This window comes from Bidens hawaiensis, unplaced genomic scaffold, assembly GCF_021521415.1.
Source record: "Bidens hawaiensis isolate Kalapana, Puna unplaced genomic scaffold, B.hawaiensis_p1.1 tig00000783_1, whole genome shotgun sequence".
In the NCBI taxonomy this organism is placed as follows: domain Eukaryota; kingdom Viridiplantae; phylum Streptophyta; class Magnoliopsida; order Asterales; family Asteraceae; genus Bidens; species Bidens hawaiensis.
Genome location: NW_027491046.1, coordinates 26,181 through 170,359, shown reverse-complemented (window position 1 = coordinate 170,359; position 144,179 = coordinate 26,181). Strand labels below are relative to the sequence as shown.

Genomic DNA, 144,179 nt, shown 5'->3' with positions numbered 1-144,179 from the left:
ACGTGTAATTGCGAAATAATTATCATTATTATTTTATCTAATACACACATTTTTATTTCTTTTCTTCATTACATTAACTTATTGTTGTTTTCTTGAATTGTCATAATCAGGCCGAGTTTGAGCTTTCTCAAGGTTCTACCAGAAACAGATTGAGCGTGGAGGATGAGTATGCTTTCACTTTACTCTATAAATATCATACATTAATTTATACTTACCTATGTCTAAAAAACATGATATTATACGCTAATGTATGCTTATCTATTCCTAAAAAACATGATTCTGTTGATTTGTGTAGTATTTTTGAAACTATATTGCATCATTACACATTTATACTTATGGTCTTATTTAACAATTTAAAAAGGATTGATCTTGAAGGACGCCGGCCTAGGGTAAGGCGATACGCACATGATCTAAAGAAGTTAATAAGAATAGGACATGGTAAGATCAGTTTGGTAATTATACTAATTCCAGTTTTCTTTATACATCATCTTTTACTACAAAAGCTTTGACCTCTTAGGATATTGACCACTCAACTTTGACTCTATTGTAGGTCCCGAGACACTTGTCAGAAGATCATCAAACTTAGGTAAACATCAAAGACCAAATGACTTCGAAGGTGATGCTGCGGATGTAGTTGAAGCACATGAGTGGCGATGTGTCCGCACAGTCAATGGTATTAACTTATATTCTCTCGTTTATTGTTTACATATTTTTAGTGCAAATTGTAATAATATAATTGATTTTAGGTGTCAGAATCTTTGAGGATGTGTCTGACCACAAGGTACTTGTATTACACATACATATTTGTGTTTATATAACAAAATTTGATATAAACTAATAATTTTATGTATTTTGTAAAATCTTAGCCGGTCAGCAAAACCGTACTTGTGAAGGCGGTCGGTGTTGTTGATGCAAGTCCTGATACAGTTTTTGAGGTTGTTTTGAACCTTGATCGGCTTCGGAGATACGAGTATGATGATGTTGAATTTATTTTCATATTATTGTTTAGTGTTTAAATTATATTATTTTGTGTTGACTAACATGCAAATTTTCAGGTGGGATTCGTTAACCGGTGATTTAGAAATTGTAGATTCTTTAAGTGGCCACTCGGATGTTGTGTATGGATCTTATGATCCCCGATCCTTAAGTAGGTGTGTCACTTCTTCAGTTAGACACATTTGATGACACTTTTATTGTTTTTGTAATAACTAGATTGCACATTTTATCCTTGATGTTATTTTAATACTTTAACTTGTTTCCTTTTTCATATGTCATCAGTCAAAAACTGATGTGCTGTTGTTATAGGTGGCAGTCTAAGCGCGATTTCATATTTTCTAGGCAATGGTTTCGTGGACAAGATGGGACATACAGTAAGTGAATATAGGCTTGTAAACGAACTAAACATATAGTCAACCATTCAGTAGAATTGATAAACGGACAAACATGAAAATATGTCTTTTAATTTATTTAAGTTCGTTAACGATCATTCATTTAAATTTGTTTACATGCGTTTATGTTTGTCAGTTTAAGTCTGTTTGTTTATGCTTGTTAATATATTCATTTAATTATTTAGGTCCCTTACAATTTAGTCTAGTTTTAATAACTTTTTACAACGTCCAACACGTTTTAGTTCACAATTACTTTGAATTGGTTTTAGCTCAATTATGCTCAGTCATCTATGTACACATTCGTGAACTATTCGTTCATACTGTTAACAGACGAACATACGTTCTTGTTTGTTTAACTGTTCATGCTCAATTGTATGCTCTGTTAAAGTTAAATGAATACGAACATGATCTGTTCGTGTTTGTTTGGTTCATTTACATGCCTAAGTGAATAAACATATTTAGTTATTTATGTGTTATATATGCAAGTTAAACTTACACGATCTGAACGTATGATGCAGCCATCTTGCAGTTTCCTGCAATACACAACAAACGGCCTACAAAGTCGGGATATCGGCGGATAAAAATTAACCGTAACATCTTTTATTTTTTTGCTTTTTTATTTTATTTTTTGTTTAAATACTTTTTTTTATATATTATGTTGATTCTCATATTTTTGAATTACAGCATCTTCTTGGGAGATTAGGAGTCTAAGAGGTGTCTCGGGATTAAATGGTGATAGATGTCTTGTTACACATATGTTAGAGATAGAATCGAGAGGTTATTTTAAATGGAAGCTTTATCAATGCTCAAAGTTTGAAAAGTCAATTCCTTTTGCCTTGTTGAATCAAGTGTCGGGTTAGTGAATACTAAAGTCTTTGTTTTCATGCCAATAGACTGAAATAATAATGATAATAAAATGTTCAATTGTGTTAGGTTTAAAGGCGTACATATCAGCAAACCCTGCACTTACATGTGAATCATCAACGACACTTGTGGATACAAAAGCATCTGATGTTTCTGGATCGATTAGTGAGTTTGAGTATGCGGAAGTTGCAGATGAGTTTTATGATGCAATTGCTGCTGACACGTCTTCATCTTCAGATGATGATAGTGATGCTAAAGCTGACAACTCGGTTTGCTTTCTTTCTTTCACTTTTATCAATTTAATGGAAATAATATGTATTGTAACTGTAATTTTTTAACTTTATAGAGCCAGAGAGTGAAATTGAAGAACGTTTCATGGGCTATTGCCAGCCTGGCTTTAAAGGCAAAGAAAGGTAGTCCGCCTTAAAGATATTTTTTTTTGTTACATTTTATAATTATTAATATTTTTTTTGTATAATCAGCTATGGATGCTAACAATGAGTTAGATACAAATGTGGATCCTGTTAATCTTGATTTGAGTGAGTTTAGTGGTTCGTTGCAAAAAGGGAAGAGTGAGAGTGATTCAAATTGTTGGACATCTCCAAGCGGGTCCGGGTTTAAGATTCGTGGAAAGACGTACTTGAAAGACAGTGCTAAGGTGACTTTTTTGGTTTTTTTAAGGATGAAATGTTTTTTCAGTTATAAATTTCTTTTGATTACTTTCAGGTAGCCGGAGGGGATCCGCTTCTAAAGCTTATAGCAGTTGACTGGTTTAAGCTAGAAACTTCTAGAAGTAAAGTGGCTTTGCATCCCAAATCCATTGTTCAGGTACTTTATTCATCATTTTTAGTTTTTATAAATATTAAACAGCAAAAGTTTATGCTTTTATTGTTTTTGTTACAGTCGGAAGCTGGGAAAAAACTTCCATTCGTCCTTGTTGTGAATCTTCAGGTATGCATATTGACCTCCTTAACCCTAACCCATTTGATGCTTCTTGAGGTCATTGTAATTTTACTCTATTACCCTTTTTCTAGGTTCCGGCTAAACCAAACTACAGCCTAGTCCTATACTATGCTGCGGACAGGCCTGTAAATAAAAACTCATTGCTGGGCAAGTTTATTGATGGGAATGATGCGTTTCGTGATGCAAGGTTTAAACTGATTCCGAGCATTGTACAGGTATGTTTATTTCCCAATATCTTGATGTGTTTTTTTTCATAGTGTAAATTACACTTTTGTTCTTTGGTTTATATACCAATTGTTAGAAATTGTTCTTAAACTAAGGAAATAACACAATCATCCTTTATGTTTTAAAAAGTTTGCACATTTTGTTCTTTCCACCAGTGGACGTTAGTTCTTTTAGTAAAATGTGCCTTGCACATGAGGGGCAATTTGGTCATTTAACTTTTTTGCTTCATTTTTTGTTTAATTTATGTTGGACTCTCAATGTATAGTATATATATCACTTCTTTCTTAGATTTCTAAAATTGGACACTGAAAGACCAAACTATCCTCATGTGCAAGGCACATGAGTGATTCTGACGCCTGTTAGTGAAAAGGACGAAACATGCAAAAGTTTTAAAACATAAAGGATGTTTCTTGTATTTTCTTTAGTTTAGGGACAATATATCTGGAAATGGTTTAAACTTAAAGGACGGAGATTAGTATAATTTACTCATTTTTATAAAGAAAATTTGGATTCATGTTATTATGACATTGGGTAACAAAATGGCAAACAGGGGTATTGGATGGTGAAACGTGCGGTCGGTACAAAAGCATGCTTGTTGGGGAAAGCTGTAACTTGCCACTATTTAAGACAAGATAACTTTTTGGAGGTATATTATATACTAATCTAATTTTATAACTCTATTATTAAATTGAATATTTTCTACATTTTGAAAGCTATTTATTTTGCAGATTGATGTTGATATCGGGTCTTCATCTGTTGCAAGGAGTATTATTGGTCTGGTTCTTGGATATGTAACAAGCCTTGTAGTTGATCTTGCCATCTTAATCGAGGTATTTTTTTTATTATGTTTTTTTTTTGTAAAAATTATAAATTGATTTTGGTTTATTTCATTTTATAATGTTATTAATTTATGAATTGTAGGGAAAGGAAGAAAAGGAACTGCCTGAGTACATTCTTGGAACCGTTAGGTTAAACAGAGTGAGGCTTGATACTGCGGTTGCTCTTGAAAATTAGTGGTAAAAATATGGTAGTTATGACCAGACTCTCGATGTATATGATGATTTTATCGGCTACGTTGAGCTCCCAGTATGCAGGATAATACCTTGAACCGACATGAACCGCCAGTATCGGTCATATTCTGTGTAATTGTGTGCATATGTTTTGAAATCCTGAGAAACAATGGCCATTTGCATGCTGTTATTGGGCCTTACAACTGTGATAATTTGAGACTTAGTGAGTTGCATTGATAAAGAACCAGAATTTAAAATCATTTGGTTTTGTTTTTTGTATCCTGTGCCTATTCTAGTTTGTTACAACGTCCAAAACGCATAAAATGATTTATACTAAACTTTTATAAGCAAGTTTCTTTAGACACGGTAACTACCACTTGTATAATGTAGTCATAAGCGAAATGATTGATGCAAGGCACTAAGTGATTAATTTAGTGATTTGTGCTATTTGGTTATTGGTACTTATGATTAGTGCATATTTGCATTTTTCAAAAGCCAGAACCTTTAGCCAGTGTATAAGGGTGGAATGCTAGTCACTCTTACCAAATTACACGAACGATTCATAAAGCATTGTGCAAGTTTCAACTTTGGTTTAACAATCTTTGAGTTTAATGCTAGAGATGTTTATGGTCCGCTTCACTTCAAAAACATCATATTTCCCTTAACCTTTTCAATTTGGTGGTTTTTTTTTTAACATTTGATTGAACAGTTTGATTCAATCGCCTACTTAAGAGATGTAAAGTTTTAGTTTTCTACTTACATGCAGTGTTAAAAATTTGTTAGGCACTAGTCGAGCGATGGCGTAGGGACTAGCAATTAATCATTGGAATTTATATGTAATTTTTCAAATTTACATATATATATATATATATATACCAATTTTTTATATATAAAATTTTCAATGTTCACTGATTTTGATCAAATAACGATTAATCGGTGGCATCTAGTCGGGATATTTACAACCATGCTTACATGTATAAAGTAATTTATCCTATATTATAATATCACAAAGTGTTAAAATGGTTTTGGTCAACTAGGTCATGGAGTTGGTGGTCATTGGTAGAGACAAAATCTCTCAAACTAGTGTTTGAGTTGTAGGAAGTAAAAAAGAAAATTTCCTTATAAAAAACTGGGTGTCATGTCAATGATTACATATGTGGGCGTATTTTCTTTGTGTTTTGATTCAAATCAACAATTGTTTATGTATAGTGTTAAGTTAAAACCATAAAACCAAACCGTTGGCATAAACTCATTATGTGATTAATTAATTTGGAAATTTCAATGGTTTAATTTTGATTTAACTGAAAAACAAACAATATAACAAGGAAGGCTATACAATTTGGTTTGATCTAACTATAAAACATAGAAGCCCAGCCCAACAAGTAAAGTCCAGAGAGTTACAGTTTACACTACATGATACACCCATATCTCCTCTCTCTTCTTCCCGCCAAAAAGCAGCAGATAAAGAAATAGAAATAGGGCGGGAGGATAGATAGAGATAGCAAAGGCAACAACCACACTCCATTCCTACAGATTGAAAGAAAGAAGAGCAATGTCTGGTTGGGATGAAGGCGCCGTACACTACAGCGACCAAGCACAGTTCCCTCCACGTGGCGGCGCCGACCAGGAGCAGGCGGCCACGCGCCACACCGTCCTCCGCAAGTTGAAGGAGTTCATCCGAAACTTCGGCCGCCCCAGCGAGCCCAACGTCTTCCCCTACAGAGAGAGCCTCATTCAAAACCCTAAGTTCCTCCAGGTCAATCTCACAGATCTACTCACCTATGACAACCATCAGGATCTCAGAGATCTGCTTCGCAAAAACCCATCAGATTACCTGCCTCTGGTACCTATTATTATTATTATTATTTGTTTAGGTTTTTTATTGCTTTCCACTAATATTTTGTTTATTGTTAGTTTGAAACTGCTGCAGCAGAGGTTAATGCTAATTTGAAGTCTAGAGTCACCGGTGAAATGGAAGAACCACAAACAGGGGAGGTTCAGATTTTGCTCAAATCAGAGGAGGATCCTGTATCAATGAGATCCCTTGGGGTCAGCAACCTGCTCTTTTTTATTCAACTTTGTTTTTGTATTTTGGTTCTGATTATTATAAATGGTCAAATAATAGGCTCAGTATATATCCAAGCTGGTTAAGATTTCTGGAATTACAATTGCTGCATCTAGAACAAAGGCTAAAGCAACTTATGTGCACTTGGTGTGCAAGAACTGTAAGAACATGAAGGTGGTACCCTGTCGCCCCGGGTTAGGTGGAGCCATTCTTCCAAGGTCATGTGACCATGTAGCACAGGTGATTGCCACCTTCACCACCTCATTCTTATTTGAATCTGTTTCCATATTAAATGCAATTCCTTGTAATTTCACAGATGGGTGAAACACCATGCCCCATCGATCCATGGATTGTGGTTCCAGATAGAAGCAAGTATGTTGATCAGCAGACACTGAAGCTTCAAGAGAACCCTGAGGTAACAATATCGAATATCATTCATTCATTGGTAAATTCAACATTTTGGTTTATTTGTGTTTTCTAAATGAAGGATGTCCCAACTGGTGAGCTACCAAGAAACATGCTTCTATCTGTAGACCGACATCTTGTGCAAACAATTGTACCTGGCACAAGGTTAACTGTAATGGGAATTTACAGTATTTTCCAAGCGGCTAAATCGTCTACCAAGTAATACTCTTTATGCCATTATTCAACACTAACATGTAACTTGTTATGTTATAAAACTTAACAATTGGGCATTTTTCTAGTCACAAAGGAGCAGTTGCAGTTCGACAACCATATATTAGAGTCGTAGGAATCGAGGAAACGAATGAAACGACTCGTGGTGGCCCTGCTTGTTTTACTGTGGAAGAGGTAATTAATATATATTATAACAAAATGTTAACACCACACATGTAAGTATGTAACCTTTTGTTATCTATTTTGTTTTCAGATTGAAGAATTTAAAAAGTTTGCATCAGAAGGTAATGTTTATGAAAACATATGCTCCAAGATTGCACCATCTATATTTGGCCATGATAATGTGAAAAAAGCGGTTGCTTGTCTTTTATTTGGAGGATCAAGGAAGGTACATGGCCAACCAGTCAACTTTATTCTTAAATTTTGCTGTTTATATATTCAGCTATTTGTTGCTCACTTCCTATTTTTATGCAGACTTTGCCTGATGGTGTGAAACTAAGGGGTGATATTAATGTTTTGCTTCTGGGTGACCCATCTACTGCAAAATCACAGGTCAGTTAAACCTATTATTTGTTTTTTAATTGTTTTTAACTAAGGGGGTGTTTGGGATTCCTTATTTTACCTCCTTATAACTTTTGATTAAGTTAATAAGTTACAAAAGTGTAACTTATGGAACTTTTCCTCTCACAATATAAGCAATCCCAAACACCTTATTACTTTTCAAAAAGTTTATAAGTTATAAGTTGGTAAAAATAAGCAATCCCAAACACCCCCTAAAAGTCTAAAGCACTAAATTTAGTTTATGTTTTGTGTATAGTTTCTTAAATTTGTTGAGAAGACGGCTCCTGTAGCTGTATATACTTCTGGAAAAGGTTCATCTGCTGCTGGGCTTACTGCTTCTGTCATTCGTGATAATAGCACTGTAAGTATTTGTTATTACTTTTATAGTATTATTAATTATTCATTTAATATGAAATTGTGTATGATGATTCAGCGTGAGTTTTATCTGGAAGGAGGAGCTATGGTGTTGGCGGATGGTGGTGTTGTTTGCATAGACGAGTTTGACAAAATGAGGCCCGAGGACAGGTTTGGTTAAACACATAAGATACCATATTGTTGTCTTTGTTATTTTTATTAAAGTTTTAACAATTTCAAAAAAAATGTGTAATTAGGGTTGCTATACATGAAGCAATGGAACAACAAACAATATCAATTGCTAAAGCAGGAATAACAACCGTTCTTAATTCTAGAACCTCTGTGCTTGCAGCTGCAAATCCTCCATCAGGGCGTTATGATGATCTCAAGGTACATAAAAAGAACCACAAATAACATATTACTTTCATTTAAACCATTTTACAACCAATTGACAGCATCCATATATTGCAGACTGCACAGGATAACATAGATTTACAGACTACAATTCTTTCAAGGTTTGACTTAATCTTCATTGTGAAAGATGTTAGGATGTTCAGTCAAGACAAGGTTGGTTATTCAATTTCTTGAAATTCAAATTTGGATCATAAATTTATAACCTGAAATAATTTATATTTGTTATGCAGATTATTGCTAGTCATATCATTAAAGTTCATTCATCTGCTAATGCAAACAATGATCTTAAAGATCCCAAAGAAGATAACTGGCTTAAGAAGTATGTACTTTGAAGTTAGATTGTTCTATGCATAAAGGGTAAAGTCGTAATTTGACTAATCTATTTGTTGCAGGTATATTCAGTATTGTCGGGACACAATTAAGCCGCGGTTATCAGATTCGGCAGCCATGTCGTTGCAGGATAGTTATGTTAAAATTAGACAGGTATGTGTCATGATGAATATCATTTGTTTAATTAATGTTCAATAGATTTAATAAAATTTTGTTTAATACTATTTGCTAAATATGTAGGATATGAGGCGTCAGGCAAATGAGACTGGGGAATCAACTGCTGTACCAATAACCGTAAGACAGTTGGAAGCTATAGTAAGGTTGAGTGAGTCACTTGCAAAGATGAGACTGTAAGTTGCTAAAAATGCATATTTGATTCATCATAAACTTTTAAACTAGTAATTTAATTTATTAACTTAAAAAAAAATCTTTGCATAATTCAGGTCAAATGTTGCAAATAATCATGATGTTGACGAGGCTATTAGGCTTTTCAACAATTCAACAATGGATGCTGCAAAATCTGGATTGAACCAACATATCAATCTTACTCCTGAAATGGCAAATGAAATAAAGGTAGGTTCTCTGCTACGTTTATTTTTCTTTAAAATGTTGGTCTTTTTGTAAATATTAATGGGTGTGCAGCAAGCGGAAAGTCAAATAAAGAGAAGGATGGGAATAGGAAGCCATTTATCAGAGAGAAGACTGATTGATGATCTCACGAGAATGGGTCTTAATGAATCAATTGTGAGATTCTAATCTTAAATGACATGGCATCTTTATGTTTTATGTTTTGTTGTTTTATAAATAATAGGTTATGACGATTGATGTTTTGTTTGTTTGTTTTAACAGGTTAGGAGAGCATTGATAATAATGCATCAGAGGGATGAAGTTGAGTACAAGAGAGAAAGACGTGTCATTGTTAGGAAAGCTTAAGAATTGTTATTGTTATAATTAACTTGGCTGTAAAACTTGGAAATTGGGTGATTAAGCTACAACATGAAATGATAATAGCCAAGGATGTGTAATGCCATTTGTTGAATCTTGACAGTAACTTTTATTTGTCCTGAATTTATCCAAATTAAAGCTTGGGTGGTTTGATGGTTCCAAATTTGTTTATTGCTTTTTGTTGATTGTTAAGCTTGAATATTGTATGATATAGAGATACAAATGATTACTTAACATGTTTATATATTTAGTGCCACCAAAATAATAGTGTATTTTATATTGTTCAAACATGACTTGACTGTTTACCTTTAGAGTAGCAAAGAATAGATCTAAATTCTAATTATATCTATGGCACTTATTTGTTTTTCAGGATTGCCAGAAGCTTTTATCAATTTGATGCATGTTAACGAACTTGTGACTTGTTTTGTATATACAAGATAAATATCTGCTTTTAAAAGCAGCATTGTTAGGATATCCTGTTCTTGCCCCTGAATTCGTTATTTTGGGTGGTTAATATATGACTGTTTTGACTTTTGACTTAGGAACACTAATGGTGTGTTCCTAAGTTTTTTTGGAAGGAAAGAAACATTATTTTGTGTTCCCAGGATTCATTAATGGAATCTCTTCTTTCCAAAATGGAAAGAATCAAAAGGAAAGAGGGAAAGGAGCTAAAATGGAAAAGAATAGAAAGGAATGAAAAACTTTCCTTTCCTTTCTCTTGTTTAATAAACTCGGGAACACTAATCGCACATCAACATTGGTATATGATGATTTGTTTTAAGTTGGCCAATGTTTGGGATTTGTTTTAAGATAGCACACCAACTTGTTCAACTTCAATGATGTTTTGAGTATATGATACTTGCATATAAGATGTCAAAATCTCAAGAAGAAAAACAAGCCACACATAGGAAAAGCAGAATCTTTTTTAAGAAAAAAAGAAGCAAGAGCACGACTCAAGTATTTGATAAAAACAATTGGTAAATGGCAGTGGTGGAAGCAAAGAAGGCGGCCTTTAAACGGCAGTGGCGGAAGCAAAGAAGGCGGCCTTTAAACGGATGTATGAAAGTCTAGAAACAAAAGAGGGGGAACATGCTATGTTTAAGATTGCCAAAGCCAGGGAGCGTAGAAGGCAAGATCAAGGACCGGTGAAGTTCATAAAGGATACAGATGGGCATGTACTGGTCAAGGAGCAGGACATCAAGCTAAGATGGCAAACCTACTTCCACAATCTTTTTAACAATGGGACAGCTTTCCAAGAAGAACATGACAACACAAACTTTCAACAACAACAATCGAATAACTGTAACACCCCGCAACCGCAGCGGAAACGTAAACGGGGTGCGACAGACTCGTCTGATATCAACCACATTGTTTATAAAGAAAACTGAATGCATTAATATACTTCAAAATTACATTATCTCGTATTTCATTACCGTCTAGGTGATACACACATCATACCATACGATACATAATTCTATTTATTATAATGTATCATAACATCCCGCACGCAAATCTTACACACATCAAGCACTTAACACGTAAGCAATCACTTCATCTTAGTTGTACCTGAAAAGCATGTGAAAAAACGGGTCAACTACGAATAGTTGGTAAGTTTCACAATTTGAGTAAACCTTGATAAATCAATATCATAATATAATATTATCTGGGGACACTGTTAACCCAGTACTGTATCCTTTCCGGGGGCAATGTTAACCCAGAAACTCCTCTTTGTACATCTGGGGACACTGTTAACCCAGTACTGTACCCATTCCGGGGGCAATGTTAACCCAGAAACACTTCTAGAAACATCTGGGGCCACTGTTAACCCAGTACTGTACCCATTCCATACGATTCCCGTACAACCAAATATTTATAATTACACGCAAGTCCATGCGTTCTGTATGTACTAAACATTTCAATAGTAACATGCTTCCGCCCCAGGAAAATATTTGAAAACAATTCAGAAAAAGGGGCTCGTGAAACTCACCTTAGCACATGCAAGCAGGTAACAACAATCATTATCAGTTAACACGTCCAATCTGTAATATGATCCCTACGATCGTTATTATACAATTATTGTTTATATAATCCGTAACCGTATCAACCGGTACATCTGGGGACACTGTTAACCCAGTACTGTACCCGTTCCGGGGGCAATGTTAACCCAGAACACTTCTCCGGACTCAGATTGTGATTTTGTTTAGAGTTCAATGGTCAAAATTATTATTAGTCGTTTTTCCCGTTTTGCGTGCCTAGCACGGTTATCCGTTTTTACGTCCCAAAAATGAGTTTGGTCACACACGACCCGAAAATAGTTGTTGACTGATAATTTAGTTAAAGTTGTGAAATTAGAGCTCGGTTTAGACGCCCCGATTGGCCGCGGGACCCGTTTCCGTCTTTGGCGTACCGGAAACTGTTAAATCTGTTAAAAATACTCAAATCATCCGAATTATTTTCGGATGATTCATTTTTACTTGTTTAACTCTATTATATGAAAATAGTTCATTTTTAGGGTTTTTATACACCAGTCAGTTCGTTTAGACGAACTTTACCGGTTCACGCGTTTTAGACTTTAAGAGTTTGTTTTTATCTTCATTTTAGCACAAATAATTATCCGTTTAATCTCGGATCTTGAAATTTTGTACAAATCACTTTTTGACAGTGGGGAATTTTATAAAAATATTTCCAGAATTAATTTTTATATTTAAAATTTATTTATCTATTTTTAAACACCATTTAAACACTAAATATGTCGTAAATACCAAACGATCTTAGAAAAATCCCAAATTTTTCCTGGATGTCCCCTGCCATCCACATAGTCCCCTGTGATTTTTCCAGAACCAAAATCTTCTTTTACATGCCATTTTCACTAAAACCGAGCTAGAAAACCCTAGAACTCGTTTAACCAAAAATCCTACTTAGACTTCTCCAACTGACCTCAAATTTTGTGTGTGACTTATACATGATATAAAAAGCTTATCAGAAATTTTCCAGAATTTTTCATGATATTTAACTATTTTTCACCATTTTTAGCCAAAACCGAGCATTAAATTCACCAAATATTAATCCTTTGTCCAAATATTACCGAAAATTCACAGAACTCTTATTTTCTTGTGTAGAACATCCCTGTAAAATTTCATGACCCAACTCTAAACCTACCACAATCTGTCCAAAAACTCCAAAACCGAACATAACCGAATATACCTTTCGTTTTCCGCCACTACAAGCTACAAACTCGTCTTTCCGTCTTATCTACCACTAAACACAGAACCTACAACCAACATACCACAATACCAAGCAAGTTACACTCACGATCAAGCCTCTTACACTATAGTTTCGGTTATGATTCAAAAACAAAGATTTAAACCGTAAAAATTCGTTTTTGGTTCGTTTAACTCCTTTCTTGGACCAAGATCCCTTGTATAACCCGTATACATCACTTGATCATGCAAGAATCGGTTTTCATCTTTGAAACCTCATTTTCTTGCAAACAAACTCAAGAAACGAAGATGAACACGTGAATAACTCGATCATTACCTTGTTTTTCTTGCTAGAACTCTCGGTTTTTAGGTCTTGGTGTGGAGAGAAAAGAGGATTGTTGAATGTTTGTTGTAAAAAAAAGAAATGGGATGGGGTATAACCCCCTTGTATTCCGATCGGTTTAGATGAGGGGTGGGGTGGGACCCACTTCTTCATTCTTAGCCACAAGTTTGGATTTCGGAAATCCGGATAATGTTTTGGATAATCTGGTTCAGTTCGTTTTTCGGTTAAATGTTTAATTCGGCTTAAAACGAGGCTAAAACGGTCGTTTTTCGGCTTAAAAATGAAATTTATATAAAACCGATTTGAAAACTTTAAAAACTTAAACCATGACATTTATTAACTTAAAACATCATATCATTAATTATCGCGCATCTTTTTCGGCTTGATCGATCATCTCTTGCTCGGTTTGGTATTGAAGGTTTCGTTTAATGTACCGACGTACCATTAAATCGAAATTCTTTTTCTGTGCCGTACTTTACTTATCCCGAAGCATTAATGCTTCGTAACATCACTAAATATCATAGATATCGTCTATAATTGAACCCTCGATTCGTTCGGGTTTCAATAACTATCGATCGATTAATCGCATAATCAATACGATGAATTATATATTCACGTACAATCAATACAGTGAACCATGTATTCTCGTATAATTACTATAGTAATTCATGTACCCGACATTAGGTATGACGTAACTATTGTCTACCGGTTAGGGTATACCGGGTTTCGTCGGAATCGTTACATTCTCCCCCCGTTAAGAAATTTCGTCCTCGAAATTTTACACGCCCACTATCCCCTTCCGAGAGAAGGGTGGGGGGTTTTTCCTTCAGAATTCACTCTCGCGTTACCAGGTATAATCTGGTCCTCGCTGTGAATTCCACTTAATCTTAATCAATAAAGCTTGGTATGTCCAAACTGTTTAGTTTTCCTGTCTACTACCTCTACGGAATTATTTATGATATCAAGTATGACTTCTATGAGTACCTCCGTTACTGGTACTTTCGTTGCCTCGTCGCTTAGGTACTTTTCAATCCGTATACATGGCAAAACATCATGTATAGTACTTAGTCCCTGGAGTACTTTAATCGATAAACTAAATGACCAATCATGGAGATAGTCTCATGAGGTCCAATATATTAAGGAGCTATTTTCGATTTTGCCAAGCCTTATATCACCTCTCTAAGGTGATGCCTTAAAAATGCCTTGTCACCTCCCTCCAGTGACAATGGTTTCCTTTGAATGTTGGCATAAATCCTTTGCCAATCTCGCGCGGCTTTCAACTTATCTTAAATATTATAAATCCGATTGGTTGATTCTCGAATCAATTCAAATATTACGGCTCGATTGACGCCCATTTTCAATTTAACAAATTGGTGATAATTACTTCACCCATAGAAAGCTTCAAGCTCTCGATGCCTCCTTCCCCGCCTTCCAATAATGGAAGTAGGATGACTATTTCTATCTGAGATAATTGAAAATGGTACTCCACGACGAGATACCATTTCACCATCATGAATTTGAGCGAGAATTCATTGTGGTAATCGTCATGGATTGGGATGAAATGCGAGGATTGGTTAATCGATCCGCGATTACCCAATTTACCTCATGCCTTTGATATATAATGGGAATTTGCGTCCCGAAATCCATTGTAATTTATTCCCACTATCATTGGCGAATTTTCTGTCGTTGTGGCGTTCCCTAGGGTTTCGGTGTGCAGCCTTATCTCTTGCATAACTCAAATATTCACCAACATACGTAACCATATCTTTCTCCACACTCGGCCATTAATAAATTCCTTTCAGATATTCGTATCATCAATAGTCTAATCCGATCCCGGATGTATGGAATATTTCAATCTATGCGCTTCGTCCATGATTAATTCACGAAGGTCATGGAGGGTCGGGATCCAAACCCGATTTTTGAAGTAGAGAATTTCGTCCACGCGCTGTTCGACATTCTTCTCATTGCCGTAAAGTCCCTCCTTTTCCAATTGTTCCTCTTTTAACACCTCACTTTGAGCGACTCGAATCAGGTCCGAAAGGTTCGACTGGACTATCATCCCCAGCGCTCGCACTCGCAATGGCTTAATCCGATCTTTCCTACTCAAGGCATCGGCTACGACGTTAGCCTTGCCGGGGTGATAACGGATGTCACAGTCATAATCGCTTAACAACTCGACCCATCTTCGTTGCCTCATATTCAGTTCTTTCTGATCGAATATGTGATGCAAACTTTTATGATCGGTGAAGATGGTGCACTTCGTACCGTAGAGATAAAGTCTCCAGATTTTAAGTGCGAAGATAACCGCTCCCAGTTCTAAGTCGTGAGTAGTGTAATTTTTCTCGTGTACTTTTAACTGTCGGGAAGCATAGGCTATAACCTATTATTCTGCATCAACACGCATCCTAACCCGCTTCGCGATGCGTCACAATACGCGACAAAACCATCGTCTCCATCGGGGAGACTTAAAATCGGCGATTGGCACAATTTTAATGGTTTCTATCTGATTTGGATCTATGTGAAATCCTTGTTGCTTTACAACATGACCAAGGGATTATGCTTTCTGTATTCAAAGTCACATTTCGAAAACTTCGCGTATAACTCCTCTTGCTTTAACACTTCCACCATTTTCCTTAACCGTCGGTCGTGCTCTTCTTTACGTTGCGAACATATCAAAATATCATCAATGAATGCCATGACACATTTGTCAAAATAAAGTTTACAGACTCGGTTCATGAGGTCCATGAATACTGCCGGCGCATTTGTTAGCCCGGAAGGCATAACTAAGAATTTATAATGGCCGTAACGAGTCCGAAACGCTGTTGTTGCAACGTCCTCCTCATGGATTTTTCATTTGGTGATAACTATTTCTAAGATCAATTTTTCTAAAATAAATCGCCCCTTGCAGTTGGTTAAACAGATCATTCACTTCGAAGAAGTGAATACCTATTCTTGATCGTCACTTTATGCAATTCTCTCTAACCAATACATATCCTAACACTTCAGTCCTTCATTTCCCAAATAACACTGGTGCACCCCATGGTGACTAACTAGGTCGTATAAAACCTTATCCAATAATTCTTGTAACTGATTGGATAATTCTTGCATCTCGGACGGTGCAAGTCGGTAGGGTGCCTTAGCAACAGGGCCAGCTTGAGGTATTAAATCGATTCTAAATTCGACCTGTCGGGTTGGCGGTAATCCAGGAAGTTCTTCTGGGAAAACTTGTGGAAATTCGCGTACCATCGGGATATCTTCTATATGTTTTCTTTTTAAATACTTTGGCAATCGCGTTTGTTAAATACACCACGTCTTCTTGTCGTAAATATTATAACATCTCAAGATGAGATTAGAGTGGTAACATAATACCGTACACTTTTCTTTGTATCTAATCGCTTCATCGTCCGAAGGAGAGCTTCTAATCATCTTCTTTTCATATTTGATTTCAGCTTCATGTCGAGTTAGCCAATCCATGTTAACGATTACGTCAAAACTTCTTAACTTTACTGGTCGTAGGTCAATAAGGAAAGGTTAATCGTTCAGAATAATAGGACAATTCCGAAAAATTTAGTTAACCATTAGGGGTTTACCGTTAGCGATTCTACAGTATAGGGTTCTATAGTTTCACTAATCGGTATCTTTCCAAATGATAGGAGGTTAACAGGAACTAACTTCTATCGACGACCGTAAAAATATCGCTGAAGTCTATTGATTTAAAACTACAACGTACTTAATACCACTTTTGGATCATGACGTGCTTTATTTGAACTACTCACAAAAGCACGGCTCCTTGCTTGATCAGAGGTTGATGCTTGTCATGAGGTTCATCTTCCAACGACACCGTGGTTCAACTTTGGGCAATTTCTCTTGAAACGTTCTGTACTGCCACATTCATAGCAAGTACAACTGCTTGGCATAATTTGATTTCTTTGGATGGATTGTTATTGATGTTGTTGGGTTCGGAGTGGTTGTACACGAATGGGTTGGGGTTGTTGGTTCACCTGGCTTCAATTGGTTCTACAATTAGGGCATTACGTCCATCTTTACCACACCTGTGGCCTACTATCACTCGACATTCTTCTTCCTGCCGATAACCATATATTCCACATTTAGGGAAGGACCCTTCATGCGGTTCATGTTTTCACACCAGAACTAGTCTTAGTATAATTCTGGGTTGTAGGACATACCTACTTATTCACAAGTCTATCTTGCACTATACCTTTATCATTTCTCTTCTTTAACACTCGACGTCTCACCTAACGTCCTTCCATTCCGCTTCCCATAGAGTCAAATATATCAATGTTGGCTTGTGACACAATCCTTCCAAAGGTTGTATATTTTACATGATTGACTATACTCCTTATCGATGGAGTTAGTCCCCTATATAGCGCTCACTTCGCTTAGTTTCAGAAGTAATTAGCCATGTTACCAGACATGACAATTCCTTCAAACTATTAGCGTGTTCTCAGTGATCAGCACATAACATTTCTATCTTCCATAGCTCAGTTTCCAATCTCTGAACTTAATTACTCGAATAAAAGTGCTCTAGCACAAGAATTTTAAATTCCGACCATGTCCTCTGAGTAATAATTTTCTAACTATAATTTTGTACCATCGTGTTCCATCACGATACAACATAATCTACCAACATATCTGTAGCATATTTCACTACACAATGTTCTAGACTCTTACCAATATCCTTAACCATTTCGATCTTTTCTATCCACTTGCTAATTTATTCCTCCCTTCACCATCAGTAAACGATTAATAATTTCCTTAACACAACCAACAAACATATCCTTCATACCGGATCTAATTCATTACGACTACTATTCATGTTTAGTTTATAATTAATACTTGTAGTCATAATAGCATTCGGTGGGACATTATCACTCTTAGTAATACCACTAAGAATTGAAATATTCATATTCATGTGATTGCTCGATCTATAATTCTGCGATCACATTTGCATCAACACTAGCAGTGATCTGTGATACGACATTTGGTTTCATCATCTGCTATCTTTGAGCAATCAACTGAATTATATCAATCTCCATCATTGGAGCTACTCTTTTTATGTCATTCTGCCGTACTCATCCCGTACGCAGTAATCAATACTAATCTCACCGTATAACTCGTTACCAGCTCAATCATAACGACAGGTACACATACACACCAAATATTATCATATATATTACACATACCAGCATCTAGTATATATGTCCCACAAATATAATAACATATGGACTTAACCTGACGTCGGTTAACGTTTAAATATGTTTCATAATCCTCGTCACCAACTGACATATAGATCTTTCTCAACAAAGATTAATGTTTAATATTCATGATTTCAATATCCTTCTGCAAGTCAGCATAACCGATACATGCTCACCCTGAGCACCAAACGATTACGTACCATGGAGTTATAATATCCGTGTCTATTTGTATATCCGGCATACACGGTATACCACCTACGAACGAACAACCAACTAGGCTATAATGATTCCAACACCTCTTTGTGTATGGGTAATCATTCTATTCGAGTATACATGGGTATGAGCATCTAACGGATGTAAGGATAGCATTGGGAATTGCAAGGTTCAAGGTAATCGCGCAACATGGGTTGCCTTCAAATATTATCAATTACTATTATGGGGAACTCTATCACTTGCTCAGTCAATGTCCTCAGGCGTTCTAGGTTTGTTAAAATCAGTAATTCTCGATCTGGAGGTGGTATGACTCATATGTTTGAGAGTGAGAAATACATATATATATTTCTTTATATTACTTTTATCTGCTCATTTATTATTAAATTTATTAATATATATATATATATATATATTTATATATATATATTTATTTTTTTTTTACCTTAATGGAATAAGAATAGGTTCAGGTACAGGTCCATCCGTACGTGAGGGTCGGCTGTTCGGGTGAACATAGGGGGTTATTAGGATATACGGTACCGGTGTTGGTAGGGTAAGGGATTTAATAATTTCGGTTGGGAGTGACGGTTACTAGATATTTCTGGTTAATGTCAAACGGAAGATCTAACTTGGTAATATCGTAACTATGGCCCGATAAGTCAGGCTTATCATCAACCGATGCTCTAGAAATTTCAGCATCCTTGGTACTTTTATTATTTCATCCCCCGGTTCCTTATCCGGGTCCTATTTCCCAATACACGTACCCGCAAGATATGTACATATATATATACACACATTAGCACACATAAATAATATTATATACTTTACACATATGTTGCCAATTTTACCTATTAATGTTCCCCGTGACTTCCCCTGAGTTCCCTCGTGCGGACAAGTTTGTTATTATGTTCCGGACCATAATAACTCACTTGTCCATCCAAGTTCACCCAGATCTCGTCACTATAAATTATTAGTTGATATTCAGATCCTATAATACTTGAGCTACTGGTTATATTTTAGGTATCTTTTAAAGACAACCTAATTCCTTATAACCAATGGCTCTGATACCAACTTCTATAACACCCCGCAACCGCAGCGGAAACGTAAACGGGGTGCGACAGACTCGTTTGATATCAACCACATTGTTTATAAAGAAAACTGAATGCATTAATATACTTCAAAATTACATTATCTCGTATTTCATTACCGTCTAGGTGATACACACATCATACCATACGATACATAATTCTATTTATTATAATGTATCCTAACATCCCGCACGCAAATCTTACACACATCAAGCACTTAACACGTAAGCAATCACTTCATCTTAGTTGTACCTGAAAAGCATGTGAGAAAACGGGCCAACTACGAATAGTTGGTGAGTTTCACAATTTGAGTAAACCTTGATAAATCAATATCATAATATAATATTATCTGGGGACACTGTTAACCCAGTACTGTATCCTTTCCGGGGGCAATGTTAACCCAGAAACTCCTCTTTGTACATCTGGGGACACTGTTAACCCAGTACTGTACCCATTCCGGGGGCAATGTTAACCCAGAAACACTTCTAGAAACATCTGGGGCCACTGTTAACCCAGTACTGTACCCATTCCATACGATTCCCGTACAACCAAATATTTATAATTACACGCAAGTCCATGCGTTCTGTATGTACTTAAACATTTCAATAGTAACATGCTTCCGCCCCGGGAAAATATTTGAAAACAATTCAGAAAAAGGGGCTCGTGAAACTCACCTTAGCACATGCAAGCAGGTAACAACAATCATTATCAGTTAACACGTCCAATCTGTAATATGATCCCTACGATCGTTATTATACAATTATTGTTTATATAATCCTTAACCGTATCAACCGGTACATCTGGGGACACTGTTAACCCAGTACTGTACCCGTTCCGGGGGCAATGTTAACCCAGAACACTTCTCCGGACTCAGATTGTGATTTCGTTTAGAGTTCAATGGTCAAAATTATTATTAGTCGTTTTTCCCGTTTTGCGTGCCTAGCACGGTTATCCGTTTTTTCGTCCCAAAAATGAGTTTGGTCACACACGACCCGAAAATAGTTGTTGACTGATAATTTAGTCAAAGTTGTGAAATTAGAGCTCGGTTTAGACGCCCCGATTGGCCGCGGGACCTGTTTCCGTCTTTGGCGTACCGGAAATTGTTAAATCTGTTAAAAGTACTCAAATCATCCGAATTATTTTCGGATGATTCATTTTTACTTGTTTAACTCTATTATATGAAAATAGTTCATTTTTAGGGTTTTTATACACCAGTCAGTTCGTTTAGACGAACTTTACCGGTTCACGCGTTTTAGACTTTAAGATTTTGTTTTTATCTTCATTTTAGCACAAATAATTATCCGTTTAGTCTCGGATCTTGAAATTTTGCACAAATCACTTTTTGACAGTGGGGAATTTTATAAAAATATTTCCAGAATTAATTTTTATATTTAAAATTTATTTATCTATTTTTAAACACCATTTAAACACTAAATATGTCGTAAATACCAAACGATCTTAGAAAAATCCCAAATTTTTCCTGGATGTCCCCTGCCATCCACATAGTCCCCTGTGATTTTTCCAGAACCAAAATCTTCTATTACATGCCATTTTCACTAAAACCGAGCTAGAAAACCCTAGAACTCGTTTAACCAAAAATCCTACTTAGACTTCTCCAACTGACCTCAAATTTTGTGTGTGACTTATACATGATATAAAAAGCTTATCAGCAATTTTCCAGAATTTTTCATGATATTTAACTATTTTTCACCATTTTTAGCCAAAACCGAGCATTAAATTCACCAAATATTCATCCTTTGTCCAAATATTACCAAAAATTCACAGAACTCTTATTTTCTTGTGTAGAACATCCCTGTAAACTTTCATGATCCAACTCTAAACCTACCACAATCTGTCCAAAAACTCCAAAACCGAACATAACTGAACATACCTGTCGTTTTCCGCCACTACAAGCTACAAACTCATCTTTCCGTCTTATCTACCACTAAACACAGAACCTACAACCAACATACCACAATACCAAGCAAGTTACACTCACGATCAAGCCTCTTACACTATAGTTTCGGTTATGGTTCAAAAACAAAGATTTAAACCGTAAAAATTCGTTTTTGGTTCGTTTAACTCCTTTCTTGGACCAAGATCCCTTGTATAACCCGTATACATCACTTTATCATGCAAGAATCGGTTTTCATCTTTGAAACCTCATTTTCTTGCAAACAAACTCAAGAAACGAAGATGAACACGTGAATAACTCGATCATTACCTTGTTTTTCTTGCTAGAACTCTCGGTTTTTAGGTCTTGGTGTGGAGAGAAAAGAGGATTGTTGAATGTTTGTTGTAAAAAAAAGAAATGGGATGGGGTATAACCCCCTTGTATTCCGATCGGTTTAGATGAGGGGTGGGGTGGGACTCACTTCTTCATTCTTAGCCACAAGTTTGGATTTCGGAAATCCGGATAATGTTTTGGATAATCTGGTTCAGTTCGTTTTTCGGTTAAATGTTTAATTCGGCTTAAAACGAGGCTAAAACGGTCGTTTTTCGGCTTAAAAATGAAATTTATATAAAACCGATTTGAAAACTTTAAAAACTTAAACCATGACATTTATTAACTTAAAACATCATATCATTAATTATCGCGCATCTTTTTCGGCTTGATCGATCATCTCTTGCTCGGTTTGGTATTGAAGGTTTCGTTTAATGTACCGACGTACCATTAAATCGAAATTCTTTTTCTGTGCCGTACTTTACTTATCCCGAAGCATTAATGCTTCGTAACATCACTAAATATCATAGATATCGTCTATAATTGAACCCTCGATTCGTTCGGGTTTCAATAACTATCGATCGATTAATCGCATAATCAATACGATGAATTATATATTCACGTACAATCAATACAGTGAACCATGTATTCTCGTATAATTACTATAGTAATTCATGTACCCGACATTAGGTATGATGTAACTATTGTCTACCGGTTAGGGTATACCGGGTTTCGTCGGAATCGTTACAATCACTGCTACTGCCGTCGGATCACACGAGAAGAGGTGAAGGATGCACTTAGGAGGATGGGAAGGTCTAAGGCGGTTGGCCCAGACAACATACCCATCGAGGTGTGGAAGTGTCTGGGGGAGGAAGGAGTCATGTGGTTAACTACTCTGTTCAATAGTATTCTCAAATCAGGTAAGATGCCAGACCAGTGGAGGAGCAGCGTTGTAGTTCCTATCTATAAGAACAAAGGAGACGCCCAATGTTGTGGTAACTACCGAGGAATCAAACTACTAAGTCATACTATGAAGCTATGGGAAAGAGTGATTGAGGGTAGACTTAGACGAGAAACTCAGGTTACGGTCAACCAATTTGGCTTCATGCCGGGGCGTTCCACCACAGAAGCAATACACCTTATAAGAAGATTAATGGAAAAGTATAGGGAGAAGAAGCGTGATCTACATATGGTGTTTATTGACCTAGAAAAGGCCTACGACAGTGTGCCACGACAGGTGCTCTGGGAGTGCTTGGAGGGTAGAAGAGTGCCCAGGAAATACATAGAGATAATTATGGATATGTATACCAGGAGTGAAACAAGGGTCCGTGCGCCAGTGGGGGATACTGATTTCTTTCCTGTAGAGGTAGGTCTTCACCAGGGGTCAGCGTTGAGCCCGTTTCTTTTTGCAGTAGTCTTGGATGAGTTGTCAAAGTCGATTCAGGGGACTCTCCCGTGGTGCATGATGTTCGCAGACGATATTGTGTTACTTGCTGAGAAAAAACAAGATCTAAACATGAGGCTTGAGGAGTGGCGAACAACCTTAGAGACAAAAGGTTTAAAGATTAGCCGATCTAAGACGGAGTACCTCCACTGTGATTTCGGTGGGATAAACGACAATGAAGACACACATATCACAATTGAAGGGCAGGTGGTCCCGCAGGTAACGAAGTTCAAGTATTTAGGATCTTTTGTACAGAGCGATGGGGAATTAGACAGTGATGTGACCCACCGAGTTCAGGTAGGATGGTGTAGATGGAAAGCAGCCACAGGTATATTGTGCGACAAGAGTTTCCCGACTAAACTAAAGGGAAAATTCTATAGGGTGGCAGTTAGACCTGCAATGCTATATGGAACAGATTGTTGGGCCATCAAGAAGGCACAAGTGCGGAAGATGGAGGTAGCAGAAATGAGAATGCTACGTTGGATGTGTGGGCACACAAGGATAGACCGAATAAGAAACGTTGTGTTTCGCGAGAGATTAGGGGTGGCGAACATAGCAGACAAGATAAGAGAGTGGAGATTGAGATGGTTTGGACATGTAAAGAGAAGACAGACGACGAATCCTGTTAGATCCGTAGAAAACATTACTATAGAGGGGAGGAGGGGTAGAGGACGACCGAAATTGACTTGGGATGAGAGGATTAGGCATGATTTGATAGACCTAAACCTCTCCGAGGACATGGTTGAGGATAGAAATTCGTGGAGAAGTAGAATTAAAGTTAAGGATTTTTAGAGAGAATTGAATACCTTAGGGCTTAGACTTAACTTATTTAGGCCACATACCATAATGATATTTCCCTTACATATATTATTATTATTATTATAATTATTATTAGCTTTTATATAGCTGTTAAACTGTGATCTTATTATTAATATTAAGATAATTAGTAGTAGTTTTTATATAACTGTTAAACTTTGATTTCCTTTATTTTGCTTTATTTTCCTTTATTTTGCTTCATACACATGTACTTAGAGCCGAGGGTCTCTCTGGAAGCCACCTCTTTATTCCTTTGGATAGAGGTACGGTGTGCCTACATCCCATCCTCCCCAGACCCTACTTATAGCTTTGCTGTCGGTGGGATTTTACTGGACATGATTGATTGATTGAATTGGTAAATGGCATCAACTGTGATCTTCACCAACCTTTTTAGCCAAGGTCCTCAACCAGGATCCACTTATCATGGGCATAGTGGAACCTCTCCTGTGAACCTTGATGACTTGTCCCTGTCTGGCTAAACTATAGCCTTGACACTACTCGTAGAACAGATTGGGGACAGGTCTTTTGAGTACTTTTAACTACAACCGAGCAGACAATAAATACAGGAGCAAATTACCAAAATAGCCCATTTGATGAGAGAAAAGGCAAAATAGCACGTGAGATTTCAATTTCACAAAATAGCCCACCAAATCCAACGTCCTCGTGAGTTTTTGAGATTCCCCGTGAGTTTTCGTGGACCAATCAAGATCTGCCATGTGTTATCCATTCCCACCTACCACGCAAGTTTCATCTCAAATCTGTCTGAAATTTACGAAATTCATTTGAAATTCATTTGAAATTCATCTTTGGAGATGAATTTAAAAAAAAAACACAAAAACCGTTTTATTTGAAAACTCACGTTGCCGACGAAAACAGCTTGAAACATCACGTTAAAGTTGGTTTTCGTCAGGATTGATTTGATTTTAAAAGTAACGTTTCAGACAGATTTGAGATGAAAACTTACGTGGTAGGTGGAAATGGATAACACATGGCAGATCTTGATTGGTCCACGAAAACTCACGGGGAATCTCAAAAACTCACGAGGACGTTGGATTTGATGGGCTATTTTGGGAAATTGAAATCTCACGTGCTATTTTGCCTTTTCTCTCTCATCAAATGGGCTATTTTGGTAATTTGCTCTAAGTACAGCGATAGGCATTTATTCAAAAGCCACATTAATTTTGTTTGAAATGAGCTCAAGTTGAATGGTTAAATCAAAGTGACATGACTAGGTATAAGTTTCACACTCTGGTTTTGACTTGAGAGTACAAAAATTATTCGAAACTAACAAGTATTTTATTTGTTTAAATGTAAGTTTAAGAAGACACATTGTGTATCAAATATAAATCACTAACAAAATGCAACTTCCAGTTCAAGCATTGTTGGAGCCCGATAAAGGACCAACATTAAGTAGATCATCATCCTCATTCTACATGATCGTCTAACTATATAAGCAGGGGTGGATCTAAAACAATGAAGTCAATTTTATTCCAGTGATGCCAATCCTAACAAATTGCAGTCCTACATATAATCTGGTTCTTCAGAGCTTCATAAGGCAATTATCACATGAGTTGAGAATGTGAGAAAAACAAAAACTGAAGAAAAGATTTTTTTTAAATTTTAGAACGGTTAAACATACGCCCACTAATCCTTACTATTCCTAAAATTTCAAAGTCATTCACTGAAAGTTAAAAGCATTGAACAAAAACATCCACTGAAATTTGATACAATCTCAGAACCAACCATCTTAACAGCCAATGAAGAGATCAACACCAATACATAACATGTCACAAAGAAGAAAAATAACCAAATGGTTAACGATTAAAGAAAATTACATGTCACCAGCCATTAATTATAAGGTCCAGATATAGACCTGGCCGCCACTCGTGGCCCCCGCAAGCATCCCAGGATTGTACGGATGAGCATCAAAACGACACGGGATTGCAGTCATGTGAGGGCTCTCAAGGGTAGTCACAATTCGCTTCTCCTCTGTGGATATTACATCAACTCCTCTCTTCATGTTTCCCACAAAGAGATATGAATCATCCCACCCCCATACACCTCTGCTTTCCAAATAACAAACAACTTACTATCAACCCAACTATAAAGCAAACTCAAATATATGTTATAAAACCAACTTACTTGAATGAAGAAAGCCATCTCCCTGTCTGATTATTATGATTTATCATAAATTCATCCTCATAATTCGGCCCACTTAACACTCCAATCTTATCATCAAGACTAGATAAAAACATAACAACATATAAGCATCATAACTATAAAATAAAAATATTATGCAACATAAATATACCTTGTTGTAGCAAGACGGTCTCCTGAAGGTGAAAAATAAGCAGAATGTACAGCGCGTTCACGAGTAATCTCTTTAAGAGATTTTGGCTTACTCTTACCAACTTTTCTCAAATCCCAAATGCAAGCTGTTCCACCTGAAGAACTTGTCGCCATCATATTTGTATTTTCTGGATTAAAATCTATGGTGTTGATCCTAGAATCATGTAAATCCCATGAAAATGACGACATGGCAGACCTCTGATCCCAAATACTAACCACCCCATGACCCTCACCTAAATATAAATTGTTCACATCATCATGTTTTTGAGACATTGAAAAGATTGCATCTTCACTGGAATATACTAAATCAAATGTCTGTTTTTCGACATCTAGTGATCTTACTAGACCTCCATAACAGCTTGTAATTATCTGCACCAAATCAAGATCATATATATATAATTAAAACATTTAAGAATTATAAAAGTTCAAGATAAAAGCTTGTACCTTGTTTAAAGAAAAGGGTTGGATCAAAATGGCGGAAACAGGTGACGGATGAGGATGATACATATAAATCCCATGTTCATTTTCCGAATCAACATTCCAAAACCCTCCCTAGATTCCCAAACTTATTTCCCACAACCACCATCCTCAAATCCGCCGACGGAACGCTCAATATCCTATTCGGCACAACCCGCGCAACATTTTCATTTACCAACTCCATCGAATCCAAATCAATGGAGCCCCTAACCCTAACTTTCCTATGACCATCACCGGACTCTTTACAAACACTCAAAATCTTACTCATCCGGACTAACTTTGTAAGACTTAGTTTGTGATCTGCTCACAAAATAACATTGGGTACATTAATTGACCAAATACATAACCGGAATTTGTGGAATACACAATATACATGGGTATAAATAAATTAACATTATAATATAATACCTGTGGCGTTTGGCAGAGGAGGATAGATCTGCAAGCTTTGATTTGATTTTGAGTGACGCGAGCAGTTCATCGTTGCGTTTGATGTTTTCGAGCCGTTTACGCTCGTACTCAGTCGCCATTTCTAGAGAGAGAAAACGTTGGGAAGGGGAAAGTGGCGGGAAAAGTAATAGACACGGGTGAAGGTGTGGCTTTTTTATTGGCGGCAGATTTCGTCTTCGGTCCTTGTGTTTTCTTCTACTTTGCATAAAAGTACGGTCAAATATATTGTGTCGAACAGGTAGGTTATTGACTTCGCTTGTATAAAATATGTTTACATTATCAGATTTAGGATCAAATACAATACAAAATCTTGTTAACATGAGTAGCCTAAGAACCAATAGAATTGCTTACTTTCAAATTTGGGTTAGGGGCATTATCATACATTTCCCACGAAATATTCCACACGATTTTGTATAACCAATTAGCAGTTAATTAAAGAATTAGATATGCAAATTTATCATTCCCCGCGATCATATCCAATTAACAGTTAATTTAGGAATTGCAAAAAAAAAAAAAAAAATTACACACATTTCAGATTTGTTAATTGTTCATGTGGTATTCCAAAAAAATAAAATAAAGATATATATATATATATATATATATATATATATATATATATATTTGTTGTTATGATGCTTGCTGTTATATATTTGTTATGATAATGTTGTTATATTTTTGTTGGCAACACAAAGTTGGTATGCTGTTTGCATTATACTAATGTTGGCATGATTTTGTTGTTATAAATTATGAGTAGATAGAAGTAGCGAAAAAGGGGGGCCGATCAGTTTTGGAGAAAATATGCGCGTTTTAATGTTGGAAATCCCAATTTTACCCTTTAATGTCTAAAAATAAGGAAGTTATTTACATTAATGTCATCCCTTCCGTCATAACTGTAGATCATCACTAATTAATGGACTAGACAATTTCCTTCCTACTCACGTTAACCAAATTTTGCACAGACCGTCCCCACCAATTTATTTTTATCTGAAGACTCATGATCATACAAATTCTATTGGTTGTAAGTTGGTTTATAGGATTAAAGGGCACTCTACTATATAAATTAAATTCTGGCTAATCACTATTAGGTTGGTCTTTTAGGTTGTTGTTTCTCCAGCTTGGGGTATTCGGCAAGTTGACGTTCACAGCGTGTTTTTTTAATGGTGATTTATTTGCAAAACCTTGACTTTGTTGGCTCAACTTGCCCACATTAATGTATGCTTGCTGTGAAGGCCTTTAGGCAGCGTTTGGTATACATGAATGATAGGAGGAATGAAATGATTTATCACATGAAAATGAAAAAAAGTGGTATTTGATTGCTTAATGGAATGAAATCATCCATTACACATGGAAAATCCCATTTCATCAAAATCATTCATTCTCACCCCCTTCTTTTTTTCATTCCATCCATCCCTCACTTTACATTCTCAACACCACCACCACCACCTGACAACAACCACCACTACCATCGCCGCCACCACCACCTTACCATCAGTGCTACCACCGCCACTGCTGCCGCCTGACCATAACCGCCACCACCACTATTGTTTCCTGACCACAACCACCGTCGTCGCTACCCTACCATCGCCATCACTACCAATGCTACCACCATCACAACCACTTCCTGACCTCCATCACCACTGTGACACCCGGCTAAATATTAGCCTAAACCGAGACTAATATAATCTCGATTAGCGATAAAATTTCATCGTTATGAGAAAAATCTTCTTTATTAGTGATCTAGACGTTTCAAAGTCAACAAAAAGTGTAAAAATCGCCACTTAACGAGCCTGACGTGGAATAACCTCGGGTAACGAGTCAAAAAGTAAATAAATTCTTAAAGGGGCTAAATGATCTCGAAAAATTAAAATACATATTAAAGTAGTCGAGACAATGTATAAAATTAATATTAGAAAGCCTGAATCGCAAAAATTGCAAAATAAGTAACTGAGTGTCGGTGGACGACCCGGTAAGGACCCAACGTCAACAATTTCCAAAAATTAGTTTCTTAGGCTTGTATTAGCAAGATCCAATTTCGTTTAAAGTCTGACCAAAATTATTAGAAACGGGATTCGTTTGATTAGCTAAAGTTCGTAAGACGTTAAAACGGAAACTTAAAATTATTGTTTAAATACCCATTAACCAACCCAACCCAACCCAACCCAACCCAACCCAAAACCATCCCACCCATTGTTTTCTCAAAACCAATGGCCAACCCACCACACATGTCACATGTAATGATTGCCATAATCATTACCATAACACTTGGAAGACTTCATTTGTTGACAACACACCCAACCAATCATTACATGCTCTAGAAACATGGTGTGTTGTAACATTCTCATCCATACACCTTTCACCCCAATGATTACTCCTAATCATGATGTTGATATGTTGGCTTAATCTCCATCACCCACTTGTCCACACTATCCTTTTCTTTGTCTTCATAAAACCCATGACTCACACACACTTTTTACACACAAAAATTCAAATCCACTAAATTATAAACACACACTCTCATCTTATCTTTAGATCTTCAAGAACACAAGTAAGTTTTGTTTATGAGTTGATTTCTTGGGTTAACTATGTTAAATTAGGTGTTCTTGAGTTAAGGTTGAGCTTGAAAGTTTGATATTATGGATGTGGTATGTGTGTATGTATGAACCGTAGGTATGTATGTATGTGTTAGTGGAAGGATTAAACCCACTTACACATGCATACATTCATCTTAAAGATCATACATTGATTGCTAAGTTTGATTAAAAGTATTGTTGGATCTCTTGATTGTTTGCTATAAACTTGAATAAACTTGATATTAGGATTTGATATTAGAATAGATTTTGGATGGATTGTTGAATCAAAAAGTGATATTGGATAACCTAATTGAAAGTAAGATATGTTGTATGTTAGAATTAATAGTTGGAACTTGAAGATTAACAAAGATTGTTAAAGTTACTAAATAAAGAAACTTTAATTTAAAAAAAGTTGAATCTTTGATTTTGATGTGGATACTTGTGATGAATATAATCAATATGTGATTAATAACAACTTTGAACTAAGACATGGTGCATGATTAGAAGCATGGATTAGTTAACATCTTGGTTAAAATGGACAACAACTTACTAAAAATAGAAACTTTGTTGCTTAACTAATTGAAAGATCAAAACTTGAATAGAGCATTAGGGTGCATGAAACTATATCAAACAAGTTGGATGATATAAACTTAGATCCATACTTAATCAAATTTTAATGATTGAATTAGATAGAATTATCAAAAAAAAAAGTTATTATAATAGGAAACGTTGTTAGTTAAACACTTAGGAAATTCATAATTTGATTGGTTAATGAACTACTTAAACTTATAAGTAAATGAAATGATGATTTGAACCTGGACATTTAGGTATTAATATGATATTTGTTCATATAAAAATAACAAAACTTGATTAGTAACATTATTAATAAACTTAGAATATGAACTAAAAACTTGAAAATTGGGTTAAACGTGTCTTGCGAAATGATTTGATCAAAACTGAAATTTATGGTGAATTATGTGTCCTTATATGTGTGATTAGTCCATTAGATGATTAGTATAGACTTGTTCAATTTAATTGACTTGTCGGTAACGTTAATGATCGAAAAATCGGCTTTTTGAAAGAAACCGACACGACTATTAGGGACTTTTTAGAACACCCCCTAAAGTGGTAAAATACTCATGTATAACATAAGTTAACACATGAGAAAATTACAAGATAATAAAACTTAGTCCTAAACGGTTCGTGTCGCGAAAACCGACACGAAAACGTTAAAAAGTTGTTATTGTAAGAAAATATTAACAAAAATGAAAATAATAAATTTTCACAAGTTAACTTATAAAACTTGATCAATATACATGAAAAAATTAACTCATATGTATTATAAGTTACATTTTAAGCTAAAAACCTAAACGATTCATTTTAAGCATAAAACCGACAAAACCGACGAAACCGACAAGAATTGTGAAAAATAAAAGATTAATATTTTCTTAAAACTTTCCAGCAACTAAAACTTAAAATATTATTATATATTTTAAGCGTTTATTTATTTGACATAGTTATTTAAATAATAGCTAACGGAAAGCCGAACTATGTGTACTCGCTTATTTGCTTATGTGAACACTAAGCTAGGATTAATAAACTAAAAAGGGCTTTATATAAAAACTAAAACCAAGTTTTTATTAACAAAACGTGTACTAATATAGGATACGCAAATTTTGGAACGAAAGCTACAAGCCGCGAGTTTCTCTATCGAACCCCCTCGATTTTTAACTGGAAATGTTTTCAAAACGATATTTAATTTGTGTTTTGGGGAAAAACATATTCTTTATTACATATTGTTTTCGTTGTTGTTTTATAAAGGCATTTTATTTTACAAATTGGTGTATAATGCGGGATGAGTCTAGTTGGCTAAATAACAGTTAACCCTAGAAAGAGGCACAAAAATATTAGTAGATCTATTGGGGTGACGCTCCCCACTTCCAATCGCGTTGGGTTAAAAGTGAGAATATTTTGAGTATTGTATGTATCGGGTTATCAACTATGATAGTCATACGTAATGTTGTATTCTTAGCTAGTTTACAACAGCTCAATTTGTTTAAGAAATGAAATGCCTATTGTTTTGTGATGTAATGACGTAGATCATTACACACGGATTTGTGATGTAATGGCGATAGACCATTATACACGGAATATTTTGGATATAATTCGGGGTGTAGTGACGATTACACACGAATTGATATCAGATTTGATTATTATATGGATTATGTTTTCAATTCGTATATATAAATGGACTATTTTGGTATAAAGGGAAACTCATCAACACATCGCGTTGACTGTTATTTTAATATGCTTTTCAGGTAATTAAGTGAAGTATGGAAGCTTCTCGAAAAGAGCTCGGAGAAAATAGTGGCGTGTGTTTGAATGAAAAATGTTGGCTTTATGTTGAACTTGTAATTTGAATAACAATCGTGTAATATGACACATGTAATAACTCTGATGATTAAATAAAGTTCAACCTTCGTTTGAAATGTATACCTAAATGTGATTGGCTGAAACGGAGCCTGTCACTACCCGAAAGACTTGGTCAAAGTCTTCCACTGTTTAAATTAAGATTTTCGTGGTGTGACAACCACCACCATTTTTATCGCTAGAGCTACCACCACCACAGTCGCCATTTCAGTTTTTTTTTATGAAAAAAATATATTTTGAGATAGGAATGTTTTTATTATTTCTATTTCATTCCTACAATTTTTTTGGATACCAAACAACATAAAGTAATTATTCATTTCATTCAAATATGTTAATCGAACAAGACAAATAAATAATGGTCCATTTCATTCCCTTTTTCATTTCATTCCTTCTTCCATTTCATTCGCCCTTCATTCCAGTACTTCCAACCAAACGTACCCTTATGGTCTTAAACTTCGAAAGTTTGGCTTTCTAAGTTATCTACCATTCTCATTGTGCTTGCATACTTTCAGTGGCGGATGCATAGCATAACTAGGGGTAGCGAGCCTTGCTATCCCGCAACTTTTCGTTAATAGTGTAAAATTTTCGTTACTCCCTGAAAAAAAATATTACGTTACCCCTATTTGTTTAAAGCCCAACCAATTTAAAAGTTCAAATCAAATAAAGCCCAAGCAAAATTGATAGCTCAAAACAAATAAAAACCATTAACTTTTTTTCTTCTTTTATTTGAACGAGAGACATTAATCGGAAACATGCTCATACAGAAATATGCTCAACATAATCATTATTATTTAAATGTTTAAATCAAATAAAGGCTAAACGAAGTTTAAAGCCCAAAACAAAAAAAATACCATTAACCATTTTTTCTTTTGTTTGAGCGAGAAACATCAAACGCAAACACGCTTAAAAAATTATCATTTTGAGGTTGAAGATTTTAATACGATTTTGGATATGCAAATTCAAGAACTTGGAAATAGATTCACTAAGATCTCAACTGGTTTGTTAGAAAATATGTCCGGTTTAATTTATGAGATTCGTTTTCCAAGTTTGATATATATAAGATAGTGGTCTTTTCGGAGATGTATCCGAATGATTTTAGTAATGAGAAGAGGGTGTATTTTAGGTGATCTGGGTGATCTGTGACACCCTCAAATTTCGACTAACGAAGTCTAACCACGAGGCGTGTGACATATCAGGATCTAGCTCATTTGTTATACCAAACATCCCATTCAAATATTTAAAACATTATTTAAGTCTCATTCAAACATGAGAAAAACCAAACCAAACCAAAGAGTTTAAAGTTTTGCGGAAGCGTAAAGTAAATGCTTTAAAATAATAAACAATGTGCTCAAACATGCGCAACCCATCAAATGAATACAACGTGAAATTAAAGTTCATGCGACAACTGTGACTCCTAACATATGCAATGCAACCCGCTCCTTAGCACATCTAGCAACCTGGGCAAGTATAAATACTCAAGAGTCAACACGAGGTTGGTGAGTTCAAAAGTTGTAGTAAAAAGTAGTATAAATAGTATATGTAGTATACGTAGCATAAGTAGGATATGTGTAAGTAGATTTAGTATCTTTCAAATATACCAGGGTAGCTAACCCATTTACAAGCTACTAGACGTTTGAACCGAAGCTGACTGTATGTATGCCTTCTTACCAGGTCTATCACCAACACTGGCGTATAAAAGTTAGGTAAATATAACACCCGTTTTACGACATCACAGCCGTGCTAGCGCGACTAGCCCGGGTGGGGTTTGTCAAACCCAGTAGTACTACTCCATATAACCCCGCGATCCCATCCTATCGGTTCAAGGTAACGTAAGGACTTTAAGTGATATTAGGGCATTTAATATAAACTTGTGATATATAAGAAATTACATAAATCCAAAATAGGTTGTTGAGTTTTCCTCCAGAAAACTAGTATGTAAGTGCGTCCGTGTTTTCAATCCAGAAAACATGTATAGGCAAATGTTTTGTGTTTTCAATCCAGAAAACAAGTATACGAAAAAGTTTGGTGTTTTCAATCCAGAAAACAAGTAAGGATAATGTTTGGTGTTTTCTTTTTAGAAAACAAGTATACGAAAATAGTTTTGTGTTTTCTCTCCAGAAAACAAATAGGAAAAAAAACATGAATTCACCTGGCGTCGCGTGTAATATACTTTTCTCAAAACCAAAAGGATGCACTTGACTCGCTAACCGTTACCTAGTACAAGTGTTTAAGTTATGAGAACGTGTTCAACAACACATGACTCTTAAACCCAAGTATGGGCTCACACACAAACACAAACTTGACACGATGACTCTTTGGTGATAATAAGTAATGTCAACTGTAGCAAAAAGTCTTAACATGTATTCACACATCATATCATGGCAAAATAAGCCAAATATTCATCATACAACTCAACTTATGATCATTTAGTTCACGAGACAGATTATGGCATGTACAAACAGATTTTATTCAATAAGTAAAACTTAAGGATAAATTGTACAAAATTTACCACAGTAGCATATAAGAAGTAGGTTTCTCAAGCAATTTTTAGTATATTTTCTCATGCATAGAAAACTCACAATAATTCAATCATTGCAGATAGGTACAAACAGTTCAGCAGATTGCGCAACAAAAAGTTGTTTCATGGTTCTCTCAACTCATTTATCCAAATTGTGCAAGGCCAATTGGGTTGTCTTTTAGAATCATAATTCTAAGTTCCAGAAGTGGAACCAACTCATTTGGCTTTGTTAATCTCAAGTAATGATGTCGGGAATACAGACCAGAATTTGAATCCCCGCATCAGCTTTGACACATGTTTTTGTAAAATCATAAAAACTATTCAAACCTTGTCCAAATATTACAAAATTTACCTTTCTGGAAACTAGACTCAGAATACTATATCCTAGAATCAATAATCGATCAAGAATCATCGTTTAACATCAAGTTACAAACCAAACAATAAACAAGAACGAATCTGCCAGCTAACTGTTGTCATCAAAACTCAAACCCTAACATGTTTATGTCATCTCTAGGGTTCTAATTCATCAATTAACATCATAATCATCGATATTACAGAGATTTAACATCTAGGGTTTCACAATAACTTATTAAAAACATAAAACTAAACGAAATTTAAAGATCAATCTTACTGTTATGCATGTAGAATTGATGGATGATCAAGAAACACCGTCAATTGCATTTAGTTGGCTTGATTAAAGATGATGAAGGTTGGGTTGGGGTTTCACGATCGTAATCAGCTGGTTAGGAGGAATTAGGGTTTAGGTTATTTTATTTAATATAAATATAATCTAAATTACAAGAATGGTCCTTGTTGAATCAAGTTTTGACTTAAACGAACTTTTTAACAACGAACCGGGTTATAACGAAACGTTATGACTAAAACGTTAGTCCAAGTTTATAAAAGTTAACTCTCGTTGTTATGTTGTAAATAATACTTCATAAAAACTTAAAACGTAGAAGTTACGCGTCATTGATCGAAATTTCACACAACAAGCTACGAACTAAGCACATAATCATTTAACGTGTAATTTCATATAGATAATATTATAAACACATACTTGATATATTACTTTTACATGACAACTGAAAGCAGGTTAAGCGAGCATAATATACTAAATCATGTAACACAAAAACTCATCTTGCACATAATAATTATATCCGAGTTATTTAAACATATCTGATTTAACATTAATCACCAACGCATACCGACAGACTCATGTGGATGAATCGGGTAAATGTTATGCATGACGTGTAAGATAACGAAGCTTGGGTTAACGGTGTTGACGTAAAAGTGCGGAGTGTCACATGATCGTACGATCTTTTATCACATTTTAAAGGAAGATGATAAATTTGCAAGATTGAATGGAATGTGTGACCGTGTTCATGTAATGGTGAAAACCGGAAAGCACACAACTTTCCTTTGGTTTATCGAATATTGAATCTAGTGTTGGTTTTACCGATTGCAACCACAACTGTTGAAATATGTTTTTCTAAAATTAAGCTTATCAATGCGGGTTTGTACAAATGAATGATGGGATTTGAACAATGCTTTAATTTGTGCAGTCAAAATAAAAACGCTTGATAAAATAAAATAAAAAGAGGGTGTAATGGCTAAATTTCAAGCTTTTAAAAACCGAAGAGGAGAAATTTACACCAATGTGTTTAATTATATTTATTATCGTGTTTTTACTTTTGTTTCATTTACATTTTATGAGTCACGGTAAAAAAAAATTGAACGTTATCCTTGAAATTTATGTCTAGATCTGCCATTGCATACTATGACAATATTCTTATTACTGCGAGCTCTTCTACTTTATCTGTGAGGTTATTTGACAGTGACATTCTAGAAACCCATTTAAGCATGGTTGTTTGTTGGATCTTCTACAGAGCTGGCTATGGCTTATCTTAGTGTAAACCTCTATCTACTCAAGCTTCACTGGAGTAACAACTTTCTATGTACTCAGGGGTTCACAAATGGATGACCTTTTGCTTTATCGAAGAACAGTTGGAGCATTACAATATTTGGTTTGACCAGCCTTGAGATTGCTTATGACGCTACAAATAAAAAGCCATTTAGTGACACACAAAAGTCTCAAAAGTAACCGAATAAGTATCACTAAAGAACCTTGTTGGAATGAGTGGCACACACAAAAAGTGTCACTAGAAGCGCTACCACTAAAGCCTTTTAGTGACACTTTTTTGGTTTGCCACTACAAACTTTTGGTCTTTTAGTGACACTTTTTTTCTGTATGCCATTAAAAAAATGGTCATTTAGTGGCACTTTTTTGTCCGCCCTTTAGTGGCACTTTTCCCATATGCCACTAAATAGATATGGTCATTTAGTGGCACTCTTTTTTATCCGCCACTACAAACCCTTTGACTTTTAGTGTCACTTTTTTCATCTACCACTAAAAACTTTTGATTTTTGTGAAACTTTTTTGTGCTGCCACTACAAACTTTTAGACTTTTAGTGGCACTTTTTTGTCTACCACTACAAACTTTTGGGCTAGCAACACTATTTTTGGACTATCACTAATTTTTTTTTTTAATATAGATATCATACTATTACCACAATTAAAAGTTTGATCACATTCCAAACACATACCAAATATCTAAACTCTCAAATCAAGACAAAAAATCAAACATATAAAAAGGAAAGTAGCAAGTATTTGAATAAAAACTAAAAACCTCACCATGATCGTTAACCTTTTTCACCATCATCAATCTTCATGCGAGTTGCCTAACAAGAAGAATAAAAATTTTCAATTTGTATACAAACGGACACTAACCAATAATAACATATTGAAATCAATCATATCAACACTAGCCTTGTTTAGATATGCAAACTAGTTGAGCCGCTTGTGAGCTACTCGAGATTGGCTCTTGAAAATGCCCGATTGAGCCGTGCCTAATTTAGCTTAAGCTTCACTTGTAGAGCTCGAGTCGGCTCGTGATCCAAATGAACTTAGCATTTTTATTATTTATATTATATATATATATATATAATATCATCAATAAATAATATTTTGATAACAAACACACCTCATTTATACACTTGCAAGTTACTTCCACCAACTCATCTCCTGTGAAAAGCACAAAATAGAGTAGGATATACCTGCATGATTTCACTAGCAATTAAAAAACATCATTGCATATAGAGTAGTAAACAATCGGCACAAATAAAAAAGTTCAAATGTTTAAGAACTAATAATACCTTCACTGTTAAAACTCCAACTGTTGCAAGTAGCCCAATTTCTACAGCACCAAGTAGTTCTTCGGCTTTCAGAACCACATCATCTTTGCTTATGTCGCATCCCTGTCAAACTTTGTTTCAATGACCAAATTTATACACATTGGCATACTGCAAAGCTATTTAAGATATTCTTGGAAAGAAACAAACTTATTACCACATGACATATATCAACTCCATTGTTAGTTTTAACCAAAACACGTACTCGTTTTGGTTCACTTTCTATCAGTTCAGTATCCTCCACTTGCACAACTGCATCAGCTCCATCAGGTATAGGCCACGAAAGAGCACAAGAACACATTATATAACAACACGTGGTAACATACAAAAGACAATTATCTATTATTTTAGACAAAATATCAAACATATACAAAGACTAGTAACACATATTTGACTAAAAACTGAAAACTTCACCATGCTCAATAATTTCTTCACCGTCTTCAAGCTTCATGCGAGGTAAAAATAAATACTTTTCAATATGGACACTAACTTGTGTAGCCGACTTAACTATTAACCTAAAACCAATAATAACCTATTGAATCAACCATATCAACACTAGCCTTGTTTAGGGATGCAAACGAGCTAAGCCACTTGCCAGCTACTCTGATCGGCTTGTGAAAAAGCTCGATCTAGCCGAGCGTAAACGAGCCTGAGCCAAAAAGTAAGCTTGTCTTATAAACGAGCCCGAGCCTGAGTTTTGCTTGTTGAGCGTAAGCCCGCTCACGAGCATAGCACAGAACTTGATTAACTAATCTCACATTAAATATAAAGTAACCTTAACTTAATTAACTAATCTCGATAAATAGCAACCAGGAATCAGTTAATAGGTTTAATTAAACAAATCTAATACTTCCGAACTAAAATCGAAAAATAACAGACCGAGAAAGCTTACTCGAATATAAAGAAAAGAGACGTGTTATTTCATTGGTAGAAATTCTTAAACTCAAATTAGGTCATAATATCACTTAATTGACAATTTCTATCCACCAATTAAACTTGATTTAAGTGAACTTACAGCTAAGAATAACAAATATCACTAACATCAGGTTGAAGATTTGTAAATCAAAAGTCGATTTCAGTTAACAATAAAAAATCATTGCATCAGGTGAATAATTCTTAAATTCACTAATTCAATTATAAAAAAACAATAACTAAACACAACTTAATTATCTAATGTCGATACACAACAATCAGAAATTAGTTAATTAGGTAATATTAAACAACTCCTATACTTACGAACTGAAATCAAACAAAATCACAGATAACAAAACTGAACTTAATTAACTAATCTCAATACATAGCAATCAAATATCAGTTTATTAGGTTAATTAAACAAATCCTACACTTTGGAACTGAAATCAAACACAAAATATATCAAAAACGATAAGTAAAGTGAACTTAATAAAGTAATCTCAACATATAACAAGCATGTATCAGTTAATTAGGTCAAATTAAACAAATCAAAAACTTACTCGAATTGAAGGAAACGAGACGAGCTGTAGAGGTCCGACGACGAGAACGAACATCAAAGTACCACTTGAATTTTGAAGTTATCATTGAGCGAAAGCCTAACCTTCGGTTGAATTTTGTTGTAGCAGTGGAGGAGGTAATCAAACTTGGTGGCGGTGTAATTGAACCATAGGGTTTTCGTGGTGGTTGATGGCGGTTTCAGCTTTTGGTACATTTGTGTGGATCGGTGGCTGAGATGATGTGCGTGAGTGGAAGTTGTTAGTTTGTTTGGTTAAAATATTAAAATATTGGGGAGAGAGTGACTTATATGGCGACTCGCCGAGGAATAGTTATGAATAAAAAGATAATTAGATGGTTTAACCGAAACGGAATCGCAACCCGACCCGAGTCTACTCAATCTGATTTCGAACCGACCAAATCACTAGTTTGTATACCCGAACATAACATATTCAAATTGATTTATACTGAGTTTGAATATTTTCCACCAAAACCGGTTTATGACCCGAACTAGTTTCTCCTCAAACCGATTTTGACCAAAGTTAATCGAACCGATTCGGTTTGCAACCCGAACCGGTTCGAACACATGACCCGATTTCCACCTCTATTATGTACCATTAAATTTATTTTTTATAATATGTTGTACTTAGTTGGGTTTTAAACCAAGCTAAACCTTAGATGAACATATTTAGAGGGTAAATAGCGAGGTACACAAAGTACCATTAAAAACCTAAATTGGTGGCACAAAACCTAAATATTATTAAAAAGGTGTGACACTAGATTTTTAGTGGCATACACAAAGTTACATTAAAAACCTAAACCTTAATTGGTGGTACAAAACCTAAATGCAATTAAAAAGGCGTGACACTAGATTTTTAGTGGCATACACAAAGTGACATTAAAAATAAATTAGTGACACAAAAACTAAATGTCATTAAAAAGGTGTGACACTAGATTTTTAGTGACATACACGAAGTTTGACTAACATCATAAATTAGTGCCACTAAAACTAAGTGACACAAAAAATGTGTGCTAAGTAAATATGATATACACGAAGTGCCATTGAAAACCTAAATTAGTGGCATAAAAACTAAGGGCCATTAAAAACGTGTGACAATATTTTATTAGTGGCATACACAAAGTGCTACTAAAATCATAAATTAGTGCCACTGAAACTTAGTGCCACAAGAAATGTGTGCTAAGCAATATGGAATACACAAAGTGTCATTAAAAAACTAAATTAGTGGCATAAAAATTAGATTCTATTAAAAACGTGTGACACTAGGTTTTTAGTGGCATACACAAAGTGCCACTAAAATCATATATTAGTGCCACTGAAACTAAGTGCCGCTAAAGTATGTGTTAAGCAAATGTGGCATACATAAAGTGTCATTAAAAACCTAAATTAGTGGCATAAAAGCTAAATGACATTACAAATGTGTGCCGCTAAATGGATTTTTTTTTATAGTGTGATGTCAACAAATTTCGTTATAAACCCACTGATCAACACATGTTAGAAGTCAAGGGGATTTTGGAGGTATCTTTAGGGAACTTTTATTCATGGATTCACTGTCTCTTGTTCCTCTACAACCATCCATGCATATGCTGAGGTTGTTTGGGCCGGTTTCCCTGATGATTGTCGTTCGATTATCGGTAGTTGTGTCGTCCTTAGTTCCAACCTTATGAGTTAGAGTTTCAAAATGTACCACATTATTGCCCACTCTAGTACTGAGGCTGAGGCTGTATATCATGCTCTTCTCATGTTGCTGAGATCAGATGGATTATATGCCATTGTCTCATTGATGCATGAGCTACAAATATCTTTCGAGTTGACTTGCTCTATGGTGTGACAACATTTGTCCTATGTATTTGATGGCTAATCTCATCTTTCATCAGCGCACCAAATAATCTACATTTGATTTGAAATATGATTTTGGCTTGGTCTCTTAGGGTAAGCGTAGTGGGCGACGGATTGGGGCGACAACACCGCCCCCGTGGGCGATTTGGGCGGTGGCGAGAACTTTTTATCACCTGTGATGTATGTGTGTTGTGTGTGTATTGTATGTATGTATATATATTTATATTATTATATATGTTTGTGTGTGGTATATATATATTAGCCTACAACACCATTACACCCCAAAAACAAATTCCTACCCTTTGCTGACTGGGCGCCACGTGTCGCAATTCGCCTAATTTGTAACCCCTCCACTACACATAGCCTTATGGTTCGGCTATGCGTAGTGGAGGGGCTACAAATGAGGGCGAATTGCGAAACGTGGCGCCAAGTCAGCAAAGAGTGAGAATTTATTTTTAGGGTGTAATGGTGTAGGGGCTCCAAGTTGGGCCCACAATATCTTTTTTTTATTATTTTTTATAATTAAACTAAACAATTAAAACTTATTTTATTTAAATAATTAAATAAAAATGCATTAAAATTAAAAAGAAATACAAAAAAAACATAACTAAAAAAAATACATAAATAAAAATATAAAAAAACATAACTAAAGTAAAAAAAACATAACTAAAAAACATACTAATATCCGTAATATTCGCGCATTTTTTCACGTCGTCGTTGAAACAATAATGCGGCTTCCTCGTAAAACCCATCCTGTAACATTCGTCATTTTCGGTTCTTTTTGTATTTGTATCAAAACCCGACCCGATTTGTAAACCGAATATTTCGATAATATAAAATAATGGGTTTTTATGTTTCATAATCATCTCACACTTTTCGGATTTCGAAAACACCTTTTAATGGTCTTTAAAACACTTTAAAACGCCTAAAACGACTCGAAAACGACCCGAAACGATTCGCGAACCAAACTGGACCAGCCCCCCCAGAAGGCGCCGTGCGGACCAAGGGGAGAAGCCGGTCGCGCGTGGCCTAGTCCCACCAGCTCACTTATTTTCGGAATTTGGTTGTTTGTTTGTATTGTTTGATTTGTTCAACCCTTTTAAACACATGAAACTCTTGATATAAAACAAGGAAAACAAATTTGACTACTACCCTATATATACAAGCTTATCCTCTTCATTTCTCTTTGCTCGTTTCATCTTCTTTCTCTTTCAAACTAAGAACACCATTCTCAAACCTTCAAGGTTCATAATAATCAAGCAACAACCTTATTTAATTTTTGTTTTGTTACTTACTAATTCATATCTTGTGGTACAACATATATATAATATGCACCTCTTGTTTCCTTCAGCTTTTATCTTTTCCGGTCATGGTCGGTTGAGGTGATATGCTATAAGGCAAGGCTTCATGGAGGACTCATTGTAGTTCTTGATTATACAATTTTCCTTTAATGCTTTACTAGTCTTGTTTATATTGTAAGTAGTTTAGTTTCTAATTCATATTTAAAGAGTTTCATGGTATTGGGTATGAAGTCACTCGCCTCGGTTTTATCCCGAGTTGAGACCCGAATCAAGATCGAACTCTTTTTTACTAGTTTTGTTTTAAATAGTTTTGTTTACTAGTTTTTGTTTAAAATAGTTAAATAAACATGTTTATGTAAGATTTGAATATTATAACTTCTAAAAATCATTTTTATAGTTCTATGGTATTTGGGTATGTGGCAATCATCCTTGGTATCATTCCGAGTCAAGGACCGAACCAAAACCGAACTAAACCGAGTTCACTTGCTTAAGACACACAAGTGTGTTTTTGGCCACCAAAACTCATCTTTTCTTTAAGAATGTATTTTAAACTAATTTTAAGTTATTTTATTAACATACTTGGTGTGTCGGAATCCAACTTGATCTTATAACAAGTTTGGACCGGTGAAACCAAATACTCGCTTAACGGACGTTAAGGTTCTTCACAATAAAACTATATACTTGGTTAAGTCTTTTTGATTTTATTGAGTTATCTCAAAACATTTTGGAAAGTTGACTTTGAGTTTAGTTAATTATCTAGACCCAAATTGACAAATCCGAACACTCGATTATAACCTTGCTTTGGTATTTTTATAACCAAGGGTCTTGCAATAGTGCATTATAACCCACATAAGTTACTTAACATAGGTTAAGTAATATTTATGAATGAAATACCAAGACCCGATTTCGAGTAAACTTACTTTTTAGAACATGTCTTTAATTTCCCAAATATTTACAATTTTAAACCATAAACTTCATTTATTTACTTTACTTGTCATATTTTACTTTAAACTCTTCCAAGACTACCTACTAACTTAAGACCCGTTTAATCTAGGTCTTGATCGTTAACCCGATCTCCGATTATTCACGAATCAATCTTTCAAGTTACTTAGTTAACGTGAGTACATTTCATCCCCCGTTTTCACTTTTATATTTTGGGGGTAACATGCATACTTATTCAAAACAAGAATGATTTATTATACACATTTCTCAAACCACAAACATTAGGGTGTATGATACTTAGAATACTTGCTCTTTTGTGTGTTATATGTCTCATATGCTTTACGTGCATGAGTGTTTATTTTTAAGTTGTTGTTGGGCCTCATTAAGTATGATCATACGCTCCCCTAACTACTTAGCCTTGTGCTAGTGAATAGGGCCTCATTATCCAAGTATGTCAGTTGTTACCGATTAGAAATGATCCTCATTTACATATGTTTTATATACCACGATTGATGCTTTTATTTATAGTCTCATATACGTTTGTGGATTTCGCTCATATTATATATACTCAAACTATGAAATTGCTCACCAACATACGTGCTGACAAATATTATTTTATGCATTGTTACAGGTTTAATTATTACTTGAGTTGGAGTTCGAAGACGTCATTCTATTTTGATACGGCTAGGTTATTTGAAGAATGAACAATATCTATTTATTATATTTTGGTGTTTATTTGTATGAACAATGTGTGTTACTTTGATGATTGAATGAAATTAATGAGTTGATTAAATATTGTTACTTTAATAGTGTCATGTGTTCTTGGGCAATCCGTTGTACCCCGGCATGTTCTGCCGCCTTTGGTCGGGGTGTGACACCTCCGCTCTGAGGGATTCGTAGTCTTCTTTCTTTTGACGTAATTCCAACGTCTGGTTAAGCTTTTCTTGTTGTTTGTTGGATGCTCGAAGGTCCTTTCCTATTTCCGTGGCATTTTTTTCCAAACGACCGACCAACTCGTTTATTTCATTGGGCGCCGTATTGAATCGTGTTGACGACGAGCCTTCCCCCTTATTTTTTCTCGATCTCCCGCGTGATCGAGGCAATTCCTCTACTTCTTCGTCGTCGGCTATATTAACATCGTCGGCTAAATAAATCGTGTCGTCCAGGAAGAAGCTACGAGCATCGGAGGGTGTACTTGGTGTGCTCGGATTTGTCGAAGACGATGTCTTCGACTTTTTTGAAAGCCGAGATGAACCGGCTCGTCGGGCGACGGGAACGGTTTGTGCCCCGCTCCATTTCGCGCAATCGCGTAGTTTTTTTCCAACAATTCAAATACTTGAACGGTTTCCCGGGCAGCTCAAAAGTTTGGCCTTGAGCTCGAAAGTCGCTCAAGGCTTGAGCTATAATGTCACTGTCGTTATGCCCGTTACGCCAGCCGGCCCCTTGCAACCGGTTAATTATCCCGGCAAATTTTTGACAATCGGCGTTAAGCCCCTTCCAGTGGGCTTGAACCGCTTCTCTTCCCCAGTAGTCTTCGGGTTTATCGGTTATCGCGAGCCAAGCTTCAAATACTTTCTTCCAATATCCCGGTGGCTTGAAAGTTAGCTACAAATTAAAATTATTTGTCACAATTATATACATTTTAATAAACACTAAATACATTTTTAATAAATACTTAATATTAAAAAACTTACCGACGTTGGGATCCTCTGAAATGACGATCCAAGCCCTTGCGAGGGCCACCTCCTCCTCGCTCCAATGCTTGTATGAATCACGTTGCGCCATCGGCTCCCCCGGTTGTTTCTTTTTGTGTTTACGGGTCGACTTTTTGCTTGAACCGGAAGCCCGTGTCGTTTGCGTCTTCGGCACCATCACCGGCTCCGACTCCGGTGGTGTAGACCCGAACGCCGACATTGAGTTTTGGGGGCTGAGATAGTTGGCGTACATGTTTAGGTTTGGGTCGAAAAATTGAAACGGATAGCTCGGTTGGTTCAACGGGTTCCATTGTAAGTTCGGATGGTTCGGTTGTGAACCATACGTTTGACCGAAAGTAGAGAATTGGTAGTTCGGTTGGTTCGGGTTGTTTCTAGGATTCATTTTGCTAATTTTTTGTAAGAATTTGGGTATGAATTGTGTATAAAATGGAGAAGAAGGGTGTATGTTTATATATATATATATATTGTTTTAATTAATTGATTTTTTTATATATTTGACTGTTGCAACGGTCATATTAATATAATAATATTATTTTCTTCACATCTCGGCGAAATTAACACCCTGCCCCCGCCCCTTTTCGCCCACTTATCGCGCGGGTGGGGGTGGGGGGTGTTCGCGCCCAAAATTCGTCCAAATCGGCGCCCACTACACATGGCCTTAGCTTGTGGACATTCTCACCAAATGATTGTCATCCACACAACCTGCCAGTCTTTGATCCAAGTTGCATAATCTACAGCTTGGAAGATGGGGGGGGTTGGGGGGGGGGGGGGGGAGGGTTAAAGATAATTTTAGACTATACTCTTTAGTCCATTGCCTCATGATCTCCTCCAAAATGTCCTTTAAGATCAACAATACCTCCTTTATCATACCGACATATTAACGCGTATCGGTAATTTCACAAGTAGCTAGTAAGGTGTTCTTAAATCAACTGAGCTCAAGTAGACGGTTATTCACTTTTTTTTAAAACGTTTTCGATTCACGGTTGAGGTCATGAGTCATGACTAACCTCATTTAGTACATAATGTTAGTAGTTAAAATAATATCCAAATAGATTTTGATGCGTGTATTTGAAAAACATTGGTGTTGATTTGGCTATACACTTGTCCGATTCATTATATGCTTGCTTGTTCAAATTGGGTTGAGTTGTGAATTGACATAAAAAAAGAGATGAGAGAGAAAGGGGGGGGGGGGGGGGGTTGGTTAATTTGTAAACACATAATTGTAATAAAACAAATGAAGTTGGCCGTGTATATTTCAATTAAATATTCTTCAAACGACAACCAAACTTTACAAGAAATATTTAGAATCATCAAGAGTCAAGACACACATACAGTTTAGGGTTTTGTAAACACATAATCTACAATCACTCAAACATACAAACAAACAAACAAACAAGCAGGCAGGCAAAGAAATTAATAAGATGAAGCAGATTTCATTCCACTCCTCCGGTCCCGTAGCACTCGGGTTTTCAATTAATTCCATGTCTCCGAAGCTGCATGCATAGATACCAAAAAAGACCATTGTACGTGGTTAAGATTTCATCTTTCGATGGATTAATATTAAGGAAGATCGAATGATTAACATCATATATATTTGAATATTATATATACTAGTGGAAGAAAATGATAAAACTGAATGTGTACCTAGTCGGGAGATTCTCCAATCTTGATCACCGTTAACCGCCCAAAAGAAATATCCTCCTATATCAAGCGCATCTGCATACTGTATTTTTCTTTCTATTGATTTAACATCATCGTAACTAATCCAAGAGGTTCCCGCAACAGAATAGTAAGATACGGTCGGCTCGTCAAACACCACCATCGCATTCTTTTGGGCATTCAACTCTTGCACTTCCGAGTAAGCCATCGCTCCCTCATCCCCCGGTCCCAAGCCTACAGCCGGGGCTCCAATACCATATACCGCTGGATCCTGTAATTCCCACGTTCGACCATATAATGGCAACCCCATCACCAGCTTTTCCTGTTGTAACCCAGCGTCCATCCATGATTGTAGCCCGTCCCTTGTGCTAATATCGCCATTTGGATCATATAACGCGGCTAGGGTCCCCGTTGGCGTCACATCCCAGGATCCGTGATAATCATAACACATTGCATTTATCCAATCCAAGTTCCTATTTATGGATTCCACCGGATACGAATGAACAACGTCATAAGGAATCACCTGCTTATAATATGTGGCGGCTGAAAGAAGAAGCCGTGGCTTACAAGTCAACTCGGCTTCTTCGTTGACCGCCGCACGCCACTCATCAAGCAAGAGGCCAAAGTTTTCCATGTCCGGTTGCGTTTGGGGAAGTTCCCAATCAAAGTCAAGGCCGTCAAAGTTGAACTCCCGCGCCACTTGTATGGTGGAACGAATGAAACGGTCCCTTGAGTCTTGGGCCGAGGCCATGCGGGGAAAGATGGCTGATGCATCCTGTGAGGCACCTCCAATGGAAAGCAACGTCTTGACAGGTGGATTCTTTCGGTGAAGGGCGGTGGTGAAGTCTGTGAGCAACGCTGGGTTGTCGACTGTTAACTCGAATGCGGCTTCATTTGGTGACAGAAAAGCATAGTAAACATGAGTGAAAAAAGAGGTTTCAATATTGGCTGGTGGCAATTCATTTGCAGACCATGAAGGCCAATAACCGCCTCTGTTTGGGCCGGCCATGGTGATCACAACAAAAAAGGCTTGGAGCTTTCAGGATCGTAGGGAGGGAGTGACTATTTCAGTTCATTTAAAACAAAAATAATATAACTTTTTGTTGAATATATTTACAAGTTGGAAATTTTTTACTCAATAAGAATTAGGCCGATCGATCAACTATGTTTTAAAGAGTCAAAACTGTAATAATAATAATAATAATATGCCACACCCACACTAGGGCAAAACTATAAGCTACTTAGGGGGACGGGGCACCGCGTGAAGGAGATCCATCACGCGTGATGGCACCACTCAACACCGCCGCCGGTGGGCTATCACGCGTGTGATGGAAATGTTGCGTGATGGCCATCACGCAAGTGATGGAGGGTGATTGTGGGGCTTTCGAAGAAAAAATGACTGTTGCGAGATGGAAGTAGCCGTTGGGAAGTGTGTGTGTGTGTGGGGTCACCGGAAAAAAAAACAGGGAAGAAGGAGTGTAAGAACAGGGAAGAAGGGTGCTACTGCTGCGTTTTGTTAGTATTATTATTATTATTATTATTATTATTATTATTATATTTTAAATACAATTTATACATTTAACCCCTTAACTTTCACATATCTTTTAAACAGAATTTAGAATAATTTACGAATTAAACCTTGAACTTTTGAATGCTATAAAAATTATATAAAAGTCGGTTAAGTTGGCGGAAACGTGACGAGGCCTATATCAACCATTTTTTTGTCGGTTTTTATTTATGTATTTATCTTTGTAACATTTAATCTTGCAAAAAAAAAACAAAAAAATTCCATCACACACCACCACACCACACCACCACCCCTAGTAAAAAAACCATCACATGTGATGGATTTGGGGTTGGTGATGTGACACAATTTGATTGGGTGGGGTGTGTGATGAGGGATGCCACCACATCCACCACCCCTCCCCCCTTATAAAATAACAAGTGTGTGTTTTTTATAGTTGTAATTGTCATATTAAATATTTTAGGTCAGGAGTAGGAGTTATAAAGAATGCATGAAACCAATCCAAGGGAATGTACTGACCAAGTCGTCAATGTTTAATTATTAGTTTCGGGAACGTCATCGACTTTTATACGCGACTGCAAAACACAAAAGCCTTTGTTCTAGTGGTACCAAAGTGTTGGGTAAAGTTAAAATACAAAGGAAAACAAAAATGAGAAGGGTGAGAAGGAATCCAGTCTATTGATCTTAGATTTGAATGGTTAAGATTAATTTAATAAATAAAAATTGATGAAAAGGGCATTAAGGTAATGACTCACATTTGCTGACTTTCTTCCTCCACATGCAAGGCACATGCCAATTCCCCATCATTTTAAAATGTCCATAACTTTTTCATACGAAATTATTTTAAAAAAAAAATTCACTATAATAATAAACGTTTTTTTTATCTTTAATATGAGTATCATATTTTATATATAAAAAAATAAAAATTAATGGGTTTTTTAATTGTGTTTTTTTGTTGTTCATTTTGTAATATGTTGTTTCCATTGTGTTTTACATTTCAAGTCATTGTATTATATATATTCACCATTGTGTGTTACGTTTTAGGCCATTGTGTTATATGTATTCGTCATTGAGTCTTACGTTTTAGGTCATTGTTTTATACGTATTCACCATTGTGTTTTACGTTTCAAGTTATTGTATAACATGTATTAATAGCGAAAAAAGGACACAATGGTGTGCGAAAAGACACAATGGCGAAAAAAGACACAATGATAAGCGAAAAGACACAATGGTGTGCGAAAAGACACAATGAAAGAAAAAAGACACAATGACGAAAAAAGACACGATGATAAGCGAGACACAATGGTGTGCGAAAAGACACAATGAAAAAAAAGACACAATGATGAAAAAGACACAATGATAAGCGAAAAGACACAATGGTGTGCGAAAAGACACAATGAATAAAAAAGACACAATTATAAGCGAAAAGACACAATGGTGTGCGAAAAGACACAATGACGAAAAAAGACACAATGATAAGCGAAAAGATACAATGGTGTGTGAAAAGACACAATGACGAAAAAAGACACAATGATAAGCGAAAAGACACAATGGTGTGCGAAAAGACACAATGACGAAAAAAAGACACAATGATAAGCGAAAAGATACAATGGTGTGTGAAAAGACACAATGACGAAAAAAGACACAATGATAAGCGAAAAGACACAATGAAGTGCGAAAAGACACAATGACGAAAAAAGACACAATGATAACCGAAAAGACATGACGAAAAAAGACACAATGATAAGCGAAAAAGACACAATGGTGTGCGAAAAGACACAATGACGTGATTTTTGTTTTAAATTTTATATAACAAAAATCATACTCATATTAAAGATAAAAAAATGCTTGTTATTATAATGATTTAAAAAAAAATATCATACGAAAAAGTTATAAACGTTCTAAAATGATGGGGGTATTAACATGTGCATTGCATGTGAGGAGAGAAAATGTGTACATTTATCTTTATACCATTTTTTTATGGTCCTCATTTGACACATATTAATTATTTATGTCTTCTCACACTTTTTATTTTCATTATACTTTGTAGAATAATTTGACCCCAAAAATGTTTGGATGTGGATAATGGTTTCTTAGTCAAATACAATATATTAGACATAAAAATAAAATTGATCACAAGGTAGGACGGAGTGAAGAATTCATCTATTCTTGGATTAAATATATATATAGCTCAAAAAATTAATATATTTAACTGTTCAACACTTGTAATTAAAGTAACATATTTATTAAATGACAAGATGCTACATTAAAAACTTGAGACGTGAAAAGTCAACTTTGAGTTATCGTCTTTGGAAAGTCAACTTTTGTTTTGCTCGTCTTTGTCTACAGTCTACGAGTTGCCTTAGACCTTCGTATAGACATTAAATGACATCTAGGCCTACGTCCGCTCAAAACTGTACAACACAACATCTAGATTATGGATGTGCATAGGATGGTACCGGTACCGGTACCGACCAGTATCGATTCCGATTTTTCCGATCCCGAAAATTGGAAATTCTTGGTACCGGTACCGGCACTGAAATATTCGGTTCGGTACCGGTACCGGGATAGTACCGGTATCGAGGGTTAAAAATCGGGAAATACCGGTACCGGTACCGATCCCGAAACTTAAAACTTTGGTACCGATTCGGTACCGACGGTACGAAATCGGTACCGATTTCGGTATCGGTACCGGTACGGTACAGATACCGATTTTGCTCATCCCTCAGTACCGATACCGATTTTGCTCATCCCTAATCCAGATATGTAAAGAGGCAAGACATAAATAGAACAATCATTATGCGCCATTTGACATTATAACGTTAGTTAATTTGGCATTTGATAGTTATTCTCATACACGACTTGCTTAAAATTCATGAATCTTACAATTTGGGATATAATAAGAACCAGGTGTTATTTGGGTTTATTCTTACGACGTGTTGGTGTATTTAGAAAACAGTGAACCAAGTCATCTTTTAAACTAAACCGGCTAGCTATGTCAACACAATGGAGGACATAAAATCATTGGGCTTTCTATGAAAAAAATTGCTCTTCTTAAAAAATGTGCTTGAAAGAATTGGTTTAACTTTTTGTTAGAACTCTAACTTTGTGTTCAACTTTATGGTCCAAGCGCAATGTCGTCTTTTGTGAGGCAAACAACGAAAAGTAAGTCGTGCTACGACAAACTTATAAATTTGATGAATGCGGTACGTGAATCGGTCGCTAAGAGGCAAAGAGGAAACACACCAACTAGCGAACTTGGTTGATATAGTGGAGCAAACTATGTTGAGGGCGCAATGGTCGACGAAATTCGCGACATTGATATTTTGGCTTGGTGGAAAGGAAAACAAAACGAATTTCCTATTCTATCCGCCATGACTCGTGACTTGCTTAGCGTCCAAGCCTCAACGGTTGCTTTTGAATTGGTTTTTTCTCTTAGTGGGAGGGTTTTATCAATGCGAAAAACAAAACTAACCCCCCGAGTCTCTAGAGGTTTGTATTTGCGTAAAGGATCATTTGGATGCGGTGGATCGTATACAACACAAGGCAAACTTTGAAGACGAAATATCAATAGAGCGTCCTATTTACGAAGAGGAGGTGGAGGAAGGGCTTTCTTCCGGGAGTTCGGGTGGTGAAGAAGACGAGGATGAAGACTAAGAAGACTTGTAATTTTTATTTGTTGTAGTAAAATAATTTGTAACACGATCAAATTTCAAGTAATACATATTTTGCTTTGTTTATTAACTAGTTTTGCTTTGTTTATTACTAGTAATTTTTATTTCTTATTAGTCATTTTTTGTTGTTGTTACTTTTTCAATTCAATCAATCAATCAATCAATCAATCATACCCAGTGAAGTTTCACAAACAGCAAAGCTATAAATAGGGTATGGGGAGGGTGGGATGTAGGCACATCATACCTCTATTCAAAGGAATAAAGAGGTGGCTTCCAAAGAGACCCTCAGCTCTAAAGTACATATGTTTTTGAAGCAATACTAAGGAAATCAAAGTGCAACAATAATATAAAAATTAATAATACTACTAATAATAACAGTAATAATAATTCAAATACTATATATATGTAAAGAGAATATCATTATGGTGTGTGACCAAAAAAGGGAAATATAAGCCCTAAGGTATTCATTTCTTCCTAAAAATCCTTAACTTTAATTCTAGTTCTCCAAAAATTCCTATCCTCCACCATGTCCTCCGAGAGGTTTAGGTCTATCAAATCACGCTTAATCCTCTCGTCCCAAGTCAATTTCGGTCGTCCTCTACCCCTCCTCCCCTCTATAGTAAAGTTTTCTACCGATCTAACAGTTGATTACAATAATGACAAACATTTTATTATAAAAAACAACACATATTACAAATATTATTAAAACATGACGATACTAAACATAACAAGTTAAAATAAAAAACAAGTTTTTTCGTTTTAATCCGGCGTTCTACAACGATTAAGCGTTGTTACCGGCGGCGGTAGGTGCTTGAGTTGTAGAGCCGGACGACCTTCCCACTTCCGCTTTCTTGGCATCCAAACTTTTTTGTTCTCACGGCAATACTTATTGGTATGCTTGCGAAGGGTGGAGTTCGACCCCGCATTTAGAAACTTGGAACAGTACTTGCACCGGCCCATCTCTTGTGAGTCGGTCATGACACACAAATCGTAATGAACCCAAACCTCGGGGCATCATGTTGTTTCAATGACTATAACAACATCGTTGTTACTTGCCATTGTTTGTCGGTTTAAGCTTAATTGTGATTTAGAGTGTTTTAAAGTTTTGAAAGTGTTTTAACAAATTATACACAACATCTTGCTATTTATAGTATATTTGTAAGTTGAATATAGTTAAAAATGTGGTTCCAACGGTCAAAAACGGCTATATAGCCATTGGAACCGGCTCCTAATGGTCAAATGGTTTAAATTTAAAAAAACGGTGTACCCGGTTATTACGTAAAACCCGGGTTCGATTTCTACCCTATCCGGTTCCGCTGGGTTCCCATATTTCTCCACCGGGTCGGGTCCGGTTCCTGACTAGAACCGGTTTCTTTCTGTACCCGAATACAAACAAGCTGGTTCCTACCCGGTTCCGAGTTTTTAAAAAACCCGATAATGTGCACCTCTAGTTTAGTTTCTAACGTCTTTCTAGTTTTAATGAAATTAACGTTAAAAAAAACCGACGCTACAAATGGTAACTAATTATTGTTGAGATTAACTTGGAAAACTTGATTTTCTTCGTCAAAGGATTCAAATTTTGCATAATTTGTGTAGTGTAAATTGCAAAATTCATCCTCCATAACATATCAAGTTTGGAGAAACTTTTAGGTTTAGATGGTTTGGTGATACAGTAAGGTTAAATGGTTTGGTGATACAGTAAGGTTAAATGGTATGAATATAAAATCAAAATATTGTGAATTATCATTTTTGTTCTAAATTTGCCTTAGAAACAACTTCAACCACAAGAATTATTCCCATATTAGGCAACTTGTATGCCAGCCAAGCAAAACCAGTGTTTGATCAAGCTGGTTGCAGTTTGGTACCCAGTTTGGTCATGCCAGGTTCTTATCTAACCTGGCTTCATACCCGGTTCCATACCCAGGCATAACTTAACTATGTTTTAATTTAACAAGAAAGCAATGTATAAAATCACACATAAGTTGCATTACTAAAAAATAGATCATACAACACAAAAAGTCGCACTTAATTAAAAATAAAAACAAATAACTGCTTTCTTGGTTAAACTTCAAAAACACCTTAGAACCCAAGCTTGGTTCTGTGCCAATGCCTGCACTTAGCGTTTGTAACATCCCATTTTTTTTCGTTCGGTTAATATAATAATAATATTTGATGTTATGAGATGGGCTTGTGTTGGGTTAAATAATATGGGTGATGAACTTGGGTTATTAAATAAAAGACCATGAGCTTAAGCCCATTATCCATAATATATAAACCATAAATTACTCAATAATCCATTCATTTCACATATTCCATACACCACCCAAAACACACACACACACACTTAATATCTCTCAAGTTTCTCTCTTTTCTCTAGCCGAACCAAGAAGGAAAACCGATCCCGACCCGAGGTAATGATAGTATGATATTGTATGAACCAAAACCCGCTAGATCTAGTCGCGAAACGACGAGCCGACACCTTAACCGTCAAATTCACGAGATCCGGATGGAATCGGGTATAAACGGTCAAAAGATGAGCTTAAGGATCACCCTAGCTCAGATCCGGATCGAACGGGACGAAAAACGGTGAAAATGGTGCAAAATACGCATTTCCGGCCACCGCCCGGTTTTCCGGCACTGCGGCGCCGGAAAGGCGGCGCGAGCATTTAAGCATGTCAGAGAATGTTTCTGACATTCTCTGACCTAACCCTAATTCGTTAGTGGGGAATTAACGAATTAACGGTAATTCGTTATGTTGATTCGCTAAGGAAGAACAACGAACTAGCTTTAATTCGTTAAGCAGTTCGTGAGGATCATTCGTTAAAGTCAGTTCGTTATAGGAAGCCAGTTTGCTATGTTAAGATAACGAATCAAGTAGTTCGTTACTCACCTAGTTCGTTACGTTAAGATAACAAATCAGGTGATTCGTTATTCACCAATTCGCTATGTTCAAATAACGAATCAGGTTGTGTTCTGAATAACGAATTAGACTTTGAACTAATGACAGAAGTGGTCCCTGGACTTAAGATAGAATGATTTAATTACAAAATAGCCCTTGGACTTTATTAATTTATGAAAGATACCCTTAAAGGTTAATGAATAACGACTAACTAACCAGTAAAGATTCAATGAAGTAAAACCGGCTTAGAAACGTAAGATTAACTAAGTAGACGATATGAAGGGCTAGACCAGTATTTAATATTGTGTTTATTAAACCGTTAGTCGCGCACAACTAAAGAAAGGAATAACTGTAAACGGTGAACATAACCGCGTTCAGGTGAGTTTCTAGCCCCATTTCCTTGGGGCTGTGTGCATACTCGATGTGAAGTGTGAATACACTTACCTTAAGTGGTAAGTGTATGCTATAGATGATATACAAGTTATTTATGAATGCTTTTCGGTGTGTGAACGATCTTCGGATATTGCACATATCGTCAAGGAGAGTGATTGCCAAGTGGTTATTAGTGTGTATGAATGCTATGATGTGACTTGCTTTATGTAGATGATGAATTGATAGGAAGTGTGCTGTAGACAAGTAGAATAAAGTGTGATAGAAGTGGAGAGGAGTCTAGTAAGGGTGTTAGCGGCATGATGATAGTACGTGGTAGGGTAAGCCTATACGTTCCTTTGTTATTAAAGTGGCATAACGTGAGTTCGTGGTAGGGAAAGCCTATACGTGCCTTCGTTAATAAGTGGCATAACGTGAGTGCGTGGGAGGGAAAGCATCCATGTGCTTCCATAAACAAGTGGCTAAGTGGTTAGGGGGCAGTTGAGTGGTTAAGCGGTAAGGTGAACAGGTTAGACAGTGGACTATGTGTCTTAGGATACGTATATGATACATGTAATGGTTGTATGGTAAGTTTCTTGATTAACTAGAACTCACTCACCGTAGCTGACTTTTAGTATGCACATAGGTGAGCAGATTAAAGAGCTAGCATGAGGATGGCACATGACATGGATTGAACGGTTGGCCTCTGAAGACGGAAGAAATGATGTTTTAAATATGTCATGGTTTCAAAGAAAAGATTTAATGTTTTGTAACGAATGATTTAAGTTAACGTATCCGCAAAAGTTTAATTAACTCTGATTGCAAGAACTGTGTTTATGGGTAAATCCGACGTTAAAGTAGGGTTACCGAGTTCGGGGCCTTACAAGTTGGTATCAGAGCAAAGTTCGAGAGATTTAAGCATCCTATATGCTTAGACTCGAACAGAGAATGAGATTTAAGTAAGAAAAGAAAGAAGATGTCAGTTCAAGATAGCTATGTGTCACTCAAGCAAGCTCAGTAACGATAAGTACGTTAAATAATGTGTAAAGATGTTCGCTTAATTATTAAAGGAAGGATATATGCAGGTTAGGGATAGGATTGATTGATTGTTTGATTGATTAACTGTTTAAAAGTAGAAACTAGCACAAATGAAATCATAAAGGGAAGTATGTAGAACCTGAGGAGTAATGCAAATAGTTAATTACACTTGGCGAATGTCATTAACTACTTACCTTACGAATCATGTGCTAAATAGTTCCTATGATAACATTTGTGTTTCCTTATAGAATACGAATGGCTGGAGCTAGGAAAGTTGTTGGACTGGGAGGTCGCACTGGACGTCGTGGTAGGCCTCGAATGGTCCGAGAACCTTCCGTTGAATCAGCTACTAACACCGGGGGAGAAGAAAGTGCAGCTGATCGAAATCCGAGCAACAACGAAGGATATCAACTTGACCCTGCTGTTCAAGATGCCATTGTTCAAGCTGTAGCAGCTGCCATGAAGAATTTGAATCTTGAGAAGTCTGCTGGAAGTCATGCAAGAACTGCTAAGAAATCATGGGAGAATGGTAAGAAAGATGATGAGGGGGAGAAGGGTGACACGAGCGAAGACCAATCTGTGAAGGTTGATGACAGGAAGAGAGGCCGAGGTGGGTGACACTATAAGTCCTTCAAAGGATGTGACCCACCAAAGCTAACCGGTTTGGGAGACGCAATCGCTACTCTCCAATGGATAACCACTATGGACAAGATTATCCGAATTAGCGAGTTCCGTGCCGACCAAACAGTGGGTTATGCCACTCAGTCATTTGGAGATGAGGCTATGTACTGGTGGGAAACTGTGGAACAAAGGAAGACCCAAGAAGAGATTAAGGCAATGAGGTGGAATGACCTAAAGGAGTTAGTGATGAAAAGGTTCTGTGCTGATGCCGAGGTTGAGAGGGCCGAGATGAAGTTTCTGAATCTGATGGCGGGCAAGATGACACACCGCGAGTACACCACTGAATTTAACCGCATGTCTAGGCTGGTGCCTGACATGGTGAACACTGAGGCGAAATGGATCAAGTTCTACGTCAGGGGGCTTCCCCAGAAGGTCCGCACGTTAGTCATGGCTAACAAACCTACTACCTTTGAGTCTACAGTTGAGCTAGCAGAGGTGGTTTATGATGATCTGGCGGTGGATGATGTGGAAGTGGAAGATAAGGAAGGAGGGAAAGGAACCAAACGGATTGCAGATGTTGTGGAGTATGTGGGGAAGAAGACGCAAAAGATTGCAGGCAAAGAAACGTGCAAGGCGTGCGGGAAAATGCACTTGAGAGAATGCAAGGCTGGACCAAACCAGTGCTACCAATGCGGGAAGAAGGGACACATCTCTCGTGAATGCACTGAGGACCAGAAATGTTACAAGTGTGGTAAGTCAGGTCACATAGCTAGAAATTGCGAAGAAGCCGTAGTGGTGGAGGGAAGAAGGGGAGACACATGAAAGGATGGTTTATCAGCTACTGAGAAGGTTGCAGGAGAATAAGTGGCTTGTCATAGTTGTTTTATGTTAGTGTTGATTAAGGGGTGTTTTATGTTACAGTTTGAACCTACGTTTTTCTGGAAAGCTTGAATGATTTCCTTTTTATGTTTTATGAATGACTTGTGATTTCTTGTGATTTTGTATGAATGACTTATGAATTATCTCGAATGCATATTGGTTATGATAAATAGTTGTGTGGTGATAAAGCCGGCCTTAGGCGTTAGCATTATTATATATAACAAGGCCCCTTGGGAAGACGAGATGAGACTTGGTACATCGAGGGCCTCATGGACAAGCTGCCTTAATAGCTAAAACACATAAACACCACTCGATGACAGCAAGTCGAGAGTAAGAAGGATAACTCAGAAGGAGAGAATGATTAGATAAAGTGTGTGAATATAAGAAGTGTTCCTTTTTACAAGGAATAAGCTAGGTTTCGGGTACGAAAACTCTCTAAGGAGGGAAGAATTGTAACATCCCATTTTTTTCGTTCGGTTAATATAATAATAATATTTGATGTTATGAGATGGGATTGTGTTGGGTTAAGTAATATGGGTGATGGACTTGTGTTATTAAAGGAAAGATCATGGGCTTAAGCCCATGATCCATAATATATAAACCATAATTTACTCCATACTCCATTCATTTCACATATTCCATACACCACCCAAAACACACACACTTAGTCTCTCTCTCTAGTTTCTCTCTTTTCTCTAGCCGAACCAAGAAGGAAAACCGATCCCGACCCGAGGTAATGATAGTATGATATTGTATGGACCCAAACCCGCTAGATCTAGTCGCGAAATGATGAGCCGACACCTTAAATCATTAAAGTCACGAAATCTGGATGGAATCGGGTATCATTCGGTCAAAATATGAGCTTAGGGATCACCCTAGCTCAGATCAGGATCGAACGGGACGAAAAACGGTGAAAATGATGCAAAATACGCATTTCCGGCCACCGCCCGGTTTTCCGGCCTGGCGGCACCGGAAAGGCGGCGCAAGCACTTAAGCAAGTCAGAGAATGTTTCTGACATTCTCTGACCTAACCCTAATTCGTTAGCGGTGAATTAATGAATTAACGGTAATTCGTTATGTTGATTCGCTAAGGAAGAACAACAAACTAGCTTCAATTCGTTAAGCAGTTTGTGAGGATCATTCGTTAAATTCAGTTCGTTATAGGAAGTCAGTTCGCTATGTTAAGATAAGAATCAAGTGATTCGTTACTCACCCAGTTCGTTACGTTAAGATAACGAATCAGGTGATTCGGTATTCACCAATTCGCTATGTTTAGATAACGAATCAGGCTGTGTTATGAATAACGAATTAGACTTTGAAGTAATGACCGAATTGGTCCTTGGACTTAAGATAGAATGATTTAATTATAAAATAGCCCTTGGACTTTATTTATTTATGAAAGATACCCTTAAAGATTAATGAATAACGATCAACTAACCGGTAAAGATTCAATGAAGTGAAACCAGCTTAGACACGTAATATTAACTAAGTAGACGATAAGAAGGGCTAGAGCAGTATTTAATATTGTGTTTATTAAACATTTAGTCGTGCACAACTAAAGAAAGAAATTACTATAAATGGTGAACATAACCGCGTTCAGGTGAGTTTATAGCCCCATTTCCTTGTTATGTTTTCGGGGCTGTGTGCATACTTGATGTGAAGTGTGAATACACTTACCTTAAGTGGTAAGTGTTTCGGTGAAAAATTAACAAAGTAACTTTTGATCAAATTAGTACGTGAGGTAGAGTGCTTGATTGTAAAATGAGTGAACACAACGATTTGATTACGAAGGAAAAAGTCCTTGATTGTGAGAATCTCCGGCACAAAAAACCCCGGACGGTGAAAACTATCACCGTCAATTTTATTAATAACAAAAAGGTGGTTACAGGTGGTGGAGCTGATAGTAAATCGGATGCTAAGTGTTACAATGAGTGCTAGTAGCTAAAGCAGTGTAGTGTGTGTTTGAGTCATATCTATCAGCTCGTTTAAATAAGAAAAAGTTACAACGGAAATTCCGGGAAATCCGGGATAAACCCTAGACTAAGTCCTCCACTATTCGTTGCTACCCACATTCAAGTTGACGAAGTTTCAATAGTAGCCGTTACAAACCCACGTTCATATTAGCATATTAAACACGTGGTCTTATCTGCGAAACAAACAAGAAATAATAAAGGACAATTGAATTAGTCAAATACCTTCCTCAGAATATTCGTATCGACAGGATAGGTCGAAATCCTTGAATCAAGCTCAATCCCGAGGATAAAAAATATGCTCCCAACAATTTCCCCCAATTTTTACAGTTAGCGCGTGACAGCTGTAAAAATTTGAATTTTAAAATCAATAATATCTCTGCGATTTGAAAGGGCGGTACGCAAATCGAGGAAACCCTATAACCGTCCTTTTAGGTTATAATTAACCCATTTCCACATTTCTAAATCACAATACTCTCTCATTCGCTTGATATCCAGGTCAGTCTCTTTCCTTTTCATCTTCTTAAATTTCTGAAGCTTCTCTTTTATTCGAACGATAATGAGAAAAAGAACCACCCGATTGCTCAATCCTTACTATTTCACAACCTCTGAGGATTTTGTCGATCAGGGTCACATCCCCGCCACTGGTGAGGATCAGTGTCTTTTCAACGACCTTGATATTCGATTTCTCAAAGATTCCGGCTTATTACCTACCAATGCTGTTATCAGACCTTTCGACCCCAAAGCCAAAGCTGACTTTTCTTCCAAAACCTGGTTTGCTTCTTTTATTATTCCTTCTCGATCGGCCTTTCGTATCCATTTTATCCGCTCATTAAGGAGTTCTTCGACATTACCGGGCTCTCTTACTCTCAAGTCATGCCAATGGTGTGGAGAGTCTTGTCTACAGTATATCGCCTGAATAGAACGCACGAACTGTCCATAGGTGTCCCTGAGATAGCCGCAACCTATAACCTCCGTACACACGGATCTCACCGCTATTGCCTTCAATCCAAATCCAGCTGCCTTTACATGGTTCCCAAAGTGTCCGGTAGCGATCACGATTGGAAGAAAAAAATCGTTTTCGTTCGCTGTGACTCTATTCCCGTGGAGTAAACTTGCCGGTTAAATGGGTTCACAAGGGTAGGAAATTCTTAGGATAGAATTTATTTTTGCAAACAGTTTGTATTAATACGGCTTATTTTTTTGGTGTTTGAGGATATAATAAGGTACAGGAAAGATACGAATCGAAGGCTCAAGGCGTTGTTCAAAATTCCGGCAGAAGATAAGGAATTCTGGTTAGAAGAAGAAACAGGGGAAACAAGCGTGACCGATGCGAAGTCTCTTGAAAGCATGTCTTCTGGTAAGTATCTTGGGTATTTCATAAAATACTTAGGATTACACTTTTTTGAGAATAACTTGATAAATCATTGTGTAGAGATGCCGAAGCCAAAGTCTTCCTTCAGCTTAGTTGACCTGGATGATCTCATCGAGGACATGATCTTGGTGAAACAGGAACACTCCAAGACCCTCTCTCCGAAAGCAAGGGTTCCAACAACTCGTCAAAAGAGCGCTGCCCAGAAGAAAAGGAAGGCCACCACTTCAGCTGAAACTGAGCCCTTTGCCACATGAGCACTACCGATGCTGTAGAGAAGTTGCAAGCTCTCGCCAACTTTCTTGGAACAGTATGTATCTTTGTTTATCCTGAAAATAGTAATCTGCAGAAAAACTTATGTTAATTTGGGGATAACAAAAAACTGAAGGTTACCATCAGAGATCCCAAGACACTGAATTGGCTCTGAAAGAGGCTGAGGTCAAGATTTCCGATCTTCTACATGCTGCTGACATAAAGAACTAGCTTCACAAAAAGAAGGACAAAGAGATTGTGGACCTCAGAACTTCATTTGAGTTGGAGAAGACTGAGTTCATTGAAGAGGCCAAGAAATCTGCAGCACCAGTATCCTGGAGTCAATGCTCAAGATGTCAGAGGAGGTGCAAGCGAAGGGCTATGTGATGGATTCCTGGAATTCTGCGGCTTGGAGGAAGAAGCTGAGGGGTGAGAAGGTTGAAGAAGCTGATGTGGCAGGTACCTCTGAGGTGATTAAGGAGACATGTGCTAGTGAGGAGATGAAGGAAACTAAGGCTAGTGAGGTGACGAAGTCGGAGAAGAAGGAGGGTGATCATGGTGAAGGTGACAAGGTTTGAACCTGGTTTCTAGGTTGTTTTAATGTGTTTCTGATGGTTGTTTGAACAATTTTTATTTTGGTTGTGTATGGATAATATAATATGCCTAGGATAATGGTTTTGGTGGAGGGATCCTGGTTCAGGACGAAGTCTAAACTAACTTTTATTTTCTGCTTTTGAACAATCTGATGGTTCAGGTGGATGGGCTCTGTTTTGAGCGAAATCTGGATCACTTTTTCCTGCACTATGATATTAGTATAACAACTTTTTATGACTCATGTTGGTATTTTATCTTTGTTTACGTTATTAAATCCTCAGAAAAAAGAAATTGATTTCATTAGGATGTAAAAATCTAGGAGAAGTTTCTTAACAAATTAGGTCTAATTCAATAAACCAACACTAAGTCATAAAGTTCTGGGTAATAAAATCTCTCAAGGATTCCCCAGGATTCTGGGTAACCCTGTAAAGATCACCTGTTATTTTATCAAATGTTCTACTGCAAGAAAACTGGTTATTGAACAAGTTAATCAAATGAGAAAAGGAAGTGATAGTATTAGGAGGAATACTCAGTAGCCATTTCATGGCTGCTCCAGTCAAGGTGGACCCAAATCCTTTAAAAAGGCATGCTTCCTTGATTTCCATAGGGATTGGGTTGACCTCCATACACTCTCTATACTGTGCAACATGTTCCTCGGGGTCCGTCGAACCATCATATATCTTCATATTTGGGGTTTGAAACCGTTTAGGGATCTGTACGTCACCAATTGATGGTACAAATCGAGGGAACTTCAACTATGGGACGGATTATACCAGGAACATTTGATATCATGTCTTTGACTACTGTAATTCCCGGGCTAAACTTGAACTTATGCCTGCATCCTGAAAAAATCCTTGATTAGCATTAAAGCGAATTATATTGAAAGTGTTACCCTGATTAGTATTATGAGGAACAGTCTGGGTGTTGTAGCTTGCATTCCCAAACATAGTATTTCCTGAAGTAACAAATGGAGTGGTCGAAGTGTTAGCCTGTATCGGGATAAAGTCTCCCTGGTGCACCTTAGAGGATCCTGCAAACTGTTGAGTTTGAGCAAATGGCTGCTGAGGATTGGAGAACCCTGATGGAGGCACTCATGAGAATCCTGCCTGTTGCTGAAATCCTAAGGATACCGCCTACTGATAAGGACTTGAGGATTCTGTCTGGTGGGACAATCCTGAGGATCCCACCTGATGGAACAATCCTGAGGATCCAAACTGTTGGAAAGATGAGGATCCAGGGTTATACGCCATGGCCGACTCCGGACGCACCAATCCTGAAGATCCTGGAGGAGTGAAATCCAAAGATCTCGGGATTAGTGGTGTAAATTCTTTCACCGTATTTTTGGCCCTCCTCATATCTTCCAGTTCCTTCACAAGAATCTGGTTGGTCTTATTCTGGCGATCCATCTGTTCCTGTAACAGTCTATAAAGAGACAAAAGGTTGTTGTTGGACACCATGATGGGATCTTGGGGAGACGGCCTCGACCCCGAGAACACGGGAGTAGTAGGTTTCTTCTGAGTGTTTTCAGGTTTCTTCGGGATACCACCAGCAGGAGGAGGAGGCATAGAAGGCCTCACAGTGGAATCTGAAGCTGCGACAGAAGAAGATACAATCTTCGGTTGGGAAGACATGTTGTGGATGTTGAAAGTAGAGTTTAGTTTGAGAGTTAATGATGATCAAAGCACCGTTTGCCCCACGGTGGGCGCCAAATTGTTTCGGTAAAAAATTAACAAAGTAAATTTTGATCAAATTAGTATGTGATGTAGAGTGCTTGATTGTAAAATGAGTGAACACAATGATTTGATTACGAAGGACAAAGCCCTTGATTGCGAGAATCTCCGGCACAAAAAACCCCCGGGGTGAAAACTATCACCGTCAATTTTATTAATAACAAAAAGGTGGTTACAGGTGGTGGAGCTGATAGTAAATCGGATGCTAAGTGTTACAATGAGTGCTAGTAGCTAAAGCATTGTAGTGTGTGTTTGAGTCATATCTATCAGCTCGTTTAAATAAGAAAAAGTTACAACAGAAATTCCGGGAAATCCGGGATAAACCCTAGACTAAATCCTCCACTGTTCGTTGCTGCCCACGTTCAAGTTGACGAAGTTTCAATAGTAGCCGTTACAAACCCACGTTCATATTAGCATATTAAACACGTGGTCTTATCTGCAAAACAAACAAGAAATAATAAAGGACAATCGAATTAGTCAAATACCTTCCTCAGAATATTTGTATCGGCAGGATAGGTCGAAATCCTTGAATCAAGCTCAATCCCGAGGATAAAAAAATCTGCTCCCAACAATAAGTGTATGCTATAGATGATATACGAGTTATTTGCGAATGCTTGTCGGTGTGTGAACGATCTTCGGATATTGCACATATCGTCAAGGAGAGTGATTGCCAAGTGGTTATTAGTGTGTATGAATGCTATGATGTGACTTGCTTTATGTTGATGATGAATTGATAGGAAGTGTGTTGTAGACAAGTAGAACAAAGTGTGATAGAAGTGGAGAGGAGTCTAGTAAGGGTGTTAGCGGCATGACGATAGTACGTGGTAGGGTAAGCTTATACGTGCCTTTGTTATTAATGTGGCATAACGTGAGTTCGTGGTAGGCAAGCCTATACGTGCCTTCGTTAATAAGTGGCATAACGTGAGTGTGTGGGAGGGAAAGCCTCCATGTGCTTTCGTAAACAAGTGGCTAAGTTGTTAGGGGGCAGTTAAGTGGTTAAGCGGTAATGTGAACATGTTAGACATTGGACTATGTGTCTTCGGATACGTATATAATGCACGTAATGGTTGTATGGTAAGTTTTTTGATTAACTAGAACTCACTCAGCGTAGCTGAGTTTTAGTATGCACGCAAGTGAGCAAATTAAAGAGCTAGCATGAGGATGACACATGACATGGATTGAACGACTGACATTTGAATATGGAAGAAATGATGTTTTAAATATGTTATAGTTTCAAAGAAAAGATTTAATGTTTTGTAACGAATGATTTAAGTTAACGTTTCTGCAAAAGTTTTAATTAACTCTGATTTTAAGAACTGTGTTTATGAGTAGATCCAACGTTAAAGTAGGGCTACCGGGTTCGGGGCCTTACAACGTTATACCTAAATCAAATTTAAAAAAACATATAATTAGAAAACATAAACCAACTAGGTAATTTTTTTATATATGTTAAAATACCTTATGGTATTGTTAGTCCTCATGCGAATCCAGTGAGGAATAGGCCTGTTTTGCCTCATCTTTTTCGTCAATTTCTTCTTAATCATGAACGTCTTGTGTGACGGCTGCAAATAAGATAAACACAAGGTTAAGTTGCTATTTGTTCAATAATAACAACAATATGATTGTTGATATTATAGTCCTAACATCAAATGATAATCGCAACTAGAACATAACTTAAATAAAAGTGTTCTATCAGTCAATGTGAACCCAACAATGCGTGATTAAACCGATGGTGCATATTATAGTTTTGGTTCCAACTTTTCAAAGATTATAGGTTCATTACTCAATGTTTGCTGACCCGTAAGTGGATGCCACTTAAGTTTTTACTAAGCTTTGACTAAATAAATATTATACATATCCCTTTGTTTTTAGTCTTTAACCTATAAATTATATCCCTTTGTTTTTAGTCTTTTACCTATAAATTCATGATGAGTTGATAGTTGCAATTTATGGTTTTAACATAGACTGTCACAAAATTCATGCGTTTTAGGTGTAATCATGGTACTAAATGCCTTATAAATCTTTTCAATTATAAACTAGGAATGATATGTTACGTAAACAACTAAGCCCAAATAAGCGGTTGGGCTAAAAAATTGTTCAAAAACATCCCTTCCTTTTACATAAAACATCATTAACTGTCTATAACTGAAAAGACTTATAAGGCAGCATGTTACCTAAAATGTATGAAATGGTGACAGCCTAGTATCAAAACCATAATTGAAACAATCACCTCATTACAAATCGATAACAGAACCATCTCCTATGCAAACTGGAATCCTCATAAATCAAAAACTATAAACAAATATCAAAATCGACTCAAAACAGTGTTTGATCAACACAACAATGGTAGAAACAAACAAACAAGATAAAACTTCAATAACTTGTAACCGTGAATCCACCCCAATAGAAATGAAATGTATCAAAACAACTAACAAAACCCAAGATCAAATGTAAATAAAAAACCAATCACAAACTATAATGTTCTCAAGGAATCAAATAATTGCATAAAACCCAAAACAGAAAACTTCAATTTCTATACAATTAGCACAAAAGAATATTGCGGAATAAAAGTTACCATGGTGATAGAAAGAAAAGAGAGAGCGGCGGCGTGAAGCTCAAATGCTAAAGAAAGAGGTTTAGAATAATATAAAAAAATATGTAGCAAGCTAGGTTTTAGTGGGAGAAAGAAAAGGGTTTAAAGCCCAGTTACTATGTGGGCTTCTGAAAACAAGTTAAAGACCGGTCAAACAATGAGCTACGTGTAGAAGGTGCACAAAATACCCGAATTCGGAATTGGACCCGAAAAAGAATTCGGAACCGGTTTTTTCTACCTGAATATGCACCCGATCATACCTGTAGGGTACGGATAGGGTATGCATTTCAGTACCAAAACCCGTACCCTAACCGGACCCAATTTGTTCCCTGTAATACCTGAAAACCAGAACTGTTACCATACCTGGATCGGGTTTTACCAATATCCGAAACCAGGTTTTTCAAATACCCGATCTATACCTGAAAAATACCTGACAAAATATCCCTAGAGAGTGCAACCCCTTAAAAGAATTATAATCTATAACTAAAAAATACTCAGAAAAGACAAAAAAAACCCAAAAATAGGGTTTTTCAATACCTAGAAATAGGGTATTCAAATACCCGGATTTAGATTACCCGGTTATATACCTGACCCGAACCCAATATATGGACCCAAACCCAACCCGGGCATTACTAATACCCGGTTCTACCAGAACCTGGTTCCATACCCGGAATCGGGTATTTCAAAAACCCAATTTATGCACCTCTAGCTACGTGGGTTTTATGTTTCTCCCAATAAACTAAAGAGTTGTTTAGTCTATAGAATGTTTTGTAAAAAACAATAATTAGAAATAGAATATGAATTTGGATTGGTTTCGATCAATGTTTTTAAAAAACGTTACGTACCATTTGAAGCATTATACGAGCGTAAGTGATGCATTGTTATAAACAAAATGATGATCGAATCACGTTGATTCAACGAATACCCATGATGAACTTCCAAAACCCCAAAAACTCCACCCAAAGGTCAGGGAAAATGAAGAGAAAAAGTATTTATTATAAAATTCAAGTCTGATTGTTCATATTACATATCCAGCATATAAATAAAGAGTCTAATACGAAATGGGCTTAAAATGGGCCATGAGCCGAACACAAACCCAAAAACAAAAACATAAAATCTGCAGAAAAAACATAAAAAGGCCCAAAACTTTAATTAGGAGGCGTTTTTGGGCTTCGGACAGGTGCCAAACCGTCGTCAGCTGTTTGCTACAATGTGCTCCTCGTCTCAAGATTCGATTTGACTGGTAATAGACCTGAAACGGAGCTTCGTGGGCCAAGTTATGCCCGTTTTCGTGGGCCACCTTTTATAGCGCGATCTTGGGCCTCCAAATACATAATAGCCGGTCTTCAATACTTGGGCCCACATCATTCCCCCTGGATAGAAAAAAATTCGACCTCGAATCCATAGCATCTTCGTCATCAGAAGTGTCCCCGTAATAAGGTAGTAAATGCTTCACATTAAACACATCAGAACAACGAACGTGACTTGGCAGATTTAGCCGATAAGCATTTGAGTTTATCTTCTCCACAATTTCCATGGGTCCAATCTTCTTAGATGATAATTTGTTATATTCCCCAACAGAAAAACGATCGTTTGTCAAAACAGCCCAGACAAAATCACCTCCTTCAAATTCAACATGTCTTCGCTTTTGATCCGCAGCCTGCTTATACTTTGAATTGGCTCGTACCAGGTTGTCATGCACATCTTTATGAATCTCATGTAGCCCTTCAACAAAATCTTTCACCTTCTTGGGTACAGAACCAGGAACAGGAAGTGACATCAGATCAAGGGGTCCCCGTGGCCGAGCAGAATAAACCACCTGAAAAGGACTAAACCCGGTACTTCGATTGACAGCATGATTATGAGCGAACTCAGCTTGACATAACTTTTGATCCCAAGACTTCACATGATCACCCACAAGACATCATAAAAGATTACCAAGGGACCGATTAACAACCTCCGTTTGCCCATCCGTTTGAGGGTGGTAGGCACTACTGAAGTTAAGCTGAGTGTTCACCATCTTCCACAGGCTGTGCCAAAAATGACTCAAGAAACGAGTGTCCCGATCCAAAACAATAGAAGATGGTAAACCATGCAGACTATATGCATCTGTCATCTTCTTGCAAGGAATAAAGTGCACCATCTTAGAAAACCGATCAACCACAACAAAGGTCGAATCGTTTCCCCTCTGAGTCCGTGGCACCCCAACACTAAATCCATACTAATATCATTCCAAGGCTGTGAAGGGACCGACGAAGGCATATAAAGACCCGCATTAGTAGCCGTGCCCTTTGAGACTTGGCAAATTCGACACCTTTTAACATAACTTTCTACCTCTTTCCTCATTGTAGGCCAGAAGTAGGAAGACTGCACCAAATGTAAAGTACGGTCACGACCAACATGACCCTCCCCATGTAACTCCTGAATAATTTTCAATCTAAGACTGGAGTCAGGAATACATAGTTGATTCCCTTTGAACAAAAACCCGTCATGCAAAAGAAAGTCTGACTTCTGACCCGCTTGCACATTCTGCAACACAACTGAAAAATACGGGTCAGTGATTAACTGCTCACGAATAACATTCAACCCCAACACATTGATTCTCATGGAAACAAGCAGATTTCCCCTCCTGCTTAAGGCATCAACAACACGGTTTGAAACACCAGTTTTATGTTTGACCATAAAAGTAAACTTTTTAAGAAAAGCCAACCAACGCCTGTGCTTATGGGATAGCTTGTCTTGCGTTCGAATATGCCTTAGAGAATCATGATCAGTGAATAAAACAAACTCTTTATGAAACAAATAGTAATGCCAATGCTTTACAGCTTGGACCACTGCATAAAACTCTAGGTCATAAGTACTATATCTCAACTTTGCCCCTGTTAACTTTTCACTAAAATAAGCAATTGGTCGACCCCTTTGACTGGGGACCCCGCCAATCCCAAACTTCGAGGCATCAATATGAAGTTCAAAAACTTGTTAAAAGTTAGGCAATACCAGAATTGGTGCGGTAGTGAGATTTTCCTTGATAACCTGAAAAGCTAACTCTACTCCCTCTGTCCATACAAACGTTTTTCCCTTCATGCAATCTGTCATAGGGGCCATAATGGAACTGAAGTGTGGAACGAACCGCCTATAAAAAGAAGCAAGCCCATGAAAACTGCGGACTTCGGTAATGGTGGTAGGAGTTGGCCAGTTTTGAACAGCTGCAACTTTAGATTCATCCATCTGTATCCCATCACCTGAAATAACATACCCTAAGACCAAAACTTTAGGGGTCATGAACACACATTTCTTTGTTGCTGCATAGAAACTGTCTCTGCGAAGTAAGGCCAAAACTTTCTTGACATGCATGACGTGCTCACTGAAAAAAGCACTATAAATAAGAATATCATCAAAATATACCACCACAAACTTCCCAATAAAAGGCCTGGGCAACTGATTCATCACACGCATAAAAGTATTAGACGCGTTTGATAAACCAAAAGGCATCACCAACCACTCATACAACCCTTAACGAGTCTTGAAGGCTGTTTTCCACTCATCCCATGGCCTAAGACGAATCTGGTTATAACCACTCTTCAAATCCAACTTTGTGAAAATAGTGGCACCACCAATCTGGTCAAGCAAATCATCAAGGCGAGGAATAGGAAACCTGTACCTCACAGTAATCTTGCTGATGGCTCGACTATCGACACACATCCGTCAGGTACCATCCTTCTTTGGAGTTAACAAAGCAGGGACAACACATGGACTCATACTTTCAGGAACATGACCCTTAGAAATCAACTCCTCAACCTGCCTACGCAACTCTTCATGCTCTCTCGGGCTCATCCTGTAATGTGGCCTATTGGGCAATTGTGAACCAGGCTCCAAATCAATATGATGTTGGATGTCACGCAAAGGTGGCAACCCATCTGGAAAGTCATCAGGGAAAACATCAGAAAACTCCTCAAGTAAAGGAATCATAGCTTTAGGAATCTCAACTTCCTCGGGCACCTGTTTTCCTATCAAAACAAACACATTGTCTGCCTCCACCAACTCATCTTCAAACTGACTAATGGTCAACAGGTTACCCGACTGCTTTGTGGCTAGCTGCTTCGGCTTGCTAGGGACGAGCGTTATCTTTACCCCACCAAACATGAAGCTATAAGAATTTGACTGTCCGTCATGTTCTATACTTCGATCATACTCCCAAGGTCTACCCAAAAACAAGTGACACGCATCCATAGGAACCACATCACACACAACATCATCTTTATTTGTGGTCTCGATAAGAAAAGAAACAAGGGCCTTTTTTGAGACCGTTACCTCTCCCCCATTTTTAAGCCATTGAAGCTTATAAGGCTTGTGGTGACTCTTCGTCTTCAAGGCTAACTTTTGGACTGCCTCTTCAGAAATGAGATTGTCACAACTTCTAGAATCGATAACGAATGTGTAAACCTTCCTCAGAATGGTACATGTGGAGTGAATATGTTCTGCTTAAGCCATCCGTCTCCATCAGCCTTTGGTGTATAGCAAGAACGCCTAACCACCAAGTTCACCCCCACATCATCAGCCTTTATTAATACCCGGTTCTACTAGAACCTGGTTCCATACCCGGAATCAGGTATTTCAAAAACCCGATTTATGCACCTCTAGCTACGTGGGTTTTATGTTTCTCCCAATAAACTAAAGAGTTGTTTAGTCTACAGAATGTTTTGTAAAAAACAATAATTAGAAATGGAGTATGAATTTGGATTGGTTTCGATCAATGTTTTAAAAACCGTTACATACCATTTGAAGCATTATACGAGCATAAGTGATGCAGCGGTATAAATAAGATGAAGATCGAATCACGTTGATTCAACGAATACACGTGATGAACTTCCAAAACCCTAAAAACTCCGCCCAAAGGTCTGGTAAAATGAAGAGAAAAAGTAATTATTATAAAATTCAAGTCTGATTGTTCATATTACATATCCAGCATATAAATAAAGAGTCTAATATGTAATGGGCCTAAAATGGGCCATGGGCTGAACACAAACCCAAAAACAAAAACATAAAAAACTGCAGAAAAAACATAAAAAGGCCCAAAACTTTATTTAGCAGGAGTTTTTGGGCTTTGGACAGGGGCCAAACTGCTGTCGGCTGTTTGCCACAATGTGATCCTCGTCTCAAGCTTCGATTTGACTAGTAATAGGCCTGAAACGGAGCTTCTTGGGCCAAGTTATGCCCGTTTTCGTGGGCCACCTTTTATAGCGCGATCTTGGGCCTCCAAATACATAATAGCCCAGTCTTCAATATTTGGGCCCACATCAGTAAGTGTGGAATGCTAATATGTTGGTATGAAACACGAGATAATTAGACATCCCCGAGATAGTCCAGTCAATGATAGATAAAGTATTGCAAATTCGTGAACGTCTCAAAACTGCCGGAGATAGACAAAAAATCTACGCAGACGTTCATAGAAAGTCGTTAGAATTTCTAGTAGGCTATAAAATGTTATTTAGAGTAATGTATGGAAAAGTTTTTTACGTTTCAATAGGAAGGGAAAACTAATTCCTCGTTCTGTTGGACCATTTGAAATCCTCGAACGAATTGTTACAATAGCCTATTTATTACGCTTGCCAGAAGAGATGGACGGAATACATGATGTATTTCATGTCTCTAATCTGCGTAAATGTTTGGTAGATGAAACTTTAGCCACATATATACCTTCCCTTGATAAAAAGAAAGTAATAAGAGAAGCTGATGAGCGAAATCCCCAAGTCAATAAAGTAACAGATTCTAAAAATATTGCTAATCAGGATCCTCAAGCTAGTCATGAATCATGGGTCCAACCTATCAATAAATATTTGAAACGAAACGAGATCCCTAAGGATGAAAATCCTAGATTTCCGATGAAGGTATCTAGGTTCATTATCTTAAATGATATTCTCTATAATAAATCTATTGCAGGTCCATACTTGAGATGCCTGAAGGATCCCGAGATACAAGAAGTTCTAAAAGATATCCATGAAGGCGACTGTTGGAATTAAACTGGAGGTCGATCATTGTTCTCCAAAATCCTTATGACTGCTTATTATTGGCCAACTATGAGGAAGGATACATTGGTCTGTGCTAAAAAAAGTGTAATGCCTAACAAAGGCATAACAACATTCTTCATCAGCCGCATGAACCTATCCATTCGATCGTGTCTCCTTGGCCCTTCAAGAAGTGGGGGATAGATATTGTGGGCAAACTACCGAAGGCTCCGGGAGGAAAGGTTTTCATGCTATCAATGACATATTACTTTTTCAAATGGATTGAAGCAGAAGCATTTGCCCAGGTTAAAGAACAAGAAGTAATATCCTTCATCAAGAAGAATATCCTGACGCATTTTAAGATCCCAGCTGAGATCATTTGCGACAACGGGTCTCAATTCATTGGCAAGAGAACCACTGACTTATGTGTTTCATGGGGAATAAAAATGATTACTTCCACGCCAGTACACCCTCAAGCCAATGGACAAGCAGAATCTTCAAATAAGATTATCGTCAACAATTTGAAGAAGATGCTGGGGATAAAGTAAGGAAAGTGGGCTGAAGAGCTACCATTTGTACTATGGGCAAATCGAACTACATCAAATACTGAAACCGTGAAAACTCCTTTATCTCTAGTGTTTGGGACCAAGGCGATGATTCCAACAGAGATGGTAATCCCTACTGGAAGATCCTGCCTCGGGAATCTTGAAACCAACAATCAGGATCTTGCCGATGATCTTGACGTGGTGGATTAACTCAAAAGATTTTTGAATGGATTCGTATGGCAACATACCAACCAAGAATCACCAAGTCATACAACAAGAATGCCACAGTCATAAAATTTCAAGTGGGAGATATAGTACTAAGGAAGGCATTTCATAATACAATGGATCCCAATGATGGAAAATTAGCACCCGAATGGGAATGACCATATAAGATCGAGGCTGAGATAGGAAAATGGACATATCAGCTATCTGCTATGGATGGCAGGATCCTATCAAGATCCTGGAATGTTGTTCATCTTAAACTCTATTTCACGTAAGTTAGAATTTTACTTCTAACTTGGTATGGTATGTGTCCTGACTTTGCTATTTCAATAATTTCGTTTTATGTTAATATTTGAATCCCATTACTGACTAAAGCATCGTAGCGGTGTTAGCCGAGCTAACACCCACCCTCACAAAGGTTCAAGTGTTTTGAAGAATCGGCATCCCGATTAAGAAGTGAATGCATTCCTAGGGGTTTTGCCACCTCTTCTAAGTTTAATGTATAAATCTCTTCAAAGGTATTGGGAGCAGATTTTTATCCCCAGGATTGTTCATCTTTTAAGGATTTCAGCCTATCCTGCCGATACAAGTATCCTGAGGATTATATTTGGCTAATCCAACTGTCCTTTATTGTTTTGTTTGTCTTGCAGACATGACCACATGTTTAATACGCTACTAAGAGATGTGGGTTTGTAACGGTTACTTATGAGGCTCCGTAAATTCGAACGGGTGAAGCAACGGATAGTGGGAGACTTAGTCTAGGGTTTATCCCAAATTTACTGACAGGGTTTCAGTATTCAGTATCCCTGATAATTACTAACTGTTGTATTATCCTCGAATATTTGAGGTTATTTCGTAGGTGGGACCATGTTTGACGAGTGACTCCCAAAAGAATCGGTCAAAGACGTGAGATGAACGTTGATGAACGTGGATAGACTCAAAGAAGAGTGCTCCAACGGCTATATTGGAAGACTCTTTCAGTTCCGGGATTCTCGGAGAGTTAGTTAGGGATTTTCAGTATAAATAGGCTGCCGTGATCAGTCAGAAAAACACATGTAACACACACACTTCACATTGATAGCAACCATAACTCATTGTAACACTTAGCATTCGATCAATTATCAGCTCCACCACTTGTAATCACCCTTTTTGTTATTAATAAATAGACGATGATGGTTTTCGTCGTCCGGGGGTTTTTTGTGCCGGAGATCCTCAAGATCAAGGGCTTTTTTCCCTCGAAATCAAATCATTGTGCGTCACACCCCCATCTTAGGCCTAGGAGTGCGACTCAATAGTTGGTACCACAAGTGTAAATAAATCAGAGTTACATTAATTTAGCGAAAGTCTTATAAAACTTGTGGGTTTAATTTGCAATTATTTACATTAAACAAAAGTTGGGATTTTAAAAGATTCCCAAACTTAAGTACAAAAGATTACTTGTTTTTACATTACAAAAACCACCATCATTATATATTAAGGTTTGAACAAAAGATCCGCGCCATCGGATTTAAACATAGCACTTCGACGCTTCCAAGCGCTAATCTTGTTCACCTGCAAAATGTAAGAAAATAAGTCAGCAACGAATGCCGGTGAACACGCTGACGCAAAAATATTTTCTTTTACTTTATTACCCCTTGAGACTATGCCTGCCTCGGCCCAACGTGGCTTAGTAATAACAAAGTTAAATAACACATTATAAACAGGAGCCTCTACTCTAGGTCACCTCAGCAAACACCGCAACGTTCGACTTAGTTAAGTAACCGTAAGTATACACAACGGTCGTACTCCCTGCTGGAGAGCGTCCTACGACCAAGGGTGGTGCGATGTGCCCATTCATCGCGTAGTACCACCTATGTAAGGATCCAAACACACGTATACCACATCCTGAGGGCTAGGTTTGTACCCTTATTTATAACGGTTTTAGGAACACATAGTTCCTTGTAAACAAATTTCATATAACAAGCTGACTCATTTTAAAACAAGTATAAAAGTTTGGGGGCGTATTCACCTTTTCTCTTTAGGATCGTCTTCACTCACCGTCCAAGGGTCTTTCCCTTCTTTTATCTCGCACCTATAGTACGAGTATAAATATTTGTTAGTCGGATACACGATCCGGCTTAAGACCTTTAGTCTTGTTCTATACCTAGATGAACCTTTAGTTCATATACTTGAAAACCTTTAGTTTAAAAGTAATTATAAACCTTTAGTTTATATAAAAACCGGACGTTTCTTCTTCTCCAAGAAACGTAATCTTTTTCTTTTATTATTTAAGAATACTCTTTATTACTTAAATAATAATTTCATAACAAAGAATATACATACATACATATATATATATATATATATATATATATATACTTGCACACAAATATATAATTATCTATCACAATATTTCTTTATTCTTTTCTTTGTTATATTTGTATTACTTTTATCGAGGCATCGAGTATAACCTCGACTTAAGGCTTAAGCCTTTAATATAATATCATATTATATTAATTTGTCGTTACGCCTAACCTTATTGGCGTAGTGGAAACCTTAGGTACTTGAGCAGCACTCCAACGCCGCTTCACTTCTTGATCAATTCTTTTCTCGACACGTAAATCGATGAACACCAATCTTCAACACACGTTGGCACGTACTTCGTGAACAAACACTATTCTTGGTTGAATGTGGGTGGAGGGTGGCACGTACTTCGAGGAAACGTTGGTACACAAAACGAAGGATCGGAACACGTTTATCGAGGAAATATGGCACGTAAATCAAGGTATTTCTAGAGAGGGATTAAAGAGATGAGTGAGAGCTGTTGTGCTTGTGCAAAATGAGATGCCCTTGGCTGCTATTTATAGACCAAATTTTGGAGCCTATCGCGATACGCGATAGCCTCCTGGCTAAGCCCATCGCGTATCGCGATGCAGGCTTAGCCAGTCACCATGTAGACTTGCCACATGGCGACACGTGGCAGGCGTTGTGCCGCCTGGCGACACGTGGTGGACGTGTTGCCACGTGGCGGCAGCCGGTGCCATCGTGTGCCACGTAGCACACGTGTCACAACATGTTAGAACACGTCATCGCGATACGCGATGACGTAGATTCAATAAGTGATCGCGTATCGCTGTTGACCCTTCCAGAAGGTTTGACCAAGCCCCATCGCGATACGCGATGGGCTTGTCCTATTGTCCCGTCACGTATCGCGATAGGACAAGAAAACAGATTTTTCATTTTAAACCCTAAGGTTTGGAATTCGACAATTTTAGTCCCTATACTTTGGAAAGTTTACATTTTGAACTCGAAATTTTCACGATGTTACATCCTCCCCACCTTGAAACAAATCTCTTCCTCGAGATTGCTTTACAAGAAAAATTGGGGGTATTTCTTTCTCATTTCCGATTCGAGTTCCCATGTATATTCGGGCCCTCTACGCGAGTCCCATTTTACTTTCACAATTTTCAACGTTCTTCTTTTTAATCTCTTTGTTTTCGAATCTTCAATTTGAATTGGACGTTCTACGAATTTTAAGTTCTCATTTATTTCAACGTCTTTTAATGGCATTGTTAACGATTCATCGGTCAAACATTTACGCAGATTCGAAACATGGAATACATCGTGTATCCCTTGCATTTCCTCGGGCAGTCGCAAACGGTATGCAACAGTGCCGCTTTGTTCAAGTACCACAAAAGGTCCAACGAACCGAGGACTTAATTTTCCTTTCTTACTGAAGCGAACAACGCCTTTCCAAGGCGAGACTTTCAATAATACTTTGTCACCGACTTTGAATTCTAATGGCTTACGACGGACATCGGCGTAACTCTTTTGTCGATCGCGTGCCGTCTTAAGTCGTTCTCGGATTTGAAGAATCTTGCGGTGGTTTCTTGGACTATCTCGGGTCCAGATAATTGATTGTCTCCGGTTTCAGACCAACACACGGGTGTCCTACACTTTCTTCCATACAACGCCTCGAATGGTGCGGTTTGAATACTTGCATGATAGCTATTATTGTACGAAAATTCCATTAGGGGTAAGTGGTCTTCCCAACTTCCACCTAAATCGATCACACAAGCGCGGAGCATATCTTCCAACATTTGAATCGTCCTTTCGCTTTGCCTATCGGTTTGTGGATGATAAGTAGTGCTAAGGTTCAACTTTGTACCGAGATATTGTTGGAAACTTTTCCAGAAGTGAGACGTAAAACGACCGTCTCGATCAGATATTATAGACAGCGGTACTCCATGAAAAGCAACGATGGTGTTTACATAGATAAGCGCTAATCTATCCATAGAGTACGACTCATTAATGGGTATGAAGTGTGCAGATTTCGTGAGACGATCCACAATTACCCATATTGCATTGTGTTGTCGAGTCGTTTTCGGGAGTTTGGTAATGAAATCTATAGTGATTAACTCCCATTTCCATACAGGAAGTTCGGGTTGCTGAAGCAATCCCGAAGGCTTTTGGTGTTCAGCCTTGACTTTCAAACAAGTTAAACATTTCGCAACATGCGAAGCGACATCCCTTTTCATTCCATTCCACCAATAATTCGCGTTGAGATTATGGTACATTTTTTCACTTGGGGGATGCATCATGTATTTCGACTTATAAGCTTCGTTTAAAATTTTCTCACGCAATCCTCCAACGATTGGTACCCAAATCCTATTGCCAAGTCTAAGGATACCATCATCACCCTTGACTAGCGAGTCAATGGTGCCATTACGTTTTCGTCGGAGATTTGGTTTTCATTGATCGTTTGGGTTTGCGCGGATTTGATTTGTTCGATAAGGTCGATTTGAAGTCTAGGCGCAATGCTTGAACCCTTTTGGGCTTCTCAAGTTCCTTGCAACTTAAGGCATCGGCCACAACGTTGGCTTCTCCTTCATGGTAAACAATCTCACAATCATAGTCATTGAGCATTTCCATCCATCGCCATTGGCGCATGTTAAGCTCTTTTTGATCAAAAATGTGTTTCAAGCTTTTGTGATCAGTGTACACGGTAAATCTTACCCCATAGATATAGTGCCTCCATATCTTAAGTGCAAAGATTATGGCGCCTAACTCTAGATCGTGAGTTGTATAATTCTTTTCGTGTACCTTGAGTTGACGAGAGGCTTAAGCTATTACCTTTTTGTGTTGCATTAGTACACATCCCAAACCAGAATGGGACGCGTCAATAAATACCACAAAATCCTCAGTACCTTCTGGAAAAGCCAAGATCGGTGCTTGGGTGAGCTTTTGTTTAAGTATATCGAACGCCTCTTGTTGCTTCGTTCCCCATTCATACTTGATGTTCTTACGAGTTAAGGAGGTTAAGGGAACGGTGATACGAGAAAAATTTTCGATGAATCTACGGTAATAGCCGGCCAATAGCAAGAAACTTCGAATCTCGGTTGGCGACTTTGGGATCTCCCATTTAGAGATAGCTTCAATCTTAGCGGGATCCACTTGAATACCGTTAATGATGTGACCAAGAAATTGCACCTCGTGCAACCAGAACTCGCATTTCGAGAACTTGGCGTACAACTTCTCGGTTCTAAGAATTTCAAGCAGAGTTTGGAGGTGGACTTCATGATCAGCCCTTGACTTAGAATAAATAAGTATGTCGTCGATGAATACGATAACAAATTTATCCAAGTAAGGCTTGCAAATGCGATTCATCATGTCCATGAACGCGACCGGAGCATAAGTGAGTCCAAACGGCATAATCGTGAACTCATAATGACCATACCTTGTTCAAAACGCGGTCTTTGGAATATCTTCGGATTGAAATTAAGTTGGTGATAGCCGGAACGAAGATCGATTTTTGAAAAGAAGCTAGCACCTTGAAGTTGGTCAAAAAGATCATCGATACGAGGGAGTGGATATCGGTTCTTGATTGTGACTTTATTCAACGCACGATAATCAATACACATTCGCATAGAACCATCCTTCTTCTTGACAAACAAAATTGGCGCTTCCCAAGGTGACGAACTCGGTCGAATGAAACCTTTCTCTAATAGCTCATCGAGTTGTTTCTTAACTCCTTCATTTCAGTTGGCGCTAAGCGATACAGAGCTTTGGCGATCAGAGAGGTACCGGGAATAAGATCGATCCTAAATTTTACTACGCGGTCGGGAGGGATTCCTGGAAGTTCATCAGGAAAAACATCCGAAAAATTTCGAAACGATAGGAACGTTTTTGATTTCTTTTGGTTTGGATTCTTCGGTGATGTAGGCCATGAATGCGATGCATCCTTGATTTAAACATTTGTTAGCCCTAATCATAGAGATTATGCTAACTTGGCCAGCATCTTTGTCCCCTTCAATTTGAATCGTTCGCTTATCGGGGGCTTGAAGTTCAACGATTTTCCTATTGCAGATGATACGGACATGGTTATCGGATAACCAATCCATACCAAGTACAATATCAAAACCAGCCAGAGTCATAGGCAACAAACAAATCGGTAGAATATAACTAGCTAAAAGAATTTTTCCGTTTTCAAGAGCTTCGGAGATCTTAACGATTTCACCGCTAGCAGTCTCGACACTTAGAGTTTTATCTAATTATTTTAATGGTTCGTTTAATAGACTACAAAAACTATAATCTATAAAACTTAGATTGGCACCCGAATCAAATAAAACTCTAGCATAGGTGTCGTTGACTAGAAACGTACCGGTGATGGTTTCCGGCAAGTCAGCGGCTTTCTTTGTGTCGAGTACGAAGACTCGAGCGTTTCCTTTCTTATCCTTGCCACTTCCACCCGCACCACCAGCAGCAGGTTTGTTCTTTGGGCACTCGAAACTCAAACGGCCCATCTCCTTGCAATTATAGCAAGTCATTTTCTTTTTCCAACAGTCAGCAGCCGCATGACCCGTACGGTTGCATGACTCACACACTTTGGGAGGCGGAGAAAAGTTGCATCGGCCTTTGTGGTACCTTCTACATGTCTTGCAAAGCGTAGAATTTGAATTGAACCGATTTTGGTGTCGGTTGACGCCTTTTCCTTTGAAATTGGCACCTCATCCAGTTTTCCCTTGGACGGTTGTTGTTGTATCTTTCTTGTCTTCCTCCTTGTTACGAACCATGCCGCCCATCAAATAACCAGCCAACTCCATTGCAGAGTCAGCGGTTTGAGGTAGGTGAGACCTCACCATGTCGCGGATTTCCCGCGGCAGTCCCCATATATATCGTGTGACTTTGCTGGACTCAGGGTTAACCAGCTGGGGAACCAGACGGCAATATTCGTGAAATTTGGTATTGTATTCATGAAGGTTTGTCCCCACGACCTTGAGATTGAGAAATTTCGTTTGGATCTGGTCGGTTTCATGCATGGTACAAAATTTTGCCATCAACAAGGCTTTGAACTCACTCCAACTTAAGCCATACATCACATCTCTCCCTTTTCTCATCAACAGAGCATTCCACCACTCAAGCGCCTCACCTTTAAACATTAAGGCGGAGTACTGTATCTTCTCTTCATCAGAAAACTTGCTTGTTATCACAATTGTCTCCATTTCCTCAAGCCATCTCACAGTCGTGATGGCTCTTTTGTCACCATGGAACTCTTTCGGTCCATAGTACTTGAAGTCCTTAAACGAACACCCACTAATTTTCATTTTCTTAAACTTTTGCCTAACTCTAGTGTCGGCGTTAGACTCATGAACACTCTCTTCGATACGAGACGGGTTCGGACGAGATTTTTTGGATTTTCGGAAAGGATTAACGGAATGAGAATGTTTTGAATTTTTCGATTGAGACCTAGCTATGGACTCTTCTCTCACCGCATCCTTAATCATCTTTTGAATATTAGTCATGCATTTTATGGGAATATCATCATCTTGATTTCCCACGGGGTCTTTCCCCTTGTCTTTCATTTCTTTCTCTTTTCGTGTGTTTTCAATGTTATTACTTTGTTCAGACATTTTTGATATATCTTTTTATATCTAAAATTTTAACAATGTTTCGTTTATTAAACACACACTTTATTATACATATATATATATCACAAGATATATATATATATTTATTTTACAATACAAATATATATATATATATATATATATATATATATATATATATATATATATATATATATATATCGTTCCAACGATATATATATATATATATATATTATCCTATCATTACTTGAGAATGTTTCAGACGTTCTTTATTATACAACATATAACACATAGGATTATATTATAAACATAGTCTCCACATAACATTCCTCTTCACCGTCATCAGTCTTTCAAGAACTTCTTCAATACCCTTGTTAACTTGTTGCATTTGTGAAGAAGCTTCTCTCCCATCTTTTTCTTCTTCTTTCCTTCCTCGGCTACCTTCTTCCTCCAATCGTTGGTTTCGTGTAAAGCACGATCCAAATGTTCTTCATACGATTGCGAAACTACGTTGGGGTATCCATATTGTGGAGGTGGGTCACGGTAACCCAATGTCACCATCTCGTAGTGATTCCTCGGTTCAGGATACGGGACATAAGTATGTCGGATGCAAGGTAGAGGTAAGTCTTGGCAGCCATGTTTTGTTCTCGAATCTCATCAGCTTGTTTTTGAATCGAGGGAATTATTCCTTGGAATGGTGGGAAGCTTGATGAAGCTTGGTTCTTTAGTTGCCCCAGATATTGAACATACGGATCGACGGAACCGTAGCTTGGGTTTTGGGAAGTGAGTGATCCATCCATTGAGCTTGATATCTCGTTGGGGTTTCCTGGATGCTCTTCTTCCAGTTCTTCCTCATTTTCTTCTTCAAGGTCCTCCTCTTCATCGGGGTCCTCCTCTTCTTTGGGGTCCTCCTCTTCTTCGGGATCCTCCTCTTCTTCGGGATCTTCTTCTTCTGGTTCATCTTCCTCCTTGGGTTGTGTAGTTTCGTCCTCCATTGGGGGCATTTTGAAACTTTCGTAGGGCATCATTACCCTTATTTTGGGCTTGCGGGACGGCCCTTCGTCATTGTTGGGTTGTGAGTTGACTTCGTTCATGGTGAAGCTTCTAGTAAGCCATCTCCGTGGGTCAGAGTGATACTGCATCCAGTCGGAGGATGGGGTTCGTGGTTCTTCCTTTATGGGTCGGTTGTAAAGGAAGGCATATGACGGATGTGGGTTTCGCGGTATGTATCCAGTTGGGAAATATTGCGGTACCTCCGTGGGTTGATAAGTGGGAATCTCTGATGGGTGATACGTCGGGATCTCCGAGGGATGATACATTGGTATTGTTGGTGGATGATAGCTTGAGTGCCTCGGTGGCTCAATACTTGGTTTTGGGGACTATTAGGAACGTCTATCGGGTGGTGTCTACTTCCGGGATAGTACACAGGTTTTGACAAGTCATGTTCCACATCTTGGTCAAAGTATGCTTCGTAATACCCATCACTCATGTTATCCTCGGGATAGGGTTCGGCAATTCCAGCCTCTTTAGCTTTGCGTATAAAGTTTGCGATATGCGCTTTGAATGACATCTACATTTCAGGTGATTTAGAATGTGGAGGGAAAGAAAAGGTTACCAGCCTATCTTATCCCTAAAACACATAAACAATTATTTCTTATACTTGGTTCGAAGCTTAGGTATTGTTTTATGATACCCAATTCGCTAAGATCGATGGCTCTAATACCAACCTGTCACAACCCCATCTTAGGCCTAGGAGTGCGACTCAATAGTTGGTACCACAAGTGTAAATAAATCAGAGTTACGTTAATTTAGCGAAAGTCTTATAAAACTTGTGGGTTTAATTTGCAAATATTTACATTAAACAAAAGTTGGGATTTTAAAAGATTCCCAAACTTAATTACAAAATATTACTTGTTTTTACATTACAAAAACCACCATCATTATATATTAAGGTTTGAACAAAAGATCCGAGCCATCGGATTTAAACATAGCACTTCGACACTTCCAAGCGCTAATCCTTTTCACCTGCAAAATGTAAGAAAATACGTCAACAACGAATGTTGGTGAACACGCTGACGCAAAAATATTTTCTTTTACTTTGTTACCCCTCGAGACTACGCCTGCCTCGGCCCAACGTGGCTTAGGAATAACAAAGTTAAATAAAACATTATAAACACGAGCCTCTACTCTAGGTCACCTCATCAAACACCGCAACATTCGACTTAGTTAAGTACCCGTAAATATACACAACGGTCGTATAATATAACGTATATCACATCCTGAGGGCTAGGTTTATATCCTTATTTATAACGGTTTTAGGAACACATAGTTCCTTGTATACAAATTTTATATAACAAGCTGACTCATTTTAAAACAAGCATAAAAGTTTGGGGGCGTATTCACCTTTTCTCTTTAGGATCGGCTTCACTCACCGTCCAAGGGTCTTTCCCTTCTTTTATCTTGCACCTATAGTACGAGTATAAATATTTGTTAGTCGGATACACGATCCGGCTTAAGACCTTTATTCTTGTTCTATACCTCGATGAACCTTTAGTTCATATATTTCATTTACTTGAAAACCTTTAGTTTAAAAGTAATTATAAACCTTTAGTTTATATAAAAACCGGACGTTTCTTCTTCTCCAAGAAACGTAATCCTTTTCTTTTATTATTTAAGAATACTCTTTATTACTTAAATAATAATTTCATAACAAAGAATATATATATATATACTCGCACACAAATATATATTTATCTATCACAATATTTGTTTATTGTTTTCTTTGTTATGTTTGTATTTCTTTTATCGAGGCATCGAGTATAACCTCGACTTAAGGCATAATACTTTAATATAATATCATATTATATTAATTTGTCGTTAGGCCTAACCTTATTGGCGTAGAGGAAACCTTAGGTACTTGAGCAGCACTCCAACGCCGCTTCACTTCTTGATCAATTCTTTTCTCGACACGTAAATCGATAAACGCCAATCTTTAACACACGTTGGCACGTACTTCGTGAACAAACACTATTCTTGGTTGAATGGGGTGGAGGGTGGCACGTACTTCGAGGAAACTTTGGTACACAAAACGAAAGATCGGAACACATTTATCGAGGAAATATGACACGTAAATCAAGGTATTTCTAGAAAGAGATTGGAGAGATGAGTGAGAGCAGATGTGGTTGTGCAAAATGAGATGCCCTTGGCTGCTATTTATAGACCAAATTTTGGAGTCTATCGCGATACGCAATAGACTCCTGGCTAAGCCCATCGCGTATCGCGCTGTAGGCTCAGCCAGTCACCATGTAGACCTGCCACATGGCGACACGTGGCAGGTGTTACCTGTCAGAACACGTCATCGCGATACGCGATAACGTAGATTCAACAAGCGATCGCGTATCGCTGTTGACCCTTCCAGAAGTGTGACCAAGCCCCATCGCGATACGCGATGGGCTTGTCCTTTTGTCCCGTCGCGTATCGCGATAGGACAAGAAAACAGATTTTTCATTTTAAACCATAATGTTTGGAATTTGACAATTTTAGTCCCTATACTTTGGAATGTTTACATTTTGAACTCGATATTTTCACGATGTTACATTGTGTTCACCATATTTTTTATCAAGCACTCTACCTCACATACGAATTTGATCACAAAATTACTTTGTTAATTTTTGACCGAAACAATTTGGCTCCCACCGTGGGGAAAACGGTGCTTTGATCATTATTAACCCTCAAATTAAACCTTACTTTTAACATCCACAACATGTCTTCCCAACCGAAGAATGTTTCCTCTTCTTCCGCAGCTTCAGATTCCTCTGTGAGGCCTCTTATGCCTCCTCCTCCTGCTGGTGGTATTCCGAAGAAACCTGACAACACTCAGAAGAAACCTTCTACTCCTGTGTTCTCAGGATCTAGACCGTCTCGCCAGGATCCCATCATGGTATCTAACAACGAGCTTCTGTCTATGTATAGACGGTTACAGGAACAGATGGATCGCCAGAACAAGACCAACCAGATGCTCGTGAAGGACCTGGAAGATATCAGGAAAACCAAGAAGCCAGTGGAAGAATTCACACCACTAATCCCGAGATCTCTGGATTTCACTCCTCCAGGATCCTTAGGATTGGTGCGTCCGGAGTTGACCATGGCATACAACTCTGGATCCTCATTTTTCCAGCACTCAGGGTCTGCAGGATTGCACTCATCTGGATCCCAGGGGTACTTGCATGCATCTTCTGCTGGGCCGTTTCAACATGCAGGATCCTCAGGATTGTCGCAGCAGGGAGGATCCTCAGGATCATTTCAACAGTCCGGATCCTCAGGATTGTTCCATCAGATAGGATCCTCAGGTCCTTATCAGCTGGCGGTATCCTCAGGATTTCAGTAACAGGCAGGATTCTCAGGAGTGCCTCCATCAGGGTTCTTCAATCCTCAGCAGCCATTTGCTCAGACTCAGCAGTTTGCAGGATCCTCTAAGGTGCACCAGGGAGACTTTATCTTGATGCAGGCTAACACTTCGACCACTCCATTTGTTACTCCAGGAAATACTATGGTTGGGAATGCAAGCTACAACACCCAGACTGCTCCTCAGAATACTAATCAGGGTAACACTTTCAATACAATTCGCTTTAATGCAAATCAAGGATTTTTGCAGGATGCAGGCATAAGTTCAAGTTTAGCCCGGGAATTACAGAAGCTCAAGGACATGATATCAAATGTTCCTGGTGTAATCCATCCTATAGCTGAAGTTCCAACTGATAGTCACAGAGTATCCCGATTTGTACCATCAATTGGTGACGTACAAATCCCTAAACGGTTTCAAACCCCAAATATGAAACTGTATGATGGCTCAACGGATCCTAAGGAACATGTTGCACAGTATAGGGAGCGTACGGAGATCAACCCGATCCCTATAGAAATCAAGGAAGCATGTATTTGCAAAGATTATGGGTCTACCTTGACTGGAGCAACCATGAAATGACTACTGAGTATTCCTCCTAACACTATCACCTCCTTTTCTCATTTAGTTAACTTGTTCAATAACTAGTTTTCTTGCAGTAGAACTTTTGAGAAGATGACATGTGATCTTTACAGGGTTACCCAGAATCCTGGATAATCCTTGAGAGATTTTATTACCAGGCTTAACAAGGAGTCGTTGGAGATTCCAAATCTAAATCCTGCTTCAGAAGTGGAAGCTCTTAAGTTGGGATTAGAGAAAGACTCCTCTTTCTACGATGATCTTGTTAAGACTCCATGCAGGTCGTTAGATGAAGCAAGAAGCAGAGCTCTAAGGTTTATCAGGCTAGAGGAAGATAAGAAAAACTTTCAAAAGATCGATATCCTAAAATATGATCAGACGAACAGGAAAGCCGAATCTCCGTCAAAATCATATCGATCAAAGCCTTACTATAAGCCTGATAACCCCAGGATTAATGCAATAGATGATGAAGATGACGAAGAATATCCTAAGATATCTGAATATTGTTTTTCTGTTGATGTTGGTGGACTAATGTGTGCCATGTAGGATTTAGGTGAAAAAGCCAGGTGGCCAAAGAAGATGGAGAAACAAGGAACCTGGAAAGACAAGTTAAAATGGTGTGCCTTCCACGATGATTTCGGGCACTTGACTGATGATTGCATTGCACTCAGAAGGGAGATTAGCTATCTTTTCAGCAAGGGCCACTTGAAAGAGCTACTTGGCCGAAAGAAGGGAAAAGAAAAAAAATCCTAAAAAAGTTATTGAGAAAGTGACTCCTCCACCAACAAATGCAAAAACAATCCTGTTCATATCCAGAGGATCTGACATCTGTGGAACCTCTTATTCTGCTGCGAAAAGAAATGCTGATCAAAGGAAGCTAGAAGTTGTTGACAGACCAACAAGGACATACATTCTCACTCAAGCAAAGACCATATCCTTTGATGAAAGCGATAGAGTCAATATTCAAGATCCTCACCATGATAGTTTGGTAATAACAATATATGTGGCTAACCATTATGTACGCAGGATCCTCATTGATGGTGGAAGCTCTGTCAACTTTATTCAACTAGATGTGCTGAAAAAGATGAATATTCCTGAGGACGAGATTATCCCCAGGTTCTCAGTATTGGTTGGACTCAGTGGAGAGACTAAGAACACTATTGAGGACATCAAGCTCCCAGTATATGTTGAAGGGGTAAACAAAATGCAAAAATTTTGTGTTATTGACTGTTTGTCTTGTTGCAATATTATATTAGGCAGGCCCTGGATACACGACATGGAAGCAGTCCCCTCCACTTATCACCAATGTGTGAAACTCCCAAGTCCGTGGGGAGTTATCAAAATCATCAGTGATCAACAAGATGCAAAGAATTGCTACACCTCTTCTATGAAGTGTACTGCCAAATCCCAGCAGGCGTAGTAATTACAAAAGCCGAAACGAGACGTAATATATGACAGGGAACAAGAAATTAAAGAAATACTTTCTTATCCCGAGGATCCTGAAGTCAAAGTGCTGATAGGAAAAAATATTCCTGAGGATATTGAGTCAAAGTTGCTCAATTTCCTCAAATCAAGACTGTCAACATTTGCATGGAAGCATGAAGATATGACAGGTATTTCTAAAGATAATATAACACATAAACCTGGAATTGATAATTCTTTCAGGCCAATCCATCAAAAGAGAAGAAAATTTGCACCTGAGAGAAACATAATCATCCAAGAAGAAGTTGAAAGACTCTTGAAGGCAAATATGATCAGGGAAGTTCAATATCCCCGATGGTTAGCAAATGTGGTGGTTGTGTAGAAAAAGAATGGCAAATGGAGAGTTTGTGTAGATTTCAAAGACTTGAATAAGGCCTACCTAAGGATCCATTCCCTCTACCACACATAGATTCAATGGTAGACGCTAAAGCTGGCCACGAAATGCTGACATTTATGGATGCATCCTCAGGATTTCAGCATCCAAATGGAACCTTCAGATCAAGAAGATACAACCTTCATGACCCCCACATGTATTTAATGTTATATTGATGTGGCCTTTGAACTTAGAAATGCAGGTGCAATCTATCAGAGGTTAGTCAACATGATGTTCAAAGAGCAACTGGGGGACACGATGGAAGAATATATTGATGATATGGTGGTGAAGTCCAAGAAAGCTGAGGATCATCTCTAGGATCTCAAGACCGCATTTTATATCCTCGAAAATATAACATGAAGCTGAATCCTTCAAAGTGCCACTTCTGAGTGAAGGCTGGAAAATTCTTTGGATACATGGTCTCCAAAATGGGGATAGAGGCCAGTCCAGAGCAGATACAAGCTATCCTGGATCTGAAATCTCCAGAATTAGTCAAGGATGTTCAAAGGCTAACTGGCAGGATATCAACGCTCAACAGATTCATATCCAGATCCTCAGAAAAGTGCAAAGAATTTTATGATATCCTGAGGAAAAACAAGAAGTTCGAGTGGACCAGTAAGCATGAGGAAGCTTTAATATCCTTAAAAGCTTATCCTTTCTTATGATCCTCTACTGGTAAAACCCGAGGAAGGTGAACCTCTATCTCTATATCTAGCTGTATCAAATAATATTGTAAGTGCAGTTTTAGCCAAGGATCTCGAAGGTCAATAGCATCCCATCTATTATGTAAGTAAAAGTCTTTTGGATGCGGGAACCAGGTATTCTTATCTTGAGAAACTAATTTTAGCACTTATTATGGCATCTACTAAACTTAGACACTATTTTGAAACTCACCCTTTATGTGTTAAAACTAACTACCAGAAATGTCAGGCAGGATGGCAAAATGGGCTGTGAAGCTGAGTGTATATAATATAGCATATGAACCTAGGACTGCCATCAAATCCCAGGCATTAGCAGACTTTGTGGCTGATTTCACCAGGGAACTTAAAGAAGAGGCAGACTTGGAAGTTCAACAACTTGAAGAAACCAAAGATAAGTGGACTCTATACACTATTGGTGCTTCAAATGTTAGAGGAACAGGTTTCGGGATCCTGCTTAAATCGCCACAGGGGGACATTATACCTCAATCCATATCCTACGGATTTCAAGCCACAAATAATGAGGTAGAATATGAAGCTTTCATAGCAGGATTACAATTAGCAATCGACAAGAAAATCAGGTTTATTCAAGTACATGTTGATTCATTATTATTAACTAATCATTTTAATGGTTCATATGTTGTTAGAAGAGAAAAACTTATGAAATATTTAGAGCTAGTCAAAAAACAAGCAAAGTGTTTCGAAATGTTTGATATTTCACAGGTACCTAGAGAAGAGAATGTTGAAGTATATGCCCTAGCATATTTAGCTTCATCCTTTAGGATACCGGAAGGTGTAAAGATTCCTATCATACATATCCTGAGCCCAGCAATAGGAGAGCAAGGTGTCAATGAAATATCAGACGATGATGAAGATATGGGAGTCAAGAATCCTGAAAATTCTTGGATTATCCCGACCAGGAAATATATTCAGGGTGGAGTTATCCCCAAAGATGAAAACCCAAGAGCTTTTCGCACAAAGGTAGTCCCATATACTATAATGAATGATATATTGTACATGAAATCTCTTGCAGGACCATATCTTAGGTGCTTGGAGAAGGCATAAGCTCAAGAAGTTCTTTAGGATATCCATGAAGGAGATTGTGGGAATCACACTAGGGGCAGAGCACTATTCTCCAAAATCCCGAGGACAGGATACTTTTGGCCAACGATGAAGAGGGATGCTATGATTTATTCTCGAAAATGTGATTCATGCCAAAGACATAACAACATTTTGCACCAGCCAGCAGAACCCTTATATCCTGTTATATCCCCTTGGCCTTTCATGAAGTGGGGAATGGATATTGTTGGAAAGCTACCCAGAGCTCCAGGAGGAAAAGTCTATATGCTGGCTATGACTGATTATTTCTCAAAGTGGACTGAAGCAGAAGCCTTTGTTCAAGTCAGAGAGAAAAAGGTTATCTCATTCATCAAGCGCAATATCCTGACAAGATTTGGAATCCCAGCAAAGATAGTGTGTGACAATGTCTCACAATTCATTGGAAAGAGACCAACTAACTTCTGTGCCAGTTGGGGAATCAAGATGATCACTTCAATGCCTGTCCATCCTCAGGCTAATAGTCAGGCCGAATCAAGCAACAAAATCATTATCAATAACCTGAAGAAAAAGTTGGGGTCTAAGAAAGGAAAGCGGGCCGAGGAACTACCTTTTGTTCTTTGGGCAGATATGACCACTTCGAAGAATACTACCGGTCAGACTCCTTTCTTATTGGTATTTGGAGCTGAAGCAGTCATCCCTACAGAGATGGTTATCCCTACAGCTAGAGTCAGTCATCAAAATCCCGAGATAATACTCAAAGTCTACTTGAAGATCTGGATGCAGTAGAAGAACTCAGGGATTTAGCAAAGGTCAGAATGGCATCTTATCAGCTGAAGATAGCAAATTCCTACAACAAGAATATCAGGGTTCGTAGATTTCAAGAAGGGGATTTAGTTCTCCGAAAAGCTTTACTACAAATCCTGAGGATGGAAAGCTTTCACCAAAGTGGGAAGGTCCTTACTTGATTGAGTCAGAAGCAGGAAAGGGGGCATACAGATTGTCTACTTTGGATGGTGACTTGTTACCAAGGGCTTGGAACGCTATCCACCTCAAAAAATATTTTATGTAAGACTACCATCCCGAGAATAATTGCTATCCTGAAAAATTTAACAGTGATATTAAACAACTAAGGTATGTATTCGAATTTATATTCTTACTCATTTTCATTATTATTATTCTTTTATCATGATACTGACTTAGGCATCGGAGGGGTGTTAGCCTTCGTAGGGGTGTTAGCAAGGCTAACACCCACCCCTCACATAGATTTGACTGTTTTGTAGCCTGAAGATTTGTGGTATTCCCACATGGAATGAAGTTTATTTGGGCCTCGTCGCTAGTTAATTTATGCCTTATCGCCAGTTTATTTGAGCCTTCTCGCCAGTCAAGGTATTATTTAATGCCTTCTAAGGTTAAAGGGGTTTTCACCTCTTCTTAAGATCGCCTGTAGCGCACGTTTATTCAGCCGTAGTTCGAGAGGCGGGGCCATCACATGAAATATAGTGACTTGTTACCTCGTTATCCTCAGCTATTGGTTTGAATCTCAAGTTTAAGGTAGACGTACCATTCCAAAGGTTTAAGGGGTTTTCACCTCTTCTAAGGGCCTTGTCGCCAGTTTATTTATTCCTAAGGTTTAAAGGGTTTTCACCTCTTCTAAGGGCCTTGTCGCCAGTTTATTTAGGCCTTGTCGCCAGTTTATTTGGGCCTTAGTCGCAAGAATTACTGAATTTATTTTTCAGGATAATTTTAACATTGCAGGACTATGAGTATATCCCCATAATCGAAGGAACATCCTGAAAGATAATCTTATTACAAGGATAAAATTCAAAATTTTTACAGCTGTCTCGCAATAACTGTAAAAATTAGGATTTTGCCGATGGTAATCCCTACTGGAAGATCCTGCCTCCGGAATCTTGAAACCAACAATCAGGATCTTGCCAATGATCTTGACGTGGTGGATTAACTCAAAAGATTTTTGAAAGGATTCGTATGGCAACATACCAACAAAGAATCACCAAGTCATACAACAAGAATGCCACAGTCAGAATATTTAAAGTGGGAGATATAGTACTAAGGAAGGCATTTCATAATACAATGGATCCCAATGATGGAAAATTAGCACCTGAATGGGAATGACCATATAAGATCGAGGCTGAGATAGGAAAATGGACATATCAGCAATCTGCTATGGATGGCAGGATCCTATCAAGATCCTGGAATGTTGTTCATCTTAAACTCTATTTCACGTAAGTTAGAATTTTACTTCTAACTTGGTATGGTATGTGTCCTGACTTTGCTATTTCAATAATTTCGTTTTATGTTAATATTTGAATCCCATTACTGACTAAAGCATCGTAGCGGTGTTAGCCGAGCTAACACCCACCCTCACAAAGGTTCAAGTGTTTTGAAGAATCGGCATCCCGATTAAGAAGTGAATGCATTCCTAGGGGTTTTGCCACCTCTTCTAAGTTTAATGTATAAATCTCTTCAAAGGTATTGGGAGCAGATTTTTATCCCCAGGATTGTTCATCTTTTAAGGATTTCAGCCTATCCTGCCGATACAAGTATCCTGAGGATTATATTTGGCTAATCCAACTGTCCTTTATTGTTTTGTTTGTCTTGCAGACATGACCACATGTTTAATACGCTACTAAGAGATGTGGGTTTGTAACGGTTACTTATGAGGCTCCGTAAATTCGAACGGGTGAAGCAACGGATAGTGGGAGACTTAGTCTAGGGTTTATCCCAGATTTACTGACAGGGTTTCAGTATTCAGTATCCCTGATAATTACTAACTGTTGTATTATCCTCGAATATTTGAGGTTATTTCGTAGGTGGGACCATGTTTGACGAGTGACTCCCAAAAGAATCGGTCAAAGACGTGGGATGAACGTTGATGAACGTGGATAGACTCAAAGAAGAGTGCTCCAACGGCTATATTGGAAGACTCTTTCAGTTCCGGGATACTCGGAGAGTTAGTTAGGGATTTTCAGTATAAATAGGCTGCCGTGATCAGTCAGAAAAACACATGTAACACACACACTTCACATTGATAGCAACCAGAACTCATTGTAACACTTAGCATTCGATCAATTATCAGCTCCACCACTTGTAATCACCCTTTTTGTTATTAATAAATAGACGATGATGGTTTTCATCGTCCGGGGGTTTTTTGTGCCGGAGATCCTCAAGATCAAGGGCTTTTTTCCCTCGAAATCAAATCATTGTGTTCACCATATTTTTGATCAAGCACTCTACCTCACATACGAATTTGATCACAAAATTACTTTGTTAATTTTTGACCGAAACAAAAGGTTTAAAGGTTTTCACCTTTCTACGAATTTGGAATAAACGCCTCGCTAGGAGGGCATGTTATCCACATGTAATTCAAGATGACGGGACCAATTCTTCTTAATGGTGGCTGACAATTTCGTTGCTATTGGTTACATGATGGATCTTCAAGAATATTATCAGTGGAATAACATGAACATGTTATACAACCATGGCTTGCCCCAAGTATTTACACATGGTTTTGGCATTTTCATGTCACTCATGATTGCCTTGTCCCAAGTATTTAACACTTACGTGTTAACCCAAGTGCAAAATTATTTTGGGATTTTCTCCAGGATCTTTATGATCAAATCTATTTTCGGGAATTTCCCTAGGATCTTTATGATCAAACCTATTTTGGGATTTTCCCCAGGATTTTCATGATCAAACCTATTTTGGGATTTTTCGATCCTTTGGATCGCCTAATCATCTCCACTATTATCTTAACATATCTTTCAGGATATTAAGGTTCAACCCAAGTGTTGGTACATGATGTCAGTAGTTCAGTATATAGTGTCTGTAATCGAGTTAGTATGTTTTGTATTTGGATTTAAGCGAAGTTGTCTCACAAGTTCGCCTGATATGGGCGAACTTGTTGAACAAGCGAAGTTAGTGACAACTTCGCCTAAACATGTTAGGCGAAGTTGTCGTATGATAAATACGGTTTGGTTACGGCTAGGTTTAGTACGAAAGTTGTTCAGTTTTCGTGTAATCGGTGATCGGTGAATCACGTGTTTCTAGTTGCAATACAACGTGTTCTTTGTTTATTGTAACGTGTGTTTGATTGTGTTTAACGTGTATCGTCTTCTACGCTCGTATCGTCTTACGTAGGGATTCCGCACCTACGTAGAACGAGATATTCCGTGTAGATCCGGCTGGGAACCTACACCAAGAAAAAGGTTATGGCAATTGATTGTCTTCAAACTTCAAAGATCTCTAGTGCCTATCCATATAGACCTCATCCTATCCAAAATAAGATTCCTCCATCATAGATATTAAAAAGTTTTTCTTAAGAACATTTACGGGTTCGTCCTAAAACTCAGGATCCATCCACCTTGAACTGTTCTTTGTGTTACAAACTGAAATTAAAATTGTTCAAAAGATCACCACCATATGAAAAAGAAAAGTAATATGTTTAGAGTACAACCATATCGAAAGCTAGCAAATAAAAACCATCAGACAAGAAGGGGCTCAGGCGTTGTCTTAAATATCCTTCTTTCCCCTCCATGAAGCCTGCAACCATCCCGGCCTGGACGACCTTGTCACCATCGCTAGTGTGAACCTTAGCATCCACAACCTTGTTCTCAGCAGTCGTGCTCGTCTCAGCAGGATCCTGCTCGGTATCTAAGACTCAGGCCTTAGCTTCGCCTCCCTAACCTTCAGACCTCTGGGATCCCAGGATGCCTTATTGGCCTCTTCCATCAGCAAAACCCTGGCACATCAAATGGAGCGAGCAACAGATAATTAAAGATGCATTTTGAAATCCTGCAGATCATTGGCATGTGCAGCCTTGATCGCCTCGAGATCCTTCGTTAGCCAGTTACATAGCTCAGACTTCTTTTCAAGCCAAAGGGATTTAGCCTCGTTGATCTTGGAAAGGTCATCCATTTTCTCCCTACATGCCTCAAGCTCCTGCATAGTGCTGCTATGGATCTTCATCATCTGCTCAAGTCCCTGCAAAGATACAAACATGTTAGTTTTGCAATACAACTCAAAATGAATTAGGAATGGTGGAAGTTCTGACCTGATGGACGATAGGTTGAAGATTTTCAAAGGTCAGAATTTCAATAGTCTGCCAAACTACTTCAAACCCTTTTCTCTTTTTCGATGATGAGGGATTGCTTTTGGAAGATGGAACAGGTGGTTTTGAGACCTCAATAGTGGCTGGATTCTTCTTCTTGGCAATATTCTCCAGATCCTCTAACATAAGACCTTGTTTTGCTGAAATAAAAGACATCAGGATCGGCGTGAATTTAGAAAAAGAAAGTTCAAAATCCCAAGAGAGATGCTTACGAGACATGCTTTCTGAGATGTGGCTAGTAGAGGAAGAAGTAGGGATTACAAGATGAAAGATCCTTTCTGTGTCTGGATCCTCATAATGGCAAGGATCCTCCTGCAAGCCTATGCTATTTGTGGTGCAAGATACTCAAACTTCGGTGCTACAATAAAGAAAAGATAAGTATTCACCTTATTTATTTGTTTGATTTTTATTTAATCCTACCCTTAGCAATCTATTGGAATGGAAGACTTTTACCGTCCGGAATAGAATCCCCCCGGACAAAAAAAGAACTTCCTATTCCATTCCCTGTCGTTTTTTAATGTTTTCAGGATCATATGATTCTGGCCAGGGACGATTTGAAACACAAATTTACTGGAGCCGTGGGTTCTCAAGCGATAGACAACAGCTAAATCGGAGATATCGAAGTCTAGATTGTGGGCGGTGATAATGTGATTCAGCATAAACAGAATTCTCCAAGCCATTTCCCTCATTTGGCCGTAACTCAGGCCGGTGATTTTGAAAAACTTGGAAATAAAAGGCGAGAAATGATAGGAAAGACCAAGAAAAAAGGATAATAAGTGAAGTAAACCCAAGTTTTGGAAGTGAGGTCGGATCGCATCTTTTCTTAAAATGACGAATGATGGTTCCTCTAGGTAGTTCCTTGTTAAGAAACTCATCGCCGGAATCCTTAGCGGGTGATACAGAAGATCTAGTTCTCTTCTTCGCCATTAAAGACTATAATTATGGCGGAAAAGAAAGAAACTGTAGGAATATACGGGCAGAAAAAATGGAGAGAAAGAGAGAATTACCTTGATTCCGGATTTGAGATAAAGATAAATAAGGCTTGAATGGAGTAATTATAGGCACTTATACATACATTTAAGGTGTGGTAGATAATTAGCTTGGGAATTTGATCCAAATATTTTCACATTAGTTGGGCCGACGTCATCAAGATAAGAATAATAAAAATATATTACCATTCTAAAGTTGTGTACAACTAGAATATTTTTTGGGGACAATTGTTATGGGTCAATTTCTCGACTAAGATCCTGACTAGTATCTTGGACGATATCCTAACACCCGAGATTCTTAGCAGGTTCGGAATCCTGAGCCTTGTTTTATTTAAACTAACTAATATGCTTGGAGGTTATTCATTGAGTAACAACCTGAAACGGCTAGTAGACTGAGTCTTGCTGATATTTCAGATTTCTAGTTGAAGAGCACGTAGGGAAGAAGAATGGGTCTTGCAATTTTCACCTAGCTAGGGTTTCCTAATTTAAAGCATACTTTGTTATTTCTTTTTTTCTATAAAAGAAGGCTCACCATCTTCATGTTGCATGAGTAAAGGTGTTGGCGAAAGATATTCTTTTAAATCTTCAAGTGTCACACCCCAACTTAGGGCCTAGGCGTGTGACCAATCGTTGGTACCTGTTTTGTAAATATATAAGAGTTTAGCGGAAGTCTTTAATTTATAATATAATATTAATATAATTTTGAAATAACAATTTAATTAAAAACCTTTATTTATAATAATAAAATATTTAATTTATTTGGAAAGCTTATCGGATAATAAATACCTGAGTATTTAATTTATAAACCTTGGTTGAATTTTATAAATCACATTTAAATATTTTTTATAGTATTTTAATGATTTAAAACTGAGTCATCTCTACCTTGCGAGCGTATATCTTCTTGAATGGCTCTAATCCCTTGCTACCTGTACTAACTTTGTTTTCCTGAAATGTTAGTAAAAATACTTCAGCGATGTGCTGGTAAATCGTTGACTCTAATAAAATTTAATAAATCTTTCTTTGACTGACAAGATAGTTTCTTAAACACACTCAGCGGAATCATATCTTATTTCTAGGATTGTGCCACTGCCATACACACACAATTCCGATTCTCCAGGAACTGACGCCCATTGGAGAACTTTTATTATGATCTCTAGTCTGTGGCCACATAGCCTTGATTGATAGACTAGATTAATTATGTTTGGATCCAGACACTTGTGTACTCGGTCTGAGTTGCTTTTATATTTTTATCCAGTATTTTAATAGGGATCACATAATCCCATAAATCTTTATTTGACTGACTTTGTTTAAGATAAACAACCCATTTATCTTGACTGAAAAAGGTTTAACGTATTCACCTGTGATTGTCAGTTCTGAATGATGTGGTGATCTCATTTGAAAACCTCTGTGAATGAATGAATGATTGACCTATAATAAAAATAGGTTTATATAAATACCCGGATAGTCTTTTAATCCGGCTACAGACCTTTAGTTTTGTTTTGATAACTTTAAACCTTGATTGATCTTTTGTTTGAATAAAATATTTTGATCTAAAATCTTTCTCTTTATTTGTTTAATCAAGTGCTATGTTTCTTTATCAAGAAGAAATGTCTATGATATGTTTCTTCTTGAAGAAGAAACATCATTGTCTATAATCTTCATTTATAAAGTGTTATGTTTCTTAATCATAAGGAAACACTATTTTGACTATAACCTTTGTATGTAAACTTTTACTTTTCTTAATTATTTCAACTATACCAAATGTATGTAAAAGCTTAGGTTTCTTAATTATGAAGAAACTCTATTTTTGCTATAACTTGTGTTTATATTATTTTGTATTTCTTAATCAAAAAGAAATCTTATTTAATTGTTATCTTTTAATTTGATCAAGGTCTAGGCTAAACTCCCGACTAGGGTCTAAGCCTTCGGAATAATAATATTTATTTGGGCAGAACCCCTACCTTGCTTAGCTTAATAATTATTGTTGGGTGTAGATTTTTTATCCTTGGGATGAGCTACGATTCAAGGATTCTGAGCTATCCTGTCGACGCTAATATTCCGAGGATGATATTTGACTAATTCAATTGTCCTATACTATATTTATTTGTTTTGCAGATAAGATCATGTGTTAAATATGCTAATGTGAACGTGGGTTTACAATGGCTAGTGCTTGAACTTCGTCAACTTGAACGTGGGCAAGCAACGGATTATGGAAGAATTAGTCTAGGGTTTTCGGATTATTCGGGATTTCAGTTGTAACTTTTTCTTATTTAAACGAGCTGATAGATACGTTTAGAACAAACACCACACTGACTTAGCTACTAGCAATCACTGTAACACTTAGCTCTCGATATCATATCAGCTCCACCAGTTGTAACCACCCTTTTACTAATAAAAGTGACGATGATAGTTTTCACCGTCCGGGGGTTTTTTGTGCTGGAGATTATCATAATCAAGGGCTTTTTCCCTAGTCGTCAAATCGCTGTGTTTATTCGTTTTACCATCAAGCACTCTACCTCACGTACTAATTCGATCAAAATTTACTTTGTTAATTTTTGACCGAAACAATTTGGCGCCCACCGTGGGGCAAACGGTGCTTTGATCATTATCAACTCTCAAACTAAACCGTACTCTCAACATCCACAACATGTCTTCCCAACCGAAGATTGTTTCTTCTTCTGTCGCAGCTTCGGATTCCACTGTAAGGCCTTCTAGGCCTTCTATGCCTCCTCCTACTGCTGGTGTTATTCCGAAGAAACCGGACAACGTTCAGAAGAAAGCCACCACTCCGGTGTTCGCGGGAAGGAGACCATATCCCCAGGATCCCATTATGGTATCTAATAATGAACTTTTGTCCATATATAAGCGATTATAGGAATAGATGGATCGCCAGAACAAGACCAACCAGATGCTGGTGAAGGAACTGGAAGATATCAGAAATGCCAAGAAGCTGGCGGAAGAATTCACACCATTAATCCCGAGATCTCTGGATTCACTCCTCTGGGATCCTCAGGATTGGTGTGTCCGAAGTCAACCACGGCGTACAACCCTAGATCCTCGCTCTTCCATCACTCAAGGTCTGCAGGATTGTACTCATCTGAATCCCAAGGATACTTGCATGCATCCTTTGTTGGGCCGTTTCAACATGCAGGATCCTCAGGATTTTCGCAGCAGGGAGGATCGTCAGATCCTTATCAGCAGGGGTTATCCTCAGGATTGTCGCAGCAAGGAGGACCCACAGGATTGTTCTAGCAGTCCGGATCTTCAGGATTGTCACACCAGACAGGATCCTCAGGTCCTTATCAGCAGGTGGTATCCTCAGAACTTCCGCAACAAGCAGGATTCTCAGGAGTGTCTCCATCAGGGTCCTTCAATCCTCAACAGCCATTTGCTCAAACTCAGTGGTTTGCAGGGTCCTGTGAGATGCACCAGGGAGACTTTATCCCGATGCAAGCTAACACTTCCACCACTCCATTTGTCACTCCAGGAAATACTATGTTCGGGAATGCAAGCTACAACCCCCAGACTGCTCCTCATAATACTAATTAGGGTAACACTTTCAATACAATTCCCTCTAACGCTAATCAAGGATTTTTGCAGGATGTAGGCATAAGTTCAAGCTTAGCCCGGGAATTACAGAAGCTTAAGGACATGATATCAAATGTTCATGGTGTAATCCGTCCCATAGCTGAAGTTCCCACCGATAGTCACAGAATATCCTGATTTGTTCCATCGATTAGTGATGTACAGATTCCAAAACTATTTCAAACCCCAAATATGAAACTGTATGATGGTTCAACGGATCCTGAGGAACACGTTGCACAGTATAGAGAGCGTATGGAGATCAACCCAATCCCTTTGGAAATCAAGGAAGCATGTCTTTGCAAGGGGTTTGGATCTACCTTGACCGGAGAAACCATGAAAGGGCTACTGAGTATTCATCCTAATACTATCACTCCCTTTTCTCATTTAATTAACTTGTTCAATAACCAGTTTTCTTGCAGTAGAACATTTGAGAAAATAACAGGTGATCTTTACAGGGTTACCCAGAATCCTGGGGAATCCTTGAGAGATTTTATTATCATGTTTAGCAAGGAGTCACTGGAAATTCCAAATCTAAACCAGCTTCGGCAGTGGAGGCTCTTAAATTGGGGTTAGAAAAAGGCCCCTCTTTCTATGATGATCTTGTTATGACGCCATTCAGGTCATTAGACGAAGCAAGAAGCAGATCTCTGAGGTTTATCAGTCTAGAAGATGATAAGAAAAACTATAAGATCGGTATCCCGAAGTACGATCAGACGAACAGGAAGGCCGAATCCCCGGGTTAATCATACCGATCAAAGCCTTACTATAAGCATGATAACCCAAGGATCAATGCAGTAGATGATGAAGATGATGAAGAGTATCCTAAGGTCTCTGAATATTATTTTTCTGTCGATATTGGTGGATTAATGTGTGGTGGCCAAAGAAGATGGAAAAACAAGGAGCCTACAAAGACAAATTAAAGTGGTGTGCTTTCCACGAAGACTTTGGGCACTTGACTGATGATTGCATTGCACTCAGAAGGGAGATTAGCTATCTTCTCAGCAAAGGCCATTTGAAAGAGCTACTTGGCCGAAAGAAGGGAAAGGAACAAAATCCTGAAAATATTCCTGAAAAGGCTTATCCTCCACCAACAGACGCAAGAACAATCATGTTCATATTCAGAGGATCCGACATATGTGGAACCTCTTATTCTGCTGCAAAAAGAAATGCTGATCAAAGGAAGTTAGAAGTGGCTGACAGACCAACAAAGACATCCATTCTCACTCAAGCAAAGACCATGACCTTCGATGAAAGCGATAGAGTCGACATTCAGGATCCCCACCATGATAGTTTGGTAATAACATTATACGTGGTTAACCATTATGTGCGCAGGATCCTCGTAGATGGTGGAAGCTTTGTCAACATTATTCAATTAGATGTGCTGAGAAAGATGAATATTCCTGAGGATGATATCGTTCCCAGTTCCTCAGTATTGGTTGGCTTCAGCGGAGAGACTAAGAGCACTATTGGGGAAATAAAACTCCCAGTATACGTCGAAGGGGTAAATTAAATACAAAATTTTGTTTTATTGACTGTTTTTCTTGTTGCAATATTATATTAGGCAGGCCCTGGATACACGACATGAAAGCAGTCCCCTCCACCTATCACCAATGTGTGAAACTCCTAAGTCCGTGGGGATTTATCAAAATCATCAGCGATCAACAAGATGCAAATAATTGCTACACCTCTTCTATGAAATGTACTGCCAAACCCCAGCAGGCGTAGCAATTACAGAAGCCAGCACAAGACGTAATGGAGGCCAGGGAACAAGAAATCAAAGAAGTACTTCCTTATCCTGAGGATCCTTAAGTCAAAGTGCTGATGGGAATGAGTATTCCTGAGGATATTGATTTGAAATTGCTGGATTTCCTCAAGTCGAGACTGTCAACATTTGCGTGGAAACATGAAGATATGATAGGTATTTCCAAAGATATTATAACACATAAACTTGGAATTGATAACTCTTTCATGCCAATCCATCAAAAGAGAAGAAAGTTTTCACCTGAGAGAAACACAATTATCCAAGAAGAAGTTGAAAGACTTTTTAAGGCAAATATGATTAGGGAAGTCCAATATCCCCAATGGTTAGCAAATGTGGTGGTTGTGCAGAAAAAGAATGGAAAATGGAGAGTTTGTGTGGATTTCACAGACTTGAATAAGGCTTATCCTAAAGATCCATTCCCTCTACCACACATCGATTCAATGGTAGATGCTACAGTGGCCACGAGATGCTGACATTTATGGACGCATCCTCAGGATTTCAGCAAATCCAAATGGAGCCCTCAGATCAAGAAGACACAGCTTTCATGACTCCTACATGTATTTATTGTTATATTGCATTCGATATCCTTGACAAATATAACATGAAGATAAATCCTGCGAAGTGCCCTTTCGGAGTGAAGGATGGCAAATTCTTGGGATACATGGTCACCAAGAGGGGGATAGAGGCAAGTCCAGAGCAGATACAAGCTATCCTGAATCTGAAATCCCCAGCATTAGTAAAGGATGTTCAAAGGCTAACTGGCTGGATAGCGGCACTCAACAGATTCATATCTAAATCCTCGAAAAAGTGCAAAAAGTTTTATGATATCCAGAGGAAAAACAAGAAGTTTGAATGGACCAGTAAGCATGAGGAAGCTTTAATGTCCTTAAAAGCTTATCTTTCTTCTGCTCCTCTACTGGTAAAATCCGAGTAAGGTGAACCTCTATCTCAATATTTAGCTGTATCAAATAATGCTGTGAGTGCAGTTTTAGCCAAGGATCTAGAAGGACGACAACATCCCATCTATTATGTAAGTAAAAGTCTATTGGATGCTAAAACCAGGTACTCTTATCTTGAGAAATTAATTTTAGCACTTATTATAGCGTCTACTAAACTTAGACATTATTTTGAATCTCATCCTATTCTTGTTAAAACTAATTACCCTATTAAATCTGTTTTGAGAAAACCAGAAATGTCAGGTAAGATGACAAAATGGGATGTAAAGATGAGTGCGTATGATATAGCATATGAGCCTAGGACTGCCATCAAATCCCAGTCATTAGCAGACTTTGTGGCTGATTTCACCACTGAACTTAAAAAAGAAGCAGACTTGGAAGTCCAACAACTTGAAGAAACAAAAGATAAGTGGACTCTATACACTGATGGTGCTTCAAATGTAAGAGGAACAGGTCTCGGGATCCTGCTGAAATCGCCACAGGGGGACATTATACCTCAATCCATATCATGCGGATTCCAAGCCAAAAACAATGAGGCAGAATATGAAGCTTTGATAGCAGGATTACAACTAGCAATCAACATGAAAATCAGGTTTATTCAAGTACATGTTGATTCATTACTATTAACTAGTCACTTTAATGGTTCATATACTGTTAGAGGAGAAAAACTAATGAAATATTTAGAGCTAGTAAAAAAACTCGCAAAATGTTTCGAAATGTTTGATATTTCACAGGTACCTAGAGAAGAGAACGTCGAAGCAGATGCCCTAGCATACTTAGCTTCATCGTTCAAAATACCGAAAGGTGTCATCCTATCATACATATCCTGAACCCAACAATAGAAGAGCAACGTGTTAATGAAATATCAGAAAATGATGAAGATATGAAAACTCTTGGATTATCCCGATCAGGAGATATATTCAGGATGGAGTTATCCCCAAGAATGAAAAGCCAAGAGATTTTTGCACAATGGTAATCCCATATGCTATAATGAACGATATATTATAAAGAAAATATCTTGCAGGACCATATCTTAGGTGCTTGGAAAATACAGAAGCTCAAGAAGTTCTCCAGGATATCCATGAAGGAGATTGTGGGAATTACACTGGGGGAAGAGCACTATTCTCCAAAATCTTGAGAACAGGATATTTCTGGCAAACGATGAAGAGGGATGCTATGAATTATTCTCAGAAGGGTGATGCATGCCAAAGACATAGCAACATTCTGCACCAACCAGCAGAACCATTGTATCCTGTTATATCCCCTTGGCCTTTCATGAAGTGGGGTATGGATATTATGGGAAAGCTACCAAGAGCTCCAGGAGGAAAAGTCTTTATGCTGGCAATGACAGATTATTTCTCGAAGTGGATTGAGGCTGAATATTTTGTTCAAGTCAGAGAGAAAGACGTTATCTCATTCATCAAGTGCAATATCCTGACAAGATTTGGAATCCCGGTAGAGATAGTGTGTGACAATGGCTCGCAGTTCATTGGCAAGAGAACCACCAACTTCTGTGCCAGTTGGGGAATCAAAATGATCACTTCAACACCTGTCCATCCTCAGGCTAACGGACAGGCCGAATCAAGCAACAAAATCATTATCAATAACCTGAAGAAAAAGTTGGGATCTAAGAAAGGAAAGTGGGCCAAAGAACTACCTTTTGTTCTTTGGGCAGATAGGACCACTTCAAAGAATGCTACTGGTCAGACTCCTTTCTCATTAGTATTTGGAGCTGAAGCAGTTATCCCGACAGAAATGGTTATCCCTACAGCCAGAGTCAGTCATCAGAATCCTGAAGATAATACTCAAAGTCTACTTGAAGATCTAGATGCAGTAGAAGAACTCAGAGATTTGGCAAAAATCAGAATGGCCTATTATCAACAGAAGATTGCAAAGTCCTACAACAATCAGCAGAAGATTGCAAAGTCCTACAACAAGAATATCAGGGTTCGAAGATTTCAAGAAGGGGATTTAGTTCTCCGAAAAGCCTTTCTGAATACTAAAAATCCTGCGGATGGAAAGCTTGAACCAAAGTGGAGAGGTCCTTACTTGATTGAGTCTGAAGCAGGATAGGGGGCATACAAATTGTCTACTTTGGATGGTGACTTATTACCAAGGCCTTGGAACACTATCCACCTTAAAAGATATTTTATGTAAGACTTCTATCCCAAAGATAATTGCTATCCTGAGAAATTTAACAGTAATGTTAAACAACTAAGGTATGTATTTGAATTTACACTTTTATTCATTTTCAATATTATTATTCTTTTATCATGGTACTGACTTAAGCATCGGAGTGGTGTTAGCAAGGCTAACACCCACCCCTCACTTAGAGTTGACTGTTTTGTATCCTGAAGACATGTGGTATCCCCACATGGGATGAAGTATATTTTGGGCCTTGTCACCAGTATATTTAGGCCTTGTCGCCAGTATATTTAGGCCTTGTCGCCAGTATATTTGGGCCTTGTCGCCAGTCTTTTTGGGCCTTGTCGCCAGTTTCTTCGGCCTTTGTCGCCAGTTAAGGTATTATTCAATGCCTTCTAAGGTTTAGGGGGTTTTCACCTCTTCTTAAGATCGCCTGTAGCGCTCGTTTATTCGGCCGTAGTTTGAGAGACGGGGCCAACACATGAAATATAGTGACTTGTTACCTCGTTATCCTCAGCTATTGGTTTGAATCTCAAGTTTATGGTAGACGTACCATTTCCAAAGGTTTAAGGTGTTTTCACCTCTTCTAAAGTGCCTTGTCGCCAGTTTATTCATAAGGTTTAAGGGGTTTTCACCTCTTCTAAGGGCCTTGTCGCCAGTTCAGGCCTTGTCTCCAGTTTAGGCATTGTCGCCAGTTTAGGCATTGTCGCCAGTTTAAAAAGGCATTGTCGCCAGTTTATTTGGGCCTTGTCGCTAGAATTTCTGAAATTATTTTCAGGATAATATTGCAGGTTTGTCGGTATATCCTTATGATTGGAGGAACATCCTAAAAGGTAATCTTATTACAAGGATGAAATGGTCTACACCTTATCAAAGTTAATTGCTATATGGTTCTGGTATGACTTCCTATTTTATAATATTCTTTATTTCCTACTACTTGCCTTATTTACAAAATGAATTTTATGACTTCATGTTGGTTCATTGAATTAAACTTAATTTTTTGAGAAATCTCACCTAGATTTCTAAATTCTAATGAAATCAATTTTATTGTGAAGATTCAGTAACATGAACGAGGATAAAATACCAACATAAGTCATAAAAAGTTATTCTACTAATATTAAAATGCAGGAAGAGATGATTCAGGTTTCACTCAAAAAGGAGCCCATCCACCCGAATCATCATATTGTTCAAAAACAGGAAATTAAAGTTAGTTTGGGCTTCGTCCTAAACCAGGATCCCTTCACCCAAACTGCTATCCTAAGCATGTTATATTATCCTTGCACAACCAAAATAAAAATTGTTCAAACAACCATCACAAACACATTAAAACAACCTGGATACCAGGTTCAAACCTTGTCACCTTCGCCTTGATCACCCTCCTTATCTGAATCCGTCACCTCACTAGCCTTGGTCTCCTTCATTTCCTCACTAGCACCAGCTTCCTTAACCACCTCTGTGGTACCTGCCACATCAACTTCCTCAATATTGTCACCCCTCAGCATCTTTAGCTTCTTCCTCCAAGCCGCAGAATTCCAGGAATCCATCGTAAAGCACTTCGCTTGCACCTCCTCTGACATCTTGAGCATCGACTCCAGTATACTGGTGGCTATAGACTTCTTGGCCTCTTCAATGAACTTAGTCTTCTCCAACTCAAATGAGGCTCTGAGATCTACAATCTCTTTATCCTTCTTTTTGAGCAGCTTATCCTATATGTCAGCAGCATGCAGGAGATCGGCAACCTTGACCTCAGCTTTTCTCTGAGCCAATTCTGCATCTTGGAATCTCTGACGGTAACCTTCACTTTTCTGTTATCCCTAAATTAACATAAGTTTATCTGCAGATCACTATTTTCAGGATAAACAAAGGTACTTACTGTTCCAAGAAAATTATCAAGAGCTTGCAGCTTCCCTACAGCATCGGTAGTGCTCATATCAGCAAAGGGCTCGGTTTGAGCTGAAGTGGTGGCCTTCCTCTTGTTTTGTGCATCGCTTTTTTGACGGGTCGTCGGAACTCTTATTGCCGGAGAGAGGGTCTTGGAGTGTTCCTGTTTCACCACGGTCCTATCCTCGATAAGATCGTCCAGGTCAACTAAGCTGAAGGAAGATTTCGGCTTCGGCATTTCTACACAAATGGTTTATCAAGTTATTCTCAAGAAAGCTGAAATCCTAAAGATTCCATGAAATACCCAAAATACTTACCAGAAGACATGCTCTCAAGAGACTTCGCAGCGGTCACGCTTGTTTCCCCTGTTTCTTATTCTAACTAAAATTCCCTATCCTCCGTCGGAATCTTAAACAACTCCTTGAGACTTCGATTTGTATCCTTCCTGTACTTTATCAAATCCTCAAACACAACTGCCAAAAAAGTAACCGTGTTAACACAAATCATTTGAAAAAGAGATTCTATCCTAAGAATTTCCTGCTCTTGTGAACCCATTTAATAGGCAAGCTCATTCCATCGAAAATAGAGTCGCGACGGACGAAAAATAATTTTTTCTTCCAATCAGGGTCACTACCGGACACCTTGGGAACCATATAAAGACGGCTGGATTTGGATTGAAGGTTGTAGCGGAAAGACCCGTGTGTACGGAGATTATAGGTAGCGGCTATCTCAGGTACACCTATCGACAACCCATGGGTTTTATTCAATTGATCTACAGTGGCCAAGACTCTCTACACCATTGGCATGACTTGGGGAGTAAGAAAAACCGGTGACATCAAAGAACTCCTTGATAAGCGGAGAAAACAGATATGAAAGGCCGATCGAAAAGGGGTAATGGAAAAAAGCAAACCAGGTTTTAGAGGAGAAGTCAACCTTGACTTTAGGGTCATATGGTCTAATAATGGCTTCAGCAGGTAACAAGCCTGAGTCTTTCAGAAATCTAATGTCAAGATCTCTAAAAAGACATTGGTCTTCATCGGTGGCGGGGATGTGAGCTTGGTCAACGAAATCTTCCGAGGTTACGAAAGAGAAAGGATTGGGCGCTCGAGGGGTTATCTTCCTCATTATTTTTCGAATCGGAAGAAAAATTTTAGAAAATTAAGAAGACAAGAGAGAGGAACTGACCTGATTATGAACCGGTGGAAATATTATTATTTTGAGATTGGTAAATGGCTTGGTTATAACCTAAAAGGACGGTTATAGGGTCTCCTCATTCCGCGTGCATGTCCTTTCAAATAACAGGAGATATTTTTACTTTCTGAAATTTGAAATTTTTACAGCTGTCATGCGCTATCTGTAAAAATTGGGGGCAATTGTTGGGTGTAGATTTGTTATTCTCAGGATGAGCTACGATTCAAGGATTCTGAGCTATCCTGCCGACGCTAATATTTCGAGGACGATATTTGACCAATTCAATTGTCCTATACTATTTTTATTTGTTTTGCAGATGAGATCACGTGTTATATATGCTAATATGAACGTGGGTTTACAACGGCTAGTGCTTGAACTTCGTCAACTTGAATGTGGGCAAGCAACGGTTTATGGAAGAATTAGTCTAGGGTTTCCGGATTATTCGGGATTTCAGTTGTAACTTTTTCTTAATTAAACGAGCTAATAGATACGTTTAGAACACACACCACACTGACTTAGCTACTAGCAATCACTGTAACACTTAGCTCTCGATATCATATCAGCTCTACCAGTTGTAACCACCCTTTTACTATTAATAAAAGTGACGGTGATAGTTTTCACCGTCCGAGGGTTTTTTGTGCCGGAGATTATCATAATCAAGGGCTTTTTCCCTCGTAATCAAATCGCTGTGTTTATTCATTTCACCATCAAGCACTCTACCTCACATACTAATTCGATCAAAAGTTACTTTGTTAATTTTTGACCGAAACAATTACCTAGACTTTCGGCAGCACTTCCGCACTTGCACGAATGTTGGGGGTATTCTTGATCTACCTTTCAAGGCACGCAAATCAAGGCAACGTTCGTGGGTCGCCGGGTTGTGCACGTATTTTGAGGCAAAACGTTGGGTTATTTTAGGGTGGCGCACACTTCGAGGAAACGTCGATTATTTGGAACGAGTTACGAGGTTCGGCGCACCAAACGATGCTCGGAACGCAAAACGATGTAGAGAGAGAAAGTGATTCTAGAGAGAGTGGGATTTTGGTGTGTGGAATGAATGTCGTTACCCTTTCTATTTATAGACGAAACTGGGTGATGTACATATATTTATACATCTTTTTAGCATCAAATAATCTCTAAAAATTGCAACTTCTATCAAATAGCATAGCACAGAAGGCTACTTATCATAATAAAATACAATTTCAGGTAAACCCAAGCCCCAAACGAAGAAACAAGTGAAAAGACGAAGAAAAACGGAAGAAAACACAAAAAAAGAAATAAACACACCCCCATGCTTGTAAACACAAGAAAAGACAAATATCTACAAGAAAAGACAAATACAGAGAATAAAAGCACGGGGCCGTGCCTCTTGACAATAGGGCTGTGGTCACCCTCAACAAAAGACAAAACAATTATAGCACATGTCAATAAAAGCACGGGGGCGTGCCTACCTAAGCACGGGACCGTGCTTCATCCTCCAGAATGCCTTTAAATAGTGTCTCATGTTGCATTGATCAAGTGTGCTTTGAAGAGAGTTCTATACGGTTTTCACTTATAAAAACACCCACTAACATTCATATTGAAGATCTTGTGAGGACTTTGAAGGCTTGGAGGTTACCATCATCATCAACATCATCATAATCCATCATCATCATTAAGAAGGGAGATTCATCCACATTTGGTTAGATTGTTCTAGTTTAATCATGTGTTTGTTATCATCATCTCTTTTAATGTTCATAACAATGCTCATTATGAGCTAAAACTCCATTTACCATCTAAAATCTATGAAGAAGCTTTGTTTTACTTAATGATTATATTAAACATGTGATTTAGTTTAGTAAAGTACATGATTATCTTGCAATTATCTTTTGATTAGAAATGTTTCACCATCTTAATTCAACAATTCAAGGTTGGTGATTGACAATTATATTCACAATCATTCATGATCGATTCATGTTCTTGAAAGATAGAAATACTTTGATAATTTATCGATACATGGATCCTTATATTGTACTTAGAAATGATGAGATATAAGTTATGATCTATTTCTCTAGTTTTGGTAATTCTGATATAACATCGTTAACACGATTGCTTAGGTTATCATGCTAGTTAAAGAAATCATATGTTAACGGAATGTGCAATTATAACCTACTTAAATCAACCAAGGGGAGGTTGTGTGACTAAACTATAACCACCCAAAGTTGTTAGAATTGATATTTGAGAAATCAAAGTCAATCATAATCTTTCTACTTTACTAAACTACTTGCCAACTCAAATTGGCATTCTCGTGGCAGCACGACATTAGGAAAGAGTTGACTTTAAAATGCGCATGCTACTTTCTTTTATGTCATAGGATATGCTCACTTAGAAATGAGAGGCTATTCTATCTTAAATTATTACGGAAAGTTTATCACGTGATTATTTAATAATCATCAAGGAACGATGGAGTGGATTCTTGATCTTAGATGGTAACCTTCATCTAATTGAACTACTTGTTTAGAACTTCTGGTCTTGGTCACCTATATACTATATATAAGTATTTATATTTATAAAAAGTTCAAAAATCAACCCTAATATGATTAAAACCTCCGATTAAAGCAAAACGACGATTCATTATTAGAAACATTTGTGTCCACGGATCGATACTTGGTTCTTACCAGTACTATTCTACATATACGATAGGTACACTTTCCTATTTTGTGTGTGTTTAGTTTTAGTTGAAATCACTTTTATAAATTTAAACACGATCTTGTGCAAAGCTTAAACTCCATTCTCTTATAAATCTTACCAACACCGCACGCACGCATCATTGTGTCCCATCGCGATACGCGATGGACCCTTTCTTATGGTCATCGCGTATTGCGATGACTCATATATCTCAGAGGGTGCCACGTGGCCTGTAACATCTGCCAAGCGTCACCCGGATGTGACACATGTTGATGAGGGTGCCCATGTAGGCCAATAACCACCTTTGTTTGTAGCACTCATAGTACTACAAATGGTGAGACTCAATATAACAAGAAAGAACATAGGAGCTTTGAGGAATCCCATGGTGTCGTATAATACTTTAGGAATCTCATGATGTTGTCTTATATAGTACACTTGTGCTTTGATGAATTCAACTACAAATAGTATTCAATACAATTCAATAACTTTGAACTTTTCTAAGTATAGAGCTGTAAATGAGTCATCAACATATCATTCATCTAGTAACACATTTCTTAACGTGAAAGTAACTGTAATATGATCGACGAAGAAAATTGGGAAACCTTACCTTTGTAGAATTTGCTTGTTTTCTTTTTAAAGAGTTTATATAGTTACAAAATGATGTATAAGATTATAATGAAACTGAATATTTTAAGGCGATATTGTATTGTTTAAAGACTTTGAGGAAATAGGTTACCAAACAACAAATATACAAAATATATATTTTCTTTATTTTTATAGTTCATGGATCCATGTTGTATATATGATCCTTTTAAGGAATGGATGAAAGGTAGCGAAGATTTGTCAACTTTTTGATTTTCAATTCGGAGGTTGGGTTCTTCAAAACGTAACTTTATAATATGAGACTTGAATTCAGATAAGAAGACGTCTTATTATAGTAGACTTGAATGCAGAATTGAAAAGTCAAATGAAATGTCATCTTTCGGCTTAATTTTGTTGATTGCAACACCACTCCTAATGTTATAATTGACGATCTCTATCTATATCTCAACTATCTGCCGGTGTCTCAATAGTTGAGTGTTATATGCCTTATATTTAAAGTTTGATGCAAAACTACTATCGAGCCGGTTGTCTCACCGTAAGCAACCTCTCTATTCTTATGAGATAAAGGTAAGGCTGTCTACATTTTACCTTCCTCAGACCCTACTATAGCTTTGCTATTGGTGGGATTTACTGAGTACGATGATGATGATACCTATATATACATATATTAAGAGAGAATAAATGGTTAATTATTTGATAGTTTTATGAAAATTAATCATGAGCAATGGTTTGGAAGCGACAAGAGTTAGATGGGCACATAGCGAGTCAAAATACGAAGGAAAGGTCATGAGGATGGGTGTAATGGTTATGGAATGCTATGCGAAATAGTAGTAAACTCGTGAGTTACAACGGGACACGTTAAACCATGAAATCTAATTGCTTCATGCCCTAAACCACATGGGCAATTCTGCTACAATGTGTGAACACATGACATACTCCAAGTCCTGTTTCTGAAACCGAATGCTTTCACTACTACTAAAACGTCTATTAACACCGGTCTAAAAAATGATTTACAACGGAGTGAGGTCCAACCGTTGAATATAATGCATAGCACCGTTTTGTTTTGAACAATTATCCAAACCCTTTGTAAATAAAAAGGAAAGTATATGTTATTTAATAGACAAAATCTTTAACATCAGGCTTTAACCATTATATTAAAATGGTTAACATCTTCACGTTAGATTATGTAATTTATTTATTATTTGTGACGGTTCTGCAAAGAGCCGTTCTATAAAATTAAAACGTTTGCAATAACAACGGTTATATTATTAAACCGTCAAAAATTCTAAACATTATCATACTTTAATAATAAAAGTTAAGTTAATATTCTTTTTTACACCGGCTATAATGTAAACCGTTTTATAAGTTTAAAATAGTTGTTGAAGCAGATGCATTTACAGTAGTGACTTAAAATTGGAAAAGAAACGCATATATAATAAATGGTTTTTTGAATAAGATAGGTGGTCCATTTCCTAGCTAATAAGAGTTAATATCGATTAAATGAGCTAGGTGTAACCATAGCAAAATCATATCAATAAACAGAAGATCGATCACTTTGCAAATTTCAACTTGCTAACGTACTCCTCCAATCTATCCGGCCACTTTCAAAATTCTCCAATCTTTCCTCCTGCAAAATCCTCCAGTTATGTGTCTTCCCTAATTATGTATAACATTCTGCTATGTCCTCTTCCAAAGCCACCTCACTAAACATTCTTGAACTTTTATATTTATTGGAATTGGTGGTCTCGGAAATATAATACCTTATGAACGACCTCTTGTCTATTTTTATTTTTATATTGATTCCAGGCAATGAGAAATGGAAGACTATATGCATTTGATGAGTGGATCAAATGTGTTGGCTTGTCATGTTCTCCTAGATCTCTAGTAGATCTGGAGTTTTACGCTTTCAATGTTATCCGACAGTTTGACTTTAGGGGGTCTTTGGCTAAGCTTTTGAAATTGTTTAAGCTTAGCCCAACACCCTCTAAGACTGATGACCATGAGGAATTTGAAATACTAAACAAGATATTGGTGTAATCGCGTTTATAAACGCGCACCCGAGAACCAAAAGTGCTATTTAAAGTTGGAGAATCATATCCAACTAAGATATGCATCAGTGCAAATGTGTTAATAGACGCATACTTGAGACACCAAAGTGTTATTCACTGGAGATTCATATCATCATGTAAGTAATGATAAAGCTAATTTTTCTTTGAAAACAGATCGATGATCTTATTGTTGGCGTCACAGATGAATGCTAAATTCTAAATAAGGTGATATGCATTGGCGAACTCATTTAAATAAACACACACCCGCATGAAATTCCATAAAAGACTATATTTTTCTATAGAAATTCTTGTTTCCCTCAATCCTTTGTACCATTGATCTAATTTTGTTAGTGTCAGAAATATTATTTATTTATATCTTTGTTGAATTATGACGTTGTCAAAGGGGTGTCAATCTTGACCCAAACCATTTCAAATGGGTTAATTTGGGTTGTTTAAAAGTTAAATGAGTTGATTTGGGTAAGAGATTTTTAACTAAATGGGTCATCTGAAATTCCATCTTGTTATTTTCGGGTCAAAATAGGTCGACAAATTCAAAGAAATGGGTCGATGTAGGTTAATATCATAAGAAAAAGTTGCAGGTTTCGGATCAGAACGGTTTTCGCACGTGACAGGTTTTGGCACGACCCGTGTTTCAGATTGGAATGGGTTCGGGTCAGATTTCGAACCAACACGAGTTTTCACACGAGACGGGCTTGGTTGTGGTTTCTTTTGTTTCCTTTTGGTCGATTACGGATTCGTTTTTGTCCGTTTTTCGATTCCGATTGATTTGGTTCAATTTTGGCTTTTTGTTTCATTTTCGTCGCTTTTTGTTGTTTCAGTTCTATTTCTCGGTGAGGGTTTCTATTTTTTTTATTTTTTATTTTTATGGAACAAGGACAACGGATGAGACATTTTAGTTTTTTTTTTTACTTTTTTGTTTCTGATTTATATTTTGAATCATGATTTTTTTATTATTAGTTTTGAATACTTTTTTGAGGGGTTTTTTTTCTCTTAATAGAAAACCCCTAAAAAAATAATAAGAAAAATCATAACTCAAATTATAAATAAAACCAAAAAATCTAAAAAAACTAAATTGTTTCCGTCGTTATCCTCGTACTAAAAAAACAAAACAAAACCTGTTCTGACTCTAACCTGTCTTGACCCAAACCGAAACAACTTTTTTTAATCGACCCATTGTGACCCTAAACCTATTTGACCCAAACCCGTTTTGACCCATGACTCATTACAACTCATGACCCTTTCGACCCAACCCAACCCAACCCATTTGCCACCTCTAGTTGTCAATGAGCAAAAAATAAAATAAACACATTGAACATTGTTTGTATTTGAATTTAGTCAACTGGTCTCACAAGTATCATATATAATATTGTTTATTCATATAATTAATTAAATGTAACTATCACTAACAACTATATAACAACACGTACCATAAACAAATTTACATAATTATATCTGTTAATAATATAAATAAAGGTAGAATATTTACAAGTAAAAAACAATAGTAAAATAATAGTAGGCAAAATCTTCTAACTGTTTAAGTAGAGTGATGGAAAAATGTACATCTAAGGTGGTATAATTGGAAGAACGCTTGGCAGAAAATCTTAAACTTGATTAACTATTTCAATTTTTCCTTGACTCTCCGGCAACCCTAGCCATGGTACTTGTGACATGATTCTCATGATGAAAATGGGATATAGAAGTATCCCTCATTCTCGTTCAATGTTGTCACACATATCTCGTAGCAGATGCTTGGCGTAGTTGTAGGGTTATTGTTTCACAATAGCATGAACTATTTGTTGCACTTTTTGTGGCACACACTCTTATTTACTAACATTGTGTGAAAAATACAAACAAAGTTGTGTGTAGAAAAATTACCAATCTTTTCAAAGATGTGTTTTTTCTTCACCTTGTTATGGCGATGTTCTTGTATACCCCATCTCTCAAAAAATCTAGCGCACGTCATCTTGATAGAAGAACTCTTTGGCTTGCGCATCAGTTATTCGTAGAGTCGCACGAATTTCTGCTTGACCGACATAGATTTCTAACCCATTTACCACACCGTGAATGTCTTGTTCTATATGCCCATTTACTCTATAGGTTCGAATAACAACATAATCTCAAAATTCTTGTATCCATCGTCGATATACATCGACTAGATCATTTTGGGCGTAGACGATATGGCACTATCTCAACAATTTAATTATATTTTTGAAGTATTCTAAGTATCATGTAGCTTTAATTCTCGTCAACAAATTGTGACTTAACGAAAAATTATGTCGAAAGCCGTTGTAAACCATCGTCTTGAAACCACCGGGGGGGGGGGGGGTTAGGATTTTAGTTAACGATGAGAAGTATAACATTTGTTAATTATCAAACCTTAAAACATGACCCGTTTTTTTTCTCGAATCTCCGTATTTGTTTTTAAACTTATGACACTTTACGATTTTAGTCCTAAATTTCATATGCATTTCAAGCCTTTGTTGCGTTCTCATAAAAGTCCAGGGGGCTAAAATGCCAATAATTAAACTTTGGGAAGCCACCCACTACGTCGCACTACGCGGCGTGGCCTGGTCTAGTGGTTCTCCATCTCTGTTTCCTCGCATAGCGCGAGGGGAGGGCTTCCCTCATTCGTGCCGCACAACAGGGATATCTATTTCGCCATTTTGAGTTTTAAAACTTGTTTAAACATCCATTAACACCCATTTGAATGTTTATGAACATTGGTTATGACAATTTACTTATTTCAAACATGTTACAACTCCAATTACTCAGTTTATTTGTAAGGCCCCGTTACCGGTGCCTCACATTTGGACGTTGGATTTACTCATCGACATAGTTCTAATAATCAGAAGTTAATAAAAACTTTCGCGGAATAAAGAACTTAACCGTTTATTACAAAACATTTAATCTTTTCTTTAAAACCATAACATAAAATATCATATTTAAAACATCATTTCTTCTATTTTCAGATGCCAGCCATTTAATCCATGCCATGTGCCATCCTCATGCCGGCTCTTTAGTTTGCTCACCTGCGTGCATACTAAAAGTTAGCTACACTGAGTGAGTTCTATTTAATCAAGCAACATACAATACATTCACATACTTACTTATATACGTATCCGAAGATACATATTACATACTTAACCTATTCATCGTTCTTCCATACACATACTTTCATTCTTTAGTACTTTCTTTCTTTAACAAACACAAAACATACGTAACTAACCTTACATTATAAAGAGCATTTCTCACTACATACCTCGGATATTGTTAGGGTCCGGTACCCTTCATCCTCGAATATTATTAGGGTCCGGTCACCCTCCATTCTCGGATATTATTAGGGTCCGGTCACCCTCCGTCTGCGGATATTATTAGGGTCTGGTCACCTTCTGTCCTCGGATATTATTAGGGTCCGGTCACCCTCCGTCTGCGGATATTATTAGGGTCCTGTCACCCTCCATCCTCGGATATTATTAGGGTCTGGTCACCCTCCATCCTCGGATATTATTAGAGTCCGGTCACCCTCCATCCTCGAATCTTATTAGGGTCCGGTCTCCCTTTGTTTCGTACTACTATAACATACATGTCCTTTACGTATTTTCCTTGACAATACGTGCAATCTCCGAAGAGCGTTCACGTACCAGCAACATATCATACTAACATCATACTTAATCATTCATACATCATCTATAGATCATATATATTCATACATACAACATTTATACATCTTATATATCAATCCTATCATTAACTACCACCTGACGGTCCATGCAATATCCGAAGATCGTTCATGCACCGTCAAGCAATCATCATACATAAATCATACAAGGCATACACTTGCCACTTAAGGTAAGTGTATTAACTACCACATCGAGTATGCACACAACCCCTAAAACATAGTAAGTGTTGGTGCATGTTTTGTGGCCGTCGCTTGGCGAATAGTTTAGAATGTTTATGTTGTATGCTGTACACCTAGATAGTGGTCCACGCCGAAAGTCATCCATTCGAAAGAGCATTTTCAAATGGATACTCATTCGATCGAACCAGTCTCTGATTCGATCGAATGAGTCTGCTATTCGATCGAATAGGACTCATTCGATCGAATGAGTCCTGATCGAATAGCAGTGGGTATAAATACCCAACTTTCAGGCGTGGTTTGTTAAGGATTTGCGTGCCCGGAGCCCAGGTGCTGTCCGGATGAGGGGGGAGGCCATGCTCGACCTCCCCCTGCCATAGATCGTGATTTCAGTGTTTAAACAAGCATGTAATCTTTCGTTTTTATCAATGAAATCGTTTGTTTCGTGTTTGTTTCTATCCGTCTTTGGTTATCAAACCTTCCGTCTCGAACGCGCTCGGATCGTCTCGGTCCCGGACTGAACCAACAATTGGTATCAGAGCCATGGTTACCGCTAGAAAGGTCTAACAACCGATCTAGCAAGCCGAGCTCTTGATTTTATACGTTCTGGACGTTAAAAAGTTGGTGTGTTCTTCGTGTTCTTCGCGTTTTCTGGGCTGGCGTTGAAGGAGTCGAATCAGTCCATTCGATCGAACGAGTTCCCCATTCGATCGAATAGGCCTATTCGATTGGCTGATTCGATCGAATCAGATTGTATTCGATCGAACTTGTCTTCCCGCTCAAAAGTGTCAAATTCAAACGCCAGTTTTCCCGCCCATTCGATTGACTTCATTCGATCGAATCAGATTGTATTCGATCGAACTGGTTTTCCCGCTCAAAGTGTCAAATTCAAATAGCTGATCGAACCAGTTCTTCATCCGATCGAATCTGTTTTTCATTCGACCGAATGAGCCCTATTCGATCGAACGTGTTCCAGACCAAAAAAAAAAAAAAAAAAAAAGTCTGGAACGCCCGCTTAGACGAAAATTTGCCCAAGCCATTTTTATCAGTCGGGAAGTCTTCTGAAAAAGTTTGGCCAAAATAAAATTTTTTCGACAAAATTTCCGGGAAATTTTCGGTTAATTTTCGGGTCAGTGATGAAGATTTTTCTGGACATCCTATACAAGTTGATTACAATCCAGAAAAAGTTTGGTGACAGTGAAATTTTCACTGATATTTGCCGGCAAAGTCAGAGCGTTTAAATGTTTAATGGTTAAAGCGGCAAATTGGGGCAATGAACAAAGCACAATCACCTGAAGGAATTATCGTTTACAAGTTTAATGGATAACCCCTTGTTCATTGAGCTTCTACAGTGGTGATTGTTATAAGAACACAGAAGAACAGAGAAAAGTGATTACTGATGAGTTATTGTGGGGTAGTCAGGAGCATCTGACTATTTATGGGCCAATCAGCGTCAAATAATTTATTTTCCGCATTCTGAAGATTCTGCTTTGTGGAGAGAATCTGAGTTTGAGTTATTGTGGGGTAGTCAGGAGCATCTGACTATTTATGGGCCAATCAGCGTCAAATATTTATTTTCCGCATGTGAGAATTCCGCTTTGTGGAGGGAATTCTGTTGAAGAATGGTGATTCGCAATCACGAAGTTAATGATGTGTCTTTGTCTCCGATGATGAATCTGCATACAAACTAATCTGTTTAGGGGGAGTAGCTGTGGATCGGAAGCCTCATCGAAGATTGCCCAATACATTATTAAGTCAGCGGAAGACGATATGAGCTTACACGTCTATATATTGGGATACACGCCAACGTCTGAGGGGGAATTTCTATAGTTGGTTGTTTTTAAACAGATTGTTTTGTTTGAAGATGTCAGCAATGGAGAACACTTTGCATCATTAACTGAGAGTTCAGTCTAAGGGGGAATCTGCTGCAATGATGGTATTCTACCACGTGATTATCAAGCCAGAGCAGAGATTGACTTAAGATTGCAAGAGGTGTTTACAGCAATTCGCAAGCAACGTCCAAGGGGGAATATGTTGGTGCATGTTTTGTGGCCGTCGCTTGGCGAATAGTTTAGAATGTTTATGTTGTATGCTGTACACCTAGATAGTGGTCCACGCCGAAAGTCATCCATTCGAAAGAGCATTTTCAAATGGATACTCATTCGATCGAACCAGTCTCTGATTCGATCGAATGAGTCTGCTATTCGATCGAATAGGACTCATTCGATCGAATGAGTCCTGATCGAATAGCAGTGGGTATAAATACCCAGCTTTCAGGCGTGGTTTGTTAAGGATTTGCGTGCCCGGATCCCAGGTGCTGTCCGGATGAGGGGGGAGGCCATGCTCGACCTCCCCCTGCCATAGATCGTGATTTCAGTGTTTAAACAAGCATGTAATCTTTCGTTTTTATCAATGAAATCGTTTGTTTCGTGTTTGTTTCTATCCGTCTTTGGTTATCAAACCTTCCGTCTCGAACGCGCTCGGATCGTCTCGGTCCCGGACTGAACCAACAATAAGGACGTGGGGCTAGAAACTCACCTGAACTCTGCTTCTTTCTCCGATAGTTGTTAATCCCTTCTTTAATGGAGCTCGGCTAACTGTATATAAGTTTCACGTATCAATACTCGTCCGATCTATTCTAATGGCCTAGTATTAGCTTACTTCTACTTAGCATTTTTATGGTTTTCCTTTATTTTAACATTCATGTATTTTATCTCCTTAGGTCCTTACGATGCATGCCATCAAGTGTATACACATATATGTATACATTTACACGTCGCCAGGTATCCGGGTCTCAATATAAGCGAACTTAGATATATAAGCAAACTTAGATATAAGCGAACTTAGATATAAGCGAACTTGTATATAAGCGAACTTGTATATAAGCGAACTTAGATATAAGCGAACTTGTATATAAGCGAACTTAGATATAAGCGAACTTATATATCAGGCGAACTTATATGTGGCGAACTTAACCAGCAGGCGAACTTAACTTGCAGCTACGGGTTTGGTTTTAACAACATTCAAACCTTGATATGATGTTAACCATTCCCGTAAACGTTCCCACATCCATTTCCGGATAAGTCTTAACCAGGGGAACCATAAAGTTTGGACCTTTAGGCTTAAAACGTTCAAAACTAGATCTAGGGTTTATTTAAACGAGCCGTTCATAACCATGAGTTCGTTAAGTCCATTTTAATCTTCAAGTTTGCAACTTTACGATTTGTCTAGACCCTAGCTATCATCCTACCAATTTTCATGTAAATCCGTTCATGAAAAGTAAACCTTTTTAACAAAACGTACATTTGAGGTTTTTGTTGAAATCACTCGAGAGGCTCAAAACCATATCAAACGAACTCCGATTTGAGTGATTCAAGCGGCCACGAAATCGTCTCGTTCCGATCTACAAACCCATCAGTTCAACTTCGCCAGAAACGGCCGCTACAGTCGCCGGAATAGTGGAACAGTGGCCGGAAATCTTCATTTTGAGCAGCTACGGTTTTGCAAATTAAAACCGTACTTTCCGAACTCTGATCGATGATATAATTGGTGGGAATCTTCATTTATATACCGTGAACACTCAGTTAAAATTTGAGACCGATTCGACGGCTAGATCTCTGGGAATCTTTGTGTCTTTGTGGGTGGTTTTCTCAAAAACGGGAATCGTGTTAAGTGTGTGTTTTGATGGTATAGGCTATGGTGTATAGATGTATGAAAATGGAAAAGATTAGGGTTTTAAAGGGTATTTATACTCCCTTAAACCCATGGACCTTAGGCCCATATTTCTTTTCTGGTCCATAATAATTACATCTAATTAGCCTACTTATCCTTCCATCTTTATTATTTTACTATTTTTCTATTAACTCAAGTAAACTTTTCGGTCTTAAATAAATAATATAGTAATTATTTATTCTTTGAAATTCCGGGATGTTACATTATTATATTAATTGATCCAATTCAAAGTGTTTTATGAGTTCTTAACTAGCTTGACCAAATTCAAACTATTTTACAACTCCTTTGGCCTTGTTCTCCGATATATAGTCACTCATTAGTCTGCTTTCACTTTGCCATTCACCATCTTTCAAGTTCATTGTGTTTTTCTAGAGAAATTGCTTTTATTCTCAAGGTTGACTTTGAGAATCAAACTATGAAGAACTCAAGTTTTCTTTTTGAATCTTCTTGTCATCTAACTAGGGCGGGTATGTAGTTGTATCCAATGAGTTCAGATTGTTTGGAATGTAATACTTTGTTAAAATCCATTTAACGTAAATGTTCATTCAACAAAAATGAATCCGACTCGTTTATTTGTCCATTTGGTTTGGCTTAGTTAATTTTATCACATTAACATTTATAACCAGATTCTTTCAATCTATTATTCTGGAAATATTATTTTAATGCTTTACAATATTTTTTGGGTGTAGCACGTCACAACTTTTACCTCGTTCGTTGTGCACTTGTTTACAAACCGATTCACATTATATCATTCGTGTTAATATTATTCTATCATATTATTTATGAAACATACGTGAGATTATGCGCAACGCGTTTACTGTTTTTATGGTGGAAGAGAAGTTATGCAAGCACATACACATAGTGGGAGGGTCCGAAGGGATATACCTGCGCCGCATAATGCTTCAATTTCGGTTGTTATGCATGGTGGTTCTCATTTCCCTTATTAATTCGTCTTCAGCTAATGGAATGGGATGGAGACATTATTTGCTTTCAGTTACTTTATGCCAAAATATATATTGCATGATGATTGTTGAATCAAATGTTTTCATATACATATATATCTCAGACTTATGAAATCTCTCCAACATACGTGTTGACAAATTCTATTATTTTTAAACGTGCTGAAGGTTGAAGTAAGATTTGAGGATTGAAGACTCAATATAGTTGTGCCATTAGGTTATTAGAAACAAATCATAATGAAATTCAAAGTTGTGTTATTTCATTTATGCAAAATTGTGTACTTATGATTTATTGAAATTCAATAATTATATTTGTCACATTAATAGTGTCATTAGCTTATGAACAATCTGTACATACCGCCCCGACATATTACACCAAAGGTTGGGGTGTTACAAGAAGTGTGTGAAGTTGGATCAAGAATTTATTGTAGACGAATTAGCGCTTCAGTTTCACAAAACGCGGGAAAAAAAACTAGTGAAACGCAATGAATGTACAAAGGTTATACCTAAAAGCCCGCTGTATATTGTGTAGGATGGTCCAAAAGACTGTTCTATATTGTAACAAATACACCGAGGTTAGCATTCTTTCTTGTTACCAATTACACCGGTCTATTTACAAACTATCTTAATTATACATACATACATACATACATACATGCATGCATGCATACACACAAAAAAAACATACATACGTAGATATACTCCATTCATACACCCACACATACATATACACACATATACATACACACATACATATACACACATGCAAACACACATACACATACATACATACATACATACATACATACATACATACATACATACATACATACATACATACATACATACATACATACACACACACACACATACACACACACATACATACATACATACATACATACATACATACATACATACATACATACATACATACATACATACATACATACATACATACATACATACATGCGTGCATGCATGCATGCATTCATACACACACACAAACAAACATACATACGTAGATATACTCCATTCATACACCCACACATACATACACACACATATACATACACACATACATATACACACATGCAAACACACATACACACACACACACATACATACATATACACACACATACATACACAGACACACACACATACGTATGTACGTAAATACATTTCTATATTCACTGGTTATTTCAAATTGCACGTTTTTTATTATTGTCACACCTTCAATTTTTTGACTAACAGAGTTTTCTGCAGGGCGTGTGACATATTAGGATCTAGCCATGTATGGAGTAAAATAATTTTTTTAGTCGTTGCTTTCGGCTGAAGGGTTCCCTATACTGAATTTTCGTATTCCAATATCCTGAAGAGAACGAGATTATCTTGTGGGAAGGTCCGTTTGTAGTGTTTGTTATGATTGGAAAAACTCAAGTTAAACTGGGAGTTGACCACCGATCGGGGTAATATGGTTAAAGAAACTTATAGCTAGAGTGTACTGATATGGTTTTGATATACAATAAATCTCTAAAGAAGTTCCTTTTTTATAATTCCAGTTGGTTTTCTTAACAAATTTTAGATAATAGTCTTAAGTCCACTGAAACACTTGCATGAGGGAAACTAAAATGTTATATTTTATCTATGATAACCTAACATGTGTGTAGTAATCTTCAACTAGATAGTCACTTATATCATGTTCCGAACATGTTTAACGATGCCAACTAGTTGTTTAATGATGTGTTGTAAAACACACCTATTTTCCGTACCTTTTTATCATATTTTAAGTGTTTAAGTATATAATAAATAATAGTTATGGATTGTTTGTGCATGATCTTACAAAGTTTAATATTTGTGTAGGTTATGAGTTTTACAAGAGAAAAGAATCGGGGTTTGGAAGTTAAAAGAGGATTTTATGATCAAGTTAACAAGAGTAAATCAAGGTCCGTCCCAAGCCCACAAGAACCAAGCCTTTCATGCATGATATATTATATTATAACACAAAAATAAAAAAAAAAACCCTAACACCAAATAATTTTCGATCGAAAATAAGCAAAAAGAAAAAGAGTTTGTTGGTTTTAAGGATTGTGGTCGGCTAGGATAGAACATATACTTTGTTGGTGTAAAGGAGACTATATTGGATTGTGTGGTGGGAATTAATCCCACAGCTAGTAAGAAAGAAAAATTACATTCTCAAAAATCCCCTTGACATATAGTCCGATCGCAACAGCAAGTGGGAGGAAAGAAAATTATTTTTCAAGCTTCTTGAGATCAAGGGAAGAAAAAGAGAGCTAAGGGAGACTCGGGACATCAGAAAGGGTTAATATTCATCATAAAACTCAGCCCCAATCGGTAGTAAATATTCCATAAACTTTGTTCTATTGTTCAAGGTTCATAACTTTTTGATTTGATCTTTAAAGTTGGATTGTTTTGCAATTAAGTTAGAGACTGAGTTGTTATTGATTATCATTGATTGTTGAATGATTTTAATGATGTTTGTGATGATTAATATGGTGTTTACATTAAGTTATACCTGATGTCCAAAAATCATGAGTAGCTAATCTTCTTTGTTCTACCTAGGATAAATGAATATTGTTAGGTTTTAATGAGTGTTATGAATTGTTTGATCATTATGACTTGATTTGCTATTGAAAGTTTGGTTTAATATTAAATTAGGTTGTGCTTAGTGGCTGTGATTTTATTAGTTATACTCGTAAACCTGTTGCTTCGATTGGTTGAATTAGTTTTAATTGATTGTAGCTTGTTTGATTCTTTACTTTGTGTTAAGAATTTGTTTGGTGTAGATATCACCATAGGGTTTTGTTGAGTGTGTATTGGTAGAATTCAGCGGGTTAAGCACCTTCTTAGAGACCGAGAGGTGATAGGAAGTAAAGTCGTCTCATAGCTTTTACTTGTTAAGATTAGGATCACGCGAGAGCGGGTTCGGTTCTTGTCGGGTTTAGGTTTGTGAGTAATTAGTTGGTCTAGTTTAAGTTAAACCAAATTGTTCCTCTATCCTTAGTTGCGTAGTATTCGTTTCCATTAGGGTTGTATGTCGGTGAGACCGAGAGGAGTGTCGACATTAGAACACCTTAGCATTCGTTTCCCGGTTTGTATTTTAAAATCAATTAAGTGTAAGTTAGTGAGATCGAGAGGTGATCTAGCTTTCTTAAGATAACCTTAGTTGTGTAATCCTTAGATACTGGTGTCGTGAGATCATTCAATCTATTATCTTGTTAGACCTTCAATATGATTCTTACCTAGGTAGACGTTTTCTCCAGGTGCAGTTAAGTTTCTAAGTTTCATCAAGTGTTTCGTCAAGTAAACTTAAGTCTAGTTAATTAATTTAGTTAAAGTAATTTAAGTCAAGTAGACTAATTATTAAAAATCATTTAAAAAAATATTATTCTTATGAAGGTCTTGTCTAGGGTTAAGTTTTCATAGACGTTTTCACGTGTCCTTGTGTTCGATACTCGGACTTCTTAGGTCTATACTACTTTTGATCGGTACACTTGCCGGTTGTGTGTGGTTTTGTTAGGAGTTTTGTTTTATAAATTTAAAGCTTAGTTGTGAGTTCCATAGAAAGATCATCATTAGACACACATCAAGTTTTTGGCGCCGTTGCCGGGGAAACGGTTAGAGGCGTATTGAGAACGACTCGAGTTAGGACCTACCTTGTTTGCTACTTGTTTTTTTCTTCTGCTTTGTTTAAATAGTTTAGCTAATTTTAGTTTCTTTTGTTTATCTTAATAGTTGCATGCGACGTACTCGATCTATAGTTACGCCTGAATCTGAGGGATTTTCCGAACCAGAGAGAGAGTTTCGTGAGAGACGTCATACCAGACCGTCTTCCAGTTCTTCTATGTATGTTGGTAATACATCATCTTCTCATACGTTTTCTGAATCCGTCATTAGAGATAGGATTATGGGCGACGCAGTTCCACCATCGAGGGGGACAGTTGCAGACCGGGCCCGTCCAGTCGATGCGGGCGCGAGATCCAGCATTGCTTCACCAGCCATCGCAGTTACGAAGAATTGGCAGATTCCATCGAACATTCTAAACACCATCTCTCATTCTGCTCAATTTCACGGGTTGCTCCACGAAAACCCGCATTCTCATCTCACTCGCATTGCACGTATTTGCGAAACTTTTAATCTTGCCGGCATATCCGAAGAAGCCATCAAACTCCGTGTTTTTCCATTCTCACTCGTTGATCATGCGATTTTGTGGCTTGAGTCTCTCCCACATGGATCCATTGCTACTTGGGCCGCCATGCAGACCCAGTTTCTTGAGAAATACGATCCTCCGGCTAATGCCGCTCATTTGCGTAACCAGATTCATTCTTTCCAGATGGAGGACACCGAGAGATTCTACGAGGCATAAGAGAGATTCAAAAATCTGCTTGCTTTATGTCCGAACACGGCTTGCAAGACTAGGCAGTTGTTGAAAATTTCTTTAACGGAGTGACATACGCGTCTCAGATTATGCTAGACACGGCTGTGGGAGGTAACTTGTTGATGACGAAGGATACAGATGAGTGCATTGCTTTGTTTAACGAGTTAGCCATGAGTGGATACTAGAGACCAGCCAAGAGCACTGAGACCATCGACTCCCTATCACGCGGTATGCATTCGGTCGACAAGAACACCGTACTCGCGGCACAGGTTGATGCGTTGGCGTTGTTTGTGAAGGACTTGCAGGTGAAGAGTAAGTTGTGCGAGATTTGTAGAGGAGGGCATGATACCGTTTAGTGCCCGTAGTTTTCCAGGAGGAGGCATTTGACTTTCTTAGTAATACGAACCGAAATCAAAACTCTTTCAATTCTTTTAATTCGGGGTGGAGAGGCAATCAAAATTCCAACTAGAGGAACAGAAATAATTCCGGCTTCCAACAGTGTCAGAGTCTATTTCAGGATTCCGGTGAGGAAGCAGGTAGTGGGGAGAAGAAGCTCACGTTAGAAGAGATGATGGCACAACAGACACAGATGCTGTCACAGCTAATGACTCGATAGGACTTCCGTCACAAAGAGACCCAAGAGAAATTTCGGGAGCATGAGTCATTCATGAGGAATCAGGGGGCATCCATTCAGAATCTCGAGCTTCAGATGGGAGATAGTGAGCCTGTGACGACGAGGAGGAGCGTTTGCGAAGGCTGTGACGACGAGGAGCGGTGCAGGGGCACATAGTGAGCCCGTGAGTCAGGAGGTGACGAGAGGAGTCATTGAAGAGCCTGTAGTAGATGTATAGGAGCAGGTGGACGAGGAGATTCTGATGGAGTCTCCACCGGCCAAGGAGCACCAGAGGCGCGACCCAGGAAGTACAACACATGTCGAGGACTAGCAATTACCCAGCATACCAGAGAGACTCTACAAACCTAGACTTCCATATCCCGGGAGACTCTGTAGGGATAGAGACGAGGAGTAGAACTCCAAATTTCTTGATCTTTTGAAACAACTTTACCTTAACATTCCATTCCTTGAGGCACTCACTCAATTGTCGAAATATGCAAAGTTCATTAAGGATATTCTCTTAAATAAGGAGAAGTTAGCAGAGGTCTCTTCCATCCCTCTGAGTGCTAGTTGCTCTGCAGTCTTGTAAAGAAAGTTACCAGAAAAGATGTCCGATCCTGGGATTTTCACGATTCCCTGCATCTTGAGTGATGATACAGTAGTTTGTGCGCTGGCAGATCTTGTTGCCAGTATTAACCTCATGGCGTATTCTGTATATCGTAATTTGGGCTTAGGCGAACCACATCCTACTCGGATGAGTATCCAGCTTGCTTATCGCTCTGTGAGATACCCCCGAGGGGTGGTCGAGAACATGCTTGTTCGTGTCGACAAGTTATTCTTCCCAGTGGACTTTGTCATCTTGGACAAGAACGATGATGAGAGTGTCCCACTTATCTTAGGCCGACCATTCCTTGCCACCGCACATGCGTTGATCGACGTCTGCGAGGGTAAGTTGATTTTGAGAGTTGTGGATGAGAATGTCACCTTTAACGTTCGACAGTCACTAAAGCACCCTAAGTCTGCTGATAACTCCTTATACTTCATCGATACCATCATGGAACATGTTGGGGAGTTTTTTAGCGAGATCTGTGGAGGATCTGCCTCCGACACCCAGAGTCTCGATAGGGAGATTCCAGAGATTGATATGGTTGCCATGACCGATCAGTCCTTGGATGACGACACCGAGTCACATAGCCCTGAATCTGGAGTGTCTGCTGAGATCATACGAGATGATCTGATGGACCGACCTTCTGTCGAGAGTCCTCCTTCTTCCTTAGAGCTTAAGGATTTGGCTGCCCATCTTGAGTATGATTTTTTAGATGAAGAGAAGAAGCTACCGGTTATTATTGCATATGCTTTGACGGAGGTTGAGAAGGAGAAGCTGTTGAAGGTGCTACGAGAGCACAAAGAGGAAATTGCATGGAAGGTTATCGACATTAAGGATACCAACCCTTCGTTTTGCACTCATAAAATCCTCATGGAGGATAATTTCAAAACTGTCGTTCAGCCGCAAAGGCGGCTTAATCCGTAAATGCATTAGGTTATGAAGAAGGAGATCATTAAATTCCTTGATGTGGGGATCATTTTCCCTATTTCTGATAGTACTTGGGTGAGTCTAGTCCAAGTGGTTCCAAAAAAGGGTGGCATGATTGTTGTCACCAATGAGAGGAACGAGCTCACTCCCACTAGCACTGTGACTATCAAAGACTGAATGATGCCACTAGGAAATACCACTTTCCTTTACCCTTCATTGACAAGATGTTAGAGCGTTTAGAAGGTCAGCAGTACTAGTGGTTCTTAAATGGTTTCTCCGGGTTTTTCAATGTTCCGATAGCTCCTGATGACCAGGAGATAGCCACTTATACATGCCCTTACGGACGTTTGCCTACAAACTTATGCCGTTCGGGCTGTGTAACGCTCCGACCACATTCCAGAGGTGTATGGTGGCCATTTTCTATGATATGATCAAGGACTCCATGGAGGTGTTCATGGACGATTTTTCTGTTTTTGGGAGTTCCTTCGATCATTGTTTGTCTAATATTGAGAGGATGATGTCCCATTGTGTTGACACCAACCTAGTCCTTAATTGGGAGAAGTGTCATTTCATGGTTCGCGAGGGCATTGTTTTGGGGCATCGGATTTCGAGTGCGGGGATAGAGGTTGACCGAGCGAAGGTCGAGACCATTTCTAATCTTCCCCCACCCACTTCTGTGAGATCCATCTGGAGTTTTCTAGGTCATGCCGGGTTCTACCACCAGTTCATCAAGGATTTTTCTAAGATCGCGAGACCCATGACCAAACTTCTGGAGAATGATGCTCGTTTTGATGTCCCTAAAGCCTTAATTAGTGATCAATGTACTCACTTCTACAATGCGCAGATGGATAAGGCGTTGCAGCGCTATGGGGTCACCCATCGGCTTGCGACCGCCTACCACCCATAGACTAGTGGGCAGGTGGAAGTGAGTAATCGGGGAATCAATCGTATTATTTAGAAAACGGTTTGTTTGAATCATCGGGATTGGTCTGACAAATTAGATGACGCTCTGTGGGCCTTCCAAACAGCCTACAAGACTCCGACTGATTCCACACCATTTCGTATGATTTATGGGAAGGCCTGTCATCTTCCTGTTGAGTTGGAGCACCGTGCTTTATGGGCCCTTCAGAGGGTTGATCTTGATTTATCCGCCGCAGAGGGCACTCGTTTCCATCAGCTGCATGAGTTAGAGGAGCTCCGGGATCACGCGTATGCACAGTCATTTAGGTATAAGGAGCGGACGAAGGAACTGCATGATAGAAAGCTGAAGGGTAGTAAGCAGTTCAAATGTGGGGATATAGTTTTATTGTATAACTCTCGGTTGAGGTTAATCCCGGGAAAGTTGAAATCCCAATGGTCGGGACCGTTCACGGTCACTGAGGTATTCCCGTATGGAACTATTGAAATACAAGATCAAAGCGGGAAGTTTAATGTGAATGGTCACAGGTTGAAGCATTACATAGGCGAGCCGGTAGCTGATCGGACAGTCGAGGTGTTCTACCTTGACTCATTCACTGAGACGTCAGATGCATCACTCGGGAGACAGCCCTGGTTGCAGAGTGTGTATTATGATTTTCTTTATTATCTGTTTTATTTATTTTATTTTTGTTAGTTAAAAAAAATATAATAAAAAATTTAAAAGATTAAAAAAAATTTAAAAAAATAAAAAAAATTACAAAAACACAAAATATGTTTATTTCTTATGTTTTTGCTTTCTGTTTTGTACGCCGCTACATGCGAGCGAGTTTGAGTTATTACAAGTATTATTATGCGCATGGTAGCTCTGATGGCATTTTGGAACTGGTTCTCCCGAGGTTGCGGCCGCGAATGAAATGCTATACGGTCGCTCGATTGATACACAGCTGGTGAAGATTCGGCATATAAACCAGGGGAGTAACCCGTTTTCTGTTTTACTTTTGATTACTTTATGTTTTAATTTTATTTTATTTCTTTTCCTTGTTCTCATCGAGGACATTTCGTTCTAAGTGTGGGGATGAGAATTTGTCGCACCCTAACCTAAGGCGGAACATGCCGGGGCGCGTCATTGATTGTATCATAGCTCAGAAGACACTAAGTAAAATACACGTGTCAATATCTAAATTATTCATTCATATATCAAGATTTATAAGCACAAACATTGTCTCAAAAGAAACATTTAAATATTCGAAACATAAATAACTTAAAATAAAAGTGTTCTTCATTCATCATGCAACCTAAGTTCTCATCTAACTTCTAATACATGATTCATCCGATAAAGCTACCTGCGTCATGCGTGAAAATATATATTTTTATCAACATAAAGTTGAGCAAGTAAACTACAATTTTTTTGAGTATATATAATATTAAAATGACAATTCCATGTAATAATCATGAATCACTACAACTAGTATAACAATAAATAAAACTTGTCTTTTCAACAGAATCGTATTGATAACGGTTTACTCCGACGGCGTATGATCATACTAATGAGGATGAGGATGAGCATGAGGATGAGGTACCAACCAATATAAAAATAAACACATAGTAATATTCGCACATAACAACTAATCGAGCAATTACAATTATGCATATAACGGAATTGTAGTGAAAACAATAAATTAATTTTGAAGGCATAACGCCCCCAAAATTTGTAAAGCGGTAAAGGGGGGGGGGGTGTGAATTTACTTACCTTATTGAGTACGGTAAACGGGGACGAGATAAATAAAGAAGAGTCTATGATGAAAACGGTCAAGCTCCCGATATTCACCGACAAATCTTCCTAGATGTTAACAAAAAGAATTAAATAAAATCTTAGCGAAATACTAATATTTATGACGGGTTATGAGATTCGATATGGCTGTGTGTAATATTAGAATATTACTAGATCCATTTTCGTTAATTATAAGGGTAAAATTAACGTTGTTGTCCTTATTATTATTAATAGTATTAATAATAATAATTGTGATAATAATAATAATGATTAATAAAATAATAATGGTGGTAATAATATTAGTAATGAAAATAATAATAATAATAATAATAAATATTAATCGAATAAAAATAAATAAATACAAGTTAACAAAACCGGGTTTTAGATGACGGGAACACGACTTAGGGTTGTCAGTTTCATATGTTTAAATATTTGTTTAACTTATTTAATGATCTCAAAAGATATTTATTACATATATATTAAAAAAAACAAGAAATAAATAAGAAAAACAATTAAAACGGGTCTGCCGGGTTTTGAACTCGCGACCTTATGTTATGTGCCACACACACAACCAACTGGACTGGATGATATTTTGGTTCTTAAACAGTTTTGAAAAAATATAAACACAGCGCAACATGAACATATGAACCTGAAGATTCAATCGCGATATTGGATCCATGTTTGTTCAATTCAATAAGGGGCTATTATTATATGACAGATCGCAATTCTATTCATACTGTTAATCGAGTTATAACAGCTGGTAAGGTTATGAAATTGATCAAGCTATTTGCGGCCAAAAAGAGGTTAATTTGGGTGACGGGTTTAGATTGTAAACGTAATTGAGTTTAGGGGAATGGGTCGCGACGGGGAAGAGATGGTTTCTGCAAGGTTAATTGATCTACCATGAAGGGATTATATAAGATCACGAGTTAGGGTTTGTTTAGGCTTAATAAGGTTAATTAACCAAATTATGGATGAATTAACACGTCATTACTAAAATTGGGTGTCGATTAACGGATTATACGACCGAATATGCTATATTCCATATTTGATTTGATCAATTCAGCAGGAATTGAAGTTTTTTGAATGGTTTGGGGCCGCCGGGTCGAGTTGAGGGGTTTGGGTTAGGTGGTCGGACCAAGGGGGTGGGTTAGGGTTATAATATATTATTTTAATATCATAAATTACATGATGAGTCCCTGGAGTTTATAGGTGGAAACGAGAATGGATTAATGTTTGAGTTTGGGTGGAAATTGTCAAGTTCTTGTAAGTTTGAATATTTAAACTATTAAATAATAAAACTAAAACAATAAAAATACTCAATAAATGTGTCGGTTTTATTAAATGAGTGACCCGAAATCTTAAACGGGTTGGGTATAATTACAATAATATAAAAACGGAAATCCGAAATGTTACAACATTTACTACTTTAGGAAATTTCGTCCCGAAATTAGGAATTAAGCCGTAACGAAGAGGTGCGGGTACTTGGACTCCATTTGATCTTTACGTTTCCAAGTGAACTCGGGACCACGTTTATATTCCCAACGAACTTTGACAAACGGAATACGGCTACGCTTGGTTTCCTTGTCCATATGATCCATGATTTCAACAGGTTTCTCGATAGCACGCATAGATTCATCAATTTGCACTTCATTGAGGGGTATATGGACGTTCCCCTCGGCTTAGCACTTCTTGAGATTGGAAACATGAAAAGTTGGATGAACATTGGAGAGCTCTTCGGGGAGATTGAGATGATACGCAACTTTACCAACCCTTTCAACGATCCCAAACGGGCTAACAAAACGAGGAGATAGTTTATTCCTTTTGCCAAAACAAACTAACCCTCTACAAGGAGATACTTTGAGGAGAACTCGATCACCAACATTGAACTCGAGAGGTTTACGACGCTTATCGGCGTAGCTCTTTTGACGGCTACGAGCGGTAAGAAGTTTTTGACGAATAATAGCGATTCGATCGGAAGTTTCTTGAACAAGCTCAGGACCGGTGATTTGCGATTCACCAACCTCGTTCCAACAAATCGGGGATGTCATTTTCGGCCATAGAAGCTTCAAAGGGTGCCATGCCAATACTAGTGTGAAAACTATTATTGTAGGAAAACTCTGCAAGTGGTAAGTGAGTATCCCAATTTCCACCAAAATCTAGTATGCAAGAGCGGAGCATATCTTCGAGAGTTTGGATCGTTCTCTTGGATTGACCATCGGTTTGCGGGTGGTAAGCGTTGCTTAGATCAATACGGGTACTCAAAGAGGTTTGCAACGATCTTCAAAAATGAGAGGTAAGCCGACCATCACGATCGGAAATAATGGTCAAAGGCGTTCAATGGCGGCAAATGATGTTCTTGACATAAAGTCGGGCTAATTCGCTTATGGAGGATTTTTCTTGGAACGGTATGAAGTGAGCTGACTTGGTCAAACGATCAACAATCACCCAAATACTATCATTGAGACTTTGAGTAGTAGGGAGTTTGGTAATGAAATCCATGGTTATGTCTTCCCATTTCCAAACGGGGATCGGAGGTTGCTCGAGCAAACCAAATGGCTTTTGATGCTCGGCTTTAACCTTAGAGCAAGTGAGGCATTTAGATACATACACCGCAATATCTTTCTTCATTCCCAGCCATCAAAACATGGTACGAAGATCGGAATACATTTTATCCGCACCGGGATGAATAGGGTATCGTGACTTGTGAGCTTCGTCGAGGATGAACATGCGAAGATCGTCATGATCGGGAACCCATAAACGGTCCAAATAATAGAGTAAGCCATTACGTTTAGTTTCAAGTTGGAGTTCGGCGCCACACGACATCTCGCCGTGTAAGTTACCCTCGGTGACGGAGACATGTTGTGCGTCGAAGATGAGGCTTTGGAGGTTAGATTGGATGGTGACACAATGGACTGAGACATGTTGTGCGTCGAACATGACTCTTACGACTAAGAGCATCGTCCACGACATTCGCTTTCCCAAGGTGGTAGCGAATTTCGCAATCATAAATCGCTTAAAAATTTGGCCCATCGTCTTTGTCGCATATTGAGGTCCTTTTGGTCGAAGATGTGTTGTAAACTTTTATGGTCGGTGAAGACCACACATTTCATGCTGTAAAGGTAGTGTCTCCAAATTTTCAAGGAAAACACGACCGCACCAAGTTCGAGGTCATGCGTCGTGTAATTTTTCTCGTGTACCTTGAGTTGACGCGAAGCGTAAGCAATGACCTTGTCTCGTTGCATAAGAACACAACCTAGACCTTGAATAGAAGCGTCACAAAAGACAACAAAATCTTCGTTGCCCTCGGGAAGAGCAAGGATTGGAGCATTGCAAAGAATGCCCTTAAGAGTTTTAAACGCTTCCTCTTGATCGGAACACCATTCGTAAACTTTCCCTTTGTGGGTTAGTGCGGTAAGGGGTGAAGCAATCTTCGAAAAGTTGCGGAAAAAACGACGGTAATACCCTGCTAAACCAAGAAATGAACGAACCTCCATTGGAGAGGATGGGGTCATCCAATTTTTAACGGCCTCAATTTTAGCGTGATCAATGTGAATACCCTTGTAGTTAACGATGTGGCCCAAGAATTGAACTTGCTTTATCCAAAATTCTCATTTGGAGAACTTAGCATAAAGTTGTTCCTTTCGTAACAAGTCGAGAATGACGCGTAAATGGTCTTTGTGCTCGGTCTTGGATTTATAGTTTATTAAGATATCGTCGATGAAAATAATCACAAACTTGTCGAGGTAGGGTTTACAAACACGATTCGTAAGGTCCATGAAAACGGCATAAGCATTAGTTATCCAAAAGGCATAACTCAGAACTCAAAGTGGCCATAACGAGTACGTAAGGCGGTCTTGGGTATGTCATATTTGTGGACGCGGAGTTGGTGATAACCCGAACGGAGATCAATCTTATAGAAAAATACGGCTCCTTGGAGTTGATCGAAGAGATCATCGATGCGCGGAAGGGGATAATGGCTCTTGATAGTAAGCTTGTTAAGCTCATGATAATCAATACACATACGAAGAGTACCGTCTTTCTTCTTAAAAAAACAAGACGGGTGCGCCCAATGGAGACGAACTCGGCGAATAAAACCCTTTTTCGTGAGTTCTTGGATTTGGTTTGAGAGTTCTTGCACTTCGGAAGGTGTAAGACGGTAAGGTGCTTTGGCTACGGGGTTTGCTCCGGGTACAAGATCAATACGGAACTCCACTTGACGAATTGGAGGGAGTCCGGAAACGTCATCGGGAAAGACTTCGGGGAGGTCGCGAACAATTGGGATGTCAGAAAGTTTCTTCTCTTCATCGGTTTTCGAGATGAAATGGGCTAAGAAGGTGACATACTTCTTGCGTAAGTAACGTTGGGCTTCGAGGCACGACATGAGGTTTAGCTTTGAGAATGGTCTTTCTCCGTGAACGTTTAGAATCACGCCCCCATTGATAGGGATTAAAATGAGTTTCTCGAAACATATAATTTCAGCATGATGGAGGGAGAGCCAATCCATACCAATAATAACGTCGAAGCTCCCCATTTGCATAGGAATAAGATCGATTGAGAAGTTTTGCCCATTGAGAGTAATCGTGCAATTCCGAATGATGGAGTCAATATTGATCGAACTACCATTGGCTATCTCTACCGTGAAGGGCTTAGATAATTTACTATGGGGCACATCAAGTATGTATTCAAAATCAAAGGAAATAAAACTCCTATCGGCTCCCGAATCAAATAGTACCGAGGCATGACGCTTATTGACTAGAAACGTACCGTTCACCATATCATTTGAGTTTCGGGCTTGATAAGCGTTGATGGTGAAAATTTGGCCTTGAGTTCCTCGAGGTGCTTGGGTTTGAGAAGTCGAAGCTTGAGGCGTTGGAGCTTGATAGGCTTGCATAACCATGGGTTGAGCTTGAAGAGTTGGAGGAGCCATGAGTTGGGGTACTTGGGGTTGATAAGTTTGCACTTGATAGGCTTGGGAGGTGTAGTAGGGTTGTGGTGCAACATAGGCTTGGTGAACTTTGGCGAGTCGAGGGCACGCATTGCGAAGGTGATTTGGGTCACTGCAGTTGTAGCAAGCCTTTGCGGGGTTAATGGTTGGAGCACGAGGGATGGCTCGGTTGGGTTGGTTTGTTGATGCGAACAACGGTGGAGCGGCTTGCACACGAGGTGCTTCTCGAAAATATTGGGTGAGGTGGTCGAATCGGTGGAAATTGGTGCACACCCGAGAAGTGCCTAGGGCCGGGTGGTGGCGTTGGCAAGTGCTGCAATACGGGTGTGGGCCGGTGTAGGGCTTCTTGTTTGGAGGGGCAAAGACATAATTTTGGGAGTTGGGTTTTCTCTTGGTGTTTGATGTGTAGTGAAACACACTTACTTTCCGTATCATTTTTATCATGTTTTAATTAGTTTTTAGTTTAATTATTAAGTTTTATGGTTTGTTTATGCTTGATTTTACAAATATAATTGTTTACTTGTAGGTTGTGAAGTTTGGTGGAAAAAAGAGTTAAATTGAAGAGTTTAGGGGCTTAATTGTTTAACTTTGAAACTTATAAGTCAAGGCCCGACCCAAGCCCACATCTTAAAAGCCTTTTATATTTTATATTTAATTAATAACAAGGGGAATCAGCCATTCATTAGCCAACAAACCCGAAATTTACAACCCTAACCCCCTTTACCCGAAGTTCCGATCGGAACTCAGCCGGCAGCAAGAAAAAGAAGAGAAAAAAGAAGAAAGGAGGCGGCTGTGGTCTTTGGACGGCTGAAGAAGGAAGAGGAATATCGGGGCAGCAGCTAGGGGCTTCAAACAAGCAAAGATCTCAGCCATACTTCATAGTAAAACATCCCTAAACTTTAATTATTGTTCAAGAACCCTAACTTTATTGATTTGATCTCTTGTTTTGAATTGTTTTGCAATTGATTAATTGTTTGTCTTGTGATTGATATTGTTTGGATCTTGAATGAGTTTTATAATGTTTATGATGATGTATATGGTGTTTTTCTTGAGTATGCATGGCTGTCCAAAATTAATGAGTAGCTAACTTGTTTGTTCTACCTAGGATAGATGATTGTTGAATGGTTTTAACTTGTTTAATGGATTGTTAATGTTCAAGACTTATATTATTGATGTAAAGTTTAACTAAACCATAAATTAGATTGTGTGTGATGGCTGTGTTTTATTTGTTATTACTTATAACCCTCTTGCATTAGTTAATTGAATTGGTTTTGATTAATTGATTGCTTGTTAAACTCTTTACTTGGTGTTTTGGGTTTATTCGCGGGAAGTACAACCGTAGGGATAAGTGGGTAATATAATCATCTAAAATCAGTTAAAATACACCTTCTTTGAGACCGAGAGGTGGTAAGAAGTAATATTGTCTCATTGCTTTTACTTGTTAGAATTAAGACCGCGCGAGAGCGGGTTTTTGTCTTGTCAAGTTTGAGTGTTTGTGTGCAATTAGTTGGTTTAATTTGAGTTAAGTTAAATTGTTCCTCTATCCTTGGTTGCGTAGTATTCGTTTTCATTAGGTTAGTGTGTCGGTGAGACCGAGAGGTGAGTCGGTATTTGAACACGTTAATAATTGTTTTCCGGTTTGTTCTTTAAAATCAGTTAAAATAAGTTGGAGATTGTTAGAGAGACTGAGAGGTAATTTGACATTCTTAAACAAGTTTTAGTTGTGTCATCTTTTATAATCGGTGTCTTGAATATTTTCAATCCGTTGTCTTGTTATTTCTATCAACATGATTCATTCCTAGGTAGACGTTTTTATCACTGCAGTCAAAGTTTTCAAAGTTTTGTTAAAAGTTTTCTTTTAATTAAGTTAAGTAGTTTATTCAATTTTAAATATTAAAAAATCATTTAAATAATATTTTGGTGAGTCTTGGTTAGAGTTTCGTAATTATAAAAGTTTTCACGTGTCTTTGAGTTCGATATCCGGACTTTCCTTATCTGTGCTATACGCGATCGGTACACTTGCCGTTTGTGTGAACTAGGATAGATTGTTTGGTTTTTAAAGCTTAGTTGCGACTTGTGTTTAATATTTATATATATATTTTCGCACATCAAGTTTTTGGCGCCGTTGCCGGGGGACACGGTTAGTGGCGTATTAAGAACGACTCGAGTTAAGACTTGTCTTGTTTACTACTTGTCTTTATTAATTGTTTTGTTTGTTAGTTTAAAATAGTTTAGCTAATTATAATTTTTTTATTTATTTTAATAGTTGTATGCGACGTACTCGATCTCTAGGACTATCAGAAGTTGAAGGATTTCCTGAACCAGAGAGAGAGCTTCTTGAGAGACGTCGTACAAAACCGTCTTCCAGTTCATCTACATCCGTCGGTAATACGTTTTCTTCTCCTACTTTTTCTGAACCCGTCATTAGGGATAGGATTAAGGGCGACGCGAATCCACTACCGAGGAAGACAGTTGCAGAACGGGCCCGTCCGGTCGATGCTGGCGCGAGATCCAGCATTGCTCCACCAGCTATAGGAGTTCAAACGACTTGGCAGATTCCATCTAACGTTCTGAACATGATTGCTCATTCTGCTCAGTTTCACGGGTTGCTCCACGAGAACCCGCATTCTCATCTCACTCGTATTGCACGTATCTGCGACACGTTTCATCTTGCCGGTGTATCCGAAGACGCCATTAAACTCCGAATTTTTCCGTTCTCACTCGTTGATCATGCGAGTCTGTGGCTTGAGTCCCTCCCACAGGGATCCATTGCTACTTGGGCTGCCATGCAGACCCAATTTCTTGAAAAATACGATCCTTCGGCTAAGGCCGCTCGTTTGCGTAACCAGATTCATTCTTTCTAGATGGAGGACACCGAGAGCTTCTACGAGGCGTGGGAAAGGTTCAAAAATCTACTTGCTTTATGTCCAAACCACGGCCTACAAGACTGGGCGGTTGTCGAGAAGTTCTACAACGGAGTGACGTACGCAACTCAGAGTATGCTGCAGGAGGCAACCTACTGACAACGAAAGATACGGATGAGTGCATTGCCTTGTTTAACGGCTTAGCCATGAGTGGATACCAGCGACCACCAGTTAAGAGCACCAAAACCGTCAATTCCCTATCACGCGGCATGCATTCGGTCGACAACAGAACCGCACTGGCGGCACAAGTTGAAGCGTTAGCAAAAATCGTGAAGGACCTGCAGGTGAAAAGTAAGTTATGCGAGATCTGCTGTGGGGGACACGATACCGTTCAATGCCCGGTAGGTTTCCAGGAGGAGGCAGTCGACTTCGTTAATAATCCAAACCGAAATCAACATTCTTTCAATTCTTATAATTCGGGGTGGAGAGGTAACCAAAAAGTCTATTTGCTCGTTTTGGAGTCCCGAAGGCCTTGATCAGTGATCGAGGTACTCACTTCTACAACTCGCAGATGGATAAGGCGTTGAAGCGTTATGGGGTCACCCATCGGCTTGCGACCGCCTACCACCCACAGACTAGTGGGCAAGTAGAAGTGAGTAATCGGGGAATCAAACGTATTCTCGATAAAACGGTTGGTTCAAATCGTCGGGATTGGTCCGACAAATTAGATGACGCTCTGTGGGCCTTCCGTATAGCCTACAAGACTCCGACTGGTTCCACACCATTTCGGATGATTTATGGGAAGGCATGTCATCTTTCTGTTGAATTGGAACACCGCGCTTCATGGGCTCTTCAAAGGGTTAATCTGGATTTACCCGCCGCAGAGGGTAATCGTTTCCATTAATTACACGAATTAGGGGAGCTCCGGGATCACGCATATGCACAATCATTTCGGTATAAGGAGCATACGAAGGAACTGCATGACAGGAAATTGAAGGGTACTAAGCAGTTCAAGTGTGGGGATAAGGTTTTATTGTATAACTCACGGTTGAGGTTATTCCCGGGAAAGTTGAAATCCCGATGGTCGGGACCGTTCACGGTCACTGAGGTTTTCCCGTATGGCACGATTGAGATACAAGACCGAAGCGGGAAGTTTAAGGTGAACGGCCATAGATTGAAGCACTACATTGGAGAGCCGATAACTGATCAGTCAGTCGAGGTGTTCTACCTTGACTCATTCACCGAGGAATAGTCGTGATGGATGCATCACTCGGGAGACAGCCCGAGTTGTAGAGTTTGTATTATGATTCCCTTTACTTTCTGTTTTTATTTGTTTTATTTCTATTTATAAAAAAATAAAAATACAAAAAAAAATAATATTTAATAAAAATCAAAAAAATTAAAAAAATTCAAAAAACACAAAAATATGTTTATTTCTTATGTTTTTGTTTTCTGTTTCGTACGCCGCTACATGCGAGCGAGTTTGAGTTGTTACAGGTATGATTATGCGCATGGTAGCTCTGATGGCGTTTTGGAACTGGTTCACCCGTGGTTACGGCCGCGAATGAAATGCTATACGGTCGTTCGAGTCATACACAGCCGAGGAAGAATCTGCATCTAAACCAGGGGAGTAACCCGTTCTCTATTTTAATTTCTGTTCTTTCAAGTTATAATTTTATGCTTTACGTTTTATTTTTATTTTATTTCTTTTCCTTGTTCTCATCGAGGACGATTTCGTTCTAAGTGTGGGGATGAGAATTTATTTTACTTAGTTGTAGAAAAAAAATTAAAAAAAAATTAAAAAAAAAATATATATATATATAATAAAAAGTTTTCACTTGTTTTTCGTTTTCGTACGGTGTTTAAGTTGAAAAAAAAAAGAAAAGAAAGAAAAAAAATGTCCCTTGTTTCTAGTTTCTTTTGCATTAAAGTGGGAGATGATGATATTTATCGGAAATCAGTTTTTCAAACAACTAATAATATGACATAAATTAAAGAAAACGCACTTAACTTGGGATGTGTTGGTAGGCTCAGCCTTGAAAATGAAAGGGCAAATTTGATAAAACGGTTTAAACGAAAATCTTTTGTGGGTAAAGCGTTTTGTCCGTGGAAAATAAGCAATGAAAGGTCGGGCCATACTTAAGCCTCAAATTTTGATATGAAAAAGTGGAAATATCATGAGTTTTTAAAAATCTGAATACGTTATCAAATGATGCTTGGGTAGGTTTAACGTTAGAGTATGCCGTGTAGCCTGTGATATAAATCTTAAAATGCTAGTTTAGTGTTTTACACCTCATCGGCGTATGGTTTTATAACCTTAAATCTTGTATTGATGGGATGCTCGGGTCCGAAGACCATGGGTCTGTATGCAATCTATTTAGCTGGGTATTCACAATTCCTAAATGGGGTTGTGTATATTTAAAATAAAGCCAAAGAGCAAACCCTTATAAGTCTATAAACATGATCACAAAAAGTACAAAAGTACAAATACACTACAGACTTGATCATCCACGCTGTTAGTCATGTGGGGTCCCCTTGCTCGCGTCTCATTACCATTAAGAAACAGACCACAAGGGACACGCTACATGTAAGCCCTACAGATAAAATTTTGCATACTCACCTGTGGTTATGGATTTGGGGTATTGCTTGATAATAGGGGTATGTCATGTGTGGGGAGCACTGGCTATAAATAATTGAACCTTAATCGTATCTAATGGCTGCTTGGTAGACTTTGATGCTTAAGCTTAGGTGGATAAACAATACCCTTGATCGTCTTAACTATTCATAAATATGGAGCAACAAAGTTTTAATTCTGCTAATTTTGAGGTTTAAGTCAAGTTGGGGTGGTCTAGTCTGGTAAAAGCAGAAAATAAGCGGGTCTTAATTGTGTAAACCACTAAGTAATATTATTGTCGGATCTTATTTGTCCCGGTAAAGATTAAGGTATGGGTTTAGGTGGACAACAATATCGATGATCGCGGTTTTTACGTTTTTCTGAGCTTTAAAATATAACCTATATGTTTGATTTAACTTTGATTTTCCGATTCTGATCCAACTGCATTAGACTTTTTCAGGGACGAAAAAGGTTTAAGTGTGGGGATGTTTGATGTGTAGTGAAACACACTTACTTTCCGTATCATTTTTATCATGTTTTAATTGCTTTTTAGTTTAATTATTAAGTTTTATGGTTTGTTTATGCTTGATTTTACAAATATAATTGTTTACTTGTAGGTTGTGAAGTTTGGTGGAAAAAAGAGTTAAATTGAAGAGTTTAGGGGCTTAATTGTTTAACTTTGAAACATATAAGTCAAGGCCCGACCCAAGCCCACATCTTAAAAGTGTTTTATATTATTATATTTAATTAATAACAAGGGGAATCAGCCATTCATTAGCCAACAAACCCGAAATTAAAAACCCTAACCCCCTTTACCCTAAGTTCCGATCAGAACTCAGCCGGCAACAAGAAAAAGAAGAGAAAAAAGAAGAAAGGAGGCGGCTGTGGTCTTTGGACGGCTGGAGAAGGAAGAGGAATATCGGGGCAGCAGCTAGGGGCTTCAAACAAGCAAAGATCTCAGCCATACTTCATAGTAAAACATCCCTAAACTTTAATTATTGTTCAAGAACCCTAACTTTATTGATTTGATCTCTTGTTTTGAATTGTTTTGCAATTGATTGATTGTTTGTCTTGTGATTGATATTGTTTGAATCTTGAATGAGTTTTATAATGTTTAAGATGATGTTTATGGTGTTTTTCTTGAGTATGCATGGCTGTCCAAAATTAATGAGTAGCTAAACTTGTTTGTTCTACTTAGGATAGATGATTGTTGAATGGTTTTAACTTGTTTAATGGATTGCTAATGTTCAAGACTTAAATTATTGATGTAAAGTTTAACTAAACCATAAATTAGATTGTGTGTGATGGCTGTGTTTTATTTGTTATTACTTATAATCCTCTTGCATTAGTTAATTGAATTGGTTTTGATTAATTGATTGCTTGTTAAACTCTTTACTTGGTGTTTTGGGTTTATTCGCGGGAAGTACAACCGTAGGGATAAGTGGGTAATATAATCATCTAAAATCAGTTAAAATACACCTTCTTTGAGACCGAGAGGTGATAAGAAGTAATATTGTCTCATTGCTTTTACTTGTTAGAATTAAGACCGCGCGAGAGCGGGTTTTTGTCTTGTCAAGTTTGAGTGTTTGTGTGCAATTAGTTGGTTTAATTTGAGTTAAGTTAAATTGTTCCTCTATCCTTGGTTGCGTAGTATTCGTTTCCATTAGGTTAGTGTGTCGGTGAGACAGAGAGGTGAGTCGGTATTTGAACACGTTAATAATTGTTTTCCGGTTTGTTCTTTAAAATCAATTAAAATAAGTTAGAGATTGTTAGAGAGACTGAGAGGTAATTTGACTTTCTTAAACAAGTTTTAGTTGTGTCATCTTTTATAATCGGTGTCTTGAATATTTTCAATCCGTTGTCTTGTTATTTCTATCAACATGATTCATTCCTAGGTAGACGTTTTTATCACTGCAGTCAAAGTTTTCAAAGTTTTTTTAAAAGTTTTCATTTAATTAAGTTAAGTAGTTTATTTAATTTTAAATATTTAAAAATCATTTAAATAATATTTTGGTGAGTCTTGGTTAGAGTTTCGTAATTATAAACGTTTTCACGTGTCTTCGAGTTCGATATCCGGACATTCCTTATCTGTGCTATACGCGATTGGTACACTTGCCGTTTGTGTGAACTAGGATAGATTGTTTGGTTTTTAAAGCTTAGTTGCAACTTGTGTTTAATATTTATATATATATTTTCGCACATCAGTGTTGCGGTAATGAGATGGGTTGTTGTGGTTGTTATTCTTGGAGGATTCGGGCTTAGAGGATTCAGGCTTGTATTCCTTAGTGGCTCAGGTGTGGGCATATCATTGGGCTTCTTGGAATTCTTCCGCATCAAGGTCCCCACCTTAACGTGGTTCTCGGTGAGGGTACTCGCTAGGGTGATGGCATCATGGTGGGTTTGAGGGTCACGACTTAGGACAGAATCTTGTATTTGCATAGGCAAACCCAAGATCTACTTATCGATTGCACGTTCAAGGGGAGTGACCATGTGAGGGATGAGAAGGCTCAGCTCATGGAAACGATCGTTGTAGATGGCGTCATTTCCACTTTCTTGTTTCAAATTCCAAAACTCCTCTTCCAACTTCCGAAGCTCATGTTTCGGGCAAAACTTCTTGAGCATGAGTTTCTTGAAGTCATCCCATGGCAAGGCCATGGCAACCTCAGCGCCAAGCGTGCGCTTCTCACCGTTCCACCAATTGAGGGCATTCTTCTTAAGCATGCTCGAGGCGTAAGTGGTTTTCTTGTCCTCGGGACATTCACAATGGAGAAATATGCTCTCCATTTCCTCGAACCATTGGAGGAGAATGGTAGCACCATCGACACCGAAGTATTCGGGTGGGTTGGAACTCTTGAATTGTTTGAGGGGGTAAGCAATTGGGTTCGGAGTTGTGGATGATGATGAAGCATTCACAGTTTGCAATTGAGATATGACTGTTGGGAGGGCTTCCACGATGCCCTTAGCATTGC

The 144,179-nt window shown here is 38.0% G+C and overlaps 3 protein-coding genes and 1 pseudogene across 5 annotated transcripts in view; 2 read left to right on the top strand and 2 right to left on the bottom strand.

Moving 5' to 3' along the window:
• LOC143539343 (protein ENHANCED DISEASE RESISTANCE 2-like) overlaps positions 1 to 4,665 on the top strand; it is a 5,361-nt gene extending 696 nt beyond the window's left edge. Inside the window, exons 5-22 of one of the 2 annotated variants that reach the window (XM_077032683.1) lie at positions 111 to 166; positions 362 to 438; positions 551 to 673; positions 747 to 781; positions 867 to 970; positions 1,056 to 1,151; positions 1,279 to 1,370; positions 1,907 to 1,978; positions 2,073 to 2,243; positions 2,322 to 2,521; positions 2,599 to 2,665; positions 2,735 to 2,910; positions 2,979 to 3,080; positions 3,156 to 3,203; positions 3,287 to 3,430; positions 3,991 to 4,086; positions 4,169 to 4,270; positions 4,362 to 4,665. In XM_077032683.1, coding sequence (XP_076888798.1) covers positions 111 to 166; positions 362 to 438; positions 551 to 673; positions 747 to 781; positions 867 to 970; positions 1,056 to 1,151; positions 1,279 to 1,370; positions 1,907 to 1,978; positions 2,073 to 2,243; positions 2,322 to 2,521; positions 2,599 to 2,665; positions 2,735 to 2,910; positions 2,979 to 3,080; positions 3,156 to 3,203; positions 3,287 to 3,430; positions 3,991 to 4,086; positions 4,169 to 4,270; positions 4,362 to 4,454 — 1,854 coding nt within the window. In that variant the 3' untranslated portion in view covers positions 4,455 to 4,665. The remainder of the gene's footprint in view (positions 1 to 110; positions 167 to 361; positions 439 to 550; positions 674 to 746; positions 782 to 866; positions 971 to 1,055; positions 1,152 to 1,278; positions 1,371 to 1,906; positions 1,979 to 2,072; positions 2,244 to 2,321; positions 2,522 to 2,598; positions 2,666 to 2,734; positions 2,911 to 2,978; positions 3,081 to 3,155; positions 3,204 to 3,286; positions 3,431 to 3,990; positions 4,087 to 4,168; positions 4,271 to 4,361) is intronic. The other variant, XM_077032690.1, reaches the window with a different exon arrangement.
• Positions 4,666 to 5,998: 1,333 nt separating this feature from the next.
• Positions 5,999 to 9,771, top strand: LOC143539321 (DNA replication licensing factor MCM5-like). The gene is made up of 18 exons (XM_077032665.1): positions 5,999 to 6,293; positions 6,365 to 6,499; positions 6,576 to 6,755; positions 6,832 to 6,930; positions 7,003 to 7,139; positions 7,220 to 7,325; positions 7,405 to 7,539; positions 7,626 to 7,703; positions 7,969 to 8,073; positions 8,146 to 8,237; positions 8,324 to 8,456; positions 8,538 to 8,633; positions 8,711 to 8,799; positions 8,873 to 8,963; positions 9,051 to 9,160; positions 9,254 to 9,383; positions 9,453 to 9,554; positions 9,660 to 9,771. The coding sequence occupies exons 1-18, from the start codon at positions 6,003 to 6,005 to the stop codon at positions 9,741 to 9,743; spliced, it is 2,193 nt and encodes a 730-aa protein (XP_076888780.1). The 5' UTR covers positions 5,999 to 6,002; the 3' UTR covers positions 9,744 to 9,771.
• A 16,377-nt stretch (positions 9,772 to 26,148) lies between these two features.
• On the bottom strand, positions 26,149 to 27,775 carry LOC143539332 (uncharacterized; annotated as a pseudogene). The gene is made up of 5 exons (XR_013136416.1): positions 27,531 to 27,775; positions 27,090 to 27,422; positions 26,608 to 27,014; positions 26,439 to 26,537; positions 26,149 to 26,359 (listed from the first exon to the last, which is right to left on the bottom strand). The product of XR_013136416.1 is annotated as an uncharacterized LOC143539332 (transcript).
• A 19,170-nt stretch (positions 27,776 to 46,945) lies between these two features.
• On the bottom strand, positions 46,946 to 110,712 carry LOC143539311 (class V chitinase CHIT5a-like). The gene is made up of 3 exons (XM_077032657.1): positions 110,631 to 110,712; positions 47,267 to 48,310; positions 46,946 to 47,115 (listed from the first exon to the last, which is right to left on the bottom strand). Exons 1-3 carry the CDS (start codon positions 110,710 to 110,712, stop codon positions 47,096 to 47,098), a joined length of 1,146 nt encoding a protein of 381 aa, XP_076888772.1. The 3' UTR covers positions 46,946 to 47,095.
• Positions 110,713 to 144,179: the final 33,467 nt, after the last annotated feature.

Bases quoted from the DNA above. Each gene is read 5' to 3' on its own strand.
- LOC143539321 (XM_077032665.1), top strand. From the start codon at position 6,003: ATGTCTGGTTGGGATGAAGGCGCCGTACACTACAGCGACCAAGCACAG. The intron at 7,704-7,968 runs GTCAGTTAAACC...TTTTGTGTATAG, and splicing joins CATCTACTGCAAAATCACAG to TTTCTTAAATTTGTTGAGAA. The intron at 9,555-9,659 runs GTGAGATTCTAA...TTGTTTTAACAG, and splicing joins TGGGTCTTAATGAATCAATT to GTTAGGAGAGCATTGATAAT.
- LOC143539311 (XM_077032657.1), bottom strand. From the start codon at position 110,712: ATGGGATTCCTCAAAGCTCCTATGTTCTTTCTTGTTATATTGAGTCTC. The intron at 48,311-110,630 runs GTGGTTATTGGC...GAAAGCTCCAAG, and splicing joins TATGAGTGCTACAAACAAAG to CCTTTTTTGTTGTGATCACC. The intron at 47,116-47,266 runs GTACACATTCAG...CTATGCATGCAG, and splicing joins TTGGAGAATCTCCCGACTAG to CTTCGGAGACATGGAATTAA.